Here is a 116,774-nt window from a genome sequence, read left to right on the forward strand (position 1 = left end):
CTATTCTTAGTCTGGAGATTATGCAATCAACCATAGTACTGTATGATCTTAAGTTCATGCCCTGTGGGTTGGGCCATTATCACATACACTTTAAAAATTTAATTTGGCCTTACATAAAAAAATATCATCTATCATATTAGACCCATGACTGGGCTTCAAGTCAGACAGATGTGGGTACAAGTTCAGCCTCTGACACAGAGAGGCTATGGAATCCAGGGAAAGTTCATTTAAATATTCAGTGTTCAGGGAGATTTCCTAAATCTCTAAGTTACATATAAGTTAGCAATACCATTTGTGTAGGAAGTTTCAACAGGGGTAAATTTTCATATTGATGAAACTTTGATCAGGGCCAAACATGGATTCTGGGATGTATCATCAACTTGTATTGAATTTTTAAGACACTATCCTCATTTCTCCCTCTCTCCCCCCTTCAAAAAAAACCTTTCTGCTTCAACCCATTCTGCCCTAAGGTTTCTTAGGATCTTGTATCAATACTGAATTTAGTGGCCAGCTCACAAATATATATTTTGTGTTGGATTATCCTACTAGCATTTGTCCATTAGAATGAGCAAAGCCCCTAATATAGCAATACTTTATGACTGCAAAAGAAAAGGAATGAGTTAACACCACTATTAAAAATAGTGGAGTATATGGCCACAGGAAATAAACAATAAAATACTAATATTGAACTACAATAGCCCCTAGAATACATAAAAGTCCGAACAGCTATGATTCAGGACCCAACATAAATTCCCTGCCTCTGGTTAATGTATGTTCTTCAGAACTGCATTTAGTATACTGTTTACCTGAAGAGAGATTTTTTTAAGCTCTTAGTCCTTGGTCACAGTAGTTTAGGTTTAAAATGTTTTTTTAAATCTATTTCATTTTTGGATAGTAGGCTTTCTATTGAACTCTGTCAAAAGTTTATTTATACATACTATTGAACCTCAGAGTTTTTTTGTGGAAGATAAATCATTTTGTTCTGGGTTGCAACATATTCATCTAGGATAATGATTTCAGGTATGGGCTGGTTCCTCCCATATTTTAGATACCATGAATGGGGATTATTTGTTGAGGATTAATTGGTGAATTGCCATCAAACTAATACACAAATCAGAGTCAAGGGACCATTTTTGAACTTAAAGAATTATTACAAATCAAAAACCCCCACTTGAAAATCTCATTTTCTCTAAGTATTCTTTGGAATGTGTATTATAAATTGTTATTAAAACTTACAAGTGTTTTACAAACCTATATTTTAGTGTTGAAGGTATTAAATTTAAAAAGCTACTTATATGATGTCTGCCCCCAAAACCTCAAATATATGAAATATTGTGAAGTGGATGAGCTATTTGACTATCTTTTTCCATTGGACAGAGGGGTTATGAAATTAGACAATGTTGCAAAGAATCTAGTTTAACATGTAGTCCAAGAGAAACCCATTCAGATTTCCTGACAATTAAATTTATCCAAATGTAGAATCATTTGCTTCAATGAGTAACAGTTTCTTCCTCATTTGAGGTCTATCAACAAAGTCTAGGAGAACACTTCTCTTTTGATTCTACAATTTAAGAAAAAAATGATGTTGGCTCTGCACATTTGCTTTGTATTTCTGAGGAAATAACAAAATGTACATAATTCATGGTTTTGTTTTTGTTTTCATTTTTCCTATTTTGAAAATAAAAATTATCATTTTAATTTTTGGAACAAATGATGCATTGGTTGCTTAAAGAGTGCTTCCACTCTAAGGAAAGAACACATTGAAATAAGGGAGAGAGTAATGACATTGATCCTTCATTTTGTTTGCAAGTATAAAATTGTAAATTAGATAGATATAAAGATATAATTGAATGTATATATATATATATATATATATATATATATATATATATATATAGAGAGAGAGAGAGAGAGAGAGAGAGAGAGATTATACTATACATATCAGATAATATAGTCAAATCACTTTATAAACCTTAAAGCATATTAATGCTAGTCTTCATCATCAACATCATCATCATCATCATCATCCTCATCATCACATCAGAGAAAAAGAAAAAGATAGTTAATTCTGCAGATGTACTTCTGTATCCTTGTATGATTAAAAGAGCAGTTCTGGAATGCAAATCCCTCTATCATTCGTGTGTGTGTGTGTGTGTGTAGGAACTCAAGTGGAAAGAAAATATCTGTCTTTTGTAAACATCTACATTATCTAAAGACGATCCCATATCGAAATTGTATATTTGCCCCTTACCTTTTCTGATGCTGGTAAAGATTGATGGAGAAATAATCTCTTGCCTTCCCATAAAGTATGTGTTTATGGAGCTCTCTTATTTCCAACTCTCTCTTCTTCTTTTTTTCTTTCTCACCCTCTCTAACCTGAATACTTAGTTTCCAAATATCCAGCATTTATAGATAGTTACTCCTTAAATTCATCCAAGATCTATGATTTCATCAGTCTCCTTTCATGAGCACAGATCATGAATACTCCAATACATAATGGGTAACTATCACATAGAGTTGATATGTCCAAAAACAAAATAACAAAAATTAGCAAAAACACATTGCCTTACAACCTATCTTGTCATAAAGCTATTTCATCTTTCCTTGGACAGAGTATATAGCCCATTATGAGGTCCTCATTCAAAAATTTTCCACCTTTGTGTTATACCAGAGCAAGTGAGACACACCACAGAGTATAAGTTTTAAATGGAGAATTTATTAGCTGGCAGCCATTTGGTGTTCAACCCAAATCAGAATGACCAGCAGTTTGGGGTGGAGAAGTCAAATTTATACAATAGATCAAGTAGCAGTGGTTAATTATCTCTTGAAACTTGCATATGTTATTTTTACCAGGCTTGGCAAGCCTTTTGCACTTTTATGATCATGATACATGAAGAGGAACCTCCTAAATAGACTGCAAGTACAGCATATCAGACAGCTGACAAAGTGTCAACTGAATTACAACCCAGGATCTCTCTATCCAATTTGCCATTTACATCCTGCAACATAAGATAAGAATAAGGAATTCAAGAGAATGTCTGGGGCTGAGGCCTTCATCCTTCAAGGCCATACGCAGACCAAGGGACACTCCAGCTGGGTTTGTTGACACAAGATAGAGACATCTCTCAGCCTGCTCAGGAAACAAACAGAGATTGCTAGCATCAGACCCCTCCCCTGTGCCAACCAATCCATACTCCCAGAACAGTCATGGGGGCCAAGGACACCCGCTGAATGCCAAAGGGCAGGAATTAAGTTTGTTTTTCTTATGCAAACTGGCGTTTTTTAGTTAGGGGCTGGGGGCAGGGATTTTTTAGCAATAGCTGGCTGCTCAGGTATCACATTAGTAGTAACTATGCATCACATTCTGCCTCTGACTTCCTGCTCTCTGTCTGCTTGGTTCCATCATAAAAATAAAAGACTCTTCAGTATGTAAAGTATTGAGAATTATGTAACTCTTCTGCTTGAATCAATCTATTGTCTAATAAATTGCTTAGAGAGCTGAAAACATCCTTTAACATTTAACTGTGCAAATAAGCTCCCATGTATCCTTTTCTTGAGGTGAACTGATTTTTGAAAAAATGCCTATATAATAATAGCCTACAAAGATATTACATACATAATCATCTATTGTAACTGATATGCATGTATTATATATTAACATAGACATTTATTTTATATTATTTTATTATATGTGTATATGCATAATACTACTTTATTATAGTTAACGTATCTGTACATGTATATACACATATTGCAATGTCTTTTTTTCTTTAAAATATAAATAGCATTTATAATACTTGATATTCTTACATTCCTAAGTAATGTTTTTCTCTAGTTTGAACTCCCAAGACCTAGTGATGTTTACGGAAGATACCCTTTGACCAATGCTCTACTCCCACTTCTAGGAATGATATTCTGTATAATGGTTATGTGACAGAGATGAGGTACAACACATAGATAGGTTAGGTTTGGTCTTGCAAAACAGTTTTGCAGCCCCCCAAATGATATATCCAAATATTTTAAATTTTGTTTAAAAAAACATTTTCTCAACTTGGTTCAAGAAGCTGAGAAACTGATAAGGACTCCAATACATGACTTTTTTAAGTCAAAAACTATCACATATATTGTGTATCCTCCACAGACACAGGACATTGCAGCTATTGGAGAGCTGTAAAGCTTTGTTCCAATCCCAGGAAAGATGTCAGTGACATTTATACTTCATCACTGTAACCAAGATCCTACCAGGAGCCATATGGCTGTGCAGGATTCCTTTGTCAAATTCTTGTATACATAATTATATGTGAGGAATGGATTATCTTTTCATTTCTCTGACATAACAACAGTGGCTAGCATTTGTGTGGAAGTTTTAGGTTTGCAAAGCATTTTAAAATTGATATCTCAATTGATCCAGCTAAAAACAGTGTGAGAAATATTATTATTTGTGGAGGGGGAAGGCAGGGTAATTGGGGTTAACAAACCTTCCCAAGATCACACAGCTAATAAGTGTGTCAAGTGTCTGGGGCCAGATTTGAACTCAGGTCTTCCTGACTCCAGGGCTAGTGCTCTACTCACGGCTTCACCAAGTTGCCCCATGTGAGAAATATTATTGTTGTAGTTGTTGCTGTTGTTGTTGTTGTTGTTGTTGTTGTTGTTGTTGTTGTTATTTTCTAGATGAGGAAACTGAGATTGAAAAAGGAAGGTAGTTTGTTCAGGCAGTATCACATATCTAAGAAAGTGTCTGAAATAGAATTTGCAGTCCCTTCTTCCTTATTCAAGACCTAGAACTCTGTGCTTCCTACTTGATAACAGAGAAGATACAATGCAAACACACATTTACAATGCATTACCTTCTTACAGTTGGGGAAAGAAGAAGAGAGATTAAAATCTCTAGAAACCAAAAATTTCTTCAGACAAGAGTACCTTTCAGAGTGGCTGTGTCATTGACATTTTTCTTCTTTTTATTTTTAAGATTAATTTGTTTATTTTTAGTTTTCAGCATTCATTTCCACAAAATTTCGAGTTACATATTTTATCCCCATCTATCCCCTCCCGCCACCAAAGAAGGCATGTATGCAGATTGGCCCCCAAACGCTGCTTATCTTTTTTTCCCTTTACTTTCTTTTAGGGCAAGATGGATTTCTATACCCCATTCGCTGCATATCATATTTCTCAGTTTTTACAGCTGTTGCTATTTGGTCTTAGAACTTTGAGTTCCAAATTCTCTCCCTTCTTCCCTCCCCATGCCTCCACCTCCTTGAGAAGGCAAGCAATTCAATTTACATTATACGTGTATTGTTATGCAAGACACTAGTCATGTTGTGAAAGACTATATTTCCCTCGATCCTATCCCATCCCCCATTTATTCAGTTTTCTCCTTTGATGCTAACCCTTTTCAAAAATGTTTGCTTCTCACTACCCCCTCCCTTTATTGGCCCTCCTTTCCATCATCCTCCCTTTTTATCCCCAACCCCCTACTTTCCTGTAGATTAAGATACCCAATTGAGTGTGAATGTTATTCCCTCTTTAAGCCAAATCTGATGAGAGTAAGGTTTTCTCATTCCCTTTCACCTTCCCCATCTTCCCTTCCATTATAACAGCTTTTTCAAACTTCTTTTATTTGAGATAATTTGCTCCATTCTATCTCTCCATTTCTCCTGCTCCCAATATATTCCTTTCTCCTGTTTTAATTTTATTTTTTAGATATCATCACTTCATATTTAACTCATCCTGTGCCATATATATATATATATATATATATATATATATATATATATTTCTACTACCCTAATACTGAGAATGATCTCATGAGTTACAAATATCATCTTTCCATGTAGGAATGTGAACAGTTCAACTTTAATAATAAGTCCCTTATGATTTCTCTTTCCTGTTTACCTTTTCTTGCTTCACTTGATTCTCATATTTGAAAGTAAAACTTTCTATTCGACTCTGTTTTCTTTCATCAACAGTGCTTGAAACTCCTCTATTTCATTGAAAATCCATTTTTCCCTTGAAGGATTATACTCTGTTTTGCTGAGTAGCTGCTTCTTGGTTTTAAGCCTAGCTATTTTGACCTCTAAAATACCATATTTCAAGACCTTCAATCCCTTTAGGTAAAAGATACTAGATCTTGAGTTATCCTGATTATGTTTCCAAAATACAAGAATTGGTTCTTTCTGGCTGTTTGCAATATTTTCTACTTGAGCTGGGAACTCTAGAATTTGGCTACAATGTTCCTACGAGTTTTCCTTTTGTCATCTTTTCAAGAGTTGATGGGTGGATCCTTTTAATTTATATTTTACCCTCCAGTTCTATAATGTAAGGGCAGTTTTCCTTTATAATTTCTTGAAAGGCAATGTCCAGGCTCTTTTTTTATCATGACTTTCAGATAGTGCAATAAATTTTAAATGATCTCTCCTGGGTCTATTTTCCAGGTCAGTGGTTTCTCCAATATGATATTTCACAGTCTTCTATTTTTTCATTCTATTGGTTCTATTTTGTAATTTCTTGATTTCTCACAAAGTCACTAGCTTCCATTTACTCCAACCTAATTTTAAAGGAGTGTTTTTTTTTTCAGTAAGTCTTTGGCTTCCATTTGGCCAATTCTGGTTTTTAAGGCATTGTTCTCCACATTGGTTTTTTTTGGACCTCTTTTATCATTTGGGTTAGTATATTTTTAAGGCGTTACTTTCTTTTTTTTAATTTTATTTTAGTCTCAAGACCCAGAACACAAATACAGAATAGAAAAAAGGAATAACACATATTATAAACTTAAATATTGAAGTTGAATATAAAGTAAGAAAGAAAAAAAAATAGCATGTGCATAGCAGAACATAAGAGAGTATTCAAAATGTGTTAACAATAAATTTTCATTTCAAGAAAGCTTATATGATAAATAATACATGTTATGTTGAGAATTGACCATCTTTTCTTTGCTTCTTCATGAGTTTTCTTTTATTCTCTGCTGTGTACTTTTTCACTTTGTTCTTTTTATTTTCCCTCCCCCCAATGCAACCTGAAAGCTAAAATAAATTTTCAGTATGTTTCTTTATAGCTGTAGATATATATATATATATATATATATATATATATATATATATATATACATATATACATACATATATATGTATACACACATACATAGACATATACTTTCCTGAACACATGCTACTCCTGATCTTTGCTTTTCATTTGTGCATATCTCTTGTTTCCTATCCATCCTGATTCCTATACTTTGTTTCTGCCAACTACCTTGCCCTCCTAGTACTTTCTTACCACCCTCCAAGGACACCCCATCCATCTTCCCATTCCCATAAATCTAAACACCTTTCCATAGCCCGCTTTTACCTATTCTCTCATTCTCCCCTCTAAAATCCCTCCCTTGTCCTCTCCTCCCTTTCTATAATCCTATCATTCTATTTCTTCTAAATTTAGAAGACTTTTATGCTCTTCTAAATATATATATATATATATGTATGTATATATGTATATAGCTCCTTCTTAAACCTATTCCTGATGAAAATAGAATTTCAGAACTACCAGCCCTCTTTCCCTATCTAATTCCTCTGTATTCTGTCTTCCTCTTGCACCACTTTTTTATAAAATAGTTACTCTTTCTAGCTGTTTACAAATTGTTTTACTTTTTAAATTCATGTCATAGTCAGGTTTACCCACCCTCTTTCCTATCAGCTCACCAATTAGTAATAAGAATCTCAGACATGCATTTTACATTTTATGTTATATAAAAGGTAAACAGTCTGTCCTTATGAATCCCTCATAAGCAGTCTTTGGTATGTACCTTATGTTTCTCTTACTTTTTGTATGCTAAATCTTCTATTAAATCCAGGATTTTTAAAGAAAGTTTTGAAAGTCTGAGAGTTTATTAAATGTCCATTTTTTCATTGAAGACAATACTTAAATTTGGTTGGAACCCCAAGTCTTTTGCTCTTTGCTATATTGTATTCCAAGACCTGCCATCCTATAATGTCTCTGCTGCTAGGTCTTGTGTATGTCTAATTGTGTCACCATCATCTTTAAATTATTTTAGTCTTGATGCATTTAATATTTTATCCTTCAGCTGGGGTTTTCATAATTTGTCTGATATTCCTATGAGTTTTCCTCATAGGAACTCTTAAGTGGTGTTTGGTGGATTTTTCTATTTCTACTTCTCTGCCTTGTTCTAATGCTTCAGGACATTTTTCTTTAATTATTTCTTGTATTATTGTATCAAGATGTTTTTTTGATCATAACTTTTAGTAACTATGATTACTTTTATATTTTCCCTTCTTGATCTATTCTCCAAATCTGTTTTTTATAAGATGTTTCACTTTCTTTTCTATTTTTCCATTATTGATGTTTTATTTAATTATGTCTTGATCTCTTATAATTTTACTGGCTTCACTTTGCCCAATTCTGATTTGCAAGGTGTCATTTCCCTCCTTAAGTTACTGGATATCTTTTTTTAATTGCTTGAATTTCCTTTTATAACCTTTCTGTTTTTTGGATTTTTTTAGTTTTTCCTCCATTTCTGTGATTTGATTTTTTTTTCAAGTTGGCATTAACTTTATTCTAGTTTCTGTATAATTTTAAGTACATAAAGGTTTATTCCTACAAGCCTCAGGAATGGGTAGAAGTCACAGGACATTCCCCACCCCCGCCAAAATTTTTTAAAAAATTGCATATTTTAGTAAATATTCTAAAGGGAAAAAAAAACCATTTATACATAGGAAAATCTATTCAAGGCCTGAAACCATCAAGTTCAAGCCCATGCAACAATGTGTAATGGAGGCTTCCCACTTCTGTTAAGGATATAAACAAAAGCCATAAGCCTCCCAGCCAAGAGAAGATCAAACCATTTAGGGACAAGAAGGCAGGCACCAAGAAATGTGGCATGAGCCAAGACAATTCTGAAAGAGAATAGATGACAGGCACCTGTCAAGATTCATAATAGTTAATGGAAGGGAAGAAGGAATGTCAGATTCCTTGGAATAATTTTTAAAAAACTTTTCTGAAGGGAGGTGCTTGGCCGACACACAAAGGCTCACATGAAGGGGACCCAGCTTTCACCTAACTGCTGTAGGGTGGATTATCTCTTGTAGCTGGTACAAGGGAACCTCCTGGCATGGCACAGACAGAGAACATGGAATGATAACAGGGAAACCGGTCTGCTTGGAATGCTGTTGCCCGAGTGTTGCTTTTTGGTCCAGGGCAGCCATGTCACTGGGGCCCAGGAACATCACTTGGTGCCAGTGAATTAGTTTGGTTAGAATGTCTAGCTGGGGTTACATGTCAGCTTCCACTGCCTTCCTGAAATGCATTACCAAAAGGCCTGACCCTTGCAGGAACAACCTGGTCCGAAAGGAGCCGTATGTGTCCCCCTTCCCAAAGCTGAATCCCACCCGAAAGGGTCTGGAGTCCACCAAGAGATTGGTGGTGTGGTTCAAGCTGACATGGAGAAGATGCACCTTCCTGTAGATCACATGCAGATACCCAACTGACCTGCTGCCCCACCTCACATCTCAGCCTGAGGTATATTCAGTGAAGGCAGGTAGCTGTACTTCTCCAAGGAAAGAGAAGGCTTTAAGAGCAGAAAGGTAGAGGAAATCTAGAAGAGAATCATCTGAATGCAGGTGTATCCTGCGGTTTTGGGGGGAGGGCACAGGGCCCAGTGGCACACTCCTTATCCAGCAATTTCAGTCACTGTGGTAACCAACTTCTGCCCATTCTACAGCATCTTGAACCACTCAGGGACAGGGAACTCATTAAAGTCACCACTTTCTGTGGGAATGAGAACATTCATTTCAGAAGACTTGGCACTGACTATCTCACAGTCCAGAGAATTCTTGCTCAGGTATACGTGGCAGCCATCTGTCTTATTGATGGAAATAGTTGGCACTTTACCCATCACCTGAACTTTGAGGTCTTTGCTGTTTATGATCTCCACAATCCCCACAACATCATCAAACACTGGGCCAAGCTTCTTACAGTTATCTAATGTGATGGAATTGATTTTGCCCTTGATATGGAGTGTAGAACTCACACACTTGTATATGTAAGCCACTTGCTTCAGCTCTGTGTCACTGATCACTAGGTTGGAAATGTTCTCCTGCTTTTCCACTCTCCATTTCTTGCCCTCCAGCTCCAGCACGGGGGTTCCTTCTTGGCAGCTGGCTTGGGAGAGGCTCCACCAGCCGGTTTGGGAGCTGTGAAAGGTTTGGGGCCACTGCGCACGGGTCCACTCTGGCTCTTTAAGGCCAGATTCTTATGAGTTTTCATGTCATCTGATACATGTTTCAGAGCATGCTTGATGCCCTCTCCCTGATTAATCTGAGCAAAGAGTGCTGACCGAGAAGCCGACTCATCAGAGCCAGAGCTAGTGCGGATGGGTGGAGTAGGTGGTCCAGGTGGTGGAGGAGGAGGGACTGATCCAGCTGAGGGGCCTGATGATAGGCCACTCAGTTCTTTTGCTGTGGGTCCCGTTTTGCTTCAGGCTAAGCCAGTGGTGTGGTACTCCTTAATATATGCCTGCAAATCAGTCCAGATAGTCAGGTAAGCTTTTACCCAGTCCACATGCTTCTTATCCACATCTTTGAACTCCTTGAGCACCCTGTTTGCATAAAACATGATAGCATCATTCATTTCCTTCACATAAGGGCCAGGCTTTGGTGCCATGGCCACCCAACCCAAAGCAGGGATACTGTCACTGACAGCTGATAGATGATTGAACAATTTACTGCCTCAGTTCTTCTCTCAAATGTTCTTAATCTCCTGGATCTTCTCAGAGATAGGTGCCAAGAAAGATGAAAGCTTATTCCCATCTGGTTGGTGGCAATGAGAGGCTGTTACCAAAAGGGAGCATTCAATCTTCAGAGTTGTGTAGACCATCTCAGCATGTTTTTGAACATCTCCCCCAATTTCTTTGCTGATCTTTAGATAGTCTGCTACTGGGCCAGCAAGCAGAGAGTCAAAAACTTCCACATATGGAGTTACTCCTCCTTTCAGAGAACTGTCTCCACACCCTCCATGCATGCCAGAGGAGTGGGATACTGCTTATAGTCGGTCCACTGCTTTCTCCAGCCTCTCCACCAGATTTTGCATATCGGCCATAACTTAGCACCTCTTTCCTCCATCCGCCTCAGCTGCTGCCTGCGCTCAGCCACCCTTCCCTTCCGGCAGCAACTGCCCTGTCATTTGATTTTTAAGTATTTTTTAAGATCTTCTATAAGTTCTTTTTGTGCAGATGACCATTTGATGTTACTCTTTGGGAGTTCCTTTATTTCAATATCCTCCTCTGAAGATGAACCCTGGTCATCTCTATTCCCATAATAGATTTTTATGTTTTGATTCTTTCTTCTTTACCTGTGTACTTTTATTGTGGTAATAACTTGATTTTTGTAATCACCTCTAGCCCTGGGGTCTGGGACATGGTGCCTCTTGCCCCAGATATTCAGTTCTCCCCTCTAGCCTGGAACCAAAGCCAAACCTCCAACCTCCTATAAGTTCCCATGGCCAAGGGCTTTCTGTCCCACTGCTTCTGCACTCACCAGCATGTGCTGGTTCATTCTCACCCAAACCAGTTTTCCCAGCACAGTTGGGTCTGGTGTTTCTCATCAGCAGATATTCCCTCCATCTTCCCGGCCTCAAATGCCCAACTCCCCTCACTATTCTGGGGTAAAAAGTTGCTGTGGTTGGGACTCAGGTAACCTCTCTAACCAATTAACCCCAAGGCTTGCTGCTAGTTGTTTAAGCAGCTTGTTGCTTGTTATTAAAATGGAACCTAGCCTGGAGGTATTTACTCTTCATAAGGACCAATCCGCATCCTGGGATTTTTCTTTGGATTTTCTCAAATTGTCCCAGAAAGACCCTGGTTGTGCCCCTATTCTTCTTTGTCTCCACCCACACTTTTTGCACCCTAAGGTGCTATTTTAATCTTTTGTGGAGGCAAATCTTGAGAGCTTGGAATTTTCTAACCTAATATGCCATCTTCCCAGAATCTTCTTATCTAAGGTATTATTTTCTTCTGTATTTTGGGGTTTCCTTTAGCAAGATGTTGACTCATTTTTCATGATTTTATTGCATCCCTCACATTTATTTTCCCAATTTTTCCTCTACTTCTCTTACTTGATTTTTAAAATCCTTTTTGAGCTCTTCCATGGTCTGTGACCAATTCATATTTTTCTTGTAGGCTTTTGATGCAGGATCTTTGACTTCTTTCTTTGTCTTCTTCCGGCTGTATGTTTTAAACTTTGTCACCAAAATAAGATTCTTTAGTCTGAGTTTTTATGCTATCTGCTCATTTTTTTTCCAGGCAATTACTTGAGTTTTGAGTTCTTTGTCAAGGTGGGACTCTGCTTCCAGAGTGGAGAGCTTCAGGGGTTTTGTGCTGCTGTTGTACAAGCTACTTGTAGTCACCTGTAAATTTTCAGTTCTTCTGAGGTGGTATGATCCAAGGACAGATGCTTACTCTTCTCCTGGCCTGTCCTCTGGTCTGTGAGTAACCTAAAGCACTCTTTTCTGTCTTGGAACTGCTAGGAGGACTCCCTCTCCACAGCTGCCACACTCTCTGCTACACCAGCACTCCTCCTTACCCAAGAGAGCCAAGTAGGACTTCAACCCAAATCCAAGCATGCCAAAGGAAGAGAATCCTGCTTCAGTGCCAGCAAAGATATCCCTGCACTCCTGCTCTGATCAGTTGCTTAATTCCCCCCACTGTCTGTGTTGCTTAGAGCTTCAGAATCAGCCACCGCTGCTGCTGCTGCCTCTGCCACTGCAGCCACATTATCCCTGCCCAAGGTAGCCTAGATGGTAGCTGGGAAGATTCTATCTCACCATACTGGGAGCAGAGCACAGCCCAGCTTGGGCCAGTCAAGCATAGACCAAACCACAGCAGACTAGATGGAGCAGGACTCAGGGAACTGAATCACTGAGCTGCGGCAGTTTCCAGACATCTCAACCCACAAACTCAAAATACTACTTGACATGTCAGTGGGAAAACTCTGTTGGAATATGTTATGATGAGATAACTGCCCTTGAAGAACTTCCAAACTAGTTGATAAGTCAAAAACATAAATATAAATAAACAGCACAAGTAGCAAATACCAAGTGCCAAATAAGTGGCACAGACAAGGATTAGTATTGTTCACAGAGAAGTCATTTAAAAATATTAAGACCCAGAAGTTCCTTCTATCTTACATTCTAATTCATTGGTTGGAAAATTTAGAGGTCACTTTTCTCTTATTCTGGAAGTACTGCTCCACAGCCCCATAGACATTTATAGCCACTGAGATAGTAGAGCATTTTAAATACCTTCATAAGATTGCTTCAGGTTGGTTATAAAATGATATAAAATATTTAGTTCATAGAACTCCTTTATTTAAAGAACTGCTATCAATGCAATTTATAAATATGCATTGAACTGAAAGGATATAAAAAAAAACTTGTAAGCAGTTTGGGTCTTTAGGGTACATATGTCTTAAGAAGCTGGCTAAATATGTATGGGGTTGCTCTTGCAATGCAGGTGAAATGATGCATATTTTATAAACTGTCATGAAATATTACGAAAATACAACAAGCACATAACCTGCAAAAGTAGGCTTACATTCTCTTATTGCTTTGATGTGGAACATGGGAAATAGAAAAACAAATACCTTAAATCATTTGGCAAGTCAAAGAAAGAAGTGGTACACTACTTATTTTACCTTTTGGTGACTTGGTGAAGACTTGAATACCTTCTGATACTATCTAAGGTAATAAATTTGCTTATTTTATAATTAGATAAAATTTGAGACTAAAATAGTAGTTAAATGGTTTAAAAGTTTCCTTCTTCCCAACACAAATTTATAATTGGGTTATTCTTATCAAGTTATTGAAGGCCTTCTTATGAAGCCCAATAGAAATTAGTGCAAGTTTGTCATGATTAAACTCATTTATCATAGACCATAGAAGAGGAAGTTCTTGTTCAAGGGCTGCTGAATAGCTGTCCCTCACTGACTATTGTACAATAAAACTGAACTTAGGCACCACAGGTATCCAGCGTTTTAGGAACTTGGTGCTCAAGTTCTTCATCCATCTAGCTAATTGCACATTTCCATGAGATTTAAGATACATGCTTAGAACAATTATTTTTCTTTTGAATATATAAGTTCAGTGTCAGATAAAATAATTCTGCTGTACATTGGAATCTACTAAAAGCATCAGGGGAAAATTATTCTGACACTTAGGAGCTAAATATAATGAAAATGATCATTAAAACTTATGAGGAAAATGAGCGACAAATAATAGGAAATATTTAAAATATTGTGAAAATATGAAAAAGCATCATGAAAATTTATTTCCCCAATTGTATTCTATGTGAATAAAAATTAGAAACATGCTTTAAGTTAGAACCATTAATATCTTAGATTTAATTAGCCCTACTGTCAAATGCATATATGTAATTTACAAAGGAGATAAATGTTAACAACATAATGCAGCCAAATTCTATACATCATCTGTAATGCCAAATGTATCTTTGAATAATGGATCTACATGGATATATTGCGCCCAAAAGAAAAATAATGTTTAAATTCAAAGAACTACTTTTGAGTTTTAGATTTAAAATATGCTTCCTTTTAATTACTGAGCTCCTTGAAAGCAGGGAGTGTTTTTTTTTGAGGGGGAGTTGATTTCTTTTACTTTTTGTATCTCTAAAACTTAAAACAGTGCCTGACACATGGTAGGCTTAATAATAAAGGCTGATTGATAGACTAACAAATCTCAAAGTTGAGAGATTTTCATCCCAGGTGTGTATGTGTTTATGTATATATGTAGGTACAGATGTGTGTATACTATATATGCATATATGTGTGTAGATGTATTAAAGCCAAGAATTATTATCACTTCAGTTTTACTTCATTTTCAGTAAAATGGATCATCCTGAATACTACACCAGTTCAAAAGAAGTCATCACATTAAATAAAAACTTCATTTTTTCCTTTTTTTGTGTGTTTTAGTAGAACATGACACCTCTCAATATGTTCAGGCCTTTAAGAAAGTGAATTAAAGCATGGAATTCTGCTTGGTAAATACTTATTCAAAGTTTTTGAATGATTACATTGTTACACAGAAAGATATGTTTATTAGTTAAGCAGGCAGAAATGATTTCTCCAAAAAAAATTTGTATCAATGATATAATAATCAATATTGTTGCTAACTCATTTCCGTCATGTCTGAGACTTTGTAACCCCATTTGCTTCTTTCTCAGGAAAGATACTGGAATAGTTTGCCATATCCTTCTCTAGGTCATTTTAAAGATGAAGAAAGTGAGACAACCAGGGTTAAGTGACTTGCCCAGCGTCACATAGCTAGCAAGTGTCTGAGGCCAGATTTGAACTCACAAAAAAGAATCTTGCTGACTTCAGGCCCAGCACTCTATCCACTATGCCACCTAGCTTCCCTAATGATCATTAGAGTACTGCTATCATTTTAGGCTCCCTTGTTGATAATTTACTTTTGAAAATATACTTGAAGTTGAGAAATGCAGGCTAAAAAGAAAAAAAAATACATCATCCAAATTTAATTCTTTAATATTGAAAGGACAAAAAGCATAATATAACAACTAATGCTTCTTCATCCCTACTGTGTCAACATGTTTGTGATTAAACACAGAGATATTTTGAAGTTTTCTTCCTTCAAAATGTCTTCCACTCATGGTGGGGGAGGGGGAAACACAGGAATTATACTCATTGTAAATTTAGTTTACACAATGTACACTCTTTTTTACGGAGTGTTCTTTGGACCTATAGTAGTCTTTTCTATTTAAGATGTCATATTGGCCTAGCTAAATACATTTTAATAGCCAAAATGGTGGCAAATGCTTCCACAAAATATCATTTGAAAAATTACGCTGACAATCTTGCATTGGAATCCACATCCTCCTGGTTCTCTTCTGAATGCTCTGATTGAAGCTTGGAAGGCTCTTTTTCCACCCAAATCCTCAGTGTAGGCATCTGTCTAAGGCTTCCTTTCTTTTTTCTTCCTTCCACACCTCCAATCATGGTCATCCAGTGAGTCAATAAATTTTTATTGTGAGTGTAGTATATGACAGATATTATGCTAAGCTATATATTAAGAAAAAAGCTGAAGATAGTCCCTACTCACAGGGAGTTCACAGCCGAGTGGGGCAGAAAACATGCAGGTATCTATTTTAAAATGGAAATAACCAACAGAGGAGAAACAATAGAGTTAAGGGATCTAGGAAAGTTTTCCCTGAAGAAGGTCAGATACTAGTTGGAATATGAATAATGTCAGTGAAGTCAGAATGAAGAGATGAGGAAGGAGAGCATTCCAAGCATGGGTGACAGCCAGTAAAAATGCCCAGAGTTGAGTATCTTTTGTGAGAAACAAGGAGGTTAGAATCACTGGATTATGGAATCAATGAGTAGGAGTTGGGAGAGCCTAGAAAATAGAAGATTTAAAGCATTTTATGATTTGTAAGGTGTAAATGCTCACCTTGGTTCTGGCCCACTTTATTTCCAAGGGAGATAATGTTTTGCAACTTTCTGGGGAGCAGAAGCATTTCTGTGCCTGGCAGCTTGATTTACCTATTTGTAAGAGGGTCTTAGGTCAGAATTGCATCTATTTCCCATGCATCAAATGCATGTGCTCTAGGGCTATGATATATTAGAATTTCAAAATAAAAGACACTTTCCCTCATCAATATCAAAGGGAGGATTACATTTCGTTTACTCCACCAGATTGATTCCTTTCCACTAAATAATTGGAACAAAAATAAAAACCAAAAAACCTCTCAGATATCAAGCCCAGTCATACGTCTAATGAAATAATAAGCTAAAATTTAAATCAGATAAATTATATAGATGAGAGTAAATTAAAAAAAATAAACAAGAGTAAATGATTAGCCAATAGTAGAATGATCTCATTGGATAAGATTATTCTTCAAAGACATTAGGTTTGAAGGCACTGGGAATGAAGACTTGTTCTGGGAGATAGCTTCTGCACATGCCTATGGCTCCAAGGAGATTTTCCTTGCATTATTCAAAAAGTAAAACTTGCCTCTCTAGCTTCTTAATCAAATTTCTTCCTCAACCTCCGACCCCAGCAGTCCCTCTGAATCAGAAAAAAATATCTGCATTTAGGCAGGTATGTAGTATTATGGGCCTAGAGGTCTCTCATCTTATCAAGAGTCATGTCTAAAGAGATTGTGATTGATGTCTAAAGAAATTCAGTGAGCTCTTAGGATCAGAAAGTTTCAAAAGGAGGTGATGTGGTAAAGTGGAGAAAAGGTTTAGGACAGCATCCACTGTGCTGAGCAAACAAATTCTACAGTAATGCATTGTCCTAAGAGCCCACATGATACCATATATCACTGTAAAAGCATAAGCTCAACAGTAAAGAAAGTGAGATAGAAGAAAAAGCTTTGAGGTTCACCCACATTGTAGCAATTGAACCAAAAGGCATGACCAACACACTAGATTTGGGTTATTTTGTAAGTATTATCATCACTTTCTTTTTCTCCTAAACTCTACTTGCAACTAAATTAAGCAATGTCACTAGTAGAATTTATTCATGAATCAAAGTGTATTTTCTATATAATGTTTAGTCTGATTATGACTTTGGAAAAAATGAACCTTAACCATTATAAATTCTACCCTCCATTAGTGTTACTTTCCAGATTTGTGTGATGGCATAAGGTAATCTTGGATTCTTAAAATCCAAGTAAACAAATAATAAACCTTAACATACCATGATGACAAAGCTTTGAGTATATTCATTTACAGAGTCATTGTCTGATTCCAAATAACCAGTCTAACTCACTTAGTAAAGTCTCATTGCCATGAAGTTAACCACAATCACGTATGCTTGTATATATATATATACATCCATTTTCACAGCAATTTGTGAAGTTTGTTTTCTAAATAACATTGCTAAGACTGGTCACATTGCTGATATCATTTATCTTTTTAGGTACTACAATAATTATTAAAGTATTGTAAATGTAGTTAGATCTTGTTATCTTCCTGATATCTAAGATCTTATGTTCTTCACTTTGTAAGAGGTTGGAGAACTGAGTTGATTAATCTTTTGAAATGTAATCACTGTGGAGGAAAGTGTGCTAAGAGTTGAACATTCCTTTTAGCATCTGTGATCCTGTGGCCCTATTTCTTCAATGTAGTTCATTATACAGCACCTTTTCTGTTTTCTTTAATTCTAGTTGTACTAACAGGTTTTGCTTTTGTGCTTGTCTGTTCAGTGAACTCTATTCCCCAAATTTCTTTTGCTCACTATCATCAAATACAATTCTCACTTTTTAGATTGTCTTTTTAAGCTCTCTACAATCTGATTCTAAATTGCATTTATAATCTTCTTTTACGTTACTTTCCATAATCTTCAGGTTTTGTTACCAACTGGGCCATCCTTCACACCCTCCAATTCAAGTTGACTCAGACCTCATCCCAACCTTTCTACAGTTTCCAACTATTCCTTTACCCTTCCTAGTTGGACACTGGTCTAGCCTCACCCATCTTCATCCTCACTCTTTTCTCAACCTTAGATACACTCCTAACTTTTCATTGATGGTGGATTGATCCCCTCCAGACACCCTAGGCAGATAGACAATATCATGTTTCATAAGAACTCCTAAATCTTGTCATCCAACCTGCTGGTAACCCTTAGGATGTGCAGGCCTTTTCAAATTCCCTTCTTTTGTATCTGTTAATTGGAGTGCAAGCTGCTTGAGAGGAGGAAATATCTTCTAATTCTTTTTATTTCTCTAGCACTTAGTCTAATTCTTAGTATATATTAAATGCTTTAAAAGATTCATACTTATATTCATTAGTCAGCTACAAACTCAAGCACAAACTGAATTATAAATTGTTCTCTATCTCTTTCTATACCCTCCCACTTCTGCCCATGGTACAGAATTGGGTACCTCTTAACTCATACTTCCCTTGAGCTATGTTTCAGTGTTCAATTTTCTATTCAGCTCTAGTCTTTTCATCAAGATGGATCAAACTCCTTCTCTTTCCTTAAATCTCCATTATTCTCTCTGTAGGATTAAATTCAGTTTTTCTAGATAGGAAGAATGGTGAAAATTGTCTAATATAGAAGAGGTACAATTATCTAATATAGAGTCTTTACAATGGAGGGGGAAATGAGGAAGGGAACATAGATTGAAACTCTCTTTCATCTGAACTGGCTCAAGGAGGGAAGAACATATATGATTGCCTACAAAGAAGTAGGAGGGGATGGGGCTAAGAGCAAGGAAGGGAGAGATAAGGAGAAGGGTGGGTTAAAGGAGGCAGGGGTCAGAAAGAAAACAGGACTTCGAGGAGAAGACCGAATGAAAAAAGAAGACAAATGGGAAAACACAGGACAGAGTACACAAATAGCTTTCATAATTGGGTATGTGAATGGGCCCAACTTATTAATAAAATGGAAGAAGATAGGAGAATGGATTAGAAGCCAAAATCCAAAAATATATTGTTGACAAGAGACACGCTTGAAACAGAAAGATACACACAGGGTTGAAATAAGGGGATGGAGTAGAATCTATAATGTTAAAAAATAAAAAAGGGATAGCAATCATGATTTCAGACAAAGCAAAAGCAAAAATAGACTTAATTAAGAGATATTCAGGGAAACTGCATTTTTCTAAAGGGTACCATAGATAATAAAGTACTATGAAAGCTGAACATATGTACACCAAATGGTTTAGCTAACAAATACCTGAAGGAGAAGTTGTGAGGTAAAGCAGGAAAAAGACAGTAAATCTACATTAGAATGGGACCTCAGTTTACTCCTCCTAGACCTAAATGACTCTCACAACAAAGTTTTTAAAATGGAGAAGAAAAACAAAATTAGAAATGTTTTATATTATAAGCCATTAGGAATACTGAAGGAACATAGAAAGTAGTATACCTGTTTGTAACTGGCAAATCAAACCTTCACAAAAAAATGACCATGTGTTAGGGTATAAAATCATCATAAAAGTACAGAAAAAGGAGAAATATTAAATGAATCTTTTTCACAGAATAATGCAATAAAATTACATTCAAAGAATTGCCTTTAAAGCACAGTTTAAAAGTAATTGGAAACTACATAATGTAATCTTAAAGAATGAGTGGAACAAAGAATAAATCAAACATTTTAGTGGGATATAATGAAGAAAGAAGGGAAGGGACATGGAGAGAGAAGAGAATCATTTGGAACTAGCTGTGGCTACAGATTATTTCTCATATGGACCACTGATTGCCGCACACTCATATATTATCCATGAAGATAATTGCTTTCTTCTTTCCTAGTTTTCCTACTTTATTGAGATTACCATATCTTTCTCTCTTCTACACCATATGCACAAGTCTAAGTTATTTTTGGGAAAACATTGCCGAAATTCACTTCATTGTTTGCTAAATATTATAGATCCTCTCTCCAGAGAGCGTATAATGACCAAGAATTGCTTCATTTCCAACTACTCAGACCTACACCTTTTTTGTTAATTTACAATTATACTGTAAAGGATCTCCTAAGATGGATTTCTGGTCATAAATAAGGATCTCATAGATCTTTGTCTCTGGTGTTAGGTCATGCCTGGAGGTTAAAGAATTCAATTCAATGATGAGTCCAATGCTACAATACAGTATAAAAAGTGTAGTATTAGGTACTTGGGGAATCACAGGGAGCCATGAAATGTAATCTAAAGCAAGTCACATGGTATTATTCTCTCCCCTATGCCTAATCTTTATAAGATCATTGCATCATAGATTGAGAATTAATTAAATGTAAATCTGTGATGTAACAAAACACTGTCCTTGGCCCTATTCTGTTCAACGTTTTTATCAATGACATGGATGTAGGCATAGATGGCATGCTTATCAGATCTGCTTATCTGCAGTTGACAAAAGAGCTGGGAGGGATAACTAATTTGTTGGATGACAGAATCAGGATTCAAAAAGTTTTACACAATTTAGATTTTTAATTAAAATGAGATTTAATACCGACAAATGCCCTTCACTTGGGTTAAAACAAAAATAGTGTAAGTACATGATGGGCTTAAGACCTGAGGGTTTTAGGGTTCTAAAATCTCAATCACAATACTATCTAAAGTTTACATAGAGCATTACTTTTTGTAAAATGGTTCATATATTTTACCTTATTTTATCTTCAAAGTAACCCCTCAAGCTTTATTTGAGAGATGAGGTACTAAGATTCAGACTCATTAATTCACTTAATATATAATACCATAGCTACTAAATGTTAAATGGAAAATGAATGCAAACCTAGATTTCACCTATCTCTTAGGTTAGTGTCCTTTCCACTATGGCATAAAGCCATGACAGGATCCAAAAGTATAATGAAATATTGGGAAAAGAATCCATTTCCTTCAATAAAAGAAGAATATTATCTATAATGAGGGATTTGTGGCCATTCTGTACTCTACTGAGGGGACAGCATCTTTGGGTTATTTTTAGTTCTGGGCGCAACATTTTAAAGAAAATGGGTTAGAATATAGCTAAAGAAAAAAAACAAAGAAAATGTGGAGGCTCAAAGTTATATGAGCATCTCTTGAAGTGGTTTGGGGTATCAGGCCTTTAAACCTTGAATGTTAAAGTTCTTTGATTTCTGATAAAAGCACCTTGGACAGCCTAGAGAAGAAGCTCAGAAGGTGTTGTCAAGAATTTGAATATGATTGAAATTATGACACTTTACCATTTCCCAGACCTTGATAGATTTTGTGTCTATGAATTCAAGCAATTTATAGCATAATCCAATGCATGAGAGTGTCTCCTAGTGACATATTCATTGAGGCAGATGATAGATCAATTGATAGATAAATATTTGGATAGCTAGATTGATCAGTAGATAATTGTGCACATATAAATATTGAGAAAGATGTAAACATAGATTTATTCATCCATATATTTATATATGTGTGTATGCAAACATGGAGGAACACAAATATAGACACAGAGGGAAAGCCACACAGGTAAGCAGACTACCTAAATGGTTCCCTGCTTTGACACATCTCATCTTATTCCTTTGCTCCCCGCATATGAAACATTAATCTTCCTACTAGAAACACAAGGACAAGTCTAAACCCAGAACAGTTTTGAGCTCATTTCTACTTTTAGTATGCTGCCTAAGACCGCCCAAGAGGTGGAGAAAAATTATTAGCCTCATTATGGCTAATTTCAACACCTGCTACATTCTTGCCTAACAGATCAACTATTCTTTCTAACTTTCTTAATATTCCGCTTGCCGAGAGGTGTGGAACTTGATAGGTTTCTTCGAATACTTGAGAGGCCATCATATGAAGTGTTAGCTCCTTGAGGTCAAGGGCTCTCACTTTTGTGTCTGCAATCAGACACCAACAATGGTGTCTTGCATATACTGCTTAATAGATATTTGTTTATTGATTGGTTGGAAGAGGATTTAGACATTTTTTCATGGACAAAGACGCAGGTCAGAATGGGGAACATGGGGTGTATCAAGATATATTTTGGCTTGAGAAAAGGAAAGATTGACTACAATTATAGCTACTATGAGGTCTAAAGAGCTTCACTGGAGGAGGTATAGTGTGTTTCCAGCACTTAGCACAATGCCTGCCATTGTAGTGGTGGGCACTTAATAGATGTTTATTGATTGAGTGATCCTCAGACAATGATTGGATGACTTTTATAACTTTATCTCCATGAAACTCAGTCTCATAAAATAAGGCGTTTGGATAAGGTGATATCTCAGGTCCTTTCCAGCTTTAAATCTTGATTTATTGATGTTTTAAGGGGTTATCTTATCCTGCACAAATTGAACTAAATAACTTTTGAGGTTCCTTGCAAGCATGGAATTTGGTGATAATGATTCATCATTATCTTAAAGTAGCAATAATTTCTAGCTACCAGTTCATACCAAAAAAAAAATATTAAAATAAGCTTACCAGTGCATGAGGCATTTAGGGGACCACTAAACGAAACCATAATTTCAGCCCTATTCACATGTTGTCTAGTTACCTGAAAGAAGAAACATCATATTTATATTATTCTTAGGTAGTTTTGCACTTTGATAATTACCTTATTGCCTAGCACAATGATAAATATCATTTTTGCATGGGTTTAAGAGAAACTTCTGCTATTTCTCAAAGCAGAAAAATTGCTTAGAAACAAACATTGCTTATGCCAACAAATTACAATTGCCCTACAAGCATTAGCTTTTGCAGTTACAGATATTCAGGTCATCGAAGACACAAGACACACTCTGGTTCTTCTTTTGCCAAGAAAAAATCAATATCAAGCAACTGCACAGGTCAGTGAATAGAAGCAATTTTACTGTATGTGTTGAGATCTAGAAAAAGAATTCTTTAAAATAACTGATGCAGGGGAGCTTAAAGCCATTCATGGAAAACTATCCCTGTCCGTACAAAGCACTAGTTTTGGTCAAGTTGTTTTGGTGGGTCAAAAATAATAGCTGACATTTATGTAGCATTTGAAGGTTGGCAAAGCACTTTTATAGCATCATTACATAATGGAATTAATTCTGGGAAGGAACTTTGGAGGTTGCTAAGGTCAATCCCTTAATTTTACAGATGAGGAAGCTGAAAACCTGATAGATGAATTGAATTTTCAAAGGTCCTACAGGTATCACAAATTTAGGATTTGTACTCCAAATGCTTAACTCCAAATTGAGTGTTCTTTATGCTGTTGTTCTTGTTTTCAGATCAGCTTATTTGTAATTCATAAAAACAGTTATTGCTTTCCATTTTTTGATGAGGCAACTAAGCCTCAGAGGAAGCGAATTATTTATCTGTGGTTTCAATTAGTCAATGTCTAAGGCAGAATTCAAATCTAAGTTGGCCTATTGCTAGTCATATTCAATACATCACACTGTCAGTGTTTTTCTACTTAAATTTCAGTAACCTTATCATTAAAAGACATGAAAAAAGGAAACAGAGTCACTTTTCTTCTCTGTTTTTCTCTGAGCATTCAGGTGGTTCCTGTAGCCAATGCTCTGTGGAAGATAGAACTTAAAGTTCCCATTTGTTGCCAATTAAACATGTTCCCTTAGTTCAGCTGGCATCACTTGTTACATCTTTGTGCACAGATGAGAATTCAGAGACTTTTTGAAGGTCAAGGAAGAACTGTTATAACTGAATAGCACCATGTCCCAAAAATGCTTAGAGGAAAAGAGGACTAGTGAGGGACTTAAGGATGATTTATCCCTCAAAAACTTTACTAGAACTTGTTTGCTCACTGGCTAAATGCTTGTGAAGTCTTGAAGAAGATAAATGACCTACATAAATGACCCTTGCCAAGATTAGTAGTCAGCTCTGAGCTGTGATACCGTTTTAGATGATGCTCAGCTAACTTAATAATAGATAGTTTAAAATGTGTTTTAAACAATATTATAGTCATTCATAAAGTCCTGTAATCTTTTTTCTGACACTTGACAGAGGCATATTAGAAAATTTCGATTTAGATTAAAGAACTCTAGTCTGCCACTTCTCCAATTTGAAATATGCCATGAGAATAAAGATGTTGGATATCTGAGAAGCATATGCTCATAGAGGGACATAAGAATTGAAAGAACCAAGTCTTATAAATGTAAAAGCTGGATTTAATATTCAGGTAATCACTTATACATAGCAAAATCTCTATCTTTTCCTATACTAGAAGAAGAGACGTTCATATAAGTTGTTATACATGTGAAAAAAGCCATAAAAATCCTCCCAGATAGATGATTTCACTATGTTTTTTGTCAGAGAAGAATGGACAACTCCATGTCATCCAATTAGTTTCTCCTTGTGCAGGAACTACACCCTTAGGCAAAAACAATACCATAGTAATAGAATTAATTATTCTCCTACAGCTTTTTTATTCCCAAAAACCACCTTTTTTTTTCTTTCTTCCCAGAGTAGGTGAGACGGTTTATAGTGCTGTCTCTCTACATCATAGGGATCTATCCTCAGGGTTAAGAGGATCTGTGTTCAAGTGCTGTCTCACACACTTTCTACTTGTACAGCTCTGGCCAAGTAACCTAACTTTGATGGTTGAGGTAACCCTTTAAAACCATAAGATGAAGAGAGGTTGATAAGTTTTATTGATAAAGTTCTGTGTACAAGTGATATCACAGATACAATCCAAATCCCTCACAATTTGTTGAATTTAAATGCTTATTGAATTGATTTTTTATTATTACATGGTAATAATATTTATCCAATTGTTCAAATGAGAGCATGCCATAGTAAATAGAGATCTGCTTTAGAATCTGGAAGACTCCAAAATGTCCTATGTGGCCATCAGCAGAAATCTCTAAGAATAATATGACAAATGAGTCATCCATCTGCCTGTAAGGAAACCGTACCAATATCAAGATGTCCCTATCCTAATTAATTCACATATCCAGACAAAGTATATAATCACAATAATGATTCTGATGATAACAATTATGATTCAATATTAAGATAGAATCCATGTTTATCCAAACTAGTGAAAGGAGTACCCCCCACACCAATGAAATCAAAGATGCAATAAAGTATCCAAATAAGTTCATTAGTGCACAGAACAAGATTTTAAATCACAATTGTTCTTTGACTATGTCCATTTATAATCAATGTATGCCTGTCAAGACATTTAGACTTATGTGTATTCATGCACACATGAATCTGTGCTATATTGCCATATACTTATATTCAAAACTATATACCTGTGAAGCTATTTTGGTATGTCATACTCCAGATTTTCTGAGTGATAGAGAGTTGTATCATATTCATTCCAGCTGCCTGAGAAGGGACTTAGGATATTTTACATTTGTTGTCACAGATGTAATTAATTTTAGACAATTTAACAAAATTAAAATTTGTTCCTGTGACATCAGCAAACGTATTGGCAGCACAGTGTCATGGCAAAGTCACTGGACTTGCTATCAGAAGATATGGCTTGTTACTAGCCACTGACGGGGTGATGAGGCAAATTATTTGCTTTCTTTAGATCCCTGTTTTGCTCAGCTAGTGACAACTGCCATGTATTTCTGTTTTTGTAGCACTTTCAGTTTTATTTTGTGACAGGGATCTCCAGATTTGGCTCTCACTTAACTGTACCACTACTCATCTGAGGTCTCAATTCCTCTGGTGAAGTGAAACTTTTTATCCTTAGTAAAAACCTATGCCATCATAGGGAAAAAAAAAAACCAACATATTTTCTCTGACTAGAATGAAATGCAAATTTTTCTTTCATCAGAGCACTAGTGTTGCAGTAGCAGACAATAAGTTTGTTCTCACTGAAGTAATTCCCTTTTCCAATCACTCATGACTCTTAGGAAAAAGCTGACTCATGGATATGGGTCAGTCTCCAACTATAGGGTCTAATGGACAACTTTAGGTTCAGATATGGTGATATAAAATCTTAATGATTTCTATCTATGTCTAATACTTGAATATTTTGTTTTGCTTTGGGGTTTTGGGTCCACAACGTGCATTTTCACTTCAGAAGCCAATGAAGTCCCTGTTTTTTCTCCTTAATTATCAAATTAAGTATGAATTTAAATTGGATGATCCATATTATACACACCTCTGCTTTATCCTAGGGGAGAAAGAATTGTTTAATTGTATGTCTTGTTATTCTGACCCTTCTCACATGCCTTCAGCAATACAATTAGTCTGGGGTGTCTCCACTGCTCACTATAGCACACAGCAAATGGGTAATAAACGGTTTTATCATTCTGTTGTTAATTCAGTATGGCAAAGCTCAACTTTAGTTATATCATCTGTAAAATGGTACTACTAACATGACCATTAACTGCTTTACAAAGTTGTTATGGGGAGATGATGAATGTTAAATGTTTGGTCATCCTGAAAGCACCAGATAAATGTCCATTATTACTATTTGCTTTTCAGGGAAGGGTAAAATAAAGTCTGGTTAGGGAAGGCTTTGTGAAAGATGTGAGAACTGAGTGAATTTGCAGAATGGGTAGGATCTCATTGTATTTCGAATAATAGTAAATATCCACTACATGCAGAATACCATGTTGGGTAGGAGGGAGACACAAAACTTAAAAATTATAATTATAACAGCAACTCACATTTATAAAGCATGCTAAAGTTCACAAAGTACATTCTCCACAACTATTTTTTTCCCTCATGGAGCATGTAGCAGTGAGGATTGGGAGGTAGGCAGACCAGAGGAACATATGGGGAAAAATGCATACGATATAATGAAAAGAGAAATGAAGTACAATTGGATTCAGAATGCCAGGTTTTGCCACATTCTACAGTAACATGGGGGTAAGTCATTTAACCCCACAGAAATTCTTTCAGGTCATTTGTAAAATGAGAGAATTGAACTAAAAGATACAAGAAGCCCATTCTAGATCTAAAATCCTATGATCATATAAACAGATAGATATGATATACAATAATAACTAGGTTGCAATTTGAGATACTCAAAAGGAAGTGCTTCTTAAATGTAAGGCATGGTAGGATCTGGAAAGGAATTTTTATGTGTATGTCACCAATGTAGGATATGCACATGTCAGCAGTATTGGATATACATATGTCTTCATGGTCTTATCTAAATGAGTTTTGGGGAAAGGATTAAACACATATTCCTAGACTCTCACCCACCTTTTCCAAGGAAGACTTTGTTTCCCACCTGAACAGAACATTAATTAGGAAGTGGCTATAATCCTGGCTGCTCTGTTCTACTCTTAGACAGGAAAGAGAGTTATAACTATATTGATTTCCTCCCTAAATATCTAGGGGGAATAATATGATTCTTATATTCAAAGTGCTTCCCTAGCCACTATCCCTTTCGGGAGGAGTTCTCAATGCTTATATACAAAGGCTTGACACGTATTCAGAGAAATTATAGTTATGTAAAAGAAAACCACAAATAAATAGTGAACAGGAAGTAAACTCATTTATCCAGAAATTAGAGAAGTCATACAGATGAAAATATGCCAGACAATACATAGAGTAAATAAGTACCTCCACTGTGATTAACATATCTCAATTGGAGGGAGGGAGAGGGAGAGACAGACAGAGAGACAGAGAGGGAGAGAGAGAGAGACAGAGAGAGACAGAGAGGGAGAGGGAGAGACAGACAGATAGACACAGAGAGACAGAGCAGAAACAAAGAGACAAAAAAGGGACAGGAAGAGGAAGAGAAAGAGAAAGACAGAGAGAGACAGAGAAAGGTAGATGTAGAGGTAAAATCAGAGCGACTGAGAGAAAAAGGTAGACACTAAGACAAATCCCCAACCTTGAGGGTAGGGGCTGTCTTTTATCTTTTTTGTATTTTAGTATCAACAGCACTTAGCACAATGCCTGGCACATAGTAAATACTAAATAAATATCTATTGATTGATTGTCCTGTGGGTAATATCCAATTATGCTTTGAGCTTTAACCTTAATTTCATTTTAAACACAAAACATGTACTCAGATAGTACATGACCCATGGCTACCTGGTGGATAATTTAGTTGAGGATCATAAGAATGCTTAGAAAGATATAATTACAAATACAGAAGTAGAAGGAAATCATTATTTCAAGTAAATCCAAGTATGATCTAAGTATAGGTTTTATTAAACCCCAAATTCATATCAATACATTCCCCTTTATGGATTAAACGAGGTTTGAAAGTTTCAGGCTTACTAATCCTCTTCCCATCTACCCATTCCAAAGAGAAAATTAAGCATGATCTTAATAAACTAATGATATCAGCTTTGGGGTTTGGGAAGTTAGTGTTTTTTGTTTTGTTTTGTTTTTTTGTTTGTTTGTTTTACCTAAATGGAGGGAATGGAGATTTCCAAGGTATTTGTAAAATAGCAAGATGACAAAGTGGCTAAGTGTGTTGAAGTTGGAATCCAAAAAAAATCTAAGCTTAAATCCAGTTTCAGATACTTACTGGACCCCTGTCAGCCTCAGTTTATTCATCTGTGAAATAGAATCAATAATAGCACCTGCTTTACAGGGTTGTTGTGAGCAGAATATGAGATAATATTTATAAAGATCTTTGGATACTTTACGACATCATATAAAGGCTAGTTATTATTGTTAGTATTTTTAGTACTACGACAACTACTATTACTACTATCACCATCATTTTTTACTCATCTTTCTCATTATCATCATTTTTAATTATTATCAGGGTGAGAAAGGGATCAAAGAAGATTATATGGAAGTTATTTCATTTGGGTTGACTTCTCTTTTAAACAACAGGGGAAAATTAAATAATTAAGTAAAAGAATATCACTCTAGACATGGGGAATATCATGGGTTAAGATGAAACAGGGCATTTAGAATAAAAAAAAAATGATTGTATCTTAGAGTGTTGGAGTGGGGAGTCAAAGTTAGAACTCAAAAGATCAAGGAGAACAAGAAAGATACAACAAAAATGAAGAAAGGCTAATGTTTTCCCAGTTTTCTGTAAGGAAATTGATTGGAGTCCACATACTCCAGCTCAAGTTTGGTTTGGGTTTCTGGCAAAATCCTACAATGTATGAATAAATGGGATGTTTAATGTACTCCAAGAAAAGGAAACAATGATCACATACAGTCAAAATGTCTTAATGAAGTATTGAAGAATAGATCATGCCAGAGTAACCTAATTTTGCTTTTTTAACAGAACCTATTATAGATAAGGGGAGTGATACAAATCAGGTCAAATCAATAAGCATTTATAAGGTGAATACTATGAAGCAAGCATTATACTAACTCCTAGTGACAGAAAGAAAAGGACAATGTTCCTGTTCTCAAAGATCTCCCAGACAGGTGGGGGAGACAACATTTAAACAACTGTGCACAAAGGAGATATATACAGGAAAAAATAGTAATCATCACAGAAGGAAGAAAATAGCATTATAGAGAGTTAGAAAAAGCTTCCTGAGGAGTGTGGGATCTTAAGCTGAGATTTACACAAAGTCAAATAAGGTAAATGGTAGTGACATAAAGGGAGAACATACAAGGAATGGAGAACATTCAGAACAAAGCACAGAGTTGTAAAACAGTGTCTTATGCAAGGAACAAGGAGGCCAGTGTGACAGAAATCATGGAGACTGTGGAGGTGAAGAAGGTGTAAGAAGAATGGAAATGCAGAAAAGGGATAAGTTATTAAGGAATTGAAAAAACAGAATTTTATATTTGATCCTGGACATAATGGATAGTCGGTTTATTGATTGGGGATAGGGATAGTATATTGATGTCTGTACTTGAGGAATAGAACTTTAATAGCTGAGTGGAAGATGGACAGGAGTGAAGAGAAACTGGAGGCAGGGAAAACATCCAAATACAATTGACCTGACATAAATTTATGAGAGCTCTTATCACAGTCATAATCTCTTTGGTGGTGAATGGGAGTTATGAAAGCCCTTATGAGACTATAAAAGTCTCTTTTGTCTTTTGTAGTGATGGGAAAATGAATCAATTAAGGGATAAAAATAAATCCCCTTCCCCAAATCTCCCAAAGCTCAAGGTGCTTCAAGGTGTCCTCCTAGCTGGGGTCGCTTATGAGGTTCTGGGAACAAATTGGGCAAAGAGAGTATGATGGAAAGTAAAGTGGGACTTTTTGTTGTCTTTTGTTTTGGAGTGTTTTCAGCACTAAGGAAATCATGTGTGTTTGGGTCTTGCCTTTGTTTCAATTAAGAGTCTTTCAATCAGGAGTCTTTGATGACCTGCTTAAGTCATGGGAAGACCTAGGTCACATGGTTTTGAGTTACATGGTTGTGTTACCCTCTGACTCTGAAGAATTATGTATATACTTTGAGGTTAGCATTTTGCTTGGGGCTCACTGCCTGGAAGAGTGTTATGTGATTTGACCAGACAAGATTCTGAGTATACGTTAAGGAGCTCCCCAGTTTTGAAAAACACAAATATTGGTGCTTCTCTCTCTTGTAACTATGTGTGTAAAATCTTGGACAAACAGCTAGAATCCAGTGGGGTTTCCCTGTACATGTTCAAATCCTTTTCATGACACCGAATGTACAGGGTGTTCCTAAAGTCTGGACACATGGGCAAAAATGCATAGTTTCAAGAAATGAATGATTGAAATTTTTAACAACATTTTATTTAACTGGAATATTAACAAATAACATTTTCAATATTTTTCCCATCATTTGTGATGCAAAATTTGATGTGCTTTACAAGATTCAAATGAAGTCGTTGCAATAACTCAATAACTCCACATTGGCATCAGTTTTAGCACATTCTGTCTTGGAATATGAATAAGAATGAAATCATGTGATCTTCTTTGAAGTTGAAGGTGCTATTTGTTAATAGTCCAATTAAATAAAATGTTGTTGAAAATTTCAATCATTTCGTTTCTTTAAAATCTGTATTTTTGCCTATGTGTCCAGACTTTAGGAGCACCCTGTATTAGCAAGGCAATAATTACAATATAGATGATAATTGTCAAAATGCCTATGTGGTTCTGTATCACAAAACATAAGAGACTCTCCAAATAGAATGTAGAAGAAGTAAACCATTTATTCAGACACTAGAGGACCAGATCCAGAAACCAGTACACCCAATCTATCACGGCAGCAAAGTATTCAATACTCAGTACCACAGCATGGAGCCTTGCCATCCCAAAACCATCTACCCCCCTGCTGGAGCCTTCTCACAAATAGACTCACAGCCACCATGTCTGCTCTCTCCCTCTGTTCTAACTGCTCTCACTCTCTCTGCATTCCCTGTGTCACACTTTGTTTTTCCTCTCAGCAAGCTCCTCTCACCACATGTGAGTTTTGCTTCCTTTGATGCAAGCAGGTCACATGGCCTATTAATGGGCAGGAAAGATCTTTAAATCTAAATTGTTATTACACCTGTCTGCTGATTTGTGTGATTTTACTGTTTATATAATTTCTGCTTGTAATTTCTGTTTGTGTTTTCTCTGTAGTTCAGGGTACTGGCATTTTTCCCCTGAATTAAGTGAATGATATATGTATGTTTAATTAAAGTGAGATTGTAAGCCCCTTAAAGTTGCTTCCCTTAGAAAAGCAGATCAAAGAATCTGTGTTAGCAGCACTCCTGTGTGCTGGTGTTATTGGTCTTACACAGCCATAGTAGTGGCAAGTAGCATTCTTGTTACAGAGAGATCAATAAAGAGGGGAGGCAGAATAGGATTCCTTTCTCATCTTGGTGCCTGAGGTAGGGAGGAAAGACAATTTGTGTATCCCTTATGTATTATGGCCCCTAAGTACACCTGGAGGAGGAGGGGAGGTGGAGGAGGAGGAGGATGAAAAAAGGGGAAGAGAAGGAGGGGGATAAAAAGGAGGAGAAAAAAAGGAGGAGAAGAAGAAAGAGGAGGAGGAGGAGGAGGAGGAGGAGAAGAAGAAGAAGAAGAAGAAGAAGAAGAAGAAGAAGAAGAAGAAGAAGAAGAAGAAGAAGAAGAAGAAGAAGAAGAAGAAGAAGAAGAAAGAAAGAAGGAAAGAAAGAAAGAAGGAAAGAAAGAAAGAAGGAAAGAAAAAAAAGAAACAGAGAGAGAGAAAGAAAGAAAGGAAGGAAGGAACAAACAAAAACAAGTAAAGAGATAAAAAACAATTTCCCTCAGATGCTGGAGCTTCCAGAAATTGCATTAATTGTTTATTTAATTTATTTTTTAAATTTATTTAATTAGTTGTGACCTTCAGCAAACACATACAAGGATCCTCAGTGCCCAGCCTGTCACAAGTCTTGCATATTAACTATTGTAAAGAAGAACACAGCTGGAAAAATGGGAACGATGGGAATAATAATAATACTTATAAGAAGAGAGAGACAGAGAGAGAGAGAGAGAGAGAGAGAGAGAGAGAGAGAGAGAGACAGAGAGAGAGAGAGAGAGAGAGACAGAGAGAGAGACAGAGAGAGAGAGAGAAGGATTGTCTTGCTACAATGAAGGCCCAGTTGAGATGTGAAGTAAATAATAGATCAACAAATTGATGGTGGAACCGGCTGAAAGGCTAGAAACAAAAAAGTTGTCATTAAGGTTCAGTATCAGAGATAGCCTGCTTGACAAAATTGCAAATGAAAAAATGAAGATAAGGATAGCTAAGAGACTGGGTGACTAATTCATTATTTAAGATCTTACAAGGCTAGATGACTTGTAATGTCTTACACAGATTAAAAAATCTACTTTGCAGCTTCAGTGTTGTGGGAGCTATGGTGAGAAAAAGATCTTGGGGTTATATTGAACTGAAAATTCCATATCTGTTCATTGTGTAATTTGGCAACTAAGTAATAGAGTAAATAGAGCATTGGATCTAGCATCAGGAAGACATAAGTTAAAATCCTGCCTCTGACACCTACTCTCGATGCCTCAGTCTTATCATCATTAGAAAGGGAATAATAATAGTATTTACTTTACTAAGTAGTTGCCAGGGTAAAAAAAAGTTATCATGATAAATAAACCATTTTTCAAACCTTTAAGGGCTTTAGAAATGCAAGCTATTAAATAGGTCAGTGCTTTCTTAGGCACTAAGAGAGACGTAGCTTCTAGGTATGATGAGCTAAGAGTCCTACTTTGGGAATATTTGTAAAGGACATTCTTACCTAGTCCAGTTTGGACCAGATGGCTACTGAGATCCTTTCAGACCTAGAATCCTGTGGCTGCTAATACATCTTTCTGTTACAAATTTAACATACCCAACTCCATTCCTATATGTGATTTTTCTTCAGTCCATATCTTTTAACTACAACAAAAAGGAATGATTCTAGATGAAATATGTGTTGGCAAGTACCCACAATAAGGGATAAAATTGAAGCTGAGGAAACCAGTAACTTGGTATAGATTGGAAGCTCTCACCTTGAAGAGGAATCAACACATATCCATGAGAGAAGTGATCCTTTCACCAAAAGTTCTGAATAATCACTAGTACGTGTAGAGTATTTTTTTTTTGCCATCTTCTTTTTTTAAATTTATTTAATTTATTTAACATATTTAGTTTTCAACATGGATTTTCACAAGAGTTTAAATTACAAATTTTCTCCCCATTTCTACCCTCCCTGTGCCCCACTGACTGTGTATCTTATTTCCTAGTTGCATGCAAAAATTTTTTTTTTTTGTTTTTGAACATCTGTTTTTAAAACTTTGAGTTCCAAATTCTCTCCCCTCTTCCCTCCCCACCCATGCTCCCTAAGGAGGTAAGCAATTCAACATAGGCCACATGCGTAACATTATGTAAAACCCTCCCACAATATTCATGTTGTGAAAGACTAATTATAATTTGCTCCTTCCTAACCTATCCCCCTTTACTGAATTTTCTCCCTTGAACCTGTCCCTTTTTGAAAGCGTTTGTTTTTGATTACCTACTCTCTTCTATTACCCCCCCTTTTATCTCCTTCCTCCTTCTTTCCAGTGGGGTAAGATACCCAATTGAGTGTGTATGGTATTCTCTCCTCAGGTCAAATTCGATGAGAGCAAGATTCACTCATTCCCCCATATATATATGTGTGTGTGTGTGTGTGTGTGTGTGTGTGTGTGTGTGTGTGTGTCTGTGTATGTGTGTGTGTGTGTATATGTGTGTGTGTGTGTGTGTATACACACACACATATACATATGCATATATATTCCCTTCAGTTTCCCTAATACCGAGGTCTCATGAATCATACACATCATCTTTCCATGTAGGAATGTAAACAAAACAGTTAAACTTTAGTAAGTCCCTTGTGATTTTTCTTTCTTGTTCACCTTTTCATGCTTCTCTTGATTCTTGTGTTTGAAAGTCAAATTTTCTATTCAGTTCTGGTCTTTTCACTGAGAAAGCTTGAAAGTCCTCTATTTTGTTGAAAACCCATATTTTGCCTTGGAGCATGACACTCAATTTTGCTAGGTACATGATTCTTGGTTTTAATCCTACCTCCATTGACCTCCAGAATATCATATTCCAAGCCCTTCGATACCTAAATGTAGAAGCTGTTAGATCTTGTATTATTCTGATTATGTTTCCACAATACTCAAATTGTTTCTTTCTGGCTGCTTGTAGTATTTTCTCCTTGATCTGGGAGCTCTGGAATTTGGCGACAATATTACTAGGAGTTTTCTTTTTAGGATGTTTTTTTGTGAAGGTGATCGTTGGATTCTTTCAATTTCTATTTTAGCATCTGGCTCTAGAATATAGGGGCAATTCTCCTTGATAATTTCTTGAAAAATGGCATCTAGGCTCTTTTTTGATCATGGCTTTCAGGTAGTCCAATAATTTTTAAATTATCTCACCCGGATCTATTTTCCAGAGCAGTGGCTTTCCAATGAGATATTTCACATTGTCTTCTATTTTTTTTTCATTCCTTTGGTTCTGTTTTATAATATTTTGATTTCTCATAAACTCACTAGCTTCCACTTGCTCCAATCTAATTTTTAAGGTAGTATTTTCTTCAGTGGTCTTTTGGACCACCTTTTCCACTTGGCTGATTCTGTGTTCCAAGGCATTCTTCTCTTCATTGGCTTTTTGGAGCTCTTTTGCCATTTGAGTTAGTCTATTGTTTAAGGTTTTGTTTTCTTCAGCATTTTTTTCAGTATTTTTGGGTTGCTTTTAGCAAGTCCTTGACTTGTTTTTTATAGTTTTCTCTCATCTTTCTTATTTCTTTTCCCAATTTTTCCTTTACTTCTCTAACTTGCTTTTCCAAATCCTTTTTGATCTCTTCCATGGCCTGAGACCAATTCATGTTTTTCCTGCAGGCTTTTATTGTAAACTTTTTGAGTTTGTTGACTTCTTCTGGCTGTATGTTTTGGTCTTCTTTGTCAACAAAGAAAGATTCAAAAGTCTGAAATTGCTGCCTGGCCATGTTCCCAGCCAACATACTTGACCCTCTGCTTATAGAGTAAAGAGTACTTTGTTCCAAACTTGAGGGTTTGTACTGTTGTTTTCAGAGCTATTTCTATACAGTCATCTCTGCCATACCAGCACTCCTCCTCCCCCAAGAACCACCGACCTGGACCTGCCTCAGATCTTAAGCAGGCTCTGCACTCATGCTCTGATCTGCCACTTAATTCCTCCCACCAGGTGGGTCTGGGGCATGAAGCAACTGCAGCTGTAGTTCTGTAGCTGCACCACCCCTGCTGCCTCCAGAGCAGTGGCCAAATGGAGAACTCCTTTAACTCTGTCCCCTGCAGCTTTTCCCACTAACCTTCTCTGTTGTCTTTGGTGTTTGTGGGTTGAGGAGTCTAGTAAGTGCCACAGTTCATGGATTCAGGGTGCTAGGGCCTGTTCCTCCTGGCTCCTGCTCTGGTTGGTCCTGTCGCACAATAGACCTCACCCAGTGACCATCCAGGCTGTCCTGAGCTGGATCCCTGCTTCTTTTTGCTATTTTGTGGGTTCTGCAGTTCTAGAATTTGTTCAGAGCCATTTTTTGTAGGTTTTTAGATGGACCTGGGAGGAAGCTCATGCAAGTCCCTGCTTTCCAGCCAACACCTTGGTTCCACCTGTTTACAGTGCTCTTTGTATCTTTCTGCCAGTGCTCTTATTGAGATGATTTTTTGCAGGATAAAAGTCCACAAATCTGAAAAAAAAATCATAGAGGTATCACTGGAAGGAATATTTGGAGTCCGTTGTAGTATAGCTGAAGGAACACACTTGCACCACATGTCATGCAGGTCTTATGAATTACTCCCTTGCATAAAGCACTAGACTTCTATGCCTCAGTTTTATTATCTGTTAATTGAAGGGATTAGGTTAGGTATTGTTGAAAGCTCCTCTTATGTTGTAGCCCAGCTTTCTACCAGAGTTCTGGTATCTTTAATGGAGGCAGTCTGACCAAGTAGGAAATGCATTGGATTTGGAATTAAGGGTACTCAGGTTTAAGTTTAAGCATTACACTTAATACTAGTGTGCTCTTGGCAAGTTACATGAACTCACTTTCCTCATATGTAAAGTAGAGAGATTGACTTACACGACCTCTAAGGTTGCTTAAGGGTCCAAATCAATGATTCAATGATCTCTATCATATAGCTTCCTACTTTAATGATTACTTATTGTTCTGCCTTCTTTTGCCTTCATTTTTATCTTTTATTTAAAAAAAAAACTGGTAGAAACCTTTGGTAAAAAGAAGTTAATATTCCTAATCAGGCACCATAGTTGTCCATTGACTCAGTATATTTCTAAGAAGATCAAGGAGCTCTGGCCATGTTCACTGCTGGTAATCATCTTTAATATTATATTCTTTTAATAGTTCACCCTTCAACTTAAATCTTCATGTTGGCTTCTCTTTCCTAATTTCAAGTCCATTCATTCATTTTCCTCAGTTTAGCTTCTTCAGGTATGTTAGAGACTCCTTCCCTGTACTGACTTTAATTTCATCTTTTCACCATCTTAGCTGCCCTCTTTTCTTCATACCGTTGACTTTAGTTCAGATATTAATGACAACTTATTCACCAAAATACCATATTCCTTGATGGTCCAGATTGTTTTTCCTTAAAATTGTATTCTCAAATGAAATCCTCTCAAATTGAGGAAAATAATGTCCTGTTTTCCCCTCAAGTGTATACAAATATTCTCCTTCCCAATATCCCACCCTTCTTTGATCAAGCACATTGTCAAGCTTACCCAGAAAGAGTCATTTTCTGAAATATTGAGAATGACCCCTTCTTTGTATGGAGGTCCTGAATCACATAAACCAGATATTGCTGAAGCCTGAGAGATGTGTAATTTCATTCTGCTCCCTACACTTTGAAATATAGAACCATCGGTGTCATGAAATCGAAGGAGGATAAAAATGAAGGTCCTTACTGATAGAAGCATGTGCAGTTTATATTAAATTAAGAGGAATGGAAACAGATCTGTGGCTTTTGAAGTACATGAAAAACTACAGCAGCACTGAAGACACTGGCAGGTCAGGGGTGTAAATGGAAATAACTACTTTAGGGACAGGCTGTTCAAGACCCATATTGAAAACCTCTGTGTCGCATATTTCCACAAAATCAATTTATTTTTGGCAACTTGGGAGCTCTATGGTTTATGAAATATAGTTATAGTTCAACTGTCAGCAAAGAGCACAATTTCTAAAAGTGAGCCTACTACCTCAGGTTTATTCCTTTAGGGAAATACACACACAGGCACACAGGCACACACACACACACACACATACACACACAGAGGCACACACACTTTACTTTAGTATCAGCTTGTTTTCTTTTTCATGCAAATTCTACACACATGACTTTTCATAGATTTACATAGCAATTAGAACACCAATTCAAACAAATGTTAAAACTTAAATGTGACAGGAAATGAAGGTGGAGGAAGTTGTCAAAATGGGAATAGACACAACACATACACACACACACAAACACACACACACGCACACACACACACACACACACACACACTGCTGTCAGGCCCCATACATTACAACTCATAGTGGTCTAGGATGAGCACTGAATTCAATCAGAAGTTCTGTATTCCAATGCTGGTTCATGCACTATATGCTATGCTATGTTAGGCAAGTATTTGATGTACTCTGATTCTCAGTTTATTCATCTGGGAAAAAAGAAGTCAATAATTTTGTACTACTACTAGTACATAGTCATTATGAGGATCAGATGAACCTAGTTAAGTAACACACTTTGGAACCATAAAGCACTTTACCATTGTGTATCCTCCTAAGATCATAGCCCTCAAACTGGAAAGGAATTCAGAGACTTTAGAATCAGACCTCTGTTTCACAGATGAGGAAAATAAGAACCAGAGAAAGCAAATGACCTCTCCCAGGTCCTCATGAATTTAATACTTTGCAAATACAGTTTGATATTTCTAATAATATTTAAGAAAATATAGCTAGCTTTTAATTCAATTGTGTATTACAAAAAAAAAATAAAGACTATATTTCAGTAACACTTTTGTACTTGATCATGCAAATACACCTAACCATATATCTCTCAGGATTATTTTGACCACGGAATTTAACTGAAGATTAAATATTCCCTCTTAAAGTACTGCAAGATAAATATCCTAATTGAACTGTTTTGATTTCTTGTATTTGACTATCCAGTGTTGATTTAGAATTTTGAGAAATTCAATGTCTATTAAACTGTAATTGGTTTGTTAACAATAAATGAATGTTATTCAATAACCACAGTGTGCTAGTGTCTCCTCCTCTTCTACCTGAGATGGGTACTTGATAGAATACCCTGGGTAAAATAAAGATTGCTTCCTTTGAAGCAGAAGTTTAGTGTTCTAGTTGCTTGAAAAACCCTAGAGCAAGGTTTTTAAAAGCCACCTGCCTCAGAGATCTTAATACTACTTAAAATATGGTCCAACTTCTTGGATATTTTGAGGACTTTATGAAGTCACCAATGTGACTGCACCATCTAAGATCATCACCAATCTGTACTTTCCAATTCTCAGTAGTTTCTGTCTGTGAGCAACATATGGCCCAATTAAGATCATAAAAACTCCACACAGTAAGTGTATCTGTATTTCTATGGATTTCTACTCACACGTGGTCTTTGAGGTACAATATTGCTGGTTTTCAAAGCCTCTTAATCAAGAAGTATTAAGTTCTTACTATGTGCTAGATTCTATACTAGACACAAAAGTAAGACAGTTCTTGCTCTCAAGCAGCTTCTATTTGTTGCTTAGCTCCATGAGTTACAGTTTAGGAGAGCCAGCCCTTGTGGCTCATAAGGAGACTTGGTGAATTAGGGATGAGTCCTGTGGGTTAGGTTACAATAGGAAATCTGAGATTAGAAAAACCTTTCTTTAATTTTAATAGCTCTCAGCCAGTGCAGTCTTATTTTGTAATGTATGTAGGACCATTATTACCCTGACGCAAAAAAGACCTATGTGAAATAGTAGAAAAAAAAAACAACCTAGTTTGTATAAAACTCTGGGTGTGGAGTCAAAAAGACCTAAGTTTAAAGCTGGCAATGTAAAGATGTATGACACAGGGCAAATCACTTAACCTCTGTCTACTTCAGTTTCTTCAACTATATAATGGGGATAAAAATAGCACCTAACTCATGGGGTTGTTGTGAGATCAAATGAGATAAGAATTGTAAAGCACTTAGCCCAGTGCCTGTCTTAATAAATACTTATTCTTTTGTCCCTCCCTTTATCCTTTATAGCTGTAGTGTTATAGCTCTCTTCTTCTACTTCATATTTTTAATCAATAAGCAAACATTTACAACTACATTCTACACCTTCTGCTGGGTACCAGGGAACTGGTGCTAAAAATAAAATTAAAGAAATAATGTTACTTGAAAAGAGCTTACACACAAATTGGGAATGCTATGAAATCATATATTACTTTTAGGAGAGAATCTTTTCCTTGTCTTTAATAAATGTTTGTTGAATTTAATTAAATCAATAAAAGACAAATACTATTATAATTCCTTTCTCATTTTGAAATAAATTCTATTGATTTATTATTATTTCACCTACATTTCCCAATGTATTCCTCCCTCCTTCACTATTCCACCAGGCCACCACCCCCAGATGCAAGCCTTATAATAAAGGACTAAACAGGGACAGGCAGAATTAAGCAGCACAAGAAAATATCTAACATCTGTAGTGTTCCTTACCCATAAGCTCCTACCTCTATTAAGAAGAAGAAGCACCTTCTTATAGGTCCTTTTTGGAGGACCAAGCTTAGTCATTGTAATTGCATAGCATTTGTTCCAACTTTCTGGTTTTATACATTCACATTGTAGAAATTAAAAATTTCCCCTTTTTTAAAAAATATTTCACTTTGCATCAGTTCATGTGTGCCCATGACTCTCTGTATTTTTCATCTGTATGATCTCCTAAAGTTTAGTTGCATTACATTATATTCAAATATCAAAACTTGTTTTCCTATTCCCCCAAAAGAGGAGTATCAATTTTCTTTACAATTTTTTTTCTACTTAAAAAGAGTATAGCAACAAATAGTTTATTATACATGTGATCTTTTATCATTTAACCTCTTGGGCTACATACCTGAGAGATAAATGTCTGCTTAGAAAGGGAGTGTCTTTGCCTCTACTTTAATTGAATAATAACAAATTGTTTTCCAGAATTGTTAGAGAAAGGCACCACTTTAAGGACACTGCTCATTTTTACGTAACCGTTCCGAAATAGACTAGCAGGGGTGGGGAAACTGTGTCCTTGTGGCCACATGTGACCTTCCAGGTCCTTGGCTTTGGCCTACAAAACATCAATTTTGTAGAACAAATCCTTTTATCAAGGGGATTTGTTCCATAAAGTTTGTATTCAGTGAAAAGGCCTGATTAGGGGACCTAGAGGACCACATTGTTGCCTTGAGGCCACAGGTTCCCCATCCCTTGACTAGCACCATCTTTTATTATCTTTATCAATTTACTGGATATAAGGGAAAGCTAGGAGATGCTTGGATTCACATTTCGTTTATTACAATTGATTGGGAGCAATCTTTCATATGGCTCCTAACAGGTTGATTTTTTTTGAGAGCTGTTTGTTCTTCTTTTACCACTCAGTTGGGGAATGGACTTTGGTTTTCTAAATTTCTGTTAGTTAGATTTCAGGTCTTTAATAAAGATATTTCATAGAAAGATTTTTTCCCATTCTGCTGTCTTATTTTTTATGCTAACTGCATTATATTTCATACAAAGGCTTTTTTATTTTGCATAATCTAAATTATATATCTTATAGTTTTTAAATTATTTTATCCCTTATGTGATTACAAATTCATCCCCAGACACTACCATAGTAAACAAGTAGATGCAGCAGATATATAATAGTTAGATAAATGAGAGGTGAGAAATAGATACACAGGTAGATAGAGAGATAGACAGATTAAAAAATACAGACAGACAAATAAGCAGAGAGATTGATAAATAAACAAATAGATGAATGAATGAATAAATCACTAGTCACATATAGGGATGGATAAATAAGCAAATAAATAAAAATCTAGTAATTGAATTAAGCAACCAAACAATTTAGTTATCTTTCTGACTGGACCTGACAATGTGCAGAAGCACTGGGTAGAAATTTCAAGGTGACGCTTTTAGGTATGATGTAATGGGGGAAAGTAAATAAATAAACAACAACATTTTGCTAGCAATGAAATCTGTCCAAAATTGTAATGAGTTACTTTAAAAGGTATTGGACTGCTCTTCAAGAAATTTTAGGTGAACCTTTGTCACATGTTGTTTCAGAAGATATTCTTTTGGGCAATGAGATATCTTTCAATCATTTGAGTCTGTGATTCTGTGATGAATTTAAGCTACATGGTTTATATTCTAGGTGCCACAAAATATTAGAAAAGGCAAGCATACGAGTTGGTATCATGGGACCATAAAAATGTAAAGTTCTCAGGGACTTCAGGGGTCATCTATTCAAACAACCTCATTTTACAGAAGAAGAAACTGACATCTTGAGAGATGAAATTAATTCCTCAGTGTCACACAGGCAACAAGCAGAAGAAAAAGTTTGGGATGTAGGTCCTCTTTTTATCAAATGCAGCACACTTTCTTTTGAATGATGGTATAAGGAAGGCTTTAAAGATTAAAATAAAAAAGATAAGGAATAGAAAAAAAAGGTAGAGAACTATGAGACGCAAAAACACCTAAGGCCAATCTAGAGTTAAAAGTGGACAGTTCATCCTCAAATGATTGAAAGTTGCTTATATTTTCCTGGTACTTCACCCCCCAAGTTGAAACCATTAAGTTCACCTTTCTGCTCTGTTCTCTTTGCCCAGTGTTATGAAAAGATGCAATTCAATAATACAGAAATCTGGTTGAATTGAAAATCATAAAAAACTTGGCTACTCTTAATATATTTCTTCAATGTGGTGTGGTTCACTGATCCCTGCTTTTTGAAGCAAGAACAATTACAAAATGCAAATATTTATCCATCATGCTGATCTCAAGTAATCCCCAGTAGAATTTTGAAAGACAGTGTTAAATTTTACAAGTAGAAAAAAAAAACTGTTTGCATTAAATGGTACCACTGTTCACACAAAAGGAGACTTTTTTCTTCCAAATTTATTTTTCTATCTCTGCAGGAGTCTGTTTTATTTTTTACAACTACCTTTAAAAAGTCTAAAACACCTTTCAAAAGGAAATTCCACTAGGTTCAGCTTAAGTGATTATTCATGTAAATTATTTCTCCCCAAACTAAATACTCTAACAAGTGGGTGATCTCTGTAAACTAGACTTCATTACCTTCCACATGAAATAGAATAGTTATCATGCAGCTTGCTGCTCACATTTGATGCAGAAAGATGAAATCCTTTGAGTTCTGAAAGAGTTGAAGATCAATAGAATTCCAACTTGAGCCAAGATCAGACTGAGAAATGTGCTTTCCTGCTCTACCTCAATATGACCCATGCAATATGAACCAACTGATTTTATATGGAATACTGAACACACAAAGGAGGCCCTTTCTTTTGTGCCATCACTGAATGCAAACAACCATTTTACTTCAATCTATTAGCACAGAGAAAAAAGAATGTAGATGTGAACAGAAGGGCAGGATACCACAATCTGATGTGGTAGGTAGAAGCAAATATGCTTCAGAAATGTGAATTCACTTTAAATAATAACTAAAGAAACTGCAATTTTCAGAAAAGTAAATTTTTTAAAAATCTTTTGTATGGTGAAGAACCAATTACTATTTGCTGTGGGGTTTTGAAATTTATCATAAGATATAGAAGTGATGGAATTCTGTCAATTACTTCTACTACTAGATCTTTTTATCTTTGCCTTTTGGATTTTTTCTTTTGCATCCTGGATTTTTTAATAATTTAGAAGAAAAGTGAAAAAAATAACTTTATAATATGTAGGAATGATAGCTCTATAGTGAAGGATTGACTATAATAAAAACAACTAAAATTTACATACCAACTCTATATGCTAGGTACTTTGCTAAGTACTTAATAATTTTTATCTCATTTAATCCTCAAACAACCCTGAGAAATAGATGCTATTATTATCCCACTTTCACAGATAAAGAAATTGAGGAAAATGTAGGTCATATGACTTGCCCAGGGTCACAGTGTTTCTAAGTATCAGAAGCAGGATTTGAACTCCCCTGTTCCTCCTGATTCCAGGTCCAGGCTTCTATCTACTGTGCCACTTAGCTTCTTATAAGAATTATATAACAAAGAAAAGGGAAGCAACAGGGTATAGGAGAGTGTTACAATGAAAGTCAAGACTCTGTTGTTATCTATCACAGTGAGCCTTACCTTTTCTGGGCCTTAGGATCCCAGTCTGTAAAATGAAGGTGCTAGAGCAGGAGTGTGCCTTTCCAGATCAAGGATCTACAAATCTATGTCATAACTTCTCTAAGTCTCATTTTCCTCTTCTAAAAATGGCAGGATTGTTCTAACTGCTCTCTCAGCTCTTTTTTGGATTCTAATATCCTATAGTTCTAAACTCTACTTTTTTTTACATTAAGTAATTACATAAATACTATTTTACTTATACTCTGACAGAAGAGTCTCCAATAGATAAATATTGCAGAAAACAATTAACAGTCTCTGTCTATTGAATAGATAACCATATAATTTCATCAGATGGATGTAGTGCAGAGGACTTCCTGATTAGATAAATTTTTAGATAGTGAGGCACATTTCAAATGATATGACAAGTCTCTTATTTTCTGACATGATTTAAAGTATTTTGTTCTCCAAGTAAAATTCATGTAACTAAGAAGATAATGTTGAAATCACTCTTGGAAATGAGATTAAACTGAGTGCCTGAAGTTCTTAGTAGACTATTTTTACTACTAATTTTCTTGATCCAAAAAGAGAAACAAAATGTTGGATAATTCTCTTAAGTTCTTTTAAATTGTTTTTTCTCTTTTTGTTTAAAAATATATTAAAGAAAGAAAATACATTTCTATTAATAAAAAAGGTTAGCAGTGCCACATATGTGAAATATTGCAAACACTATAAGAAGAAAGGAGCAAGCATTTATTAAGGGTCTGCTATGTGCCAGTCACAGTGCTTAGCTCTTTACAAATATTATCTAATTTGATCTTCACAGGAACCCTGTAAAGAATCATGAAAATAAGTGTAATTATTAGTCTCATTTTACAAGTGTGGAAATTTAGACAAACAGAGATAGGTCTGAGACTAGATTTGAACTTCGGTCTTTCTAATTCCAGTCCCAATACTCAATCTATCATGCTACCTAGATGCCTTTTGTGATGGCATCCCTTTATTTTTAGTATTCCTTAAATTATTTACTTTTTTACAAGAGACAGAGCACCTAGGTGGCACAGTCGATAGACCCCTGGGCTGGGAACCAGGAAGACCCACCTTCCTTTGTTCAAATATGTCTTCAGACATTTACTAGATCTAGGACCCTGGATAAGTCAGTTAACCTTGTTTGCCTCAGTTTCCTCATCTGCTAAATAAGCTGGAGAAGAAACCACTTCAATATCTCTGCAAAGAAAACCCCAAAGGGGGTCACAGGAAGTCAGACGTGACTGAACAGCAACAATTATAAGAGATATCTTATAGAGTGTGGATAATTTGTAAATGTTAATAAGATTAAAAACAGACACATAAAAAGACTTAATAAAAAGGAAAAACAAGTTAATGAATGCTTGTTCAAAAAAATAAGCCTTATGATGCTTTCATGCTTCTTTTTGAACTCCACTAAGCAATGTCTTCTTTTTGTCTTTTCCTCATTAGAGTCGTTGATGTGGCTGAATACCCAAATTCAGAATTTGTATCACTGAAAAATATGACCTTGGAATAAATGTCAATACTCTTCTTTGTAACTGACTTTTCATTTCTGCAGTGTGTTTCAATGGGAGGAATAAAATGTCAAGTAAATGGCAATTACAAAATGAATATATGATATTTTATGTTTGACAGATAATCATTCAAAAAAGAAGTTCAAACCACATATAATAGCAAGGATAGGGATAAGTAGGTTGGTATATAGGATATACCTCTTAACCTTCAAAAACACTGGGAGAAACCAAAGGGATCTATATTTTTCAGTAACTTAAAAGGTTATATTTTCAATATTTGGTTCTCAGGAGGAAACCTTGCAATGATAAGGAAAAAAAAGAAAGGAGACCTTTTTAAAAAAATAGCATTGCTACTTATTGATGATAATTCATTGAATGGAATCACCATGGACCTCAGCTCCTAGAAAGAGCACTTATATAAATCCTTTCATCTAAATCACAAAATGAAGGCATCAATAGGTGGGCTTTATTATCAGATCAAATTGAATTTGCTAACACAATGGAAATAGAGAAAAGGAAATGTAATCTAGATGAGTTAAAGGAGCTTGTCATGTTTAGGGGATTATGCGTTTCCTGAGCCCTCATGCCCTCATCTTCATCCCAAACATTTTATGGAGTTCAATTCCTACTGCTACTGTTGCATGACTATCTAAATCAAATCAGGAAAGCTTATGACTGAGAGGAACTCAAAATTTAGTTTTGCATTCAACATCTTTGTGACTTCCCAGACTACAACAACCTTCACTGGACCTTACTCTTCTGTTTTTGTTATCATAATTTAGAATGTTAATTCTTGAAGGAAAAGGATTGAGTTGTTTCTCTATTCATGTCCCCATACTTCAGCATAGTTTCTGGTCCAAGTTGTTGTTTAGTTGATTAGCTATATCCGAGAGTCTATTTGAGGTTGTTTTCTTGTTTTGTTTTGTTTTGGTTTTTTTTTGGCAAAGATAATGGAGTAGTTTGTCATTTCCTCCTCCGGCTCATCTTAGGAATGAGGATACTTAGGTAAACAGGGTTAAGTGACTTGCCCAGAGTCGAATGGCTAGTAAGTATCTGAGGCTAGATTTGAAACCACATTCTCCTCATTCCAGTGCCTGAACTCTATCTAACACACCAACTAGCTTCCCCTCTGGCACAAAAGAAATACTTATAATAAGTGCTTATTAGATAATTCTCATTCACTCTTTAATTCATTCAAAATACTCACTAGCTAAGTAATAGTTTTCCCATACTAATAAAGCATGGGAATTGTAAAGGATAAAAGAATTCAACATCTTAATTTAATTAGACATTTATAGAAGATAGCATTTGCTGTACATCCAGTTCTTCAATATCATGTTCTATTTTAAGCACCAAATAGAACAATATTCATTTTGGTTTATATAAATATAAAAACTTCTAAATATAGGTTAAGTGTATGAATTCAATAAAACATCTCTCCCCCAAAAGGGGAAACGATGGGCCTATCTTTCTGAGCCACTATAAATGTAATCTAAGGTAAAAACTAAGGGGAAGAAGGTCTGTAAATCATTTTGTTGTTATTTAGTTTTTCTTTAACAACCCATAAGGATCTTACCTTGCTCCATTTGATATCCAAACAAAAACACAATAGCAAACATTAATTTCGCCAGTAGATAGTGATAGTTTTCAAGTTAAATTCTTTAAATGTAGCATGATGCCTCCAGTATGTAAAAAGGAAATAATGATTTAAAATAAGTAATAGGAAAGGAGTAAGTGGCTATCATCAATAAAGGGGGAAAATAACTGTACATATAAAAGGCAAAATTCAGCAATAATAACAGCTGTGGAGCCCTTAGAACATCTAAAATTTTATGACTTTTCCATCTATGGGAAAAAAATTATTTGATGATCAGATGACCATTATTTTGTTAATTAATACTCTCATGTAAAGCTGTTCAAGGATCAAGATAGACTGGAGGTTCAAAAGGAAGAAGAATTTAAATACTTTCATACACAGAGTCAAAAATACATTTTAAAATGGGGAGGTCCTGACATAAAAGATACATGTGACCTTTAGAGAGTCAAGCTAGATGGCATGATGATGAAACTGACTTTGTAATAGCTGATGGGATAGCAAGGGAATAGGCTATACATTAGGAACCTCTTTATTTTGTTATACTCTGAATCATTTTATGGTGTAAGAAGTAAGAAGGGAAGAATATTTGGGGAAGATTCATTCTAGGATTAATCACATTAAAAGAGGAGGATTTGATCAATATGTCAAAGAATGAAATCAGACATTGATTAAAGTAAAGATGGCATATAGAAAACTAATGAAGGAAAATAATTAGAATAGGAGAAAATGAAATTTACCAAGAAGAAAGGAAGATCATACAAGTTAGCAGGGGGCATCTAAATAATAAAAATAGAAAAAAATGATGATGGTGATTTTAACAAAACTATATAAAGCAAAGAATGTATTTCAATAACTGGAAGACCTGGATTGTTAGAGCTATTACATCTCCTTTTGAGAGATTTTAATATTTTGAAGGTCTTTTCAATACCATTCATGCCCCACCTTCACCCCCATTAAAAATAGGAATATATGCATAATAGTTTGAATTGTAGCCAATGCAACATTAAAAAATAGCTATTTTGTATCATACTTGAAATGGCATAAGGAAAGCTTGCAGGAGTGTCTTGTTTCACATCCTAATTATAGATTTATCAGAATGATGGACACTAATGAAATTTCCAAGCTGGTGTTGAGCAAGGTAGTTTTCCTGGTGATGTTAATAAAGATAGACAGTGCATCATTTATGTTGAAAGATTTGATTTTTTTCATGTGATGGATATGTTCCATGACTTTGCGAGGACTGTTTCATTAATATAGTTGTCATTAATTCATTCCTTTAAGCATAGAAGAAAATCATTGCTTTACCTTTGCCTTAATTGTGAAGATAATTCCAATTATTCAATAATTTTACATTGTTTAGACATAGCATTTTAATATTCTATTCTTTAATTAGGAACAATGAAATAGAACCAAAAAATATAAAAGCACAAAAAATAAATATTAGTTTAAAAAATAACAGGCCTCTAAAATAAAGTAGTGTTTACCATAAATTTAAAATGGGCACATCAGTTTTCATTCCCAGAAGCCTGTAATGAGGTGTTTACAAGTTATGTCTTAGTATAAGTTAAGTATTTTGGGAGAAGTGAAAAAGATTTCAGGTCACTTGAATACCATAAAGCAAATTACTATTTTATTGAGAGAAATCATGGAATCACATAGTATAGCAATTAAAGGAATACTGGGAATTCACCTATCACATTTCCTTTTCATATAGATAGCTCTACACTGGTACTAATTCAGACAGATTTATCCTGTTTTTAAGATATTCAGAAAAATAATGTTTCTACCACCTCATTGGAAGCTTATTCTTATGTTTAAAAGCTTTCTTTTGTAGTAATTTTTCCTTAGTTAATGTCTTTGGCAGTTTAAGTCTATGTCCTCTGGAAACATGATGTTGCATAATTTAACCACATTAAAAACAACAAAAATGACAATCCAAGGATGTCAAGCCACAGGACATCCTGGAAACATGCTTAATGAACAAAGTTTATGATATGAGAATAGCTGCAATGATTTTAAATATAATTTCCCTGTACTAGATTAAGTGCCTAGCATTTGCTGAAATTGATTCCATGTTATAACTTTTTTATTATTACTAAACTTGCCTCAAGTATGACTAATATAGAGGACTGATGAAGTAAATTCATGAGTGTTTTTTCTTATTAGCGTAATTATGGCTCTTAATTAATAGCCAGATTTGATGATTTTCCACATTTTTTTTCTTCCTAAATATTATGCTAAATATAGGTTGCACTTGTGTTTCAAAAAGGGCTTATGTAAGTACTTCTTCCTTTCCTGCTTTTTTTTGATCTTTCAATTTATTTATTTAACATGTTTAGTTTTCAGCTTTGATTTTCACAAGAGTTGGAATTACAAATTTTCTCCCCATTTCTACCCTCCACCCCACTCCAAGATGGTGTAAATTCTTTTTGTCCTGTTCCCCAGTCAGCCCTCCCTTCTGTCACACCACTCCCCTCCCATCCCCTTTTCCCTTCCTTTCTTGTAGGGCAAGATAAATTTCTACGCCCCATTGCCTGTGTATCTTATTGTCTAGTTGAATGCAAAAAAAAATTTTTTTTTGGTTTTTGAACATTTGTTTTTAAAACTGTTAGTTCCACATTCTCTCCCCTCTTCCCTTCCCACCCACCCTCCCTAAGAAGTCAAGCAATTCAACCTAGGCCACACATGTATCATTATGTATAACCCTTCCACAATACTCAAGTTGTGAAAGACTAACTACATTTTGCTCCTTCCCAACCCATCTCCCTTCATTGAATTTTCTCCCTTGACCCTGTCCCCTTTCGAAAGTGTTTGTTTTTGATTGCCTCCACCCCCATCTGCCTCCCCATCATCCCCCCCTTTTTTATCTTCTTCCCTCTTCTTTCTTGTGGGGTAAGATACCCAATTGGGTATGTATGGTATTCCCTCCTCAGGCCAAATCTGATGTGAGCAATGTTCACTCATTCCCCCCTCACCTGCCCTCTCCCCTGCTCCCACAGAACTGCTCCCTCTTGCCACCTTTATGCGAGATGATCCACCCCATTCTATCTCTCCCTATCTCCCTCTCTATATATATTCCTCTCTCATCCCTTAATTTGATTTTATTTCTTTTAGTTATCTTCTCTTCATCTTCAACTCACCCTGTGTCCTCTCTCTCTCTCTCTCTCTCTCCCTCTCTCTCCATATATATATATATATATATATATATATATATATATATATATATATACACATATATAAATGTAAACATATGTATATATGCATATTCCCTTCAGCTACCCTAATACGGAGGTCTCATGAATCATACACATCATCTTTCCATGGAGGAATGTAAACAAAACAGTTCAACTTTAGTAAGTCCCTTGCAATTTCTTTTTCTTGTTCTTTTTCTTGATTACCTTTTCATTCTTCTATTGATTCTTGTGTTTGAAAGTCAAATTTTCTATCGAGTTCTGGTCTTTTCACTGAGAAACCTTGAAAGTCCTCTATTTTATTGAAAATCCATATTTTGCCTTGGAACATGATACTCAGTTTTGCTGGGTAGGTGATTCTAGGTTTTAATTTTAGCTCCGTTGACCTATGGAATATCGTATTCCAAGCACTTCGATCTCTTAATGTAGAAAGTGCCAGATCTTGGATTATTCTGACTGTTTTTCCGCAATACTCAAGATGTTTCTTTCTGGCTGCTTGTAGTATTTTCTTCTTGATCTGGGAGCTCTGGAATTTGGTGATAATATTCCTAGGAAATGGTGGAGCAGGTGATCGATGGATTCTTTCAATTTCTATTTTGCTCTGTGGCTCTAGAATATCAGGACAGTTCTCCTTGATAATTTCTTGAAAGATGATATCTAGGCTCTTTTTTTTGATCATGACTTTCAGGTAGTCGAATGATTTTTAAATTATCTCTCCTGGATCTCTTTTCCAGGTCAGTGGTTTTTCCAATGAGATATTTCACATTATCTTCCATTTTTTCATTCCTTTGGTTCTGTTTTATAATATCTTGATTTCTCATTAACTCTCTAGCTTCCACTTGCTCCAATCTAATTTTTAAGGTGGTATTTTGTTCAGTGGTCTTTTGGACCTCCTTTTCCATTTGGCTAATTCTGCCTTTCAAGGCATTCTTCTCCTCATTGGCTTTTTGGAGCTCTTTTGCCTTTTGAGTTAATCTATTTTTTAAGGTGTTGTTTTCTTCAGTGTATTTTTCAGTATTTTTGTGGTCTCCTTTAGCAAGTCATTGACTTGTTTTTCATGGTTTTCTCACATCCTTCTCATTTCTCTTCCCAATTTTCCTCCACTTCTCTAACTTGCTTTACCAAATCCTTTTTGAGCTCTTCCATGGCCTGGACCAGTTCATGTTTTTCTTGGAGGCTTTTGTTGTAGGCTCTATGACCTTGTTGTATTCTTTAGGTTGTATGTTTTGGTCTTCTTTGTCACCAAAGAAAGAATCCAAAGTCTGAGACTGAATCTGGGTGCATTTTTGCTGCCTGGCTATATTCCCAACCAACTAACTTGACCCTTGAGTTTTTCAGCAGGGTATGACTGCTTGTAGACTAAAGAGTTCTATGTTCCATGTTTGGGGGGGATGTGCCAGCTCTGCCACACCATCACTCCTCTTCCCCAAGAATCCCCAACCCAAACTGCGCTTAAATCTTCAGCAGGCTGTGCACTCCAGCTCTGATCTGCCACTTAATTCCTCCCACCAGGTGGGCCTGGGACCGGAGGCAATTGCAGCTGTAGCTGACCCACCTCCGCTGCCCCAGCAGTGGTGACCGAACCGAGAACTCCTTCCACTCCCGCAGCTTTTCCCAATAACCTTCTCCACTGTCTCTGGTATTTGTGAGTTCAGAAGTCTGGTAACTGCTGCAGCTCACTGACTCAGGGTGCTAGGGCACACTCCACCTGCCTCCTGGTCAGGTTGGTCCACGCTGCTCAAGCTGGGCTCTGTTCTGCTCCGTTCCCAGCTCCCAGCTCTGTGTGGAATAGACCTCACCCAGAGACTATCCAGGCTTTCCTGGGCTGGAGCCCTGCTTCCCTCTGCTGTTTTGTGGGTTCTGCCATTCTAGAATTGGTTCAGAGCCATTTTTTATAGGTTTTTGGAGGGACTCAGCAGGGAACTCACGCTAGTCCCTGCTTTCCAGCTGCCATCTTGGCTCTGCCCCCAGAAGTTCCTCCTTTCCTACTTTTAATATTGGTTTTATCTATTTCAGACTACAGAATGAAAATGACCTTATATTTTCCTAAATTAAGTAAGGTCTGCTGAAATAGACTTCATGGGAATCACGTTATTTAAATAATGCTGATTGACACAATTCACATGCTTTCCTCATTTAGGGAAATGAGAATCATTTATGTGATTCAAACATACAGTGTTTTCATTATATATTTGAATATGGTCCTGAGACTACCCAACATGGTCCAACCAATGGGAAAAACAAAATCAATGTCAGACCTATTTTTCACCAGCAACAACTAATAATGGAAATGCTGAGATTTTCATGTCCAGTTAAGCAGCATTGTCAAAGTTCTCAAAATTTCCTCTTATGTCCAATACTCAACAATGCAAATTTTACACTGATGTCATTTGAGGCAGTGGTTCGTGCTAGTAGTCCAGTTTTGGTGTTATTGAATACCAAAAGAGAAAACCAGGGTAGGTGTGACAGAGAGAAGGGCTAAGAAACCAGCTGCAAGCTCTTTTTGTGATGGCAAAGAATTGGAAATTGAGAGGATACCAATCAATTTTGGAATGGATGAAAAAGTTTTGGTATATAAATGTAATGTTATAGTACTGTGCTATGAGAAATGATGAGCAGGCAGATTTCACAAAAACCTGGAAAGACTGACATGAACTGATGGTGAGTGAAAGGAGCAGAGCCATGAGTACATTGTTCATAGTAACAGCAACATTGTGTGATAACCAGCTTTGATAGACTTAGCTCTTCTCAGCAAGACAATGATCTAAAACTATTCTGAAATACTGATGATGGAAAGTGCTATCCACATTCAGAGAAAGAACTATGGAGTCTGAATGCAGATTGAAACATACTATTTTATCTTTTTTTTTTCCCTTTCTCATGGTTTTACCCTTTTGTTCTGATTCATCTTTCTCAGTATGACTAATGTGGAAATATGTTTAATATGTTTAAACATCTATCTCCTATATTAGATTGCTTGCCATGTTGGGAAGGGATAAGAGGAGGAAGGGAGAAAAAAAATTGAAACTCAAAATCCTTTAAAAGTGAGTGTTGAAAACTATCTTTACATGAAATTTCAATAAAGAAAATACCATTAAGTGGGAAAAACAATAAAAAGCTGTTAAATCAGATTAATTTTGATGTGAATTCTGTTAGTTTTTATATATATTTATATGTATATATGTGTTTATACATATATATGTATATTTACATATACATATATATGTATATATGTGTTTATACATATATATATGTATATTTACATATATATGTATATATGTGTATATAAGATATGTGTATATATATACATATATAGTAGATTGTGACAAAATGATTGAAAAGTTAATAATGGGGCATATTTTGTTTTATTAAGAAACTAATGACAATGATCCATAACTAACTGTTGAAAGAAAAATGTAACATAATCCACTTAAGTGATTTTTGTGAAGTTCCTTTGAACTTTTTATCTGGTTATAAGATTTTACTAGCCCTGCTATGAGTGCTGGGAGACTCTGTACTACTTTCAAAGTAAATAAATTTATGGGTTGAAGTTTAAATAATAACTATGTTTCATCTGAGATCATTTAGAAAATCATGAAATTGTGTCTGTTAATAATTGACATAGTAAAGTTACATTTTTTAACCAAATTAAAGTAAGTCAACTACAACCTCGGAGCAATGTTTCAATGCAAAAGGTCATTGACAGTCTTAAATAATGTTTTGGTAGTTCAGTCATTAACCAACTGTATGACCTTGTATAATTTAATTCAGTTTTAAATTTTAATAAGCATTTATTGATTATTTTCCAAATTCATGGCATGATGGTAGTTAGTGTAATGCAAAGACAAAACATGAAAAACAGTACCTGACTTTATTTTGTTTTTTTTTTTTCCTTTGTAAAATGAAGATTCAGACTCAATAATCTCTAAGTTTCTTTCTAGGCCACAGAGTTTGAATCTATCATTCTTTTCAATGTGTTCAGGGAGGTCAGGGATGAGACAACAACATAAATTGATACTAAACTGAGTTTAGCTCAGTCATGATTCCATTCAATAGAAGGTTTCTTTTATTGTCTTAATCTCTAAAAACAAAATGAGTTCAAGATAAACAAATAAAACACAAATGTTCATTTCACATGATTCATTAATGCTATATAATCAAAATACTACTATGACAAATTTATTTTAAGGAAAATAAGTTCATGCTGTTTAGGTACCTTGTATTCCTCATCTCTACCTCTTAGAATTCATAGGTTCCTTAAGAGCAAAAGTCAGTTGCCACCTTCTCTGGGAGACCTTTCCTTACTTCGAGAATTAATGAATGTGTGTGTATACAACCACATATATCTACAAGTATGTATGTATTTGTGTTTATGTGTGTGTTTTTAACTTTCTAAAAGTTGAAGAGAGAGCCTACATGCTTTGGAAGAAGGAATTTCCTTACTGGGACTTTGTTACATTAAAAAAATAACAGGTTCATTTACTGTGATCTTGTATTGATGTGTCTATGTACAGGTAGTGATAGATTATAAATTCATTAGAGAAAAGGACTATTTCATGTTTGTCTTTGGATTTCCAGTATAAAGTGTGGTGCCTTTCACATATTCAGTGCTCAATAAATGTTTTTGAATTGAATTATAAGAACATATTTGTAGATTTGTCCTTTGAACTACCTTTATTGACAACAAGAGGATTATTTTCAGTTCAGCAAAGTAGAAAGACACCTAGAATTGGAATCAAAAGTCTTGGATTTCTGTCCTGTCTCTGCTACCTAGCACATTACAAGAGATTTTATAGTTTATTTCATAACTGGATTAATCATTAAATTTCCTCACAATAAATTAGGAAATCTAAAATATTTTATAAGATTTTGTGTGAAAAGAGCTTTCTAAACACTAAAGTACTATATAAATGAGTTGCTATTATTATTATCATATGCTGTACATTATTCACAATATATACCTCATAACAAATATCTACATTGGTCAATGTAAGCATCACAATGAGATAACTTCCAAGAAAAAAAGACAAAATTCCCTTAGTTGAATACTCTTGGACTCATTTTATTTTTAAATCCTCAAGCAAGTTGACTTTTTCTAATTTTATTTTTTTTTCTGTTATCTTTTATTTTTAGATTAACTTTATTTAGAAACATATATCTTCCCCTCTCTTTCCTATGTAGCTAGTAACTGAAATATAGAAACAAAAAAGAGGAATAACAAAAAAGTTTATCAAAGCTAAACAACATATCAAACAATATGACAGTATGTGCGGTATTCTATAGCAATATTTACCCATGTCTGTAAAGAAGTGGGGAAGTACATTTTTTCCAAGTCTTTGGTGACTATCTTAGTCATCATTTTACAGTTAAACTTTGCTTTTTTTCCATTTACATTGTTGCAGTCATTCTATGGACAGCTAGGTGCTGCAGTGGATAGAGCACTGGGCCTAGAGTCAGGAAGGCTCCCCTTCTTGAGTACAAATCTAGTCTATGACACTTATTAGTTGTGTGACCCTGGGCAAGTAATTTAATCCTGTTTGGCTCAATTCCTCAAGAAATCCCCAAATGGCATCAAAAAAGAAAACCAGACATAACTGAAAAATAACTAAACAACAACAAATCATTGTATATTGTTTTCCTTGTCCTCATTTCTTCTTTCAGTCAGACTGGAACTGGCATCTAACCTGTGAGTGGCCAGATCCAAAAAAGCAGACTAAAGATAGCAGAGTCAGTAATCAAACAGAAGTTTGAATTCAAAGTGAGGAAAACACTTATAAGTTGAACTCCTCCTGAAAAGGAAGGCTTGTAGACTTGTAGGCACGGGTAGGGGTTTTTAAGCATGAAAATCACAAAAATGCAGCACTCAAAACAATCATTCTTGTTTCTTGAGGAAATAGTTCCCATGGCAGACTCATGCATGTAGGCATTTTGGGGACAAAACAGGTGTTCTTGGGTCCTATGGAGAAAATCCCCATGTAATTAGAATAATTGAGCCTTCTGGTGTCTCAAGGTGTCAGGCTCAATGAGCCCTGTGATTGTTCAGTGGGGTGAAGTTAGTGTGGAGGGAACAGAAGTGCAACACCTGGTTAGGTTTACTTAGCAGGTACAGGTGCAGGGATTATTTAGAGTGTCAGGAGATGTGATTGATCACATTCTACTGTAATATGTCAGCTGTAGCCTCAGCTCTCAGGCCAGTATCTTCTGGGAAATAGGGAAATCATAAGTCTCAACCCTGGGGTTTTGCTGTGTTTGAGATCATCCAAAGGGTAAGTGCAAAGGATTATTGTTATGCCAAGCTCAATCTCCTTGCTGGGCCTTAGTTCTAGAAAACAGGGGTCACTCCTAGTATCTTGACACTTCACATCAGTTCATCAACATCTTCCCGTGTTTTTCTAAATTATTCATGCTATTTAAAATGGTCCAGTAATATTCCATCATGTTTATATATGATTCCTCAGTTCCTGATCATCTATTTTGTTTCCAGTCCTTTTCTACAAATATAAACTATATTTTTCTTGGCGCCATATGCAGGGTAATTAGATTTTATGATAATATTGGAGATTATATCATATCTGTGTTAGCAAAGAGCAGTACTTTATTAAAACAAATGAACCTGAGAAGTACTTTTCAAGGTTCTTATAAACACCATTCATATACTACCCTGTACAAAGGAGGACAGTAGTGAATAAATGAATACATTATGAAATGGAAAATCGTTCACCCTAAGGCACAATCTAATAGACTGATGATGGATTTTCGGATATGAGTCAGTTACTAATGGATTGTAGACATTGCAACATCCAATCACATCAAGACGTTTCAAGACTCATCCTTCTGAGTGGCTGTCCACTTTTGAAAAATTCTATGTCAATATGTCATATAGAGATTACCAGAGAAAGAAAAAAAAGAGGAAAAAATATATCAATAATCGAGGAGTTGGGGAAATGTGGTAATTTATGGTAGCTTTAATTATTTTTTAATCAATATAGTGGACACTTTTATGCATGGTGAGACAAGATCTTGTGTCCAGGGTTCATTCAACAATTTGCTTTCTAAATAGAGACAAGAATTTTCTCTATTTCCATTTCTTTTATTATAGCATTGAATTCGTGTTAATATATGGATACCTGAATATTTCTCAAAATTTCAATGTCTTTCAGAGACAAGTGCTTTTAAAAAACATTCTTCACAAGTCCAGTTTTCTTATTTTCAAGCTCTTAATTTGTTTTGATGACATTTCCAAATTTTATTGGACACTGATTGAAACATAGAATTGATTTAACAGAAATCAGTTTACCAACTGTAGATTTTTTTGAAACACATTTATTCTAAAACGTAGGGGGAAAAAAGTGCATAAAAAGTCAACTTCCCTGCCACAATGACACTGTAATTTGGAGTGATTATCTAGGCATTTCAAGCAAAAATGAATTTCCATGGCTTGTATTTCAAAGAAAATTGTTTCAACTTCTTGATTGACCTTAGCTTTAGTGGTCTGGATTAAGTTTGCCAGTCTTGCCAAACATCAGTGTTATTTTTAAGTAGATGAACAGATGATAGAAATCATAATGATAGAGCTGAAAAAACTTCATTCTTTATGGCAATTTTATTTTAAAATAATTCTTAGGCACAAACGATTTTCTACATGTTATTTTATTTACAAACTTTATACCCTATGAAACTTCTAAAACATATAAGACAATTTTTTTTTATTTTCCCCTTATGATAGCAATTCACAAAAACATTATCCTCTCATAAAACTATTTGCTTTCCCACTTTTAAAAGGTCTGCACTACAGCAATCTTTTCCTAGGTGGATTTGTCCCTAATAATAGATGTTACTTCCAGAGCAGGTTGCATCTCTCACACTTTGAGCTCTACATATAAACAAAATGCCAACTTCTTGAATCAAAAAAAAATCTTTGCCAGTATCTTTAATGTTCTGTAGCATAGTATTGCTTTATGGCAATGAAATTCATTTTGAGATTAATTACTGTATGTGAAAGTCATAAAAAATTGAATGTAGCCTTAAATTTTGAATGGGTTTCTACAAATGCAGATGGTTTACATGCCATATGACATTTAAAAGCCTATAGGAATATCTTTAGTTTATGCTTTATTTTAATGATGTCAGATTTTAGTGAGAGTAATGTACTTTATTTTTTTAAACTTTACCTTTTTAAAAAAATGAAGTTGAATACAATAACCCTTGTCCTACTGGTATTCTAAAGGTCTTTTAAAGTTTACCATTGTCACTAATTATTCTTAAAACACCGTCCCTATAGATCTTCATAATCATGATACTGTCATATGCAACTCATAAAAACAGATTTAAAAGTGGTTTCAACAATAGAACATGTATCATTTGACCGCCATAGTTTCCAAGTAAGGACATTGAAACCATATGGTTACTTTTCAGTTTTCAGAGGTAGTGCCTCCTTTCATTCAGCTTATAAATAACATTTGTCTCATTCATAACACATGTCCAGCTCTGTACTCCAATCTAACGCAAACTCTTTTTATGGTCAGTATGATTTTGTTTTCATCTTCATATCTTTAATTCCTAACACTTAGGGCCAAGTGGAGCAGACACGTAGGAGAATCCTTCTCCTATCCTATCTCCAAGATCCTCCTGAAGGGTGGAGGAACAGGTCATTCAGTGAATATTTCTCTCTCACTCCCTAGTTCATGTTAACCCCCTCCTTGCCCCAAATAACAACAACACAAGAACCTCTTCCTTCTTCTTTCTCCCTGCTGGGCCCAGCAGAAGCTAGGTGGCTCAATGGATAGAGTACCAGGCCTAGAGTCAGGAAGACTTGCATCTTGGTGAGTTCAAATTCGTCCCTAGACACTTACTTGCTGTGTGACCCTAGACAACTCACTTAACCTTGTATTGGTTTCTTCATCTGTCCAATGAGCTGCAGAGGAAAAAAGAACAAAATACTCAAGAATCTTTGCCAATAAAATCCAAAATGTGCTCATGTAGAGTCAGACATGATTGAAATAACAAAACAAGAACAAAAGCTGGGCCCAGGCATACCAATCAACTCATTGAGAAAGAAAGCAGGGTGAACTAAAGTTCTAAGCTTGGGTTTCCTCATCTGTACAAGGAGGAACACTTGGGATGTTTGATTATGTGTTCCTTAAGTTCCCTTACAGATCTACAACAATAATCAGTAATATGCTACAGCCTGCTTAGACCCACAATGAAATCTTTGTAGAATAATCTGTAATTTTTATTCTACTTAGGTCATGGTATCTACATGGAATGCCTCTAATTATATTTTCCATACTATGATTCACTTTACTTTTACCTGAATCAGATAGCAAAAGCAAATTAAGCACACTCATACACACTCACACACACAAACACACACACACATACACACACACACATACCTACAACTTGGGGTATAAATACATTATATTTAACAGTTAAGTAGATAGGCTTGGAAAGGGAGGTAGGTTAAGAGAGAATTTGATAACAGGGGAATAACAGGCCCAACCAAAACAAATTTACTGAAGGTAATTAAAAAGGGAGAAAATTTGGTGAAAGAAAAGAACTGGAAAATTATCAGAAGGATGGTGTTTCATCAAATGGGGGAAATTTCAGAAGATTGTGGTATATGAGTGTTAGGGAATATTATTTGGTGTAATAAATTATGGAATGCATGATTTCATAGAATCCTGGAAAGTAAGAACAATTAATGGATATTGAAGTGAGCAATGCCAGAATAACTTATACAGAAACAACAACATGGTAAATAAAAACAACTTTGGAAGAGTTAAAGACTCTGATCAAAACAATAACAAAAAATTTCCTCAGAGGACCTTAGATGAGGCATATTACCCACCACCCAATAGAGGATATATTAATAGTATTGGAAGATAAATATATTTTGGAAATAGCAAATATATGAGTTCATTTTACTTATTTTAATTAATTTTAATTCTTTCAGTTTTTATATTTTTAATTAGGAGGGGTGGGGAAAAGTGTAATAATATTTTTAATGGGATTGAAATACTTAAAATAGTATATAAAAGAGCACAGAAGGTAATTCAGAAAGAAGCATACACAAGAAAACAATTTTGAAAGTAGTATATTGACAAGTTGATGCCAACCAGTTATTGAATGACAAAACGTGAATGTAATGGAATGTTCCTATTATGTAAGAAACAGTGAATGTAAATACAGAGAAGGATCAAAAGATTTATATGATCTGATGAAGAGTGAGCTAAGCAGAGCCAAGAAATTTACATGAAGACTCCAAAAATGTGCATGTAAAGAACAACCACAAAATCACTCACAGTCAATAAGCATTTATTAAACATCTAGTATCTACCAGGCAACGTGTTATGCTCTTGGAATAACAAAGCAAGGCAAGACAACCCCAGCTCTCAAAAAGCAAATATATGAATGGGTCAAGGGAGGAGAAATTAAAATCATTATGTAAAAACAAAAAAAGCAATAAATTTAATATAAACAATACAAGGAATGCATTAGCATTGCAAGGAACAGGAGACACCTCTTGTATTTTATCTGTGACTTGAAAAAAACTAAGGAAGCCAGGAAGTGGAGATGAAGAAGAATTCAAGGCATTGGGGAATGCCCAGATGCTGGAGATGGAGTGTCTTATCAGAGGACAAACAAGGAGGTCAGCTTCACTTTATAGCAATTTTCATGGGTGGGAGGAATAATAGAGAGTTAAGAGGTGGCCAGGTTATAAAGGGCTTTGAATGTCAAATAGGATTTTATATTTGATCCTGAAGATCATAGGGAATCAGTTGATTTTAATTAATGAGTGGGATGGGAAGGTATGTGAAATGGTCAGATCTTCACTTTAAGATAATTGGTTTGATAACTGAGTGGAAAAAGTACTGGAGGGGGGAGAAATGAGACAGGGAGACCAATCATCAGGTTATTCCAACAGTCCAGATGTTAGGTGATGAGTGCGAGTACCAGGTGGTGACAAGGTCACAAGAGAGAAGGGGGTGAGAGAAATTTAGAATCTAAAATTGGCAGGAATTTGAAATAGATTGAAAATGGAAGGGAAGAGAGAATGAATAGTTGAGGAGGGCATCTAGGCTGTGAACCTTGATGACTGGGAAGATGGTGATGGTATCAACAGTAATACAGTACAAGTGAATTTTACTAAACATTTAAAGAATAATTAATTCAAATACTATATAAATTATTTGGGAAAAGAGGCAGAGAAAAAGTCCTACCAAATTCTTTTTATGATACAAATATGGTGCTAATACCTAAACCAGGAGGAACCAAAACAAAGAAAGAAAATTATAGACCAATTTTCCTAATGAATATCAATGCAAACATTTTAAATAAAATATTATCAAAGAGATGAGAGCAATTTATCATGAGGATAATACATTATGACTGGGAGGGATTTACACTAGAAATTCCATGCTGGTTTCATATTAGGAAAGCTATCAGCATAACTCACTATATGAATAAAAATAACCAAAATCGTTTGATCATCCAATAGTTGCAGAAAAAGTTTTTTGACAAAAAAACACTCATGCCTATTAAAAACAATAGATAGCAGAGAAAAAAAAATGGAATTTTCCTTAAAATTATAAGGAACATCTATCTGAAACCATCATCAAGCATTGTGTGTATTGGAGATAAGCCATAAGCTTTCCCAATGAGATCAGGCAGAAACAAGGATTTCCACTATCACAACTGCTGTTCAATATTTTGCTAGACATGTTAGCCTTAGCAATAACAGAAGAAAAAGAAATTGAATGAATTCAAATAGAAAATGAGGAAAGAAAGTTATCACTCTTTGTAGATGGTATGATGGTATAGTTGGAGAATCTTAGAAAATCAACTAAAAGCCACTAGAAATAATTAACAACTTTAGTATAATTGCAGGATATAAAATAAACCCACATAAATCATTAGCATTTTTACATATTACTAACAAAGCCCAGCAGCAAGAAATACACAGAGGATTTCCATTTAAAATAACTGTAGACAATATAAAATATTTGGGAGTCTTCCTGCTGAGACAAACCCAGAAACTATATAAACACAATTACAAAGTACTTTTCACGCAGAGAAATTAAAATCTAAACAATGGGAAAAATATCACTTCCTCATGGGTAGTGTGAGCTAATATAATAGAAATGACAATTCTGCTTAAATTAATTTACTTATTCAGTGCCATTCCAATCATACAACCAAAATTTATTTTGTAGAGCTAGAAAAAATAATAATAAAATTCATATAGAAGAATAAAAGGTCAAGAATATCAAGAGAATTAGTGAAAAAAAAATTATAAGGGAGGTGCCCTAGGCATACCAGATCTTAAACTATATCATAAAGCAGCAATCCCAAAAAATATTTAGTACTGACTAAGAAATAGAATGGTGTATCAGTGGAATTGGAGAGGTACACAAGACACAGTACTCAATGGCAATTTTCAAATGAAGAAGTTAAAGCTAGGTATAGTCATATGTAAAAAATGTTATAAATCACTATTTATTAGAAAAATTCAAATTAAAGCAACTCTGAAGTACCACCTAAGACCTATCAGATTGGCTAATATGAAAAAAGGAAAATGATAAATGTAGGATAAGATGGGGGGGGGAGTGGAACACTAATACATTGTTGTTGATGGAGTTGTAAAATGATCCAATCATTCTGGAGAGCAATTTGGAGCTATGTCCAAAGGGTTATAAAAATGTGTGTACCCTTTGATCCACCGATATCACTACTAAGTCCATATCTCAAACAGATCATAAAAAGTAGAAAGGTCTCAGATGAACAAAAATATTTATAGCAGCTCTTTTTGTAGTGACAAAGAATTGGAAATTGAGGGGATGTCTGTCAATTGGAGAATAGCTGAACATGTTATGATATATGATTGTAATGGAATACTATAGCACTATAAGAAACAATGAGCTGGCAGATTTCAGAAAAACCTGGAAAGACTTACATTAACTGATGCTGAGTGAAGTGAGCAGAGCCAGGAGAACACTGTTCATAGTAACAGCAACATTGTGTGGTGATCAACTTTAACAGACTTAGCTCTTCTCAGTAATACAATGATCTAAGACAGTTCTAACAGACTTATGAGGGAAAATGCTATCCACATACAGAAAAAGAACTATGGAGTCTCCATGTAGATCAAAAGATACTATTTTCTCTTCTACTTCTTTCTTGTGGTTTTCCCCTTTTGTTCTGATTCTTCTTTCACAACCTAACTAATGTGGAAATTATATTTAATATGATTGTACATGTATAGCCTATATCAGATTGCATGCCATCTTTGGCAGGGTTAGAGGAGGGAGGGAGGGAAAAATTGGAACTTGTGATTACATTATAAAAGTGAATGTTGAAAAAAATAAAAAAAATAAATGAATAAAACAGTAACATGGAAGTTCAGGATTTTGAGGAAAGGTGAAGAGTTCAGTTTGGGGTATGCTGAGCTTAAGATCTCCTAAGCTTAATATCTTAAGATATTAAGATAGGCAGTTGGAAATATGAGTCTCCAAATTAGGTCAGATTTGAGCTACATAAGTAGATTTGAGAATCATAAGGATGGAGATGAAAATTAAATCCACAGAAATCAAAGAGATCACAAAGTGAAATAATACAGAAGAGCAAATGCCTGAAGAGGGAGAGTACTGTGGAATGTCCATATTTAGTGCACATGGCTTGGAGGGATATCCAGTAATGGAGTATGAAAAGTAGCAGTCACATGGTTAGGAGGAGAACCAAGAGAGAGTTGTGTCATGGCAACCTAGAGAAAAGAGAGTATAAAAGAGGAAAGAGGAGTCAAACAACATTGTCAAAGGCTGTTGAGAGGTCAAGTGGGATATGGGTTAGGAGATAGGGTTTGAAGAAAGTAGGGAAGTAGCCAGTAGACATACAGAGATTAAAGATAAATGAAAGGGTAGATGTGATAGAGGGAGCAATATCTCAGAGAATGAGATTACTTGTGAATGTCAATCAGTTTTCATTGTTAAAGAGAAGTAATACCTCTTTGTGTGAGACTAGAATTGAAGAGAAAAAGTGATGGGGAGCATCTCAACAATGTGAGATGAGGAGGAAAGAAGAAGAGGGAGCTAACAATGAATCATCTCAATTTTAAAGTAAAATATGAGGCAAGATTGTCTATTGAGAGGGTTAGGGAAGGGAAGCCATGGGAAATGTTTGGGAAATTCCAAAATAAATACCCAACATAGACCTAATTAAGAAATATGAGGATATACTCTGACTCCACTCCTTCAAGTAGATAAGAGATCCTTGGGTGTGGAGATGTTGCAACAATAATTATAGAAGAACAAGAAGAATGGAGAGGAGGAAGAGAAGGAGGAGGAGAAGGAAAGAAGGGTTAATAAGAAGCCAAGCTGGTGGCCAAATGCTCCTACATAATAAATAAAAACTCAGCTGGAATAGATCTCAGCAGTTGACAGGCCCATACTTGCTGTCTTTCCAATGTCATAGAACTTACCAGAAGTTGTTATCCATGGAATAAATATTTTGGACCACAGTTACCCTTGTAGCAGATATTCAAGTAGAATTTTATTTAAGAACTGTGAGAGGTATAAAGATTAAATAAATAATGTACCCTTCCCTCATGGAATTCACATTATAAAGCAGCTATATGGAATTCAAATAAGTTCCTATAGCTCACTAAAATTGCAACAGAGATAGGAAAGATCAAGAAAGTTTAGAAAATTACAAATAAAATAAAAATGTTTCTAAGAATATATTGAACATACTAGCATTTCTCAAAATGGACAGATTAAACATATGTTTCAAAAATCATTTAAAGCATGTGCTCTTGTTCAGTCATGTCTGACTCTGTTACCCTGTATTTGTAATTTTCTTAGCAAAGATACTGAAATTGTTTGCTATTTCCTTCTTCAGCTCATTTTACAGATGAGGAACTGAGCTAAGTAGTCTTAAGTAACTTGACCAGGGTCACACAGCTAGTAAATATCTGAGACCAAATTTGAACTCATGAAGACCAGTTTTCCTGACTTCAGTCCCTGGCACTTTATCCACTCTGCCACCTACCTGACCATATAAGGCATAGCTAAAATGTTATAAAGTAAATGATGAAAGCATAACTCTGGCCACATATAATATCTCTAACGTTATCATTAGGGCACTATGTTTTTGTTTCTATACTTTTGTGAATGTTTATAGAGAATGTAAATGCTTGAGAAAAATAACAAAACATTAAATAGCATTTTGTAAGAATGATCAAAGGAAATTTAGTGCACTGAAAGGATTTCGGACCTTGAAGTCAAGATATGATTGAATTTTGACCTGACTATGTCTTTACCTCCCTCAGTTTCAGTTTTCTTATTTGTAAGATGTAGGGGATTCTTTATAAAAAATTAGAGAGGGTTAGATAATGTCTAAGTAACCCTTTCATCTCTAGACAAAAGAACTTACAAATTGAGCTTGTATATCCTAAGAGAAAACAGTTTAAAACAGCAACATTTATATGAACACGTTTTATAGTGGATGATGGGAAAAGGGGAAGGAAGAAATATATATGGGGCAGGGGTATACAGGATTACAATCAATTCTTCAGAGTACAGAGGAAAAAGAAAAGGGCTGACATGCCGTATATTTAATCTTGCAGTCCAATTGAGCATCTGAGGTACTGGACTATACGAGTCATCTCAGGAATTGTGTTCCAGAGATCCTCTGGAAACTGCTGGAGGATCAGTAGATATCTGCAACATGGCATTGAGGCAATATCATCCTCTTACTTGAGGAATTCTAAGTGATTAAAGAGCATGAGAGATTTTGGTTTGACAAAAGGAATGGTTTCCTGATCATAAGAATTCTAAATTGCTATTGTGACTATTGAAGCAATTTGTAGAATAATTCCTATATATCTACACTTTCTTCTTCCTAAAGGCACTCCATCAAACCCAAGGATATTCAGATTTTTTTCAAGTTGTAATACTGTATAACTATTTATTCTTAGAAACAGCAATTTTCTTAATAAAATATTTAGATTAGAATAATTAAAATTCCTATCAAAATTTATTTCTGACTGTCAGCATTTTAGCAGACAATTAATTAAAGGAAAAAAGGTTCTTCCTGTGGCTTTCAAATACATCTTGGTAAAATCTAGTTCCTTTTAGGATACCAATATCTACTAAGCAAAGGATCCAGATGCAAACACTGGTTTTTGTAAAGGGAAAATATTTAGAATTACTAGATGTTTTATAAATTATTAGTAGGGGCCCAAAATCACTTTGAAAAAATATGACACTAGAGGATTCAGGGAAGATGGCAGGGTAGGTCAGACAATTCCATGCCCTCAAAATTTTCCACCACAAAAGAGTTAAAATAGCACCACATGGTGAACAAAGTGTGGGTGGAGACAAAGAAGAATAGGGGCACAACCAGGATCTTCATGGGACAGTTTGGGAAGGTCCAAAGAAAAATACCAATACCAGATACAATCCCAGGGAGGAGTGAACAACTTCAGGCTAGGTTCCATCTTAACAACAAACAGGAAAACAGCTTAAACAACTAATGGCAACCCCTCGGGTTAGTAAGTTTGAGAGGCTGCCTTGGCCACAGCCACTGGAACTTTGCACCCTGGAATAGTGAGGGGAATCATGTGTTTGAGCCCAGGAAGATTGAGAGAACCTTTGCTGATGTTTTGCTGCAAAGAGTGGTGGAGGTAAGGAACCAGCACATGACTGGTGAGTGCAGAAGCAGTGGGGCAGAAAACCCCTGGCTGTGTACACTTATAGAAGGATGGAGGTTTGGATCTGGTTCCAGGGTAGAGGGGAGAACTGAAGATCTGGGGCAAGAGGCCTCATTTTCCATACTCCAGGGCTACAGGTGATTACAAAAATCAACTTATTACCAGAAAATGCGTAGGCAAAAGAGAAAGAATCCAACCATAGAACCCTATTACAGGAATAGGGATGACCAGGGTTCATCATCAGAGGAGGACATTGAAATAAAGAAACCCCCAAAGAGCAATGTCAAATGGTTGCTTGCCCAAAAAGAATTTATAGAAGATTAAAAAAGACTTTAAAAGTCAAATCACAGAGAAGGAGGAAAAACTGAAACTAAAACTAAAAATAATCCAAGAAAAATAAGAAGATTATGAAAAGAAAGCCAACCAATTAGAAAAAAGATCTCCAAAACCTCAAAGAAGAAAATGACACCATGAGAATTAGAATTGGGGATCCAAGATGGTTCTCTGAAAGGACAGAACTACTGGAACTCTCTCACAAATTCTTTCAGATACCTCTAAAAAAGAATCTGATCAGATTTGAGAGAGTTATCAGCCACTAGTAGACTGAGTGGGGCAGAAGCTCAAGGCGTACTGAACCAGACCACACCAAACCAGAAGAGCAGAGCCAGTGGCTGTAGGAGCAGCTATCACTGAGGCCTCCAGCCCACAGTCTAAAGGTTTGAAACTCATCTTCTTGAATTTCCAGGAGCCATGATGACAAGATAAAACAGCTTTCATTCCTCCCTTATTAGCCCAGATAGTACTCCCTTGGGAGAAACCATGAAATAGAGGAGGCAGAACTGGGGCTTCAGTAGCCTTTCAGCTTGAGAGGTTGGGGAGAGGGCCCTTCTTGTGGTGGCAGAAGGAGACTAGTGCAGGAAGAGAGGTGTCCTCTCAGGCCCCATGTCAGCAGAAGCACAGAAGTTAATGAGCCCTAGGGCTGTGGAGGTAGGAAACATCAACACTGTGAGCCCAGACATGCCTTTATACAGCCAGGGGAAGTGGCAGACACCAGCACAGGCAACAGCTGAGACCACCCATTCTGTAGCTGAGCCCTAGGGACAGAGGAGTTTTCTAGTAGCAAGAACACCCCTCCTGCACACCTCATGAAACCAGAGGCCACAGGACACAAAGCCAGTGAGCAGGCCCACAGTTCCTGTAACAAGAAGCTTGGGAGAGAGCCCCTGAGCCCCAGAAGCAGAGATCCCCTTTCAAAACCAGGGAAAAACAAACCATGAAAAAAAACAAACCCGAAAACTGAAAATTATTGATGCTTTTTATGGAGACAGGGAAGATCAAAATACCAATTCAGAAGGGGACAGCATTGACACTATACCCACATCTGAAACCTCAAAAGGGAATGTGAACTGGTCTCCAGCCCAAAAAGCATTACTGGAAGAAGTGAAGAAGGACTTTAAAAACTGAATTAGAAAAATAAAAGAAAAAAGTGGAAAAAAAATCATTGATGGAAATAAATCTTTAAAAACTAAAATTGACGAAATAGTTAAGAAGGTTCAGAATATAAATGGAGAGAATGTCTCATTGAAAAGTAAAATTAACCAAATGGAAAAGGAGGTACAGAAGCTAAATGAAGAAAACAATACCTTAAAAATTAGAATTGGGCCAGTAGAAGCTAATCTTTCTCTGAGATATCAAGTATCAGTCAAACAAAATCCAAAGAATGGAAAAATAGAAGAAAACATGAAATATCTGATTGGCAAAAAAAAAGAAAATCTGACTCGGAAAATAGATCGAGGAGAGATAATCTAACTGTTGTTTGTCTACCTGAAAGCCATGATGAAAAAAAAAAAAAAAGAATCTGGATAGTATCTTCCAACAAATCATCAAGGAAATCTTCCCCAAAGTCCTAGAACCAAAGTGTAAAACAGTCATTGAAAGAATACACCAATCACCCCCTGAAAGAGATCCCAAATTGAAAACTCAAAGGAATATTGTAGCCAAATTCCAGAATTACAAGTTCAAGGAGAAAATACTGCAAAGCAGCCAGAAAGAAACAATTCAAATATTGCAGAACTACAGTCAGGATCATGCAGGATCTTGCAACTTCCACAATAAAAGAAAGGAAGAATTGGAATATGATTTTCTGAAAGGCAAAGGATCTTGGACTACAACCAAGAATCAACTACCCAGCAAAACTGATCATAATTTTACAGGCAAGGGTATGAACATTCAATGAAATAAGGTGATTCCACACCATTCTGAGGAAAAGGCCAGAGCTCAATGGAAAATTTGATCTTCAAATACAAAACTGAACAGAGACATAAAAAGGTCAATGTGGGAAAAACTATGGTATTCAGTAAGGAAAATTGTTTACATAATTATATAGGATTACATTGATTTATATATGATGCATATGTATGTATATATATATGTGTATATATATACATATACATATATATATACATATATATATATATATATATATATATCAATCTTGAGAATGGTACAATTATTACAACAATTTAAAAGGATATCCATAGACTGAGGGTGTCAGAATAAACTAAATTATTTGATGATAAAAACATAATTAAGGTGTGCAAAGGGATTGCTCTGGGAGAAGAGGTAAGGAGGAGGAAGAAAAGGGCAAATTATGTCACATGAAGAGGCACAAAAACATAGAAGGGAAAAAAGGGAGAGAGAAAAGCAGTATTTCAGCTTTATTCTCATTGGATTTAGTTCAAGGATGGAATAACATATTCTGATAAGTATAAAAATCAAATTTTTCCTGCAGGCAGTATGAGGGGAAAGGGGAAAGAAAGGGAGGGGGTGGATAGAAGGGAGGTAAGACATAGCAAGGGGAAAAGGGTAAGATAAAGAAGGAGTGTCATTAGGGAGGGAAAATTGAAGAAGACAATGGTCAAAAGCAAAACTCTTTAGAGGAGTGGAAGGGAGAAGGGAAAAATAAAAGCATAAGCTGGGGTGGGGGCAGGATGGAGAAAAAGACACAGATAGTAATCATAGCTGCGAATTTGAATTGGATGAACTCTCCCGTAAAACAGAGGTGGATAGGTGAATATATTAAAAGCCATAATCCTAGAATATGTTATTTACAAGAAACGCATTTGAAACAAGGAGATACACACAGGGTAAAGGTAAAAAAATCTGTTAAGGAATGTACAGGGTAAAATAGACAGCAAAACTATACTAGTGGGAACCTCAACCATCCCCTCTCAGAATTTGATAAATCTAACCTCAAAATAAACAAGAAAGAAAATAAGAAGGTGAGTAGAATTTTAGAAAAGGTAGATATGTTAGACCTCTGCAGAAAACTGAATGATGATAAAAAGGAATATACCATTTTTCAGTGGTACATGACACATAATCAAAAAGTGACCATGACATAACTTCCTTCAAGAGAATGACAATAATGAGATAATATAGAAAAATTTATGGGATGCAGCAAAAGCAGTTCTTAGGGGAAGTTTTATACCTCTAAATGCTTACATCAATAAAATAGATAAAAAGGAGATTAATGAAATGGGTATGTAACTGAAAAAGCTAGAAAAAGAACAAATTGAAAATTCCCCATTAAATACCAAATTAGAAATGCTGAAAACCAAAGGAGAGATTAATAAAATTGAAATCAAGAAAACTATTGAACTAATACATAAAACTAAGAACTGGTTTTATGAAAAAAGAATAAAATTGATAAACGTTTGGCAAATTTGATATAAAAAGTAAGAAGAAAACCAAAATATCAGTATCGAAAATGAAAAGGCTTAATTCACCTCCAATGAAGAGGAAATTAAAGTAATAATGAGGAATTATTTTTTCCAAATCGCAACAAATGTGAAAACCTGAGGGAAATGGATTAATATGTACAAAAATACAAATTACCCAGGTTAACAGAAGAGGGAGCAAAATACCTTAAACACCCCATCTCAGAAAAAGAAATTGAGCAAGCCATCAGTAAACTACCTAGGAAAAAACAACTCCATGGCCAGATGGTTTTACATGTGAATTCTATCAAAATTTTAAAGAACAATTAATTCCTGTACTTTATAGAATATTTGGGAAAATAACAAAAAAAGGAGTCCTAACCAATTCTTTTTACGATACAAATATGGTACTGATACCTAAGTCAGAAAGTGTCAAAACAGAGAAAGAAAATTATAGACCAATTTCCCTAATGATTATTGAGGCAAAAATTTTAAAGAAAGTATTAGCAAAAAGATTGCAGCAAATTATCACAGGAATAATACACAATGAACAGGTAGGATTTATTCCAGGAATGTAAGGCTGGTTCAGTATTAGGCAAACTATCAGCATAATTGATCATATCAAAAACAAAAATAGCAGAAACCATATGATTATCTTAATAGAGGCAGAAAAAGCATTTCACAAAATCCAAAATCCATTCCTATTAAAAACAATAGGAAGCATAGGAATAAATAGAGTCTTCCTTAAAATTATAAGTAGCATCTACCTAAAACCATCAGCAAGCATTTTACATAATGGGGATAAGCTTGATGTATTTCTTATAAGATCAGGGATGAAACAAGGATGTCCATTATCACCTCTACTATTCAATTTGCTCCTACAAATATTACCTTTAGCAATAAGAGGAGGAATTTAAATGAATTAGAATAGGCAAAGAAGAAATTAAGTTATCACTCTTTGCAGATGATATGATGATTTACTTAGAGAATCCTGGAGAACCAAATTTAAAATACTTGAAATGATAAACAACTTTAGGAAAGTTGCAGGATATAAAATAAACCTACATAAATCCTTGACATTCCTATGTATTACTAAAAAAGCCCAACATCAAGAGATAGAAAGTAAAATTCCTTTCAAAGTTACTGCAGACAATATAAAATATTTGGGAGTCTACCTGAGAAGACAAACCCATGGCCTCTATGAACATAGTTACAAAACATTTTCCACATAAATACAGTCAGATCTAAATAAGTAAAAAAAAAAAAAAAATCAGTTGCTCATGGTTAGGTACAGCTAATATAATAAAAATGACAATGTTACCTAAATGAATTTACTTACACATTGGCATACCACTGGAACTACCAAAATTTATTTGACAGACCTGGATAAAATTATAACAAAATTCATCTGGAAGAACCAAAGTTCCAGAATACCAAGGGAAATAATGAAAAGAAAAGCTAGGCAGGTGGCCTAGTAATAGCAGATATTAAACTGTATTACAGAGCAGCGGTCACCAAAACTACTAGGTACTGATGAAGAAACAGAGTACTAGATCAGTGGAAAAGGTTAGGTAGACAAGATGTGGTAGTCAATGACTATAGCAATCTACTCTTTGATAAACTCAAAGACTCCAGCTTTCGGGTTAAGAATTCACTATTTCACAAAAACTGCTGGGAAAATTGGAAAATGTTAGGGCAGAAAATGGGCATAGACCAATATCTTACACTGTATACCAAACCAAAATCAAAATGGATTCATGATTTAGGAATAAAGGCTGATACTATAAACAGTTTGGGAGAGTAAGGAATACTTTACCTGTCAGATTTATGGGAAAGGGAAGAATTCATGACCCAATAAGAGATAGAGAGCATTACAAAATGCGAAATGGATAATTTTGATTATGTTCAATTGAACAGTTTTGTATAAAAAAAAAGCAAATACAACAAAGATTAAAAGGGAAGCAGAAAACTGGGAGGAAATCTTTACAACCAGTGTCTCTGATAAAGGCCTCATATCTAAAATATACAGGGAACTGAGTCAAATTAACAGAAATACAAGTCATTCTCCAATTTAGCAATGGTCAAAGAATATGAACAGGCAGTTTTCACAGGAAGAAATTAAAGATATCTATAATCATATGAAAAAGTGCTCTAAATCACTATTGATTAGAGAAATGAAAATAAAAACAACTCTTAGGTACCACATCTCTCGTATCAGATTTGTTAACATGACAAAACAGGAAAATGTTAAATGCTGGAGAGGATGTGGGAAAATTGGAACACTGTTACATTGTTGATGGAGTTGTGAACTGACCCATCCATTCTGGAGAGCAATTTGGAACTATGCCCAAAGGGCTATAAAAATATTCATTCCCTTTGACCCAGCAATACCACTTCTAGGTCTATATCCCAAAGAGATCCACACAAGTGGGGAAAGGACCTGTATTCACAAAAAGATATTTATAGCAGCTCCTTCTGTGGTAGAAAAGAATTGGAAATCAAGGGAATGCCCATCAATTGGGGAATAGCTAAGCAAATTGTGGTATATGAATATAATGGAATACTATTGTGCTATAAGAAATGAAGAACATACAGACTTCATAATAACCTGGAAAGACCTACATGATACAATGCTGAGTAAGGGGAACAAAACCAGGAGAACATTGTACACAAACATATACATATTGCTTCTGTGATGACTAACTGTGATTTACTTGGCTTTTCTCGCAATACAAGGTCAACGACAGCTCCAAAGACCCATGATGGAAAAAAGAGCTATCTATATGCAGAAAAAGAATCATAGAGTCTGAATGAAGATTGAGGCAAACTATTTGCTCTCTCTTTTTTCTCTTCTTTTTTTGGTTTTATTTCTTCTTTCTCATGATTCGTTCCATTGGTCATAATTCTTCTTTACAACTTGATTATTGTGTAAATAAGCTTAATACAAAGGTATATAAAGAACATATATAGAATTTAATGCCACCTTATGGGAGACAGAGGAGGGGATGGAGGGGAAGAAAATTTGGAACTCAAAAACTGGTAGAACTAACAACAGCTGTAGCTCCCACCTGGTGGGAGGAATTAAGTGGCGGATCGCAGCAGGGGTGCACAGCCTGCCGAAGATCTGAGCCCAGTCTGGACTGGGGGTCCTTGGGGAAGGAGGAGTGCGGCTCTGACAGAGCTGGCACCTCCCCCCCAAATGTAGAACATAGAACTCTGTAATCTACAAGCAGTCATACCCCACTGAAAAACTCAAGGGTCAAGTTAGTTAGTTGGGAATATGGCCAGGACGCGAAAACGCACCCAGATTCAGTCTCAGACTTTGGATTCTTTCTTTGCTGACAAAGAAGACCAAAACATACAGCCTAAAGAAGACAACAAAGTCATAGAGCCTACAACCAAAGCCTCCAAGAAAAACATGAACTGGCCCCAGACCATAGAAGAACTCAAAAAGGATTTGGAAAAGCAAGTTAGAGAAGTAGAGGAAAAATTGGGAAGAGAAATAAGAAGGATGCGAGAAAACCATGAAAAACAAGTCAATGACTTGCTAAAGGAGACCCAAAAAAATACTGAAAAATACACTGAAGAAAACAACACCTTAAAAAATAGACTAACTCAAATGGCAAAAGAGCTCCAAAAGCCAATGAGGAGAAGAATTCCTTGAAAGGCAGAATTAGCCAAATGGAAAAGGAGGTCCAAAAGACCACTGAAGAAATACTACTTTAAAAATTAGATTGGAGCAAGTGGAAGCTAGTGACTTTATGAGAAATCAGGATATTATAAAACAGAACCAGAGGAATGAAAAAATGGAAGACAATGTGAAATATCTCCTTGGAAAAACCACTGACCTGGAAAATAGATCCAGGAGAGAGAATTTAAAAATTATTGGACTACCTGAAAGCCATGATCAAAAAAAGAGCCTAGATACCATCTTTCAGGAAATTATCAAGGAGAACTGCCCTGATATTCTAGAGCCACAGGGCAAATAGAAATTGAAAGAATCCATCGATCGCCTCTGCAAATAGATCCCAAAAAGAAATCTCCTAGGAATATTGTTGCCAAATTCCAGAGCTCCCAGATCAAGGAGAAAATACTGCAAGCAGCCAGAAAGAAACAATTTGAGTATTGTGGAAACCCAATCAGAATAACCCAAGATCTGGCAGCTTCTACATTAAGAGATCGAAGGGCTTGGAATGCGATATTCCGGAGGTCAATGGAGCTAGGATTAAAACCTAGAATCACCTACCCAGCAAAACTGAGTATCATGTTCCAAGGCAAAATATGGAGTTTCAATAAAATAGAGGACTTTCAAGCTTTCTCAGTGAAAAGACCAGAACTGAATAGAAAATTTGACTTTCAAACACAAGAATCAAGAGAAGCATGAAAAGGTAATCAAGAAACGGAAATTGCAAGGGACTTACTAAAGTTGAACTGTTTTGTTTACATTCCTACATGGAAAGATGATGAGTATGATTCATGAGACCTCAGTATTAGGGTAGTTGAAGGGAATATGCATATATATATATGCATATATATATACATATATATATATGTTTAAGTATATATATAAGTGAATGTGTATGTATGTATGTATCTATGTGTATATGTATGTATGTGTATGTATGTGTATATATATATATATATATATGTAAAAGAGAGAGAGCAGACACAGGGTGAGTTGAGGATGAAGGGAAGATATCTAAAAGAAATAAAATGAAATTAAGGGATGAGAGAGTAACATACTGAGAGAGGGAGATAGGGAGAGATAGAATGGGGTGGATTATCTCGCATAAAGGTGGCAAGAGGAAGCAGTTCTACGGGAGGAGGGGAGAGGGCAGGTGAGGGGGGAATGAGTGAACCTTGCTCTCATCAGATTTGGCCTGAGGGGGAATACCATACATACTCAGTTGGGTATCTTACCCCACAGGAAAGAAGAGGGAGGAAGATAAAAAAAAAATAAAAGGTGGGGGGATGATGGAGTGGAGGACAGATGGGGGTGGAGGTAATCAAAACAAACACTTTGGAAAGGGGACAGGGTCAAGGGAGAAAATCCAATAAAGCGGGATGGGTTGGGAAGGAGCAAAATGTAGTTAGCCTTTCACAACATGAGTATTGTGGAAGGGTTATACATAATAATACATGTGTGGCCTAGGTTGAATTGCTCAACTTCTTAGGGAGGGTGGGTGGGAAGGGAAGAGGGAAGGGAATTTGGAACTCAAAGTTTTAAAATCAGATGTTCAAAAACAAAAAAACTTTTTGTATGCAACTAAAAAATAAGATACACAGGCAATGGGGCGTAGAAATTTATCTTGCCCTACAAGAAAGGAAGGGAAAAGGGGATGAGAGGGGAGGGGGGTGATAGAGGGGAGGGCTGACTGGGGAACAGGGCAACCAGATTATACGCCATCTTGGAGTGGGGGGGGAGGGCAGAAATGGGGAGAAAATTTGTAATTCAAACTTGTGAAAATCAATGCTGAAAACCAAATATGTTAAAGAAATAAATTGCATTAAAAAAAAAAAAAAAGAAAACAAAAAAAAGAAATTTCCTCCCAGTTTTCTGTCTCTAATTTTGGCTGCATTGGTTTTGTTTTTACAAAACCTTTTTAATTTAATGCAATAAAAATTATCCATTTTACTTTCAAAAAAAAAAACTGGTAGAACTGAGTGTTGTAAACTAAAAATAAAAAATCTAAAAATATTTAAAAAATTAAAATTAGTATTTGGCAAAGTGAAGCCAGTGAAATTATAAGAAATCAAAAAATAAAAGCATGAATAATGGAAAAAGGTGAAAGTGAAATATCTTATAAGATAAACAATATATTTGCAAAATAGATCAAGAAAAGGAAGTAGAAAAATAATCAGAGTAACTGAAAGTTATGATAAAAAAGAATCTTGATATAATAATACAAAAATATTTAAATAAAATTGTCCTGAGGCATTAGAAAGAGGAAGGGAAGTAGAAATAGAAAACAAAATCTATCAAACACCATTTAAGAGAGATCCTATGAGGAAAACTCATAGGAATACCATAGTCAAATTCAGAAACTCCCAGACCAAGGATAAAATATTAAAAGCATCAAGATTAAAACAATTGAAATATGATGGTGCCACAGTTAGAATTACACAATACCTAGCAACAGAGACATAAAAGGACTACAGATCTTGTAACACAATATATCAATGAGTAAAAGACCTAGGGCTCTGGCCAAAAATATCATATCCTTTAAATTTAAGTATTACCTTGAGTGAAAAAAATACACATTTGACAAACCCTTAGACTTTCGATACTTTGTTAAAAATATCTGAAACTTAATAGAAGATTCAACATACAAGAACCAAGAGAAACATAAGGTACATACCAAAGACTGACTCTAAGGGATTCATAAGGACAGACTTTTTACCTTTCATATAACATAAAATGAGAATGTATGTCTAAGATTCTTATTAATAATTTTTGAGTTCAGAAGAAAGAAGGGGATAAACCCAACTATGATATGAATTTTAAAAGTAATACCATTTAGAAACAGCTAAAAAGTGTAACTATTTTATACAAAAGAGGTGCAAGAGGAAGAACGGATACTGAGGATTTAGATGGGGGAGGAGAGATGGTAGTTGTGGTAACCTACTTTCATTGGCAATGGGTTTAAGAGGGAAAAATACATATATATGTAGAAGACTATAAAAGTCTTCTAAATGCAGAAGAAATTAAATGGTAGGGGTATAGTGAGGGTGGGGAGAGGAAAAAGGAGGGATTTTTAGAAGAGAGAATGAGGGAATAGGTAAAAGAGGGGTATACAAGGGTATTTAGATTTATGGGAATGGGAGGATAGTGGATAGATCCTTGGATGGGGTTAGGCAAGTAATAGAAGGTTGAGGCAGTCAGTCAAGTAAAGTAGAGAAATAAGGAGGGATAGGAAACAACACATATGCACAAATACAAAACAAAGATTAGGAGTAGAGTATGTTTGGGAAAGTATATGTCTATGTATGTATGTATATATTTATATATGTATGTATATATCTATAGAGTAACATACCTAAACTTTATTGTACCCTTTGGAGGTGAGGTAGGGGGAGGGGAAAAAGAACAAAGTAATAAAGTGCACAGCAGAGAACAAACAAAAACTCACAAGGAAGCAAAGAAAAGATGGATAATTCTGAAAACAGCATGTATTATTTATTATATAGGCTTTCTTGAAATGAAAATCTGTTGTCACATATTGAATCCTCTCTTGAATTCTGCTGTGTACACCACATGCATTTTTTCTTTGTTTTTAAGTTTCAACATTTATGTTTATGATATGTTTTGTTTCATTTCTCTATTCTGTATATTAGTTCGGGTCTTTGAATCTAAAATAAAATAAAATTTAAAAAAAAAACATGCTACTGCACTGAAGGAACTAGCTCTAAAATGGGATTTAAGTAAATTTCTTTGCCTCACTGAAGCCAACTGTAAATATATACCAATTCAGAGAATAGATGCATTGTCAAAGACAAACATGAGAACTGGGACATTTCTTGAATGACTATCAGTATTCTCTGCCTCTCTTTGCAGATGAGAAGGCTCTGTGTCAATTATTCATTTTAATAGATGGTGAATTGTTTTTCTTTTAAATGAGCTCATGGTTGACTGACAGTGATTTTTCCCCAAAAAATTGCTGAAGAAAAGCAAATCCTAGAGATGAAATGTTATCAACTTCAGAAAGCCTGAGGTTGTTGCCTTTTCAGTAGCAATCTCAGTGCTATTGTTCCAGCAGGACTTTCATTATAAAATTGGATCTCCTTTCCAAATCTGACAAGCCTTGTAATATTAAGAATAAGTACCATAAAACTTACTTTTGATGATCTCAGTTGAGTCCATATGCCAACATTAAATCAAGAAGAAAACAAAGAGATGGATTTTATTTCCATAAGATAGGGGTCAAAGCTCAGGAATTCACTCACCTTAGAAACTGCAGTTAGGTCAAGTCAACTGACATAAAGTCAAATTTGTTTTATGATGATAGTCAAATTCTCTACCTTCCTTCACAATGAGAACACTGAACAGGGAGAAGTACTTTTGTGACTTTCATTAGCCCTGACATAAGCACTTTTTTCAGCTGAAAGTTTTAGAAATTCATAACCTCTTACAAATCAATTCAACATTTATTAACTTCCTACAACAAACCAGAACCTGGCCTAGAAGAAATACAAAGCCCAAAATATAACAGAGCTTGCCCTCCTGGAATTTATGTTATGCCTGTTGGAATGTAGCATACAAGCAAATATAAAATATAAGAAAGTAAATACAAAATAATTTGCACTAAAGGAGATCATTAACTTCGGGGTGTGTGTGTCTGTGTGTCTGTGTGTTCTGGGGGATAGAGAGTGATGCTATGAATGAGGAAAGACCTCATATAAAAGGTCAAACTTGAAATGAACTTTGGAGAGACGTCAGCATTCCAAGAGGTGATGAAGAAAAGGAAGAACACTCAAGGAATTAAAATAGTGCTCATAAAACGAAACAAATTTAATGGTCAAATAGATTTTCCACCTTCCTCCTATTACTGTTTAGATCAGGAGCTCTTAATTTTTTGGGAGGACCCCTTTTGTAATTTGTTAAAACATATAGACCCCTTCACAGAAATAATTTAAATGTATTAAATATGTAAGATTACAAAGCAAACCAAATTTATTGAAATTGTTGTCTTTCCTAGTAAATCAGATAAAAGAATCTACACTAGCAGCCATCCTGGAAGTGTCAGTGTGGTTGCCATTACAAACTCTGGACTTACTCTCTATTGAGAGTTACCTGTACTTTTATCCCTTCCATTGTCTCACTTCTTTTAAACTTGTTCTTCAACTATACAACTAATCTCTAATGTTTTTGTCATCATCTTTTTAGGCCATTCTGGTCTATACAGTCCCTTCCTTTCACAGTCTTCATAAGCCATTTTGGGAAATATTCTTTTACCTCTTGTGCCCCCATAACTTAAACAGTTTATGTCTTTCTAATCCTAAACCATGTGTCAACCTCAGCATTGACTCTGTGCCTACTACTAAGCTTCTGACTACTGCTAGAGAAAGTTATGAAAATTATATGGACTAATTCCTCTAAAAATTCATTTAAACATTTTTGGATAGTACCTGTGTTTCCATTAGCATAGGAGATGCCTGGTGTGGAAACTCTACTGGTTCAGATAAACACCTGGTCTGTAACTTTATATCTTAGAAGTTTCCTGGGGTGCCTGAAAGGTTAAGTAATTTGTCTAGGATCACAAATAGTAGGTGTCAGAGACAAAACTTGTGTTCAGATTTTCTGGAGTGAAAGAGTGGTAAGAGTCCGCCCCTAGCCTTTATACAGCACTACCTTTCTCATGTTATGTGACTTCAATCAGGCTTTAAAGATTATCTGGCACCTGTTCAGAAGCTATCTCCACTTTTACCTGTCCTTTTCTTCTTTGTTCATATTCTAATTCCTCCTGATAGAAATCACACCCTGCTGTGAACCATTATGCATATGGCTGCCACAATCATGTTTCTGTTGCACATGCCTAACCATGCCATTCTACTACTCCAAAAACATTCAGAGCTTCTGTATAGGCTAAATAATAAAAGAAAAACTCAGTATATTTTGCTGTTGCCATGTTCCAGTATCTAGTGAATTGTCACAAGTATTCCTAGCATTAAAACCCCTCATAATGTGGTTCCAGCTACAGTTCCTCATTTACTCCTATTCAACTACTTTAACTATTAGCTTTTCTTTCAATAAAAGATGGCATCTTGTACAAGATGAATTATATAGAGATCTATCAGTGCAGGTGGTTCCCAGTATACAAAATGTGATTCCCTCCTTATTTTGGGTTTCAGAATTTCTTTGGTACTTCAACACATAGTTAATGTGCAACTTGTTCTATGAAGCTGTCACTTATCTTCCAAATGAGAATGTTGTCTCCCTCCTCACGTTTTTCTGGAGCCATTTGCATGTATAACTCATTTATTTTCATCATAATTTACAGGGCACTAAATGTATTTGGGTATGTGTTTTATGCATACCTTTGTATATGCAATATGTAGAATAATGCCCACCACAAAGTAATTCAAAAAACTTTAATAAGTTGAATTATTATAGGCTTGCATTAGGCATTGTCTGGATGTGCTGGCATGCCCTGAAGTATGGTTGTCCTTGGCCTTTGCCCTGAGGCCCAAGCTCTATTCAGTCCTCTGTGCCCATCTGTAATGGACCTGAAACAAATAGTATCAGTCTCATAAGTCTGAGGAGAAAACAGGTCTATCAGAGCTTGGTGTATAAATTAGTTATGATGTAATATCTCGAGACTGTATACAGATCCAACTGGAAAGAGAACACAGGAAAAGCAGTTTTTTCAATGTTTTTACAATCATTTTAAAAGTGATGAATGCAGCATGTCAGAGGAGATAGAGAAATGGATGTAAATTCTTCTTTTAATATACACAGGTGGCATGATCCTGACAAGCCATTAACCTCCCAGAAAACATGAGTTAACAGTCTGCCTTGGTGAGGTGACTTTCCTCACAAAGGACATCACATAACAATCCAGAAATACAAATGAAATAATAAAAAAATCAACAATGATAATGAAATCACGAGTTTCATTTGTACTTGATCAACTCAATACTCAAGTGTATACTAAGTAAGGATGTGGCAAGAGATGTAAGATGAAATTGGAAAGTGTGCCTAGAATTGATTATATATACATATTATATACGTGTATATATATATATATAGATATAGATATAGATATATATATATATATATACACACACACATATATACACACATACATATATATATGCCCACATGTGTATCTATACAAATATATATATATATATATGTATATATATATATATATATGATATTACAAACGTCTTACTGTATTTTTCAGCTTAAAGAACTTCAAAGTGATTAAATTTGCACCTGATTTTGGGATGCCCAAGATATTGTTCTTTTAACTATCTAATGACTTAAAATTACCACAACTCATTCCGAAATCAGACCTAACAGTTTATTGAATTGAGCCAGACCCATCTCAAAATATCTACAGAGGATAAAATATATATTCTGAGGATCAATTTAACTAACCACAGATTAATACGTCATAAATAGGCTGGCTAGCTGGTGACTGTTTTTATTTTCTCTTTTCATTTTTTTTTTGGTTTTGCGTTTGGCTGTGGCAATTTAGGAAAGAAAGAAAAATTAGTTCCTAGTTACATATAGCAACCTTCTGCTTCTATGTGATGGTGGCACAGTGACAGGAAATAATAAAAAAGGTTTCATGAATCATGTTTTATAAGAACAATCACTGTTTTTTATTTTGACTATGGTACTCTAAATATGAGTTTTTCTCTAATGACAATAAATGGATATATTGCAGGAGGAGCTGAATCAAATCAATTTTTACATTTGTCTTATAAATATAATGATAAGAAAGAGGGATGTTATAGCTAAATGAAGAATAACACCTATACTTCTAGGAGAATCAAAGACAGAAGCTGGTAGAGTAGATTTTTATTGTATGCCCAAGCACAACAAGAAACAGTGTTTCATGGGATATTTATTCATCCTAATAGTAATATTAATAAATAATATTTTGTGCAAGAAGACCACCATGATAATAATTCCAGTTTAAACATCAACATTAGCTGATGAGGATGAAGAGGTAGCAAAATTCTATGCTGAAATTACTAAGAGCCTCCAAAATAAATCATCCCATATTTTGATACTTTGTGAATTTAAGGTCAAGGTGGGGGAAAAAAAGAAGAAGATGGGGAGAAATAGTTGACATACAATTGGAACATTACCCCCATACTACTAAAAAAAATTGAAAAAATGAGAGCTTGAAAATAAAAAGTGACGTAATTATCAACTCTAGTAACTTTCTATGGAACTTAAAGCAATGCAACTTAATGAGAGAGAGGGAGAGAGAGAGAGAGAGAGAGAGAGAGAGAGAGAGAGAGAGAGAGAGAGATACAGACTAAAAGGGATTAGAAAACACATTCCTCAGAAAATATCTGAACTACTTTTTAGAGATAGATGGCTGTCAAAGGAAGATTCATGCTGAAATGTAAACTTTTTTTTGATTTATTTATTTTTATTTTTTTTATTTTTTAAAATTTATTTATTTAACATATTTAGTTTTCAGCATTGATTTTCACAAGAGTTTGAATTACAAATTTTCTCCCCATTTCTACCCTCCCCCTCAACTCCAAGATGACATATATTCTGGTTGCCCTGTTCCCCATTCAGCCCTCCCTTCTGTCACCCCACTCCCCTCCCATCCCCTTTTCCCTTCCTTTCTTGTAGGGCAAGATAAATTTCTACGCCCCATTGCCTGTGTATCTTATGTTCCAGTTGCATGCAAAAACTTTTTTTTATTTCTTTTTGAACATGGGTTTTTAAAACTTTGAGTTCCAAATTCTCTCCCCTCTTCCCTTCCCACCCACCCTCCCTATGAAGTCAAGCAATTCAACATAGGCCAGATGTGTATCATTATATATAACCCTTCCACAATACTCATGTTCTGAAAGACTAACTACATTTTGCTCCTTCCCAACCCATCCCTCTTTATTGAATTTTCTCGCTTGACCCTGTCCCCTTTCCAAAGAGTTTGTTTTTGATTACCTCCACCCCCATCTGCCCTCCCCTCCATCATCCCCCCCTTTTTTATCTTCTTACCTCTTCTTTCCTGTGGGGTAAGATACCCAATTGAGTATGTATGGTATTCCCTCCTCAAGCCAAATTTGATGAGAGCAAGATTCACTCATTCCCCCCTCACCTGCCCTCTCCCCTCCTCCCACAGAACTGCTTCCTCTTGCCACCTTCATGCGAGATAATCCACCCGATTCTATCTCTCCCTATCTCCCTCTCTCAATACATTCCTCTCTCATCCCTTAATCTGATTTTATTTCTTTTAGATATCTTCCCTTCATCTTCAACTCACCCTGTGTCCTCTCTCTCTCTCTCTCTTTATATATGTATATATATATATATATGTATATATATATATATATACACACACACATACATACATACATATATACATACATGCACATTCATATATATATATATATATATACCTAAACTTATGTATATGCATATCCCTTTCAGCTACTATGATATTGAGGTCTCATGAATCATACACATCATCTTTCTATATAGGAATGTAAACAAAACAGTTCAACATTAGTAAATCCCTTATGATTTCTCTTTCTTTTTTACCTTTTCATGTATCTCTTGATTCTTCTGTTTAAAAGTCCAGTTTTCTATTCAGCTCTGGTCTTTTCACTGAGAAAGCATGAAAGTCCTCTATTTTATTGAAAATCCATATTTTGCCTTGGAGCATGATACTCAGTTTTTCTGGGTAGGTGATTCTAGGTTTTAATCCTAGCTCTGTTGACCTCTGGAATATTGTATTCCAAGCCCTCCGATCTCTTAATGTAGAAGCTGCCAGGTCTTGAATTATTCTTATTATGTTTCCACAATACTCAAATTATTTCTTTCTGGCTGCTTGCAGTATTTTCTCCTTGATCTGGGAGCTCTGGAATTTGGCGACAATATTCCTAGGAGATTTCTTTTTGGGGTCTTTTTGAGGAGGCGATCGGTGGATTCTTTCAATTTCTATTTTGCCCTGTGGCTCTAGAATATCAGGGCAGTTCTCCTTGATAATTTCTTGAAAGATGATATCTAGGCTCTTTTTTGATCATGGCTTTCAGGTAGTCCAAGAATTTTTAAATTATCTCACCTGGATCTCTTTTCCAGATCAGTGGTTTTTCCAATGACATATTTCACATTATCTTCCATTTTTTTCATTCCTTTGGTTCTGTTTTATAATATCTTGATTTCTCATCAAGTCACTAGCTTCCACTTGCTCCAATCTAAATTTTAAGGTGGTATTTTCTTCAGTGGTCAGTTGGACCTCCTTTTTCATTTGGCTAATTCTGCCTTTCAAGGCATTCCTCTCCTCATTGGCTTTTTGGACCTCTTTTGCCATTTAAGTTAGTCTATTTTTTAAGGTGTTGTTTTCTTCAGCGTATTTTTCAGGATTTTTTTGGGGTCTCCTTTAGCAAGTCATTGACTTGTTTTTCATGGTGTTCTCAAATCCTTCTCATTTCTCTTCCCAATTTTTCCTCTACTTCTCTAACTTGCTGTTCCAAATCCTTTTTGAGCTCTTCCATGGCCTGGGACCAGTTCATCTTTTTCTTGTATGCTTTTGATATAGGCTCTTGCACTTTATTGACTTCTTTAGGCTGTATGTTTTGGTGTTCTTTGTCACCAAAGAAAGAATCCAAAGTCTGAGACTGAATCTGGGTGTGTTTTCGCTGCCTGGTCATATTCCCAACCAGCTAACTTGACCCTTGAGTTTTTCAGTGGGGTATGACTGCTTGTAGACTAAAGAGTTCTATTTTCCACGTTTGGAGGGGATGTGCCAGGTCTGCCACACCAGCACTGCTCCTTCCCCAAGAACCCCCAACCTGGACTGGGCTTAGATCTTCAGCAGGCTGTGCACTGCTGCTCTGATCCGCCACTTAATTCCTCCCACTAGGTGGGCCTGGGGCCAGAAGCAACAGCAGCTGTACCTGCCCCACCTCTGCTGCCCCAGGGGCGGTGGACGAACTGTGAACTCCTTCCACTCCTGCAGCTTTTCCCACTAATATTCTCTGCTGTCTTTGGTGTTTGTGGGTTGAGAAGTCTGGCAACTGCTGCATCTCACTTATTCAGGGCGCTAGGGCCCGCTCCACCCAGCTCCTGGTCTGGTTGGTCCAAGCAGCTCACACTGGGCTCTGCTGTGCTCCACTCCCAGCTCCCAGCTCCCAGCTCCATGTAGTATAGACCTCACCCAGAGACCATCCAGGCTGTCCTGGGCTGGATCCCTGCTTCTCTCTGCTGTTTTGGGGGTTCTGCAGTTCTAGAATTGGTTCAGAGCCATTTTTATAGGTTTTTGGAGGGACTCGGCGGGGAGCTCACTGCTTTCCAGCCACCATCTTGGATCAGCCCCCCTTCCCCAGCATTTCTCGAAATGTAACCTTTTTTACAAATCTTACAAGGAGAATGCTATCTACATCCAGAGAAAGAACTATGAAGTTTGAATGCAGATTGAGGCACACTTCATGCTCACCTTTTTCTCTTCTCTTTTGTTTTTGTTTTTGGGTTGTGTTTTTTTTTTGGTTCTGTTTCTTCTTTCTCATTATTCATTCCATTGTTCGTAATTCTTCTCTGCAACTTGACTAGTGTATAAATTAATTCAATGCGAAGTCATTCGTGGTAGTTATATGAGACTCCATGCTGTCTTGGGTATGGAGGGGGGAGGGAGGGGAGAAAATCTGGAACTCAAAGTTATGTAGAACCATCTGTTGTAAACTAAAAATAAAAATAAATTAAAAAGAAAAGAAAAACAAAAAAAAAAACCTTACAAGGGATAATTGACAATTACGAGCAGTATTGTAGTATCATAAAGCACAGAGACATGGTTTTACAGGGTAAAAAGAGTGTAAAGCAAGCATGTCAAGATATACAACTGAACAATGTCAACCCAGAAAATGGAAGGATAAAAATGGAAGGATCACAACAAACAGAAGAAAAGGAAGGAATTTTTAAAGATGTTTATGACAATATTCTCTATAAAGGAAATTAGAACCACCACAGTTGAACTGATCTTAATAAACTAACCCCATATTTGCTTATAGAAGAGATAGAATTTGTGTTAGAGAGAACACAGGAAAGAAAAGCAGCCAGATTGGACTTAGTACATATAGAGGAGACCTCTGTTGGAGGCCATATAATTGCAGAGGTACTAAAGGAGCATTAAACAAGGTATCTGAAAGTTAAGTTGCATTGCTTTAACTTACATAGAAAGTTACGAGAGTTGATAAAGAAAGATGGGAAAGGTCAAAAATGTCTGAGTGTGTGTGTGTGTGTGTGTGTGTGTGTGTGTGTGTGTGTTTAATGCATCCAAACAAGCATCAATAACTGTAGACATATATCCATTCTCCCACCTATACAAATTATGGTAATCATCTATTTAAAAACAAACAAAGAAGGAGAATGGATTAGGTATAATAGATTGTGCCCACTGGAAAGAAGTGAATAATTAAGTTGAATGGATATGGGATTTTGAGAACCATGCAAAAGAGAGGCAAGATTCTATAATTGAGTGTTCTGGCCAGGAGGGCTGAGAAGATATACGACCCTGAATGTATCTCTTAACCTTTCTAAACTTCAGCTTCCTCATGTTTAAAATGAAGGCATTGACCTAGACCTCCAAGTTCCTTTTCAGCTCTAAATCACAAAATCAATTTTCCTATTACCTCTCACTTCCACCCTAGTATTTGCTGTTTAAGGATGAAATTGATAGGGAAAAGAGGATTTGGTATCCTTAACAGTATCACATGGTACATAAATACACACATTAGCATTTAGATCATACCCTTACATCTTTTTTTTTCTTTTGGGACAGGAGAGAAAGAGAGACTGGTATAGACAACATGGGAATGATGGGTGCATAAAGGTGAACTATCTAGGGAGAGCCACTTATTAAAATTGCAGTATGAATATTTATACTTCAGAAATTGGCAAACACTACAAATCAGGGCTTAATTGTGTTGCTGCTTGTCTAGGCTAAAAAAGTGACAGAAAAATGTTAATGATGCAGATTAAATTTAAAAAGTGTCATAGGTACATTTTCCCCAGACAGCCAGTCGTTAAACATTTTATTTGTTGCCATTTGTCCTCAGTAGACTTTGGAAGTCATTGGACTAAAGCAGTGGGGCTTGATACTGTTGCTATTGCTTTTTGTTTTGCCTTTTGTTAGCAGGTACATTCTATTAGAGAACCCCAAGCCTACTGATAGCTTAGCCAGGCATTATCAGGATTCTTTGGCACAATATCCGGCAGGCCTCATTACTCATATGTTGCACTCTTTTATAGTAACCTCCCTCCCCACATGGATTAATGGTTTTTTAAATTTTATTTTAGACTCAAACACCAGAACACAAATACAAAAGAGAGAAAAGAAACAAAAAAAATCATAAACTTAAATATTGGAACTTAAAGACAAAGAAAGAAAAAAGCATGTCATGTGCATAGCAGAACATAATGGAGACTTCAAAATATGTAACAATAAATTTTCATTTCAATAAAGCCTGTGTGATAAATAATACACATTGTGTTGAGAACTGTCCATCTTTGCTTCCTCGTAAGTTTTCTTTTGTTCTCTGCTGTGCATTTTTTTTTACTTTGTCCCCCTACCCACCCCTTAGAAGGCTATAATTAAGTTTGAATACATTTCTCTTTAGTTATATATACATATATACATATATGTATATATATATACACATACATTTATAGACATATACCTTCCCTAGCAATTTCTAATCCTGATCTTTGTTTTTGTTTGTGCATATCTCTTGTTTCCTATCCCTCCTACCTCTTCTACTTTACTTCTGTTGCCTTGCCCTCCTATTACTTGCCTATCCCTCTCCAAGTTCCCTCACTTATCCTCCAATTCACATAAATTTAATTACCCTTATATAACCCCTTTTACCTATTCCCTTACCCACCCCTCTAAAGATCCCTCCCTTGTCCTCTGCCGCTTCCTGTTCCCCCACCATTTTATTTCTTCTGCATTTAAAAGACTTTTATACTCTACCAAATATATATATATATATGTATATATATAATATATATATGTATGTATATATACATATGCATATATATGTGTGTATATATATATTTATATATACATATGCATGTATACATATGCATATGCATACACACACACACACACACACATATATATATATATATATGTATGTATGTATGTATGTATGGATATATGTATTGTTCCCTCTTACACCCATTGCCGATGAAAGTGGGTTACCAGAACTACCAGGCCTCCTCTTCCATCTAATGCCTCTGAATTCTCTCTTCCTCTTGAACATTGTTTGTATAAAATAATTGCTCTTTTTAGCTATTCTGAAAGGGTTTTACTTTCTAAATTTGTATCATACTCAGACTTGCCCCATTCTTTCTTATGAACTATTCGATTATAAGACTCTTTAACATACATTTTACATTTTACATATATAAAAAGTAAATGGTCTGTCCTTATTGAATACCTTATAAACAGTCTTTGACATGTACCTTATATTTCTCTTGGCTCTTGTATGTCAACTCTATTATGTTCAGTTTTGTTTAAAGTCTTAAAAGTGTGATAGTTGGTCAAATGTCCATTTTTTTTCATCCAGGATTGTGCTTAATTTTTCTAGGTATGATATTTTCAGCCAGAGCCCCAGTTCTTTTGCTCTTTAATATGTACGGTTCCAAGAACTGCAGTCCTTTACCATGTCTAACTGCTGGGTCTTGTGTGATTCTAATTGTGGCACCATCATGTTTGAATTGTTTTGTTCTTGCTGCTTTTTAATATTTTATCCTTGAGCTGGAGGTTCATAATTTTACTATTATATTCCTATGAGTTTTCCTCATGGGATCTCTTTTAAGTTGTGATCAATGGATCTTTTTTTCTATTTCTACTTTCCCTTTCACTTTTTCTTCTATTTTTTCATTATTCATACTTTGTTTAATTATTTCCTGATCTCTTATAATCATGCTGGCTTCACGTTGCCCAATTCTAGTTTTCAAAATGTCATTTTCTTCCTTAAGATTCAGGACCTCCTTTTCTAATTGGTTGATTTTCCTTTCATTACTTTCTTGTTTTTCTTGTATTATTCCTTTTTTTTTTAAAGTTTTTCCTCCATCTCTGCCATTTGATTTTTAAAGTCTTGTTAAAGATCTTCTATGATTTTTTTCGGGCAGGTGGGGTTTCTTTACTTTAATATCCTTCTCCGGGCGGGAAAAAGTTTCCTTTGCCTCAGGCTGTTGGGTGCAAGCCAGAGGCTAAGAGAACGGTCCCGGGGCAACGCCTGGGGGTTCCTGGACCAGGACCCCCAATATCCGAAGTGACTCTTCACCGGGGGCCCTCCCGCCGAGGCGTCAGCAGGAAATATGAGGAAAGGTGGACAAACCAGTTAAATGAGCTGCCCCGGTTCACACAGCTGTTTTCCAGGCTGAGCAAGATTCAAGTGGTAGGGAAGATGCAAAGCAACAGATTACTTTACTCTGTACATATATAAGAGAAAAAAAGAGGAATTTTTTACTCTACGTGACAAAATAAACACAATTGATGATGAAATTGCTCATTACCATAAGCATAGCAAATATATCAAGGGTGACTGTACCAACTGGATTCCGACACATGATGTTCTTCATAAACATGAAGTGTATTTGCAGGAGCAATTTCAGGATCACCAGGAAACTACTGAAAAAGACAACAGACTGCAAGAATTTCTGAAACTAAGAACTTTTCAGAAATTCTAGAAGAAAAAAGTAAAAAATTAGAAAAAAAGAAAGGATTTAAAGAAAGAATTTTTGAAGAACATGGACATTTTCATGTATTAAATGAGACTCTTCAGAATAGTCGACGTTTTCTTCCTCATAATTCTCAGGATTTAGTCAAACCTGTAAGGAATGATAGACATTTCTCAGAAGCAAGAGGAACAGATAAAAAAGAAGAAAGTTCATCAAGTCATTCAACACTTTCCAGGACTCACTTCATGCCACCAGAGAAAAAGGAATTTGATGACTCTTTGATGAGCAAATATTCTCAACTTTCCGCTCTTAAAAGTACACAGAACTTGATGCAATTCAGATTGTTGATTTTTGAGAAACAATCTAACTGTAAGCAAACTTTTTACCAAGGAAGTACAGATTCTGAGTACAGAGAAAAAGAAACAGAAAGAGAATTAAAGGATTTGACAGATATCCCACAAGATGGCCACACAGGACACATGGGCAAATTAGAAGATAATCGTGATGAAACTGAAGAAAACATTGAAAAATTTCCAACCACTCCTGAAATGCCTCGATTTTTAGGAACTCCTGAATTTTTGAAAACACCTGAATATATGGAGAAATTAGACTTTTCTAAAAGTCCTTCATCTGAATTGCTTAGAAATATAGGACTTGAAACCAAATCACAAAAGACAGCACCTGCATTTTCTTTTCGTATGGGTTCTTCTTCCACATCACCTGGATTTAATTTATTTGAGTCTTCTGAATTTGGAAATGAAAACTTACCAGATCAGTTTGATGAAAATTATTCTTCAGGAAATTCAAATCCTGTCTCCTCACAAAAAGATATTGGAGGCTTATTTGGAAAATTGGAAGGAGAAGACACTTTTACATTCCCATTTTCATCAGAACCTTCAACTCATACATTTGGAGATGAAAAAGATGATTTTAGTTTTTCATTTTCATTTGAACAGGATCAACAGTCATCACATTCTTCCTCTTCAAGCAGGTTTCCATCTTCACAAAATTCAAAACAGTTTACTTTTTTTTGAATTCATGATTTTGCTACTTAGGAATTTATAGTGTGATTTTATATTCTTACTGAAAAATATAAATATTGTTTATTGTCTTCCCCTTTCAGTTGATGTAGTAATACATTACTGTTGTTTTATGAGATTATATTGATTCGAATTTGGAAAAAAAAGTCTGTTATTAAATTTTACATCTGTGGTATTGGTTAATTACTCATATTAAATGTGGTTCCTTTGCTCTAATTAAGGCTAGAATTACACTCACTTCAGCAGATATAAGTGATAAGTATTGAGCCTGATTGGAACCATTAGACTATGGTGCTATATTATGTGCTTTGGAAGTAGCATAGTTCTTTCAGGGCCACTGTGGTATTGCTTAGTGCATCCCTACACAGTATTTATTAGTGTTGTCAGGCACTTAGGTACTAGTTAACTGGGGGCATTTCTGCTTCTAAGTGCTGTCAAGTGGTACCCTAGTGTTATTCAAAAATGAATGTGCCTCCAAATAATCTACCTTGTTACCAAGGAATGATTTAAGCACTACCAAGAAAAGAAGTTATATAATTTTTAGTAGAGAAAATGGAACAAGGAAGAATAATTATTTTAATATTTTTATATTCAATAGAATCAAATGAAACATATTTTAGTATATATGGTGTGAATTCAGGAAATTATATTATTGTGCCATATATTGTGCTATATTGTTAACATAGTAATTATATTCTGTGTGGAAGCCCTGTAAAAAAAAAAAAATCCTTCTCTGAAGAAGAAACCAGGTCTTCTCTGTTCCAATAATAGCTTTCTATGGTTGGATTCTTTCTCCTTTGTGCATTTTTTTGAGGTAATAGCTTAGTTTTTGTAATCACCCCTTCCCTATAGGGAAGGTTGCCTCTTGCCCCAGATCTTCAGTTCTCCCCTCTAGCCTGGAACCAAAGCCAAACCTCCAACCTCCTGTAAGTGCCCAAAGCCAGTGACTTTCTGACCCACTGCTTCTGCATTCACTGGACATGTGTTGGTTTCTTCTTAACCCTGCTGCTCTTAACATCACAGCTGGGTCTGGCAATCCTTGTCAGCAGAGGTTCCCTAGATCCTCCTGGACTTAGAAGTACAACTCCCCTCACTATCCTGCGGGTAAAATTCCTGTGATTGGGGCCTAGGCAGCCTCTGAAACCAACTAATCCCAGGAGTTGCTGCTTGTTGTTAAAACAGATAGTAGCCTGGAGGTGTTTAATCTTCACAGGGACCAAACCTGATCCTGGGATTTTTCTTCTGATCTTCTCAAATTATCCCAGGAAGACCCCTGTTGTGCCCCTAATCTTATTTATTTTAACTTGCACTTTGTTCACCTTAAGGTGCTATTTTAACTCCTTTGTGGGGAAAAGTCTTGAGAGCTTGGAATTTTCTGACCTACTCCACCATTTCCACAGAATCCTCTCTCTCCCCACCTGGGTTAATTTTAACTGAACTTTACGGTTTCTAAATTATATCTGATTTTGCACTTGTACAAATGGGTAGATGATAGACACCTCTGACTTCTGAGAGATGAGTGTGAGCCCCTGTGGCCAAAAATGATCCCTACCTTCAGGTATTCCAGTGCTTGACTTGTGTTTAAGGTTATTCTCTTTTTCTAATGGTAGGCCTTTTGGGAAAGGTAGAATTTTTCTTCATTAAAACATTAACTCTGAATGATTTTATCAAATTTGGATGAATCTAATGACAGGGGCAAAACATAAACAGATATTACTTCTCAGGATCCTCTTCCTGATTTTCCTCCACTAGGGAAGATAATACAAGAATGGCAGGAAACAGGGAAAAGAAAGGAAAGTCCTGAAGGCAAACATCACTAGATGGATATTTTTTTCTTCTGATCAGTGATACCTGTTATACCTAATCAATTTTTGTTGAAGATTTTAAATCTTTTTCATTTAAAAATCTCTTATGCATCTTCCTGCATATATCAAGAATTTCTTGTATGAAAATGAATTTCCGAGCACATCTCCCCAATAAGCACTGGGGATTTCTACTACTGTTAATTCCATCTACAATCTGGAATAATCCATTGCTACTGTTTAGTTCCTTCAGGATTACTCATAACCAAAGCTCTTCTCTTTTCTGAATATTCCTCATCTCATGAAACATTTAACACCGGGACCTACTTGGTCAGGGAAAACAGGAACAACATAAGGCAAAATTGCTTTAATTTTATACTGCCTTAAAGTTAACAAAGCATTTCTCTCCTAACAAGGCCATGAGGTAGTTAGTACAAGCATAATTTTCCTCATTTTTGTATGAATAAACTTAGCCTCTGAGTAATTATCTTGAGTCTGTAAGTGACAGTAGAGCCGAGAATCGAACTCAGGTCTTTCAACTAAAGGACATTCATTCTTTTCATGATACCACATTGTCTTTCAGCAAACATCTACACTTGAGTTACTTTTAACACTAGTATTAGAACAAAAGATTAGACACCTAGCATGTTTGTTCATTGGTATATGCTTTTTAAATGATATAGTTGTTCTGTTTTGTTGAAAACACCTGTCAAATTGCCTTACACACAGATGCATTCACAGGCACATACAACGGCAATAAATGATGATAAGGGTTTCATAGTCAACCTATAAAAAACAATCAATACTTCAAACTGCCATGCCATTTGGAGTATTAAATCCCTCATTTATTCCTATTTCATATTCCATAATATAAAGTTATTTTCACACACAAGTTCAGGGACATTTAACAGGAAAAAAAATCAATTGGATTATACTCAAGCAGTTGTTTTGCTTTAGATGTTGAGACTATAAGGTAATAGACAAAAGGATAATTAAAGAAACATAATATTGTAATGAATGCTATGATCTGCTCAAGGCAAAATGAAGTTCAAGATTGCTGACTCTAAAGTTAATTTAAGAAGTATTTACAAATGATCTAACTTTTCTTTATCTGGTGGTAGCCATAGGTTAACCCAAGGTTAATGCCAGTATGATGGTAAATAAATAGCCCTTTATTTTAAGGGAATAGATCATATTTCAAAAATGCAGTGTGGCAAAGTAGAAAGAGAACTGACCATGGAGTCCAGAAGACCTGGATTCATATCCTGCCTCTGAGACACATTCTAGATGTGTTACTTGTGGTGATTCATTTAATCTTTCAGTGTTCTAAGTAGCAAAGACTATAAATTGATAAGGAGAGGAAATTTACCAATCTGGGATTTTACCATATATTAATGAAATCATAGGTTCAGTTCTTACCAGTAGATAATATTTTAAATGATAAAATTATCATAAAATAGATTCAACAGGACAAATAATGGTATAAGCTGGCTGAAAATAAGATTTTTTTTCCTAAAAAAATCGATAAATGTGGAGTTCCTCACTTGGGTTTTAAAAAAAAATCTCAACAAACATGATAGGGGAATTTATCATTAGGGAGGTGGTCACATGGCAAAAGACTTAAGGATTCTATAAAACTATAAATTCAGCTACCCTGTAGTTGAGTTTTCCCCACCAAAGATATGCACTTGGGTATTCTAGAGAGTCAACCTATAATCCTGGAGTGAGCACCAAAACTTTCTTCAAAATCTCTACCAGTTTCAAACTTGTAGTATACTAAGATTAGGGGGCACCCCCTTAAGAAATCTTACACTTAAAGTTACTAGAGATGTAAGCCCCTTGCCATCACACTTTTTCAGAGTCTGGTTAACTCACTGAAATTAGAGAAAAAGGCCAACATTATCTCTTCTATATAATCATTTGATCTATTTAGGCCCCTCCAGTCATATGCTCATTCCTTTTCACTTCAACAGGCTTGAATGAGAATTTAGATTGTCTAAATCTTGTAGCCCATCCCATTCATAAGACTATGTAGTTTCCTCTTGGTACTGCCACTGTCTCTTGGGTCCTCTCTCCTATGCTGAAACTGCCCAACTTATGAACTCTACCACAGCCTTTTTTCCAAATATCATTAAGAGACTACAGCAGGGGTGGTCAGAGGAAACACCTGAACATCTCTATTTCCTGAGGGACACACATTCTCTCCCAGCTCTATTAACTCTAGTGCCTTCAATCTCCAGGTTTGGTTTTGTTTTATTTTCATTTTTATGTGTCCTTTTTTATATGACTGTGAAAACTCAACATGGAATTAGGCAATATATTGCTAGGACATATCCTCATTGAGAAATATACATTTGACAAATTAAAAAGGGCAGAAGAAAAATAAATCATTTTTAATTTTAGTTATCAATCACATGTTCCACTACAAATACTGTAAAATTTTGTGCAATTGTTGTCATAATTAAATATTCTACTACAAATGAGCTAACGTAACTTAAAGGAGCAAATGATCGACAGTAGCGTAGAATGATACAATGTGCCTTTGTCAAGCAAACTACATAGAATTGCCAGTTATATACCATTAGTCATTATACACTGTTTATGTTGAGTTTTTTTTTTAAATGTCTTAGGTCTTAGTTGTTACCAGTATAAAGAAAAGTCAAAACGTGATTCATAGTATAACTGCATTGAATCTCAGCATGAATGCCTAATTGCCAATGTTCATTAAATGAAAGACCATTAGTAGCAATTTGTGTATTAGAGTTAATCAGCAGTGCAGAATCAAGAGAAGAACACAAATATGTGCACAGTTTTTAATACTAAGTGGTTTGACAGAATATTAATGAGTATATAATTCTACAGAGAAAAGAACTTTAACTTGAAACATTCTCCCATCATACAATTCTTTGTTAGCTCATTAAATAAACAGTATTTTAAGATTATATATATATATATATATATATATATATATATATATATGTGTGTGTGTGTGTTTGTGTATGTATGTGTATGTCTTTAGTTCTAAAATTGAACATATTTTTCAAAATGTCCCTTATAAAGTGCAAGCTACATAACATTTTGAAAAGTCCAAGAGTTTCTCATTTGTATGAAGTATGAATAGTCTCCAAAATAAGTACTATAAAAAATGTAATTTATTAGAATTTAAGTACATCACTCATCCAATACTCATTTGACATACGTGTCACCCATGCACACACGCACTCCAATATAAATTGAGCTCTCTGAAACTGTTCCTGGAGTTAGAAAATTGAACAAAAATGTTAATGTTAAGTTTTGCATTGCCTGTTGGAGTAAATAACTGAATCTTGGAAGGCTGACACATCACATACAAAGGGTCATGGGTAATGGATAAATCATAGGGCAATATAAAAGTCTGCTTTACATGTATAATCAGTATTGTGTCTATATTAAGAATAGAAACAGAACAAATTTGGTTGGAGAGAAAGATAGATTGATAGATAGATAGATAGATAGAGAGATTGGTAGATAGACAGAGAGGTAACAGAAACTATAGTGGAATGTTTCATAAGAAAAGTAAATAAAAGGCTATGGGACTTTAGAGGAAAAAGAAATTAACTCTAGTTGAAGGGATAACTGAATTTCTCAAGGAAGAAGTTAAGAGGTGGCATTTGTGTTGGGTCTTGAAAGATGATTAAAAATCCAAGACATTGATATGGGTACATTAAGTCTGCAGTTTTGAGGAAACAATATGAAAAAAGAAAAAGATACCAAGACAGAAAAAAATAGGGTACATTTATGGAACACTGAGTAGAGCAGTTGACTTAATCTTAGGGTAAAAGAAAAGAAAACATGCATCTTCTCTTCCCCACTAAGGAATTAACTGTGTCCTACCAAGAAAGTCCTAACAAGTTACTATTACTTGTCAATAATGCGGAACCCTCTTCCTATTCTTTAATAGGCCAAACTTAAAACTTGCTCTCAAATATTCTCTTCTAGTAAATACAAGGCTTGATGTCTCATTTGCCACTTTATAACTCTCACAGCTTGAAACAGTATTTCACAGATAGAGAGCATTTTCAAATATTCAATCATTCATTTATCTATTGATTGTTGAGTTCAAATTAAGGACTATGGAGTGAGTCATCCCTTGCCAAAATTTTTAAAAGGAAAGAGTGAATGGACACTTGTTAGGGAGTGTTAAAATATCGGTAAGATAAGATCATCTGAGGTACCTTCCAACTCCAAGATTCTGTCCGTGAAAGTATGGCTTTACTGAGGGGGAGCTACTCTTCTTGCAGTAGTCTGCTAGGTGGTACTGGGCTCAAAACTAGGAAGACCTCTGTTCAAATTTGGCCTCTGAAAATAAATAGTTGTTTGAGCTTGGGGAAGGCATTTAACTGCTGCCTCAATGTCATCAATAGTAAAATGGTAATAATTATATCACCTACCTGTCAGGCTCATTGTAATGATCCAATGAAAACATAGTTGTAAAATTATTAGCACAGTGCCAGAAAAGTAGCAGGCATTGGATAAATGCTTGTTCCCTTCCCATTCCCTATTTGTAACTACCACAGTGTCTAAAGTTTCAGTTTGCCAATAATATTTATAATCACTAATGTGTGTATAATACTCCAAGGTTTAAAAAAAAGTTTATGGGCGGAGCCAAGATGGCCTCATGAAGGCAGCGTCTTACCGGAGCTCTCTCACAAGGTCTGTCAGATTCCTATAAAAAAGTGAATTGGAGCAGATTTGAGAGAGTCAGTAACCGCGAGCAGTCTGCGTGGGGCAAATTTCTGAGCCGAGGGAGTCTGAAAGGCTGAAGGCACGAACCTGTAGGCTCAGATAGGGCTCAGAGTGCAGGGTGCAGAGCTGCTCCAGACCAAAGCCGAAGAGGCCAGCCAGGAAATCCACGTGGGAGACAGGCTGGGAGAAAGCTGGGCGCCCAAAACTGGCAGAGATCCCCAGGAATCCCAACACAGGACAGCAGTCTGTGGGAGCGAGAGAGGCAGCTCAACGCCACCGGCCAACTGCTGACGCTTGCAACCCAGGAACTCGGCTTCTTGAACTTCTGGAAGACACAATGGCCAGGTAAACGACTCTAATCCCTCCCCCCCTCACCCAGAGAATTCCTCGGGGAAAAAAAAGAAAGCTGAAACAGAGGAGAAAATAGTGGGACAAATACTAGAAGCTCATTAGTCCCAGAGGGGCAGAGCCGGCAGGGGTCAACACCAGGAGCCCAGACTTAACCTTGCTCCCCCAGGGGAAGTGCCAGACATCAGCTCAAACAACAAACAGCTGAGACCATTGCTGATAAGCAAGTGCTGGAGCGCACCCATAGGGAGTGAGACACCAGGGAGCCAGACCCCTCCCCACACCTCAGGAAACTGAAGGCTATAATTCTAGTATCGCAATCCCCAGAATAAGAAAGCTGGGACAGAGAGTCCTGAGCCCCATAGACAGAAACTTGTTGAAAAGCCAGGAAAAGGCAAAACAACAAACATGAAGAAGAACACAAAAAAACCAAGGACAATAGATTCTTTTTATGGAGACAGGCAGGATCAAAATACCAATATGGAAGGGGACAGTAATGACACTATAGACATGTCGGATACCTCAAAAGGTAATGTGAACTGGTCTCCAGCCCAAAAAGCATTGCTGGAAGAGCTAAAGGAGGATTTTAAAAACCAAATTAGGGAGGTAAAAGAAAACATGGAAAAAATGGAAACATTCCTAAAGAATAAGATTGGCGAAATAGCTACGGAGATTCAGAATCTAGAGAGAGAAAATGACACCCTGAGAGGCAAAATCAACCAATTGGAAAAGGAGACTCAAAAGCAAAATGAAAACACTAACTCATTAAAAATTAGACTTGAGCAAGTGGAAGCTAATGAATCTATGAGGCACCAAGAAGTAATAAAATAAAATGTAAAGAATGAAAAAAATAGAAAATAATGTGAAATATCTGATTGGCAAAACAACTGACCTGGAAAATAGATCCAGGAGAGACAATTTAAGAGTTATTGGTCTACTGGGAATCCACAATGAAAAAAAGAGCCTTGACAGTATCTTCGAAGAAATTATCAAAGACAACTGCCCAGAGGTCCTAGAACCAGAGGGCAAAATAGTCATTGAAAGAATTCACCAATCACCCCCTGAAAGAGATCCCAAACTGAAAACACCAAGATATATTATAGCCAAATTTCAGAACTATAAACTCAAGGAGAAAATACTGCAAGCAGCCAAAAAGAAGCAATTCAAGTATCGTGGAACTACAGTCAGGATCACGCAGGATCTCTCAGCTTCCGCATTAAAAGACAGGAGAAATTGGAATATGATATTCTGAAGAGCAAAGGAGGTGGGACTACAACCAAGGATCAGCTACCCAGCAAAACTAAGCATAATTTTTCAGGCAAGGCGATGGACATTCAATGAAATAAGGGAATTCCAGACCTTGCTGATGAAAAGGCCAGAACTCAATGGAAAATTTGATCTCCAAATACAAACCTCAAGAGAGACATAAAAAGGTAACGAGGGGGAAAAACCCCATAAACCTTATTAACCAATAAGGTTAGGTTGTTTACATCTTTATGTGGGATTATATCATCTTATGTATGTATATATATATATATATATATATATATATATATATATATATATATATATATATATGTATATACATCTATAAGTCAGTCTTGAGAATGGTACAGGTATTATGACAATTGAAAGGGATATACATAGGTTGTGAATGCATGTATAAAATAACTGATGTAAAGATATAAAATATAAGTAAGGGATATAAAGGGAGGGCTATGAGAGAAGCAGTAAGGAGGTAGTAGAAAAGGGTAAATTACACCAAATGAAGTGGCACAAAAACATATTATAGTAGAGGGCAAGGAGGGAGGGAGAAGAGCAGTATTTGAGCTTTACTGTCATCTGATCTAGTTCAAGAAGGGAATAACATACCCTGATAACTTTAGAAATCTAACTTGTCCTACGGGAAGTAGGAGGGTAAGGGGGGAAAAAGGGAGGGGAAGTGGTCATAAGGGTGAGGAGAAGTAGGAAGTGGGAAACGGTAAGATAAAGGAAGGGAATAAAGAGGGAGGGTAAACTGAGGAAGGCAGCAGTGAAAAGCAAAAATTTGTCAAGGAGGAGAAGGGGAAAGGGAGAAAGAAAAGCATAAACAGGGGGAATTAAGATGGAGAACAGACACAGATAGAAATCATAACTCTGAACATGCAGGGGATGAACATTCTCACAAAACAGAAGCAGATAGCAGAATGGATTAAAAACCATAATCCTACAATATGCTGTTTACAAGAAACGCATCTGAAACAGGGGGATACACACAGGGTTAAGGTAAAAGGCTGGAGTAAAATATATTGTGTCTCAGCAAAAGTAAAAAAAGCAAGTGTAGCAATCCTAATCTCAGACAAAACAAAAGTAAAGATAGATTTAATTAAAAGAGATACGGAAGGACATTATATCCTGCTAAAAGGCACCATAAACAATGAAGCAATATCATTGCTTAACATATATGCACCAAGTGGTAAGGCATACAAATTCTTAGAGGAGAGGTTAAGGGAGTTACAGGAAGAAATAGACAGCAAAACTATAATATTGGGAGAACTCAACCTCCCCCTTTCTAAAATTGATAAATCTAACCTCAAAATAAATAAGAAAAAAGTTAAGGAGGTAAACAGAATTTTAGAAAAGACACATATGATAGACCTCTGGAGAAAACTGAATGGGGATAAAAAGGAATATACTTTCTTTGCAAAAGTACATGGCACATACTCAAAAATTGACCATGTACTAGGGCATAAAAACCTCACAATCCAATGCAGAAAAGCAGAAGTAGTCGAAGCATCCTTTTCAGATCATGATGCAATAAGAATCATTTTTAATAAAGAGCCATGGAAAAATAAGCTAAAAACTAATCGGAAACTACATAATTTAATTCTAAAGAATGAGTGGGCCAAAGAACAAATCAGAGAAATAATTAATAACTTCATTGAAGAGAATGACAATAATGAAACAACATACCAAAACTTATGGAATGCAGCAAAAGCAGTTCTTAGGGGAAGTTTTATATCCCTAAATGCCTACATGAATAAAATAGGGAAAAAGGAGATCAATGATCTGGGCATACAGCTGAAAAATCTAGAAAAAAAGGAAATTGAAAACTCCCAATTAAATACCAAATTAGAAATACTGAAAATCAAAGGAGAGATTAATAAAATTGAAACCAAGAAAACTATTGAATTAATAAATAAAACAAAGAGCTGGTTTTATGAAAAAACCAATAAAACTGATAAACCTTTGGCCAATTTGATTAAAAAAAAAGAAAGAAGAAAATCAAATTGCAAGTATCAAAAATGAAAAGGGTGAGGTCACCTCTAATGAAGAGGAAATCAAAACAATAATTAGGAATTATTTTGCCCAACTGTATGCCCATAAATTTGACAACCTTAGAGATATGGATGAATATCTACAAAAACATAAACTGCCCAGGCTAACAGAGAAGGAAGTGAAATTTCTTAATAACCCCATCTCAGAAAAAGAAATGGAGCATGCCATCAATGAACTCCCTAGGAAAAAATCTCCAGGGCCAGATGGTTTTACATGTGAATTCTATCAAATATTTAAAGAACAACTAATTCCAATACTTTGTAGACTATTTGGTAAAATAGGTGAAGAAGGAGTCCTACCAACTTCTTTTTGTGACACAAATATAGTACTACTACCCAAACCAGGTAGAGTCAAAACAGAAAAAGAAAATTATAGGCCAATTTCTCTAATGAATATTGATGCAAAAATTTTAAATAAAATATTAGCAAAAAGATTGTAGCAACTCATTACGAGAATAATACACTATGACCAGGTAGGATTTATTCCAGGAATGCAAGGCTGGTTCAATATTAGGAAAACTATTAGCATAATTGACCATATCAACAACAAAACCAGCAGAAACTATATGATCATCTCAATAGACGCAGAAAAAGCCTTTGACAAAGTACAACACCCATTCCTATTAAAAACACTAGAAAGCATAGGAATAAGTGGAACCTTCCTCTAAAATTATAAATAGCATCTACCTTAAAACATCAACAAGCATTATTTGTAATGGGGTTAAGCTAGATGCCTTTCCAATAAGCTCAGGGGTGAAACAAGGATATCCATTATCACCCCTGCTATGCAATTTGGTACTAGAAACGTTAGCTGTAGCAATAAGAGAAGAAAAAGACATTGAAGGAATTAGAATAGGCAAAAAAAAAACTAAATTATCACTTTTTGCAGATTATATGATGATTTATTTAGAGAATTCTAGAGAATCAAGTAAAAAGCTACTTGAAATAATAAACAACTTTAGCAAAGTTGCAGGATATAAAATAAACCCACATAAATCCTCAGCATTCCTAAACATTACTGACAAAGCCCAACAGCAAGAGATAGAAAGAGAAATTTCATTCAGAGTTAGTATAGGCACTATAAAATATTTGGGAGTCTATTTGCCAAGACAAACCCAGGGCCTATATGAACATAACTACGACACACTTTTCACGCAAATAAAATCAGACCTAAATAAATGGAAAAATATCAGTTGCTCATGGTTAGGCCGAGCTAATATAATAAAAATGACAATTTTACCTAAATTAATCTATCTATTTAGTGCTATACCAATCGAAGTACCAAAAAATTATTTTACTGAGCTGGAGAAAATAATAACAAAATTCATCTGGAAAAACAAGCGGTCTAGAATATCTAGGGTATTAATGAAAAAAATGCTAGAGAAGGTGGCCTAGACATACCAGATATTGAACTGTACTACAGAGCAGCAGTCACCAAAACTGCCTGGTACTGGTTAAGAAACAGGGATGTGTATCAGTGGAATAGGTTAGGTACACAAGTAGGAGAAATCAACAAGTTTAGCAATCTACTCTTTGATAAACCCAAAGAGGCCAGCTTCTGGGCTAAGAATTCAGTATTTCACAAAAACTGCTGGGAAAATTAGAAAATGGTAGGGCAGAACCTGGGCATAGACCAGTATCTTACACCATATACCAAAATAAAGTAAAAATGGGTTCATGATTTCGGAGTAAAGGCCGATACACTAAGTAATTTGGGAGAACAAGGAATAGTCTATTCATCAGATTTATGGAAAAGAAAAGAATTCATGACCCAACAAGAGATAGAGAGCATTACAAAATGCAAAATGGATAATTTTGATTATGTAAAATTGAAATGTTTCTGTACAAAAAAAGCCAATGCAACAAAAATTAGGAGGGAAGCAGAAAATTGGGAGAAAATCTTTGCAACTAGTATCTCTGATAAAGGCCTCATTTCTAAAATATACAGGGAACTGAGCCAAATATATAGGAACACAAGCCATTCCCCAATTGAGAAATGCTCAAAGGATATGAACAGGCAGTTTTCAGAGGAAGAAATTAAAGATATCTATAATCATATGAAAAAGTGCTCTAAATCACTACTGATTAGAGAAATGCAAATCAAAACAACTTTTAGATACCACATCTATCCTGTCAGAGTGGCTAAAATTACAAAACAGAAAAATGATAAATGCTGGAAAGGATGTGGGGAGATTGGAACATTGTTACATTGGTGGTGGAGTTGTGAGATGATCCAGCCATTTTGGAGAGCAATTTGGAACTATGCCCAAAGGGCTATAAAAATGTTCATACCCTTTGACCCAGCATTACCACTTCTAGGGTTGTATCCCAAAGAAATCACGCAAGCGGGAAAAGGACCCATATGTACAAGGATATTTATAGCAGCTCTTTTTGTGGTAGCCAAGAATTGGAAATCAAAGGGATGCCCATCAATTGGGGAATGGCTGAACAAGCTGTGTTATATGAACGTAATGGAATACTATTGTGCCATAAGAAATGGGGATGATATGGACTTCGTAACAACCTGGAAAAACCTACACGACATAATGCTGAGTGAGCGTAGCAGAGCCAGGAGAACATTGTATACAACCACAGATATATGGACTCCGTGAGGACCAACCCTGACATACCTCGCTCTTCTCAGCAATGTAATGTGCAAGGACAACTCCAGGGGACTCACGATGGAGAATGCTATCTTCATCCAGAGAAAGAACTGTGAAGTTTGAATACAGATTGAGGCACACTACATGCTCGCCTTTTTTGCTTCTCTTTTGTTTTTGTTTTTGTTTTTTTTTGTTTGTTTGTTTGGTTGGTTGGTTATGTCTCTTCTTTCTCATGATTCATTCCATTGGTTATAATTCTTCTCCACAACTTGACTAGTGTATAAATTAATTCAATGTGAAGTTATACATGGTAGCTATATGAGATTCCAGGCCATCATGGGGAGGAAGGGGGGAGGGAGGGGAGAAAATCTGGAACTCAAAATTATGTAGAACCATGTGTGGTAAACTAAAAATAAATAAATTAATTAAAAAATAACAAACATAGTTTACATACATTATCGCATTTGTTCCTAACAACAAATATATAAGGCAGATGCTATTTATAGTACTCTTTTGTACAGATGAGAAATGGAGGCTAAAACAAGTTGAGTGACCTGCCTGATTCCAAGTCTGGTGCTCTATCCACTGGGCCACCAACCTACTTGAATATTTTATTGGCATAGAAATGAACTTAAAGACTGATCAGCCAAGTACCCAGAGTATTCATCTTGGAGCCTGATGGATTTACAAACCAGGTTCCGTGTGTATATGCTTTTATCAGGAATATAAGAACATGATATACCCTAAGTGTGACAAGGAGAACCTCCTCTAGTTCTATGTGTACCACTGTAACTACTAGCAAGTTGCATACAATAGCTGCATCTATATTAACCAGATTGCCCATGAGGTAAATTGAAGCCATGTTCTAGGACCTTACAGATACCCAGGATGGGGGACAAGGCTTACCAAAAATGCCTACCAGAAGACAGTGTTCTACCAACTGTACAATGCCTATTCTAGGGCAATTTGTGAGTATAATACATATGCACACACCCCTAGTATAGCCACTTCTAAACAGAATACTTCTTCCACTCTCTCTTCCTTTCCTTTCTAGCCACACATATTCCAAAAATAGGATTGCATTTTTGGCTATCTCGGGAAGAATTAAAAAGAAATTAAATGAAACAAGCAAAATAGACAACAAAACCTTTTGTTCCCTGGGGGCATAGTCTATATAAGGGATTAGAAACCTGGGTGGTAAGATTATGAGAAAATATACTTGAAAAAAAGAGAAATGTGCAGTTAAAAAAAAAAGTGCTTTAGAAGAGGGAAGCGGGAAGTGTGAGTTGGAGTAGTTGTCAAGCAGATAGCATATCAGAATTTAGATAGAAAAAAAAAATTTATAGTCAAGAAGTGTTAAGATCTGTGCTTTAGAGGACAGAGTGGTTGAGCTAGTTTAAGGACAGTGTATACATCCGTCTATTTGTAGCAAAGAACTCTTAGGAGAGTAATTAATGAGTGAGGTTGAAAAGGGTAAATTATGTCAAGATTGTCAGTGCTTTTATCTGTCTTCCATTTAATCAATTTTGGTCATTAAGGATTTGTGCAGGAAGCTAATGCAATTACATTCTGAATCATGGCTTGACTTTTATGTGCAATGGGGATCCACGGAAGATGTTTAAGCAGGGGAGTGACTTGATAAAAGTGTGTTCAGTAAAATTAATCTAGTGTATTCTACAGTAGAGCTGGGGAGACCACTTGGAAGACAAATAAGACTGCTGGTATTAAGTGATAAAGATCTCAACTAGCATGTTGAGAATAGGAAAAAATAAGAACAGGAATAGGAAAAATAGAAAAAATAGGACATAGAAAAAGGAAAATAAGAAGTAGAAGAAAAATAGGAAAAATACATTTAATGAAAGTGAGAGATGTTGCTTTCATACTTTGATGTATCTCTAACTTTATGAATTTAGATTTTTCCTTCATTGTTTCAAGTTGCAACCATCCACACTTTTTATCCTAATTCTAGGGTATGTGTTTGATTGTGTCTTCCCCTTCTGAGTTATCCATTAAGGAAAGATGCCGTGTGTTTGAGGTCTTTCTTTAGTTTTACAAATTTTCATCAATCCTAATGGAATATCACTCCTGGCCTTTTGGTATCCTTAACTCTTGTTATTACTGGTCCAATTTTCCCCCTATTTTTTGCCTGCATGTATGTCTTGATGGATACAACACTTTTTTAAGCAAAAGGAAGCATTAGTAACATTCCATAACCTTGTTTTGGGTAAATTGATTACAATGTAGATTCCCCTAGAATATTTTGATTCTATGATTTGAAATCAACAAATATTTTCAGGTGGAAATTGGGTTATTTTTAAATCTAAAGGGTTTTTTGGCTATTTTTTTGGATGGAGTGTTGGATAGCGGGAGGCATTGAACAACTCGGGAGCATCACAAACACTGAAAAATTTTCAAATAGAATTTCTTTATTCTCATCAATTAGGGGCTTATCTCATTCTCTATCCATGCTACTTGCTCCAAATAAATGCACTAATGGACTAATTCATTGGGTTTTCTATCTCACCATATGACAAATTCCGAACAAAATACACTCTTTCATCTACTTTGTTCAATATAGATTCTCATTTTAGTTTTGACAGTGGATTGGTCTTCATGGATGTCATTTTCCACATGCTCATTAGTCAGAATGGAATAATAATGGATTAACTCTTCGACTTTGAGTCAGAAAAGACTTGGGTTTCAGTCCTTCCTCTGATACCTACTAGCTATGTAAACACAGGAAAATAATTTAAAATCTCCAAAAACTTACTTTCCTTTTCTATGAAATGGAGATAGAGTTACTGTGGTCACTACTTCATAGGGCAGCTGTGAGGCTTATATGAGTTCATATATAAAATGTCTCTGAAGTCTTAGTGCAGATTTGTTTGAATAGCTTTCGATTAGTTAAATATGCACTAAAACTTATAGTATACACTTGGTAAAGCACTTTGCAGACTCAAGTCAAGAGGCCTGAATGCCAAACAAAATGATATTTACTATTGCTTTTGTGCACACAATGAAACTACCTACACTACCTACTTCATTTGCTTCCCCCAAAATGTAACAATTTTCTCCCCTTAGCTGTTAATTCTTCAGTTCTCTGAATTCTTCAGTTTATTTTTTTTCCTGAAATTGTCCACTGTGGTATGATTTCTTCCATAGGGGATCAACCTTTTGGCCATTAGCTTGGACAAAGATCATACATTAATGAGAAGTTAAATTACTAAGAGTAGCTAGTCTTAAAACTGTTATTCTTTATACCTTGTGTATCTACTCTGCCAACATCACAATGGAAATAGAAGGGAATCAAATGCCCAAGTCACTCCAACTTGGTAGAACCTGAAAGATCATACCATCCACTGAAATAGTCTTCCAGTATCCAGGCACATTTTAATGCCATAATAAAATACTGGAGTGAGACTTTTGTGAGACATACCTAAAAAGAAGAATCTGTTGTATTTGGAGAATAAGTGAATTTGTCATGCAGAAGAAAATTGCATGTCATTCCTTTTCATCCGGTTTAGTGGACAACAATTTTAAATGAACAGTAGGCAGAATTAAATAGTGGATTTTATTTAATTCTAATTGACATAAAATTAGATTAAAGCATAGACTGTATCGTATGTCCATAATTTTTTTTTATTTTTTACATAGTCCTACTTCTTGGTTTCAAAAATGTTATTCAGGGTATCTCCAATCCCTAAGCTGATTATGATACTAATAAAAAAAAGAATACACTGTCTTTCTGATTATGTAGCTATTGAATGATATACTCTACTTAAGGTCTTTTCTGTCATTGTTTTTATTACTTTGTCACTTCTCAGCAATATTGTTTAATTTAAAGCTCAAATGACAGTTAAAATAGTATTTTTTATTATCAAAATGTAGTAGCATGCAAATTAGACAATGACCACAATGACCATTTGGGCACAACAAGCAACTACCCGAAACAAGAAGGCCAAGTAAGAAAAGTGTCATTAGGGGATGAGTTGTGACAGTGCAACTCTACTACAGAAGGTGTACTGATACTGATACAAGGAGCTTGGATAGCTATAAGTGTAAAGGGATAGAGAGTATGTTTTTATGGCATGATGGTGGGAACCTAAAATTATCTTATTCCTCTGACCACCATGGCCCATTTGCTTTAAAATGTATCCATCATTGTTTTTAGGGACAACTTAAGGGATGAAATGTGGAAGTAACGTCTGTTTAATTCTTTGTATTCATTTCTCCAGTGCCTAGCACAGTTCCTGGCTGATAGTTGATACGTAACAGAAGTTTCTGGATTGAATAACTAATTAATAGTAGAAATGCAACTGGGCTGACAGCCAGGAGAATTGGACTCCTGCCTGACTCTTTCCTAGATATGTAAGTTTGGCCAAATCATTTAATCTTTCTAAGCCTCAGTTTCCTTATGAAAATTGGCCTTATTTAGCTCACAGTGTTATTGTTAGAAAAGTACTTTGTAAATCTTATATAACATTATATGACCCAAGGTTTTTCATTAATTATTTGATCATATAATTCTTTTTTTTAAATTTTATAATTTTTATTTTATATTTTAGTTTTCAACATTGATTTCCACAAGATTTTGAGTGACAAATTTTCACCCCATTTGTACTGCCCCCCCATTCCAAGATGGTATATATTCTGATTGCCTCACTCCCCAGTCAGCCCTCCCTTCTTTCACTCCACTCCCCTTTCCCCTTACTTTCTTTTAGGGTAGGATAGATTTCTATGCTCCATTCCCGATGTATCTTGTTTCCCAGCTGTATGCAAAAAATAACTTTTTTTAAAGCATCTGCTTTTAAAACTTTGAGTTCCAAATTCTCTCCCCTCTTCCTGCCCCACCCACTCTCCCTAAGAAGGCAAGCAATTCAACATAGAGCACATATGTATCATTATGTAAAACATTTCCACAGTAATCATGTTGTGAAAGGCTAACTGTATTTCCTTCCATCCTCTCCTGTCCACCTTTATTCAGTATTCTCCCTTGACCCTGTCCCTTTTCAAAAGTACATGCTTTTGATTCACTCCTTCCCCATCTGCCCTCTCTTCTATCATCCCCCATTTTTTATCCCCTTCCCCTTACTTTCCTGAGGAGTAAGATACGCAATTGGGTGTGTATGTTATTCCCTCCTCAAGTTGAATGGTATGAGAGTAAGATTCACTCATTCCCCATCACCTGCCCTCTATTCCCCTCCAGAAGAACTGCTTTTTCTTGCCACTTTTATGTGAGATAATTTACTCCATTCTATCTTTCCCTTTCTCCTTCTATACACATATTCCTCTCTCACCCCTAAAATTTATTTTATTTTTTAGATATCATCCCTTCATATTCAAGCCATCCTGTGCCCTCTGTCTATATTCCCTTCAATCCTTTAATAATGTAAAAGTTCTCATGAATTACACACATCATGTAGGAATGTAAACATAACAGTTCAAATTCAGTAAGTCCCTTATGAATTCTCTTTCTTGTTAACCTTTTCATGCTTCTCTTGATTCTTGTATTTGTAAGTCAAATTTTATATTCAGCTCTGGTCTTTTCTTTGAGAAAGCTGGAAAGTCCTCTATTTTATTGAAAATCCATATTTTACCATGGAGCATTATACTCAGTTTTTCTGGGTGATTCTTGGTTTTAATCCTAGCTCTTTTGACTTCTGGAACATCTTATTCCAAGCCTTTCGATCCCTTAATGTAGAAGCTGCTAGATCCTGTGCTATCCTGATTGTGTTCCCACAATATTCAAATTGTTTCTTTCCGGCTGCTTGCATTATTTTCTCCTTGACCTTGGAATTCTGGAATTTGGCAACAGTATTCCTAGGAGTTTTCTTTTGGTGATCTTTTTCAAGAGGTAATTGGTGGATTCTTTCAATTTCTATTTTACCCTTTGGCTCTAGAATATCAGGGTAGTTTTCCTGGATAATTTCTTGAAAGATGATGTCGAGGCTCTTTTTTTGATCGTGGCTTTCAGGTAGTCCAAGAATTTTTAAATTATCTCCCCTGCATCTATTTTCCAGATCAGTGGTTTTTCCAAGGAGATATTTGACATTGTCTTCCATTTTTTTCATTCCTTTGATTCTGTTTTAAAATATCTTGATGTCTCATCAAGTCACTAGCTTCCACTTGCTCCAATCTAATTTTTAAGGTGGTATTTTCTTCAGTGCTGTTTTGCACCTCCTTTTCCATTTGACTAATTCTTCCTTTCAAGGCATTCTTCTCCTAATTGGCTTTTTGGATATCTTTTGACATTTGGCTTAGTTTGTTCTTTAAGGTGTTGTTTTCTTCAGTATTTTTGGGAAGCCTACTTTAGCAAGTCATTGACTTATTTTTCATGGTTTTCTTGCATCACTCTCATTTCTCTTCCCAGTTTTTCCTCTACTTCTCTTACGTGCTTTTCCAAATCCTTTTTGAGCTCTTCCATGGACTGAGACCAATTCATATTTTTCTTGGAGGCTTTTGGTGTAAGCTCTTTGACTTTGTTGACTTCTTCTGGCTGTCTGTTAAGATATTTGTCAACAAAAAAAGGAATCTAGAGTTTTAGTTTGAGTCTGCATTTGAGTTCATTTTTGCTGCCTGTTCATGTTCCCAGCCAATTACTTGACCCTTGAATTTTTTTGTCAGGATATAACTGCTTGTAGAGTAGACAGTACTTTGTGCCAAGCTTTAGGGTCCAAGCAGTGCTTTTTTCAGAGCTACATCTACTCCACCATTGCCCCAGGCTCTGTCCTTGAAGGAGTCCTCCTCCCCCAGGAACTGCCAACCAGGACCAAAATACACAACCAAGCAGGGCACAGTAAGAGAATCTGCCTTTGTGTTCACAAAGTGCTCTGTGCACTCCTGCTCTAATCTGCTACTGGATTCCTCCCACTGAGTGAGCCAAGGACTTGAAAAGCAGCTGACACTGTAGCTCTGGAAGCAACCTCAGGAGCTTCCTGCTCCTGCCACTGCGACCATTGCCCCGCCTCTGTCACCCCCGGGACTGGTGATCGAACCACTCTGAACTGGATTCCACAGTTTCCCTCTAACCTGCTCCTTGGCATTTGTGGGTTGAGAAGTCTGGTAATTGCCACAGCTCACTGATTCATGACCCCAAGGCCTATTTCTTCTGCTTGGCTTTGGGAGTGGCCTGTCCTGGCATGGCCCATGCTGGGCTGTGCTCCACTCCCAGCATCATGCAATAGAACCTTCCCAGTGACCATCCAGGTTCTTTTGGGCTGGAGACCTTCTTTCCTCTGCTATTTTGTGGGTTCTACACCTCTAGAATTTTTTCAGATCCATTTGGTGTTTGGAGGGATTTGGGAGAGAGCTTAAGCAAGTCCCTGCTTTCCAGCCACCATCTTGGCTCTGCCCCTCTGATCATATAATTCTAATTGTAATTCAGGTGGCCAGGACACACACAGAGACCTGTCAAAATTAGGAAGAAGATCAGGTGAACTAGAAGTCCAGGCTCCTCATACTGAGCCATCATATAATACAAGTAACTCCTCAGCTGTGCATAATGCACACCAGGTAATGAAGCCAGCTGTGCATATTCAAAAACAGGAGCCCTTGATCTTATCTATGTTAGGCTCAGCCCCACCCCAGGAACAGTTTTCTTTGCCAAAGCACTTTGAAGGATAACCATAACTTATTTCCTTATTTTTCTGTGTACCTGTACAAGCTGATATAAGTGGTTGGAGGAAGCCAGTTGTTAAGCTCAAGCATCATTGTTGTTGTTGTTGTTGTTGTTGTGTGTGTATGTAAAGTTTTACAAACTCAAAAGAAAATCTAGGGTGTATTCAATGTTGACTTACTTTTTTTCTTTCTGAAATGAGGAATTTCCTTTCTCCTTGCATGTATCTGGACTGACAAGGAAGATTAAGGTTAAATGAACTTTACCTTTCCCCAAATATTTTGCTTTGGACATGATCAAATTCTAATAAATAGTTGATGTGGGAAAGAAAAAAATAATGAATTTTACAGATAATAGAAGTTATAGAATCTCATAAAATCTTATGAGTTAACATTCTAATATTGATAAAACTTAAAATTTTACTTTCTAAAACTCAGTGAAATTTCTTTGAGAGCTTTTTTCTAAGAAGATAAAATTACTTGATACACAAATGGGTTTCTAATTTTATTTTTCTATGTTACTAAGAAAGAAAAGACATACATAATCTCATTTAAATAAGATAATACCATATATCATCCTAGACTGGAAATCAGTTAGATTAGTCATTGTTGCTCTTTCCTTAAAATGCCAGTTAGAGATTTAATTCAACCAGGACTATGTACTAAATATATTCAGTATTTTTCTTTCTTCTTCCCTATGAAAATAGCAATAAAAATTTATTTAATCTGAATACGCAGGAAAGGAAAGGCAAGAATGTAAAAAAAAATTCAGAGATATACTAGAAAGAAAATTTCATTAAGAAAACTGGCAAAATGAATTCTGTGAATTGGAGAGCTTGCATTTATCTCCTCCTCCCAAATATTTCCATCATAATATACTAACAGAATTCAAAATTATTTTCAAAATGTGGCCAAAATTTTATCTGTTTCTCATATCTTTATAGATGTACAACACTTATTAAATGTATTATGTTATGAATTTACATGGGCATGAAATTAATTTTTAATAAATAATATTTGTGGTATTCTATTTTTGGTGAATCCACATGCACTTAAAAATCCTACCTCATGAGTCTGATCCATGAGTTCACTTTTACTGTTGAGTAAGGAAGCACAGCTTCTTAAAAGCAAAATAAATAAATAAAATAAAATAAAATAAAATATTGTAGTGAAAATCTGTAATGAAACACTATAGAAAGAAAAGTAATAGTACAATAACTCTCTTCCATAAAACTGGAGCTCCCTTTCCAAAAATATACCCCTTATCTATGGAAAATATACCTATTATCTTAATCTACTGGAGGAGGAAATGGCAAACAATTCCATTATCTTTCCTAAGAAAACTTCCGGACATTATGGTCCATGGGCTCATGATGACTAAACAATTGAACAATACCAACAACAATAACATCTATGGAAAGAGTGGAGCATTGTAGGAAAGATGTACATATAGGGCATATATGTGGAGAACATAAACAGAAAGAATACATAAAACCAGGGTATATAAAAATAAGGAACATTTGTTATCATGTATGAATATGGAAGGGCATATGTACAAAACATGTGTCACCTAGAAACACTCACTGGAAGCATCTCTATTAAATACATGTGTTGAAGGGTAATTTACATAAGGAATTTGCATGGTGAAAGAAAATGTGGAAGAGCTGTTCAAGAAGGGAAGGTGTTTAGCATGGAAATATGCATGTTTCTCATCTAATATTGAAGGGCTGCCTACTTCTTCTAACAGTCATCCTTGCATTGATCTAGATGGGCCAATTCCCTGCTGGACTCATGCCATGGATTGTTTCTACTAAATATGAAGTTTCACCTGGGTAGTGCTCCATGAGTTTAATGTTTATTGTTTGGTGATGTTCCAATGGTCTCATGGTTTTGACTAGGTATTGTTCCATGAGGCATATTGATATAGGCCATCTTTCTCCTTCCAGTTTCCAGCTTCAGCAAAGGTTATCAAAAGATTTCTAGGGGGCAGCTAGGTGGTACTGTGAGTAGAGCACTGCCCTGGTGTCAGGAGGACCTGAGTTCAAATCCTGCCTCAGACACTTGACACACTTAATAGCGGTATGACATTGGGCAAGTCACTTACCCCAAATTGCCCTGCCTCCCCCTCTCAAAAAAATTGTATTCTTTTTCCATAATAGGAGGAGTGGGTTCTACAAAATCTATTTCTGCTCAGAACCTAGGGCTTAAACTTCAAATTTTTAATGAAGATCAGTGAATAAAGGAGAAGCAAGCAAAAAATATTCATATATATTAAATTATTTTTATTCTTTCTCAACCAGGAGAAGCCATCTGACAGTTCCAGAGTCTTATTTATCATAGCTTTTCATTCTAGGAGAAAAGTCGTCCCCTCAAGGAGCCATTTCTTTTTGGGAACATACAACATTTAGCTAATCAGCAAAGTATAACACTCAGATATTTAATCTGTCTTTGAATCTCATCATTTGAATACTGATAAGGTCTCAGTCAAACTTCATCTGACTCAGATTAGAGGCTTCTAATTAACTACTGTGAATTCCCATTTGCCAACTTGGGTCCTTTCTCATTCAGTTTATATCTTTCTCCTTCTCCAAAACTCCAAGGATTCTTCATTTCTAAGGTCACAAAAATTTTCTCAACGTCCACTTAAATAGAATAGAAGACTAAAAATTAAGAACAAACAAAACCCTCAGATACAATGTTTTTCTTTCAAAATTCCTGATCTTATACAGGCTAGAAAAATGCTTCCCAATTTTTTAGCAGCTAAAACATTTTCTTTTCCTAGAAAAGTTTCAGTTTCTGGAAATTATACAGAACACCAATATTTCTTCAAACATATACTACAACATTATAGAACTCTACAAGTCATATATTTAGTAGTAACCATAGTATAATACACATATAGACATCTACTGTTGGACATTCACAATGAAATTGCCTGAAACTATCCATAGTGTATGCAGCAAATACAATGCATTGTAAACATTCATAGTACATATGACACCATTGATGATTTATGGGTGGAGGTTTTTATCCATATCCCAAATAATGGAAACTCATGAGGCCCAGGATTCTTCACTGAATTACTTAATCAATCAAAGGTGTAAATTACATGTTAACAAGTCCTTAATCATTTTGATAGGCTTGATTATTTTGGCAATGGGATAAAGACAGATGAGCAACACAGTAAATATCTTGTAATTTATGTAAAAAATCTACACATCCTCAATACATTATATATGAAAAAATGGACATTCAGCTTCCAACAGAACTTCATTCTAAAATAATTTTTAAGACCATTTTGAAGAGATTAGCAATGGTGTCCACAATAACCAAGTGTTCTGCAAAACAAGTTCTATCAAAATAATCAAATTTTCTTATAAATCACCAAATGATAAAGTGGGAGCAACAAACAATGTCTGGATTTCATCAAAGCTTTCAATCCTACCCTATACGACATAATCATCAATAGTTCAATACTTCAGGGACCTTTGATTTCCTCAATGAACATGTGCCCACCCTCAAGGAAGATCACAAGTCCTTGTTGTAAGGTTCTTTTTTTGTCAGCTGCAAAAAAGAAGAAGAGGAAAAAGAAGAGGAGGAGGAAGAGATGGAGATTGAAAAGAAGAAGAGAAAAGAAGAAATATTAGCACAGATGACCAAACTCCTGGACATAACCCTCTCCAAAAATAGGTAATTCAATCCTGATCTATCAGTTTCAAAATATGTCATGACTCCATTAAATACTTTTTTCACCTATCAAGACCTTTTTCCCCTGACATTCAGTGAAATTGAAGGATGGAAAAGTTTTGTTGAAAATTATCTTCATTAAAGACTTACTTTAAAAAATCTACACATCTATAGATTTAAGCATACACAAGAAACCATTTTAGTCACCGATTTCTATCAATTCAGACAAGTGGTAAGCAATTCTTTGTTCAACGACTCTGAAGAGCAACTTTTCCTCCTCCTCTGTCCATCCATTGATCAAATGATGATTTTATGAATTTTGAACTGCTGGAAAACTACCTAAGGAAAACTTGCTGAAGTCTCCACAAAGGGGAAAATAACTTCTAAAAGACAGGAGCTATTATTTTACCCATTGACCATACATGCTGTTAAAATTTCAGCCCATTACCTCCTGGAATGCTAAGTACAGAAAATCCACAGGACATCTTAGCTGGAGACAAAAGGCATGGGTTACTATCTTTGCTAGAGAGAACTTTAGCTCCTTAAAAGTATGATATACCACATACACATCTAGTATATCATAATATCCTGAATTGGAAGGAATTTTTATGATGAATAGGATACAATTGCCACATTTTATAGGTAGGGTAACTGAGATCTAGTGAAGCTGATTAACTTAAACTATTGTAGAGATTACACATTCTATTTTCAAACCCAGATGATCAATTCAAGACAGATCTGTTGTCTAAAATATAAAATGCCTTTTGATTGAATATAATATTATACTTCACCTTTATATGATACTTTTCTCATAACAACAAGAAGTAGATGTACCATTAGATAAGTATCATTTTGCATATTTTGTCAATAAGGAAATTTGAAGGACAAAGAAGTTAAATGTCATATTTGTGGTCTCACAGCTAATTGGTCTCAGATCTGGGACTCAAACCTAGTTTTCATCCTTTTGCTTAAATATTTACTTCTGCAGTACTAATGTGAATCAATCAACATTTTTTAAAAAACCTATTTTATGCCATGAAGTAAGCTAGTTGGCATAGTGGACTTTCCAGGCCTGACGTCAAGAACATTCATCTTCCTGAATTCAAATCTGGCCTTAGGAACTTAGTAGTTTTGTGACTTTAGACAAGTAATTTAACCTTGTTTGCCTTAATTCCTCCTGTATAAAATGAGCTAGAGAAGGAAATGGCAAACCACTCCAGAATCTTTGCTAAGAAAACCCTAAATGGCATTGTGAAGTCAGACACAACTGAAAATAATGACTTACCTAAATGGCCAGGCACTATGTTAAGTGTTGCGGATAAAATAAGGAGCAAAACACAGTCTCTGTCATCATGGAATTTATAATATAATGAGGGAGACAAGATGCACTGCAATATAGAAATAGACATTGAGGTAGAGATAGAAATATA

The 116,774-nt window shown here is 35.6% G+C and overlaps 1 protein-coding gene and 1 pseudogene across 1 annotated transcript; one reads left to right on the forward strand and one right to left on the reverse strand.

The window, feature by feature from the left end:
- Window positions 1-9,676: 9,676 nt before the first annotated feature.
- Window positions 9,677-11,103, reverse strand: LOC118833307 (annotated as a pseudogene).
- A 10,834-nt stretch (window positions 11,104-21,937) lies between these two features.
- Window positions 21,938-91,242, forward strand: LOC118837793 (protein SIX6OS1-like). Its single transcript, XM_036744891.1, has 3 exons — window positions 21,938-21,979; window positions 89,716-89,855; window positions 90,168-91,242. Exons 1-3 carry the CDS (start codon window positions 21,938-21,940, stop codon window positions 91,240-91,242), a joined length of 1,257 nt encoding a protein of 418 aa, XP_036600786.1.
- The last annotated feature ends 25,532 nt before the right edge of the window (window positions 91,243-116,774 follow it).

Source organism: Trichosurus vulpecula, chromosome 1 (genome assembly GCF_011100635.1).
Source record: "Trichosurus vulpecula isolate mTriVul1 chromosome 1, mTriVul1.pri, whole genome shotgun sequence".
Classification (NCBI taxonomy): Eukaryota; Metazoa; Chordata; class Mammalia; order Diprotodontia; family Phalangeridae; genus Trichosurus; species Trichosurus vulpecula.

What these genes read in the sequence shown, in the direction of transcription:
- LOC118837793 (XM_036744891.1), top strand. Translation starts at nt 21,938, where the DNA reads ATGGAGGAACACAAATATAGACACAGAGGGAAAGCCACACAG. An exon ending in ACAGAGGGAAAGCCACACAG is followed by an intron (nt 21,980 to 89,715) that starts GTAAGCAGACTA and finishes CCTTTGCCTCAG; the next exon opens with GCTGTTGGGTGCAAGCCAGA. An exon ending in AGCAGGAAATATGAGGAAAG is followed by an intron (nt 89,856 to 90,167) that starts GTGGACAAACCA and finishes CTACTGAAAAAG; the next exon opens with ACAACAGACTGCAAGAATTT.